Here is a 144,179-nt window from a genome sequence, read left to right as displayed (position 1 = left end):
GCACACTTCTAATGTTATGTAATATTACATGACAAATAAAGTTTTGCTTATTCCACTAAATACACTGCAATACTTATTAAACACTGCAAATAGGAATTAATACATTTTATATCCAATTAAAAGCCTGAGTACTGCAGAGTAAACCTCTCTCTCTCTCTCTCTCTCTCTCTCACTATCTCTGTGTACATATGTGTAACAGCTTCCAGAATAGCCACACCCAGAGTTCAGTTTGAAAAACAACTTCTTGTTTTTCTTCCCCTTTAGTTTTCTCTGTCTGCCAACGCTTATGGAACTTTTCTGCAGTTTACACAGGCTGTACTTTTGGACAAATTTTGATATTTTTACATCAGACAAACATGACCTTGTCAGCAACAGGTAAAAAAGAAACAAAATACTTTTTAAAAAAATTTCCAGTAAAATCAAAGTGTGAATTAGGCTCTGTAGATATTGATTAAAGTACATTATGCTGCTTGTACTTGTGCACTTGGGACACATTAAACCTGCAAACACATGCACCTTGAATGTTGTGCAGCTTTCTTTTTTCTAAGTTTGAGAAGGACTTGAAGAGAGACTGTTGTGCAGAACCAGTTGTGGTGATGGCAGGATGAGAATGTTTACAAAGAGAATCTTTACATAGTTAAAACCACTTCCTCTTCGATATATAAAAAACACACTGTGCACTCTGCATGTGTATATGACTTGTTAACATTGTCTGTGATGTTAATCCTTTCAGTCTTGGGTGATTCTGTCAGTTCTAGGTTACTACTTTGTTTTGGTGTTTGCACTCAGACATACTGAGAAATACTTGTATACAAAGGAAGATTGCAGAAGCCAAGCAACTTTTATGAGCAGCTACAGTTTTTGTCAGCAGCGCTTTCACACTGTCCTTGTTTTTTGTTCCTACTTTCTTGTTCCTTGCTGACATTTTATCAGTAATGGTATTTGTCAGTGTTATGACTCTTCTGATAACCTGATAAGAGCTTGAAATGTTTTTGACTAGCAGTTTTTCTTTCATATCTACAGGAGAACACAACACTGGGGCTTCCCACAGTCTTGTCAATCTGAGAAATCCACGCAAAGAGAAGGAAATTAAAAGTATCAGCCAATCAGAGCCATTTATTAAACCAAGATTTTCCCTATGTGTGGTAATAAACAATACTCTACTAATGATCAATTCAAAACAACAAACCAAAACACCCAATTCAAATATACAGTATTTATCCTAATTGTCAGTTTATAACTTTTATTATCTTTTCTATTTGAAGATTATTCCAAAGATTGTGTCTGCTTTTAAATTTAAGGTAAGTTTAGGTCGTGGAGAAAAATCACCTTTTAATTCTTGATATTTTTCCCATTTCTAAATGTTCGCAGTTCTCCAGTTATAACAGGAAAGTTATTGTTTCATTTAAGCTGATTCTCTTTGTTCTTGTTTTGTTTATTTAGCAAAATAAATGTTTCTATTTTAAATTTCTTCTTCCCATTTTTTTAAGAAACCAGAAATTGAGCCACAACAAACAGATTCTTCAAACAGGAAGTCCAAAGAGATCCTCAAAAACTGTACAGAGTGTCTCAGGTAATAACACTAATAAGAGTCCATACACTCAGCTCATCAGGTTTATTTGTAGTCATTTGGAGGTACAGACCACAATATTTGTGTTACCTTTATTTTTGTCTTAAGGAGGTTTTTGGAATTAGTATTAGTAGTCATTAGAATAAGTTTGTATTGGTGGCAACAAGAATTCCTTACACTAGTGAAACCATTTTTATGAAAAGAAAATCATTCATTTCCACTTGTAAATGTTAATCAAGATCCAAAGCACAATTATGGGATTATGTAGCGATTATGGGGGAAAAGCAGAATAAACACTAATAAATAAATTATTAGTGGTTATAGTGTTATTTTTACTCTACAGTATTTATTCATAAAACATTTGTTCAAGTTTACAAATGACAGAAAAATCACAGGATTGCTTTGTATTATTACTTAGAATGTTTCAATGATTGGGAAAAGTTTTACAGGGACATTTTTTAAATTAAACTAACCTTGCAATGGCTTCTTTTAAATAAAACTGAAAGCAAGTGAAAATGATATAATGATGACTTGTACAAGTTTCATGTGACAAAATATGTAAAGTCCCATGAGTTTAAATGATTTTAGGTTTATTCAATATTTACTGTTTATACCACATGATAAACTTATGAGGGATACTTTTCTTTATCTAGAACACAAAATGTCCTGGAGAGGAGAAAACTATTGTACTACTAGATGATTCACACCAACTGGGAAAAAACATGCAGATGTCCAACACAGACAGTAACAAACAAAACCTACCACAAAAAAACAACTCTGAGGTAAATGCAATCATGTGTGCTTGAAGATGTGATCTTGTGATGAACTAGTTGATATGGTCATGTGTGCTCCTGCAGTGTGTATTCATGTCATCTCATCATTTCTGTTGACACTCCTTTAACAGTGTGATGGAAGTGAAAAGAATTCTGTGAAATCAAGTGAGTATAAAAATCTTATGAGTATAAAAATCTTATGTGTTTAAAATCCAAAATTACAATGGTGTTGAAGCTGTAAAGGCAATTATGCCTCTGTAGTTCATCCAGTGCTGTCATAGAGGATGAATCACATTGCTATGATTGCTTTTACTTGCCTTTTAGGCTTTTGAGTGATTTATATTTTTGGGGTAGATTTGAGTAATGCCATTTTTAATTCTTATTTTCCAGGTGGTTTGCAGATTCCCAGGAAAGGTCAGTTCTAATCTTGGAATTCAGCCTACAACTTAAAGTCTGCAGGAGATGTTTGATACAGCTGATTTAATTACTGTATGAATGCTCATGGTGGATATCTTTTTTGTTTTAGCATGGGACATCCTCACAAGGCCATCAGGTATTTCATGTAGACCTTCAAGCATGCAAAGTATTTGAATAACTATATGAAGTTTGATTTAGAATCAAAATTATTGAGTCTATCAATGTTACATTATCGTGTGTCCAACACATCATTTCTTTTTTTTTAAAGCCAAGGTGATTCTGGATCCGAACACCGCAAATCCCACTCTCAAGCTGTCTGCGGATGGACGCTCTGTGAGAACAAAGACCCACAAAGAGTTTAATTCCAGCCAGAGTTTCTATGAATACCAAAGAAAACATAAAAATCAGTATAATGGTTGGATGTGTGTCCAAGCTAAAGAGGGCTACAGCACAGGCAGGCATTACTGGGAGGTAGATGTGAAAGGGAAATGTGATTGGAGAGTAGGAGTAGTGAAAGAGTCAGCTCCACGTAATGGCTTTATTAATCTGAACACAGCAGCAGGGTATTGGACTCTGCGTCTGCAGTTAGGCTCTCTCATGGCTCTGACTGAACCAGTCACCAAACTCAATTACGCTCCACCTGCTAAGTTAGGAGTGCATCTAGATATGGAGGAAGGTCAGGTTTCTTTCTATGATGTGATGAAAAGGAAAAATATTTACACATTTAACACAGAATTCAGGAATTGTGAGAAAATTTTCCCTGTGTTTGGAACCGTGGAGACAGACAAACCCCTAAAGATTATCTAAATATGATTTTTAATTGGTCTTTACATTGATTGAAAGATACCTTAGAGATCAAGGTACCATAAGCAGAGAGCTGGCTTTATCTAACATCTGATTGTCACAGGCGCGCCGGACTCCACCCCTCGTCAGCGCACTCGCACTCCTTATTGTAATTGATTGCACCTGCTCCTTGTTTTCTGTGCACGCGCTTCCCTACTTAATCTCCTCTCCTTCACTCCTCTGGGGTCTGATCTCGGAGGTAGGGTCTAGGCACGCGGACTCTCGGAGGTAGGGTCTAGGCACGCGGACTCTCGGAGGTAGGGTCTAGGCACGCGGACTCTCGGAGGTAGGGTCTAGGCACGCGGACTCTCGGAGGTAGGGTCTAGGCACGCGGACTCTCGGAGGTAGGGTCTAGCACGCGGACTCTCGGAGGTAGGGTCTAGCAGGCGGACTCTCGGAGGTAGGGTCTAGGCACGCGGACTCTCGGAGGTAGGGTCTAGCACGCGGACTCTCGGAGGTAGGGTCTAGCACGCGGACTCTCGGAGGTAGGGTCTAGGCACGCGGACTCTCGGAGGTAGGGTCTAGCACGCGGACTCTCGGAGGTAGGGTCTAGCACGCGGACTCTCGGAGGTAGGGTCTAGCACGCGGACTCTCGGAGGTAGGGTCTAGGCACGCGGACTCTCGGAGGTAGGGTCTAGGCACGCGGACTCTCGGAGGTAGGGTCTAGGCACGCGGACTCTCGGAGGTAGGGTCTAGGCACGCGGACTCTCGGAGGTAGGGTCTTGCACGCGGAAAATCACAAAATCATGAAACTAAGCAGAATTACTCATAACCAGTTGTTCGTTTTATTTAAAAAATGTTGAAACATTAGGGCTTTCCACTGTTAAGATATAAGAATGTTAATTTTTTTCTATTATGTCCTCACAATAGCAACATCATTCAAAATATCACAAATTCCTTCACAGGTTCACATCAGCCATGTCCTGACATTATTCTGACTGATTTTCAACCAAATCAGGTGAAAGTAAGGGAAAACATTAGAGATTTCTAAAAGTGACACACTTCCTGCTGCCAGTTGGTGGCGCTATGAGTGACACTCACAGTAGTCATGTCCGTGTGATCAACTTTCTTCTCTTAACATAAATTTGAGGTTTGATGTACATGACCGAATATACACTGAAGTTATTAGCCACTTCGTGTTTCCTTTTATTTGCCGTAAGTTTAAGGGCTCCTCACGGCTGAACCGTTTGAGATCAAAAATCCCTTATCAATTGTAGATCCTCAATGTCTTCAGATCATATTGGACCCTGTTTGGTCAAAATCATACAAATCCCCTAGGAGGAGTATATCAAATTCCGTTTTTCAAACATCCCAAAATAACTGACTTCCTGTTAAGCAGATCCCATGACAGGTGGATCTAAATGTATACTGGGTCTCATGCATATACGTGCAAGGGAAGATGAGTTGTGCAGCTATATTTCTGACAAAGTTCCAGGGGGCGCTGTGACAGCCCTGTGCCACGCCCGGGGACAAGCCACACTGGACTTTCTCATACCCATTTACACTCTCTATGGGAAATATTTTGGAACATTAGGCCTTTCCACTCGTAAGATATGAGAAGATTCATTTTCTTCTATTATGTTCTCATGTAAATCGTCGCCATAGTAACACGACTCAAGGTATCAAAAATTCCTTCACACTTTCACATCAGCCATGTCTTGTCATTATCCTGACTGATTTTGAACCAAATCAGGTGAAAGTAAGGGAGAAAATATTAGAGATTTCAAAAAGTGACACACTTCCTGCTGCCAGTTGGTGGCGCTATGACCGAGACTCACAGTTGTTGTATCAGTGTGATCAGCTTTCAATGCTTAACATAATCCTAAGGTTTCATGTAGATCACTTAATGTACACAGAAGTTATTAGCCACTTCCTGTTTCGTTTTATTCGCCATAAATTTAAGGGCTCCTCATGGCTGAACCGTTTGAGATATCAAAAATCCCTCATCAATTTTGCATAATCAATGTTGATTGATTATTTTGGAATTGATCATTTTAGCCTGGGTTTGGTGGCGGTTGTATCAATTCCCTAGGAGGAGTATTTCAAATTCCATTGGGTGCGTTTTGCAAACAACTCAAAATAACTCACTTCCTGTGGATTAGACTTAATGACATGCAGTGGGAAAGTTGTTCAGTTCAGTGAGATCTAAGTGTGTACCAAGTTGTACATGGATACGTGCAAGTGTGTATCAGCTATGCAGCAAGATGTTCCAGGGGGCGCTGTGACGGGTGTGTGCCACGCCCAGGGCCGAGCCACGGTGACGTCCTAATGGCCGCAGATTCCAACCTGTCTGCTGATTTTCAAGAGTTTTTGAGCATGTTAAGGGGTCCAAAATGCCCCAAAAGGTTGATAAAAACTATATATATGTATGTATATAAAATTCTAACGAAAACAATAGGGCTTCCGCACCTACGGTGCAAGGCCTCTGGCCTTGCTCCTTCGGTGCTCAGGCCCTAATTAGAATTCTGTACAATATAAATATGAAGGTTAACTGTTAAACCATTTCACAAATCCCACACAGCACAGCTAAATAAAGTCAAAGTGAAAGCATTTTTTTTGTAGCTGCAGCTCTTTTGTGGTTTGTTGTTGTAGAGAGACAGGGTAAGTGCCCTTTAGAAAAAAGAAAAATGCTGCATACATGTGAAAGCATATACTGTATGCAGTTACTTTTCATGAAAAGTCATAAAAAATCCATTGCATTTTGATTATTATTAAAATGTATTTATTTATTTGCAGACTGTTACAGTATTTGAAGAAACTTGTGCTTGCAAAGTGAAAGTACAACCATGCCTGTGCGTGTTTTAGAAGAAAGATGTTTTTCCCAGATAAGCCACACCCTCCAGAAAGTTCAATAAAGTTCATTGCTCCCTCTTTCATATTAGACCAGCATGACCAGTGTCAGAAACGTACAAGAAAAGAAATATGATGCATCTTTTTGCAAAAATACAGCCTGAGTACATGAATTAAAACAGTGCACTTGTTAGAATGCTATTTGACAATTTGACAAATCAATTCAACTTATGTGTATAGCGCTTTTGACAGTGGACATTGTCTCAAAGCAGCTTTACAGAAGTATAGAAACAGAAAAAAATATAAAGATTGAAGTTAAGTTACTATTTTATCCCTAATCAGCAAGCCTTAGGTGATAGCGGCAAGGAAAAAGCCCCTGATATGATATGAGGAAGAAACCTTGAGAGGAACCAGTCTCAGAAGGGAACCCATCCTCATTTGGGTGACACTGGACAGTAAATAATGTAAATGTTGATAATGTACTTTCTGCATCAGCAACCAAGAGCTCTTTGAGGAACTAGTAGGTCAGTGTAGTTTTTGAGTTCATTATTGACTTAGCAATAACTCCTTTGTGCCGAAAGCTGACAGATGCAACAACAGTTCAGAGACGACGTGATAGTCTCCAAGTGATTCTATCCACAGCAGTCACCTGGATCACATTCTGTCCATGCAGATCTATCCACAGCAGCAGTGAGCACCAACAAACGACGTGACTCCAACTAGGTGTAGAGCGTCTGGACGGATCAGGCAGGTCTGGAAAGAAAAAGTGGTCACACTGGGAACTGGGAGCTCAGGAGTGGGGCGATAGAAAAAGTTCTGCCCCCTGCTGTAGCCTTTGCTATATGTAGTACTACCAAATAGCCTGCACCTTTTGATCGAAGTAGGTGCAGCAGATCATAAAAAAACAAAAGATCACTTAAGTACTGTGGCACAAGACTATTTAGCGCTTTATAGGTCATTAATAGTATTTTATAATCAATGCAAAATTTGACTGGAAGCCAATGCAGTGTGGATAAGATAGGAGTGATGTGTTCATACCTTCTGGTTCTAGTTAGGACTCTAGCTGCTGAGTTCTGGATTAACTTGTTTATGCTTCTAATGGAACATCCAGACAGTAAGGAATTACAATAATCCTACATAGAGGTAACAAAAGCATGAACTAGTTTTCCTGCATCATGAAGTGACATCATATTTCATATCTTAGCAACATTTCTGAGATGAAAGAAGGCTATCCTAGTGATACTATCTACATGAGCTTCAAACAAAAGACCAGAGTCAATAATCACTCAAAGGTCTTTAACTGCTGGACATAATGAAACAGAAAGACCATCCAGAGTTACTCTGTAATCAGAAAGCTTACTTCTGAATGTGGACCTAGTACAAGCACTTCTGTTTTGTCAGATTCAAGCAGGAGGAAGTTAGTAAGAATCCACTGTGTAATGTAATTTACACATTCTTCAGTCTTAATAAGCTGGTGTCTCTTATCTGACTAAGCTGAAACATATAGCTGTGTGTCATTGGCATAACAGTGGAAGCTAATACCATGTTACCACAAAGATAATACCACAAATAATTACACCAAAGGGTAGCATATATAAGGAGAAAAGCAGTGGGCCTACGACAGAAGCTTGTGGAACACCAAACACAACCTTGGTATGCATAGAGAAGTCACCATCTAGATCTACAAACTGATAACAATCAGTCAAATAAGACCTGAGTCAGTAGAGGGCTGTTCCCTTAACACCAACAACATTTTGTAGTCTATCAAGTAGAATAGTGTGGTCAATAGTGTCAAAAGCTGCACTAAGATTAAGTAACATCAGCAAGGAGACACAACCCTCCCAGTAACAGGTCATTTACCACTAAATGCCTAAATCCTGACTGATACATTTCAATAATATTATTTCGATGTAGGTATAAACCTAACTGCTGTGCTATAACCTAGGATCTAGGATCATGGAAATAAAGAGGAGGTTTGGTATTGGCCTATAGTTGGACAGCTGACAGGGGTCAAGTTCAGGTTTTTTAATCAGGGGTTTGATAACCCCTTTTTATATTTACTTTATATGACTTCAGGAAGCCCCTAGTACAAATACTCTGCTTTGTTTCATTGGAGGAGTCCAAAACATTTGTAGTCATTTTGCTGGTGCAGACCATAATTTTAAATTATGGACAACTGGTTTTGACTCAAAATGATTGAGACTCCATTTTTGGTGTTTCTGAGCACTAACAATCTTGCATCATCATGTCTCCAGCACATCATTTATTTGTTTTTTAAGCCAAAGTGATTCTGTATCTGAACACTGCAATCCCAATATCAAGCTGTCTGTGGATGGACACCCTTCGAGAACAAACATTTAGATACAAACTTATTATATTTCCAGTGTACATACAGTACCTATTACAAAGATATGAACAATAAATATCATGCATGATTATTGGTGTTTATGGCTGTCAATGTCCTTCAGTCACTTCACCATGAGTTTCAGTCTATAATGACAACATGCTGGGATTCTGTTAAACTGACTAAAAAATTCAGATGTAGGAGCAATGAGTGAATACAACTGGTCATTTTAGTTTTTATTTAGTTATTTACTTCATATTTGTGTAACAAAAGTCAATTTGCTTTCATTACATACAGAGCAGATAACAATATGCATCCACTGATCAAATTAAATAATGGATTTAATGGTTGAAGACGTTTTGTAAGACAATTTTGGATGTGCAAAATAATTGGATTATGGTATTTGGTTTAAATGGGCCTTAAATGTTCTTGCATTATATCTAATGTCTATTATTGTTAAATCCATTAACGGTGGTGGCTCAAGAGGTTAAGGCTCTGGGTCGTTGATTGGAGGTTCAAGCTCCAGTACTGCCAAGTTGCCACCATTTGGCCCTTGAGCAAGGCCCTTAACCCTCTCTGCTCCAGGGTGCTGTATCATGGCTGACCCTGTGCTCTGACTCCAACCTCCAAGGATGGGATATGTGAAGAAAGAATTTCACTGTGCTATAATGTATATGTGACAAATTTTCATCAGTATCCAATCTGAAAGCTGTCAGCAAATCATATTCTGCTTAGTATGTGACTATATATGCACAAGCCATAATATCAGCAAGACCAAGTACATTAACAGAGACTGTAACTGATTCATCATCTTACTTTCAAACACTTTCTTGTTAAAGCAGCCTCAGGCTTTGAAGGCAAAACACACTGCTATTTTAGTTGAACAAGATCTAGTCTACAAGGCTTTTTCCCTCAAGTGCCTCTTGGAACTACCCAGTTATTACAAACACACTGCAATACTGTAAATTTTTGTGGTTTTTGCTGTAGTTTGTAAGTTAAGATTAAAACATGTTTATGAAAAATGCTAAAAATGATTTTAGATAAAACCTCAAAACCAAAGTGTTTCCTGTAGTGCTACTGATCAGAAAGGTGTATTTAAAGTTGTATTCACTACTTTACAGCTAAGCATAGGCTCTAAAAAGAACTTTAAACCGAAAAAGCTGCAAATATCTTATCAATCCCTCAACAGACATGCTACATAGAAAATATACAGTTTACAAGCAAAGCTAATTTGCATTTGATATTAAATTCATAAAATAAGACAAACAATTTATTCATAGTTGTATTAATTATTAAAAGTGAATAACACCATCTGACTGGTAAGTCATACCTCAGATTACATCTATAATAGCTACTTTTCAACTCGCCATTCTAAAACTTGCCAGACTATTACAAGTTCACATATAGCTCAAAACTGTGTCTGTTCCCCGATTAGTGAGATTAAAGGATAAATTTGTTAATAACTCTCGAAATAATCTTATCACAATTAAACCTGAAAAAGGCCAAATAGGTATAGAAAAACAATTTCTTAAGTTTGGGCTCCTCAACATTAGATCCCTTGCACCGAAAGCACTTATTATTAATGAAATGATCTCAGATTATAGTTTCGACGCAATCTGTTTTACTGAAACCTGGCTTAGACCAAATGAATACATTGGCCTAAATGAGTCTACTCCGTCAGGATATTCATATAAGCATGAGCCCCGTCAGATGGTGGTGGTCGTGGTGGTGGTGTTGCAACCATCTATAATAATTCTCTTACCGTTACTCAGAAAACAGGACCCAGGTTTAACTCATTTGAAGTGCTTGTCCTTAATGTTGCACTCTCAGACAGGCATAAAAAATCCCTACTATGTCTTGCTCTGGCCACCGTGTATAGACCCCCCGGGGCCCTACGGTGTTTTTCTTAAAGATTTTTCACATTTACTCTCAGATCTTTTCATCAGTTTTGACAAAGTGTTAATTGTAGGAGACTTTAACATTCATGTAGACGATGCTAACGATGCGTAAGGACTCGTATTTATAGATTTACTAAATTCCTTTGGGGTTAAACAAAACATTAATAGACCAACTCATCGTTTTAATCATACACTAGACTTAGTTATATCACATGGGACTGATGTTTCTGATATAACCATTCTACCTCAAAGCGATGACATCACAGACCATCACCTCTTAGTGTACACTCTACCTGTAGAACATATTAGACACATCTCTCCACGTTATAAACTTGGTAGAACTATAACTCCGACCACTATGAGACAGATCTGTCTCAACTTCTTACTAGATGACCTCCAGACTGGACTATTGTAATGCATTACTAGTTGGTTGTCCTGCATCTTCAATAAACAAGCTACAGTTAGTCCAGTATGCAGCCGCCAGAGTTCTTATCAGATCAAGAAAATTTGATCATATAACCCCAATATTATCATCCCTGCACTGGCTACCTGTTAAGTTTAGAATTGACTATAAATTAGCACTACTTACTTACTACTTTATCATCTAGTACTGCTAATATTATGAACAGCAGCTACGCTAATGCTGTTCCTTTGTTTCCCTTCTTCGACCCATCCCGAGGCATACAGAGACTGTGCCAGCTCCAGTGGCATCCAGAGATGGACCAGCTCCAGCCGGGTTCTGCTTGTGAGGATTGGGATATTCAAGCAGCGCAGTGGACAATAACCTCCTTATTGATTTACATAACATTATACACATGCTGTATCTGCATCACACAATTGTCACCCAAATGAGGATGGGTTCCCTTTTGAGTCTGGTTCCTCTCAAGGTTTCTTCCTCATACCATCTAAGGGAGTTTTTCCTTGCCACAGTCGCCTCAGTCACCTCAGGCTTGCTCACTTGGGATAACATCTAGGACTGTCTGTCTGTTTATATGTTTGTTGTTTTCTTATGTTGTTTCTCATGTAAAGCTGCTTTGGGACAATGCTCTTTGTAAAAAGCGCTAAACAAAATAAACTGAATTGAATTGAATTGAATTGAATTGAATTGAATTGAAAATAATACATACATTACCATTAAATAATGTATAAAAATCCCAGAGTTAGCAAGTGATGTTATGACTCTAAGAACTCTTAGAGATCTACATGTCAGCTAAAAATATAATATTTATTAGGCAGGCTTGGAACTCTTATGCTTTTAAAGAATGTTGCAAGCAATTGTTTAATCTAACAGTGAACTTGTTCTGCAACCTCTAGTGGATAATATTTGCATGTGTCAGAGATCAGGTTCAAGATTGTACAATGTCTGGTGTTATGAGGGGAAATTATCCCTATTATCCAGCTGGACCAGTTGTTGTTATTAATAAAATAAAATATTTTATGATGTAAGAATATCATTCTTAATCTGACAATTCCTATTTTGCAAATTAAATGCTAAATTTTCTGCTAAGCGGCAAATCTGCAACTTAGTTTGCTGGTGTAGTAACTTGTCCAAGAAACAGTATGTCCTTCAGTGACTCTCAGAACTCTTACACATACAACAACAACCAAGTACGAACAACAGCATGGACATTTTCCTTCTTTACAGATACTCAGGGTAAAATCCTACAATATATTAAAATATAGACCCCAAGGGACGATTCTGGGATTTTCATTTAAGGGGGGCTCAGCCCCCAATGAGGGTATAATAGTAAAAATAAATAAATAAATAAATAAATAAATAAATAAATAAATAAATAAATAAATAAATAAATAAATTAAATAAAATAAAATAAAATAAAATAAAATAAAATAAAATAAAATAAAATAAAGGTTTGACTAACAGGGTACGATGGTAAACATATTGCAGCATTCCACTGTATAGATGTGTATAACATTTGAGTACTGAACAAGCCAAATACGAGTCTTCCTGATCACATACGCACACACACACACACACGCACACACACACACACGCACACACACACACACACACACACGCACACTTGTCACACACACACACTCACACACACACACGTTCTCTGAATCTCGCTCTGCGACGCCGGGGGCTGAGTAGAAATGTTAAGGGGGCTAAAGCCCCCCTAAAAATGCCCGAGCGACGCCCATGTAGCCCCCTCTAGCGGCAATAACAAACTGCTTGAAAGACCAACATGAGCTGGTCAGAAACAGGTAAAAAAGAAATAAAACACTTTTTTCTGTAAAAACAAAGTCTGAAGTAAACTCTGTAGTAAATTATGCTGTTTCTACTTGTGCACTTGAGACACATTAAAACTCCAAACACATGTACTTTGTGTAAAAACAAAAAAATTTTAAACAAAATTATTCGGTTTCGTTGCAATACACTGAACACAAACTGAAAAACAGACAAGTAATTTAACAGTTTTCTACCAGGTAAATTAAAAAAGGATATGTTAACATACACTGTATATGTACATATGAGGACATTTTGCAGTGATATAAAAACAAGAAACAGACACACTCGAGACATGCAAAACTCTGAGTGTGCATGCATATGACTTGCTTTCATTGTCTATTACTATTTCAACTGAATCCATTTGACACCTTGTAAGATTGTCTACTTTCTAGTTTGAGTGTTTGTGATTAGTGTTTGTGTAGCTGCTGAGGACTAGAATTTCTTTCAGTGTGTATGTAATAGAATTGCATGTTAAGATTTCTGTATACATACAAGCTTCTCAGAAGGAAGGTAACTCTTATGAACACCTATGAACTTGTTAAAGTGCACTCTAACCCACTGTACTGTCCCTGTTCTTTGTTAAAGTGTAGTACACTTTAATGCTACCATTCTGTTCTGTATACGGTACATGATGTTAAGGTAGTAAGAGCACAGAATTTTCCTCAATTCCTGAAGAAAAATACAAATACAGGATTGCTGCAGCCATGGAAGTCTGGGAAACCAATGCAGACTTTGGCAAATTAAAAGTGTGCAGGCTTTTATCAAACCTAACCGTAAAGGTAATAAACATCTACATCTTTTAATTGTTAGTTTATTAACAGCATAGGCAGAAACTCACAATACATACATATACTGTATATCTTCTGTTCTGCAGGCCAGTATCTCTGACTATTTCAGTTACAATGTACTTTGTCCTTCAAAGAAACTATAAGTTTTTTTCAAGGTGAAGTTTATACCTCAGAAGACTTTGCTCTGTGTCAAATTTAAGGGATGTTTCTTTTGTGGGCAATGATCCATTCTGAATTCTTGACACTTGATTTCTTCCCCATTCTAAACGTTATCAGTTTTAAAATAAAATAAAAAAAATTATTGAACCATTTTAGGTGTTCCTATAATTTGAATGGTTTGTGGCTTGCTTATTTAGCACAAAAAATCTTTACATTTTAACCATTTTAAATTTTCACACAGTTCTTTAAAAAGTAATCTTCCGGATCACACTGCACTTCCAGGTCACACTGTACACCCGGGTTCTGCCATATACATAACACTCACTTCACAATTTTCTCCAGTTCCAGGCACTGGTGGCCTATAAGTGGAATATGCTAATGGCCTACCAACAGCAACTCCACTTGCTCCAAGCCATAAATACGCTTCTTTTGAATGATGTCTCAGCCCTGTGAATCACAACATTTAACAGCCAGCCTGTTAGGGATGGATATATCACTCAGCAGACCATCCCCTTGCAGATCCGAGTGGGGTTGTTCCATAAAGAGACCATTAGCTTGTTTTTGAAAACCCTCTTGGGCATCCCTGGCTGATCCTGCATGGCCCCCAAATTTCCTGGCAGTCAAAGGAACTTACAATGTTCTGATTGATGTAAGTCGGGTTGATCTGTAACGCCTTCTACTGCACGTCCACCTCCACGCTGCCAGAGGTAGCCCTCATCAGAATGCTGATGTTTCACTGTTTTGTATTTTGTGTAAGGTGTTTTTCCCCCAACGAAAGGTCAGTTCTATTTTTGAAAGACTTAAAACCTGCAGAAGATGTTTGATCCAGCTGATTTTGATTATGCTCATTGTGGATATTTTTCATTTTTTAGTATGGGAAAACATCACAAAACCAACAGGCATTGTAATTCAGACCTTCAACTAAGCAGGACTCTTGCATCTACATGAAGTTTGATTTAGACTTAAAATAATTAAGACAGCAAGTTTTTTTTTCTGGGTTTATTCTAAAATAATTAAAATAGCACCAATATTTCATCATCATGTTACCAACACATCACTTCTTTCTTTTAAAGCCAAAGTGATTCTGGATCCGAACACCGCAAATCTCACACTCAAACTGTCTTTTGATGGACGCTCTGTGAGAACAAACACCAACAAAGAGTATAATTCCAGCCAGAGTTTCAATTAATCTTAAAGAAAATACGCACATAAGTATAATGGTTGTATGTGTGTCCAAGCTAAAGAGGGCTACAGCACAGGCAGGCATTACTGGGAGGTAGATGTGAAAGGGAAATGTGATTGGAGAGTAGGAATAGTGAAAGAGTCAGCTCCACATAATGGCTTTATTAATCTGAACACAGCAGCAGGGTATTGGACTCTGCGTCTGCAGTTAGGCTCTCTCATGGCTCTGACTGAACCAGTCACCAAACCAAAGTTAGGAGTGCATCTAGATATGGAAGAAGGTCAGGTTTTTGTTTTGGTTTTTTGGTTTTTTTGCTATGATGCAATGAAATGGAAAAAATATTTATGCATTTAATGCAGAATTTAGGAATTGTAAGAAACTTTTGAAATTGAGAGTTCCTTGTGTTTGGAACCATGGAAGCAGACAAACCCCTAAAGATTAAAGATTGGTTTTAATACATTGATTGAACGATACCATAGAGATAGAAATACCATAAACAGAGACTTTAAATTTCCAATTTCCATTAACATTCATATTTGGAAATGATGCAGTGCAATGTTATGTTTATGGTCATAAATTGCCTTAAAATGTGGAAATTTTAAACTTAATATATTGAATCAGTTTTATCTGTAGCATTAAGCACACTTAGAAAGAAAATACACTTTGTAAAATACTTCAATTTTTAATTTTTTTCATGTGATTAGTAGTGAAAGTTTTGTATTTACTATATATTTCAAATTAGGGTTTTTAAATTGATTTTCATTTCCTAACTGAATACTTCCATTGTATTCTATGATTGCATAATGCTGTGTAGTGTTAGTTTCAGTGCTATATGATGGATGTATCTAACATTTGATGAACTTTATCAAAGATTTGGTACACTTTACTCTAAAACCTTCACAACTTTTAAGCTTAATGCATTGAATGCCACATATTGTATGAGCTTTATCTAATATAAGCACATTTATCTTTGTAAATATTTTAGATCATGTCAGATCTTCAATAAACTCAAAAAACTTTTCTCACAAACGAATTATGGCCTATATATGTACATCAGTTTATATCAGAACATAAATGATACATGGGCAGCATGGTGGCTTAGTGGTTAGCACTGTTGCCTCACAGCAACAAAGTCCTGGATTTGAATCCCAGGTTCAACAAGCAGGGGCCTTTCTGTGTGAAGTTTACATGTTCTCCCTGTGCCTGTGTGGGTTTACTCTGGTTTCCTCCCACAGTCCAAAAACATGCACATCAGGTTGATTGGTAATTCTAAATTGCCCATAGGTGTGAGTGTGGTTGTCTGTCTATATGTGGACTGGTGACCTGTCCAGGGTCTTTCGCCCTATATGTGCTGGGATAGGCTCCAGCAGACCCCTGTGACCCTAATTAGGAATAAAGCTGGTATAGACAATGGATGGATAATAGATACATTTCCAGGCAAATGATGGACAATATGGCTAAAAGTATGTGGACTTTAAGGATTCTAATTAGATATTTTATCATGTTTTGGAACAAGACATGTTTGTCTATTTAGCAAAAGTTATTGGCTCTCTATATCTTGTCCTACAAGAGAAATTCTTATGTAAATCTTATAGGAATAGTTCCAACATATGACAAAGTTCATACTACTTAAAATTTCTTTTTTATTCTGACTATATAAATATAAAATAGTTCTGCTAAACCCTACTAAAGGAATAAAGTAAAGTAAGTATCTAGGGTTAGGGTTAGTGTTTACTTAATTTAAGAATTCCTTAAAGTTATGAAGGTTAACTGTTTAACCATTTCATAAATCCTCACAGAACTTCTAACTTTTATAGGGCTGAGCTAAACAGAAGTTTCGTTTTGTATTTATTTATTTTTTTTGCAGTTGCAAAAAATGCTGTATATGTCAAAACCTATATGCAATTACTTTTCATGAAAGGTCATCTAAAATCCACATCTTTTAATATTATTATTAAAATTAATTTATTTATTTGCAGACTGTTACAGCATTTGAAGAAGATTGTGCTTGTCTAGTGCAGACAGATGTTTTACCAGATAACTTACTCCAGAAAGTTAGAAGCAAGTTAATTGCTTCCTCTGATTTCCCTCTTATTGCTAACACCTTGCACATTGCAACAGGGGATTCTTTCATCACTTTCAACTGACATCTCGAGGAATTTTTAGAACAGACCAGCATTTTACCAGAGTCAGAAACATACAAGAAATAAAACATGCATCTGAACACATGAATCAAAACAGTCAATATTGTGTGCACTTAAAACCATTGAAAATTAATTTTAAATAATATAACATTTTTATAAACTTGTATCATTTTTTATGACTTTATATGATTGAACAAAACCCTTAGTCCATATACTCTGGTTTATTTCAACGGAGGACACACCCCTCCTTACATAATTTAACCTGGAATAGTTTGGTTTTCGAAACCTGCATTCTTTAGGTGTAGAAATCACAAACTAATCTTTGCCATGATACGCTATCCAAAATAACAGCATATGAATGTCCTTCCTCAAAGTAGCTTACTTTCTTATAAATATATACCTTTGTTATTTTCTTTAAAAGTTATAATGCTACACTATCTATCTAAATAATGATTGAAAGTGAACGCAGAACTCCACACATGTACTAGAAATAAAGTAAGATTTCGCACCTCTTGTATAAATGTCTCGTCCAATCTGCAGTAAGAATTTCATTCGCAAATTATAACTACCTTTTTCCGGTTTATCTGAATTGTCCTTGTGTTTTTGGATTTGTTATTTTGTTTTTGGATTTGTTATTTTGTTTTTGGATTTATTTTGTTTTTGTTATTTTGTTTTCTAAATTGTTATTTTATTTTTGGATTTGTTATCTTGTTTTGCACTTCCCGGTCACCGTATTTGACCTTCCTTTCATTTTCTTTGTCTGCCAGCACTTACGGAACCTTTCTGCAATTTGCACAGGCTTTACTTTGGACAGTTTCTTTGGACAGGCTTTAGTTTTCGACAGATATTTTTTTACATCAGACAAACATGACCTCGTCAGCAACAGGTAAAAAAGAAACAAAATACATAAAAAAAAAAAATTCTCCTGTAAAATCAAAGAATGAGAATGCACATAGTTAAAACCACTTCCTCTTAAAATATCAGCATTGTGATATAAAACACACTGTGCACTCTGCATGTGTATATGACTTGTTAACATTGTCTGTGATGTTAATCCTTTCAGTCTTGGGTGATTCTGTCAGTTCTAGGTTACTACTTTGTTTTGGTGTTTGCACTCAGACATACTGAGAAATACTTGTATACAAAGGAAGATTGCAGAAGCCAAGCAACTTTTATGAGCAGCTACAGTTTTTGTCAGCAGCGCTTTCACACTGTCCTTGTTTTTTGTTCCTACTTTCTTGTTCCTTGCTGACATTTTATCAGTAATGGTATTTGTCAGTGTTATGACTCTTCTGATAACCTGATAAGAGCTTGAAATGTTTTTGACTAGCAGTTTTTCTTTCATATCTACAGGAAAACACAACACTGGGGCTTCCCACAGTCTTGTCAATCTGAGAAATCCACGCAAAGAGAAGGAAATTAAAAGTATCAGCCAATCAGAGCCATTTATTAAACCAAGATTGGCCCTATGTGTGGTAATAAACAATGATCAATTCAAAACAACAAACCAAAACACCCAATTCAAATATACAGTATTTATCCTAATTGTCAGTTTATAACTTTTATTATCTTTTCTATTTGAAGATTATTCCAAAGATTGTGTCTGCTTTTAAATTTAAGGTAAGTTTAGGTCGTGGAGAAAAATCACCTTTTAATTCTTGATATTTTTCCCATTTCTAAATGTTCGCAGTTCTCCAGTTATAACAGGAAAGTTATTGTTTCATTTAAGCTGATTCTCTTTGTTCTTGTTTTGTTTATTTAGCAAAATAAATGTTTCTATTTTAAATTTCTTCTTCCCATTTTTTTAAGAAACCAGAAATTGAGCCACAACAAACAGATTCTTCAAACAGGAAGTCCAAAGAGATCCTCAAAGACTTTGCTAAACTGTACAGAGTGTCTCAGGTAATAACACTAATAAGAGTCCATACACTCAGCTCATCAGGTTTATTTGTAGTCATTTGGAGGTACAGACCACAATATTTGTGTTACCTTTATTTTTGTCTTAAGGAGGTTTTTGGAATTAGTATTAGTAGTCATTAGAATAAGTTTGTATTGGTGGCAACAAGAATTCCTTACACTAGTGAAACCATTTTTATGAAAAGAAAATCATTCATTTCCACTTGTAAATGTTAATCAAGATCCAAAGCACAATTATGGGATTATGTAGCGATTATGGGGGAAAAGCAGAATAAACACTAATAAATAAATTATTAGTGGTTATAGTGTTATTTTTACTCTACAGTATTTATTCATAAAACATTTGTTCAAGTTTACAAATGACAGAAAAATCACAGGATTGCTTTGTATTATTACTTAGAATGTTTCAATGATTGGGAAAAGTTTTACAGGGACATTTTTTTAATTAAACTAACCTTGCAATGGCTTCTTTTAAATAAAACTGAAAGCAAGTGAAAATGATATAATGATGACTTGTACAAGTTTCATGTGACAAAATATGTAAAGTCCCATGAGTTTAAATGATTTTAGGTTTATTCAATATTTACTGTTTATACCACATGATAAACGGATGAGGGATACTTTTCTTTATCTAGAACTCAAAATGTCCTGGAGAGGAGAAAACTATTGTACTACTAGATGATTCACACCAACTGGGAAAAAACATGCAGATGTCCAACACAGACAGTAACAAACAAAACCTACCACAAAAAAACAACTCTGAGGTAAATGCAATCATGTGTGCTTGAAGATGTGATCTTGTGATGAACTAGTTGATATGGTCATGTGTGCTCCTGCAGTGTGTATTCATGTCATCTCATCATTTCTGTTGACACTCCTTTAACAGTGTGATGGAAGTGAAAAGAATTCTGTGAAATCAAGTGAGTATAAAAGTCTTATGTGTTTATAATCTGCCAAAATTAAAATGGTGTTGAAGCTGTAAAGGCAATTATGCCTCTGTAGTTCATCCAGTGCTGTCATAGAGGATGAATCACATTGCTATGATTGCTTTTACTTGCCTTTTAGGCTTTTGAGTGATTTATATTTTTGGGGTAGATTTGAGTAATGCCATTTTTAATTCTTATTTTCCAGGTGGTTTGCAGATTCCCAGGAAAGGTCAGTTCTAATCTTGGAATTCAGCCTACAACTTAAAGTCTGCAGGAGATGTTTGATACAGCTGATTTAATTACTGTATGAATGCTCATGGTGGATATCTTTTTTGTTTTAGCATGGGACATCCTCACAAGGCCATCAGGTATTTCATGTAGACCTTCAAGCATGCAAAGTATTTGAATAACTATATGAAGTTTGATTTAGAATCAAAATTATTGAGTCTATCAATGTTACATTATCGTGTGTCCAACACATCATTTCTTTTTTTTTAAAGCCAAGGTGATTCTGGATCCGAACACCGCAAATCCCACTCTCAAGCTGTCTGCGGATGGACGCTCTGTGAGAACAAAGACCCACAAAGAGTTTAATTCCAGCCAGAGTTTCTATGAATACCAAAGAAAACATAAAAATCAGTATAATGGTTGGATGTGTGTCCAAGCTAAAGAGGGCTACAGCACAGGCAGGCATTACTGGGAGGTAGATGTGAAAGGGAAATGTGATTGGAGAGTAGGAGTAGTGAAAGAGTCAGCTCCACGTAATGGCTTTATTAATCTGAACACAGCAGCAGGGTATTGGACTCTGCGTCTGCAGTTAGGCTCTCTCATGGCTCTGACTGAACCAGTCACCAAACTCAATTACGCTCCACCTGCTAAGTTAGGAGTGCATCTAGATATGGAGGAAGGTCAGGTTTCTCTCTATGATGTGATGAAAAGGAAAAATATTTACACATTTAACACAGAATTCAGGAATTGTGAGAAAATTTTCCCTGTGTTTGGAACCGTGGAGACAGACAAACCCCTAAAGATTATCCAAATATGATTTTTAATTGGTCTTTACATTTACATAAATATGAAATACTGTGAAATCTACCACCTTGCTGACCTACTAAATAAAGAAACCTACTCAGGCTTACTAAAGAAATAAACTACAGTAAATAATTACTTCTAAAGTATTTATTTAATTTACTTAAGAATAACTTTAGTTATGAAGTAATGAAGGTTTCCACACCCTCCAGGATCTTCTGACATTGTTGATTTGCTCCTCATGTTTTCCCTCTGACCGCTGACACCTAGTGGATTCTTTCAATTCCTTCAACTGACATTACATCTTGGGAGAATTTCTTTATTTTTACATTAAACCAGCATGACCAGTGTCAAAAGTTTACAAGAAAAGATGCTTTTTTTCAATTTTCTTCGCAAAATTCACGTGAGAACATGAATTAAAACAGTCAATATTGTGTGCATATGCTAAAATGCTATTTGACATTAAAACTAAAACAAAGAAACTTTATTTTGAATATTCTATTTTTTTATAATCTTGTATAATTTAATATAACTTAATTTATATGAATTAGCAAAGCCCCTAGTCCATATAATCTGGGTGGTTTGTGCCTTACTTATTTAGCATAAAACTTTTAACCATTTTACATTTTACATACAACTTCTAGAAGATTCCTTTAAGTGCCCCACTGCTGGCAGACTTTTCACTGGAAATGAGCCCAAAATATTCATATTTAATTTATGAATGGAGAACATTTAAAATTAAGGACAATTGATTTTGGCTCAGAATGATTGAGACTCCATTTTTGCTGTTTTTATTCTGAGTTTCTGTTTTTACTTAATACAAGTTCTAACAATGTTGCATCATCATGTGTCCAGCACATCACATATTTGGGTTTAAAGCTAAAGCGATTCTGGGTGTGAACACCACAAATCCCACTGTCAAGCTGTCTGTGGATGAACAAACATTCTCATACAAACTTGTTATTTCTCCAGTGTGCAGCGATACTGATAATTACAAAGATATGAGCAATAAATATCATGCATGATGAACCACTCACTAAATCCAGATGTAGAACCAATGAGTCAATGCAATTGATCATTTAAGTTTGTATTTAATTATTTACTTCATATTTGTGTTACAAAAGGCATTTTGCTTTCATTATATACAGGGTAGATAACAATACACATCCACTGGTCAAATTTAAAGAAAGGATTTAATGGTGAAGATATTTTGTAAGACAAATTCTGGATGAAGATGAATTCTGAACAAAATATTTGGATGATGAAATGGACCTTGAATCTTAATGAGTTATATATAATGTCTACAATTGTTCTTCAGTCAATTCCATCATTATCATATCTAAAAGCTGTCAACAAATCATATTCTGCTTAGAATGTGACTAATATGCACAAGCCATAATATCAGGATGGCTAAGTACATTAGCAGAGGCTGTAACTGATTTATCATCTTACTTTCAAATGTTTTCTTGTTAAAGCAGCCTCGTGTTTTGGAGGCAAAACATGCAGCTATTTTGGTTGAGCTTGGTTGAGCTATTCTGAAGTGCCAAGAAATATCTACAGGGCTTTTTCCCAAAAGTGCCTTTTGGGACTACCCAGTTATTACAAATACACTGCAGGTAAGATGTTTTCACTCCACACTGTAAATTGTGTTAGTTAAGGCAAGCAATCCTTAACCCTCAACTGTTCACTTGGATTAAAGAAATAAGATACATGTAAGTTGCACTGGATAAGGTTGTCAACCAAATACTATAAATGTGTGGCCTAATTTGGATGCAGTTGTTTATTTTACTGCAACATCTTTCTTTATTTCTGTTATTCTGTTTCTATCTGTATGCAACATCACTACCGTAAAGTTATACTCTGAAAGGAACTAGAAAGGAAAAAGATGAAGCAAAAGCTGCAACACCCCCCCCACCACCACCACCACACACATGTGTACATACATATACACATATGCACATAAAAAATATACAGTTTACAAGCTACGCTGATTTGCAGTTGATATTAACCTAATAAAACTAAATAGGACAAAACACTTTATTCACATTTATATTATAGTATAAAACATATGTGTAAGGTTGAATAATACATAAATCAACAATAAAAAATGCAAACAAATTATTCTTATAATACTTCTAAGTTAGTACCGTCAGTAAGCTTTTCTGAATACATTTAGAGCAATTAACTGGTGTTTGAATCTTTATACTTTCATCTAAACCAAAACTTTAACAGACCATAGCAACCTATTCGAATTAAGAGAAACTTCCCATACACATCCTTAGTGCATGAGATTCTACAGCAACACAGAGTTAACAATCGATGATATAAATTATGGATATTATTTATAAAGATTACTTCTTCATAAACTCTTAGAGATCTATATAGCATGCAAAAAAAAATAATATAACATAAAAAATAATAATAATATCTAGTGAGCATGCTTGGAACGTTGACAAAATTGTCATGTTATGGAATAATCAATCAAAGCTTTATATTCCTGTAAAGATGTTTGGAGACAATGTCCATTATTAAAAGTGCTATACAAATAGAATTAGAATTGAATAGAATAGAATTGAAAGATTTTCTGGTACGACAATAGCATTTTACCGTCTGGTTAGTTAGCAGCAAATCAGCAACTAGTTTGTGAACTAGCATAGCTGGTGTAGTAACTTGTCCTTGAAACACAATGGACAGGAATGATAATATGTTCTTTACTGACTGTCAGAACTCTTACACATACAACAGCAACCTAGCATGAATTGTGCACTGGACATTTTCCCTCTTTACAGAACCTTGGGGTAAATTCCTACAATACTTAAACATATACACTATATTGCCAAAAGTATTCGCTCACCTGCCTTGACTCGCATATGAACTTAAGTGACATCCCATTCCTAATCCATAGGGTTCAATATGACGTCGGTCCACCCTTTGCAGTTATAACAGCTTCAACTCTTCTGGGAAGTCTGTCCACAAGGTTTAGGAGTGTGTTTATGGGAATTTTTGACCATTCTTCCAGAAGTGCATTTGTGAGGTCACACACTGATGTTGGACGAGAAGGCCTGGCTCTCAGTCTCTGCTCTAATTCATCCCAAAGGTGTTCTATCGGGTTGAGGTCAGGACTCTGTGCAGGCCAGTCAAGTTCATCCACACCAGACTCTGTCATCCATGTCTTTATGGACCTTGCTTTGTGCACTGGTGCACAGTCATGTTGGAAGAGGAAGGGGCCAGCTCCAAACTGTTCCCACAAAGTTGGGAGCATGGAATTGTCCAAAATGTCTTGGTATGCTGAAGCATTCAGAGTTCCTTTCACTGGAACTAAGGGGCCAAGCCCAGCTCCTGAAAAACAACCCCACACCATAATCCCCCCTCCACCAAACTTTACACTTGGCACAATGCAGTCAGACAAGTACCGTTCTCCTGGCAACCGCCAAACCCAGACTCGTCCATCAGATTGCCAGATGGAGAAGCGCGATTCCTCACTCCAGAGAACGCGTCTCCACTGCTCTAGAGTCCAGTGGCGGCGTGCTTTACACCACTGCATCCGACGCTTTGCATTGCACTTGGTGATGTATGGCTTGGATGCAGCTGCTCGGCCATGGAAACCCATTCCATGAAGCTCTCTGCGCACTGTTCTTGAGCTAATCTGAAGGCCACATGAAGTTTGGAGGTCTGTAGCGATTGACTCTGCAGAAAGTTGGCGACCTCTTCGCACTATGCGCCTCAGCATCCGCTGACCCCGCTCCGTCAGTTTACGTGGCCTACCACTTTGTGGCTGAGTTGCTGTCGTTCCCAAACACTTCCACGTTCTTATAATACAGCTGACAGTTGACTGTGGAATATTTAGGAGTGAGGAAATTTCACGACTGGATTTGTTGCACAGGTGGCATCCTATCACAGTTCCACGCTGGAATTCACTGAGCTCCTGAGAGCGACCCATTCTTTCACAAATGTTTGTAAAAACAGTCTGCATGCCTAGGTGCTTGATTTTATACACCTGTGGCCATGGAAGTGATTGGAACACCTGATTCTGATTATTTGGACGGGTGAGCGAATACTTTTGGCAATATAGTGTAGCTCCATCTAGCGGCAATAACAAACTGCTTTATAATCTACTACGGCTAGCTTACCTGCTAACAATCTGATCACACTTTGTTTTTTAGTAAGAGAAAGTGTTTTTTACCCATTTGCTAGTTTTGCTAATCTATCATAGTGAATGTATTCCTTTAAAGTAATTTCTTTCACTTTTTTTCACTCAGTAACAGTTTAGTTGGCCTTTGCTATAGTTGTTAATAATCGTTCAGATGCTGAAAACATTCACTCTACATTTCTTTCATGTACAATTGTCTTAAATATTATTCTGTCTGTATACAATTACTGTAATAAAAGCCTACCTTTACCTTGTACACAGTAAGTGTGTTTAGTGAACAGAGAGGTTTTTCAGTTTCTGCAGAAGTGCAGTCCTGAGTGCTGACCTGGCAGCAGTGTTTTTACTAACACAAAGGGGGATTTGCCACTTGAATGTAATGGCAGCATGACTTCTAGCTTAACAAAACAATTTGAGTAAGTACATTTCATTGAGGAAACAAATGTTTAGACAATAAGCTATATGTTCTATAAGAGTTGCATCATGCTGGATGCTTTTCACGGACATAATTTCCGATTATGAAACATGTTGGCCTGACCAGTGTGCCTATCAACAAGGCAAAGGTTAAATGCATAAATGGTATGAAAATGGTGTAAATCGTTATGTTACAAATTTCACACTCTTCGGATCTTAACCCAACTGAATACGTATTGAGGAACTTTGGAGAGAGGTTTAAACAGAGCCCAAAACAACATCTGAATGAATGTTTTTTGAAAGATTGATGTTCATCTCTGCAGGTCCGGAGTTTTGTAGAATCATTCCCAAGGCTCTGTGAAGCTGTTCTGGAAGCTCATGGTGGCCTGATACATTATTATAACAAATAATGTTGCTTTTTTTCATGGAATTTGTCAACAGTCTGTAGCTAACCTGTAAACCCTCATTTTTATTTTCTTTAAATCAGTTTTTTTTACCTAGATGGCATGTAAATGGACTAAAATCACTTAATCCAATGTGTACATAAATTGTTTGTATAACAATCATTGTTTATTGTCATTATTATTATTATTATTATTATTATTATTATTATTATATAAAAGTGAAAATAAATACTTATTATTCATAGTAGAAGTAGAAGTAGTAGTAAATAAATCAATAGATAAATAAACAAATACATAAATAAAGTTGATTAGTGATTAGTTACCATTAGCTACAAAATAATACTAGTTCAAGACTTTGCTTAAAGTTAAACATGGTCTAACACTTGTTTTTTAATGTTGGACCTCAGATAGCATAAACAGAACAAGAATATCAGAAATATGATTTCAATGAACAAAACTTCTCAGTGAAATAAAATGATAAGGAAGAGGGGGAAAAAACAAAAATACTGATTATTATTTCATTGCTTTTTTAGTATTAAAATAAGCATATCTGTGGTTCAGCTCATGTGTAAATGTCATATTGTAAGATCATCTGACCTCACTCTGCTGCTCCCTGTTCTAAGCCGTCTCACTGCTCTTGTATTTTCCACTGTCTCTGCTGCTGCCAATTCCAGAGGTATAAGACTAGGGACTGAAATTGTGTCTTCGAGCCTCTGCATCTCTGGTAACCTAACCTCCAATTCTAAACTCTCCACTATTCCAGGATCTTTAGTTTTCCCTCCACTACCTTGTGCTCCAGTGCCTGTAACCTCCTCGGGATTGCTGAATAACTTGCCTGTCTCCAAAGCATCAGTGAAATCTACTACTTCCTTTGTAGAGACGCAATCCTCTACTGACTCCACCTTAGATGAATTTTCTATTTTGGGTCCCTCTGCACTAAACTCTAAATTGAGTGTCTCTTCTGCACCCTCGAGTATATCTGACCTCTTGATTTCCCTCGATACATCCTCCTCCCCTACAGATAGAATAACCTTTAAAGGTTTCTCCTTCCATAAGGGGTCTACAGCTTTCTCTTCATCTAAAGAGAAGTTCTGAGCTTCAGCTATAAGCTCCTCTGTCTCTGCCAGCTCTTTATTCACTGGATATTCTGTTTGTAAATCCACAAGCTCCTCAAACTTTTCTGTAATTTCAGGATCTTCTATAAGCTTCTCAATGTTTTCATGAAAATCAACAAGGTCCTCAAACTTTTTTGGAACATCTACAACCTTTTTGGTATTTTCAGGATCTTCTACAAGCTTCTTAATGTTTTCATGAATAACAAGCTCATCAACATTTCCTGGAACTTCTGCAACCAGGTCATGTTTTTCTGGTGGTTTTATAAGCTCATCATTTTTTTCTTGAACATCTGTAACCTCCATAGAATTTTCTGTTATAACCTCTTCAACATTTTCTGGGAGTTCTGCTTCAATATTTGCTGGTACTTTAATAACCTCTTCAGCATTTTTTGGGATTTCTACACCATCTTTAACATTTTCTGGTACTTCTACAAACTCCTCAACATTTTCTGGTACTTCTACAATTGCTTCAACATTTTCTGGCAGTTCTATAACCTCCTCAAAATTTTCTGGTACATGTACAACTGCATCAATATTTTCTGGTAGTTTTATAATCTCCTCAACATTTTCTGGTATTCCCACAACCTCCTCAACATTTTCTGGTATTCCCACAACCTCCTCAATATTTTCTGGTAATCCCACAACCTTGTCAAATTTTTCACTCACTTCTAAACCTGCCTTGTTATTTTCTGGTACATCTATATTTTCCTCAATATTTTCTGGTACTTCTACAACTGCTTCAACATTTTCTAGCAGTTCTACAGCCTCCTCAGCATTGTCTGGTACTCCCACAACCTCAACATGTTTTGGTAGTTCTACAACCTCCTCAAAATTTTCTCTCACTTCTAAAATCTCCTCAATATTTTCTGGCACATCTACATTATTCTCAACATTTTCTGGCACATCTATATTATTCTCAACATTTTCTGGTACATCTACAGCTGCTTCAATATTTTCTGGCAGTTCTACAACCTCAACATTTTCTGGCAGTTCTAAAATCTCCTCAACATTTTCTGGTACTCCCACAACCTCTGTATTTTCTGGTAGTTCTACAACCTCCTTAAAATTTTCTCTCACTTCTAAAACCTCAATATTTTCTGGTATATCTAGATTCTCCTCAACATTTTCTGGTACTTCTACAACTGCTTCAACATTTTCTGGCTGTTCTACAACCTCCTCAACATTTTCTGGTACTCCCACAACCTCCTCAATATTTTCTGGTACTTCCCCAAATACTCCCAATCCCTCAGCCTTTTCTGGATCTTCTACAATTACCTCAATATCTTCTAGAACTTCATCAACCTCTGATCCACCCTGTCCTGACTTAATCTCCACATCCAATTGTTGATCTGTCACTGTGTCATTTCTAACCAGGTCTTCTATAGGTTGTGCTACATCTCCTTGTTTTGCATCAATAATTGTCTTGGTCTCCTCCATGCATTCTTTCTTTGATGTCTTTCCCAGTTCTACATGTAAGGGGATCACAAGTATGGAAGTGTCCACCTCATCCCCTTCTCTGCAGTTTTTCTCCTCTTCAGTTGGTGGTAGCTCAAGAAAAGTCTTGGTGACCTCAGTAAAGGCTGAGATTGTCTCATCATACATCTCTGACTCCTCCATAGGGGGCGCTGTAGGTACTACTACCTCATTGTTTCTCTTCTGCTCCACCTGCTGAGACAGAGAAAGAAGCTGGTCTTCGTCCAATCCTGCTTCAGCTAATGGGTAGATGTGTGCAACTTCATCCTCCTTTCTGTCCTCTTCAAGTTGCCTGTAACCTTTTGGCTTATGAAAGGCAGGACTAAGGAGGAATGGCAAGCTTCTCTCAGGAGAGACAAGAGTCTCAACCTGGGCTGGAGCTGTCTGACAGAACTCATATTGAATCTTTTTCAAACATAGATGGATAATCTCCACAAAGTTCAGGACAAGTGAGACACAAGCAACAACTAGCATAAAGATGATGAAGATGGTTTTCTCCGTTGGTCGCGAGACAAAACAGTCCACTGTGTTAGGGCAGGGCCAGCGGCTACACTTATACAGTGGAAGGATGTGGAAGCCATACAGAAAGTACTGCCCCACGATAAATCCCACCTCAAATAGTGTTTTGAAGATGATATGGCATATGTATGTGCATAGTAGAGTGCCTTCAAGACGAAAATTTTTACTTCCATCAGTGCTAGTGTCTTTGGTCATTTGCACACTTCCCACATCTGCTGTGACAGGAAGCTGTTTGCTGTTTATTTCTTGCTGGCGCCGAATCTCTGTATTCTCCCGCTCTTTGCGTTTTTCCTCCATGTGGACATGGTGAACCGCATGACCAATGTAAACCAATGAGGGTGTGGACACAAAAATAATCTGTAGCACCCATAGGCGGATATGGGAAATAGGGAATGCCTCATCATAACATACATTCTCACATCCAGGTTGCTTTGTGTTACACACATAATCAGACTGCTCATCTCCCCAGACAAACTCTGCTGCTGTTCCCAGGATAAGTATGCGGAAGATGAAGAGCACCGTGAGCCATATACGGCCAATTACAGTTGAATGTTCATTCACTTCTTCTAAAATATTACCTAAGAAGCTCCAGTCTCCCATGGTGGACTCTTAACTCTGCATAGGGAACACATTAAGGTTAAGGTTTGAGCTGAGGTAAAGATCAGAATGACATAAGCTAAACTTATTTAAAATATGCAGCATAAATTAAATGGCATTTCTGAGTAATTTGGCAATAAAAATATATCTTAAAAAGTATACATTATAATATCAGGATTACTTATTGATTCAAAAACTGCCCAAAAGTGTAAGAGGTCAACACTGAAGTGAATAGAGACCAAATCGAAACCTTGATAAAGTGGTCGCTCCAGTGGAGTTCTGGTCAGTCGCTTTGTCAGTTTCTCCTCCCTGCGGCAGAGACAAAGTGAACTGCTCATGTCCTGTCCATCCAGTCTCACTATGAGTCCTTGTCGCCTCATTGAGCAGATGTGAATGGATGGGCTGTGATGGCTGCTTTTCAAGTTTAAGCTTCCAGCCAGACGCCCTTTATGCAGTGGACCACATGTAGAACTGCAGGAGACAATAGGATCGACAGAGCTGCGCCCAGAGGGACAGGACCCCTTACTGTGGAATCATAAAAAAAAAAAAACGCTGTATGAGTTCAATGTTGAACCCCTTGTGCGTGCTAATCAGATAAATACAGCTACACTATAACATTAACAGTAAATGTATAATAAATTAAAAGCAATATAGCAATATGTAACATAAACGAGTGTTGAAACATATTAACTCAGTTAATCTTTTTTTAGCCATATCCGCATCGGAGAGCAAAGGTCTTGTGCTGGGAAAAAAATGGAGGAAATTATAGTAATTAAACTAAGCGCTCACCCACAGGAAATCAGGGTGTTGAATGGTCTGGTGATAAAGGAAAATTTATGATATTTGAGAGGAAGTTCACACATACCAATATACACACATGCAGAATGAGAGAGAGAGAGAGAGAGAGAGAGAGAGAGTTGAACAGCGGACTGCAGAAAAACCTGTAAAACATTTTACAAGAAAAAATAAAACAGCAAACCAACTCCTAAATACTACATACTGTACATTAAGTACAAAATAAAGGACATATGCACATATAAGTTTTCATTGGAACTTTCAGTCCTTTTCCTTGTCCATGAGCTCACAAACACCCACAATCTGTTAACATTGTTATAAAGCACTTTGGAAACTCTAACCAAGAAAACAATTAAGCTCTCTTGGTATTACCAAAGATCTCACTACAGAGTGAATGCTTTTCTGCCACTCAAGTGCCTGCACCAAACCAGTTTTTGCTCCTTAGTAACAACTATAACAAAAGTCTATACTGTCAATTTACACCTTGAGTGTTGAGTTGACTTTTTCAGAGTTTATTTGTTTCTACTTGGACATACAGGCACCAACATTAATAGGAACACCTGTACAGATGCTCATTTATCCTGTGCCTACTTTAACATCAGGTTCCTGTTCTTGGCTGATGAAAGTGGAACCCTATGTGCCAATGAGATGATTTTGTGATCACATCAGTTTAACCCATTATATGAGTCAATATATATTTCCTTTAGCTCAAACCAATCTGGCCATTTTCCTCTAACCTCTCTTATCAACAAGATGTTTCCACCCACAGAATTGTCAATTTGCTGTTTATTTAATTCTGTGTAAACCTCTGTGTGAAAGTCCTATGAGATCAACCAGCCCATCTTGCACCAATATCCATGCAATGGTTAAAGTCACAGAGATCACACTGACCTTTATCTGCATGTATTCTCTTTAAAGTGGACAGCAAGTGTATATAAACACCATAGATGTTAATTAAACACTGGGGATTTTGCTATGGAAGATATGCATTTTGTACACTCACTTTTGAGGATCATATAAAATTATGAAATTTTCTCATGCATCTGAAAAAGATATCTAGCTTTATGAAACACGTCTATGTATTTAACCTATATAACTTTTTTTAAACATACATTTTTTTAAGACTAGCTTTAACCTATATATTAAAAAACCTCCCCAGACACAAATACATGCTTGTTGCTGGTGTGACTCTTCCTTATAAAGATTTTTCTCTTGGTATCAAGGAGCTCTTCTTTAGCAGGGCCAGTTCTGTCTGTTACTGCTGCTGGCATCTACCTCTCAGACATAGGGTTTATTTGAAGTAAGGGATTGTTTAGCTATTATCTAAACTCACATGGCTAAACTACTTGTGAAATATCATTGTTTAGAAAAACAGTTTGCACCCTGATTTTAGGCAAGGAATGAAAATAAACTCACAGCCAAGGAACAGTGTTTTTGCAATACAGACAGAATGTTTATACAAGTTTATATGTTACACAATTCATTTTCCTTCCAAACACAAATTTAGATCCCACAATATATGTGACATCCAATCACACAATAAACCGGAACCATCTTAGTACATTGTGTCACAGGAAAGCATATGAAGAGAGTGAACGCAAAATAAAGGTAAAAAGCTTGTATGGACACAGACTTAACATTGTGTAATCATTTGCTAAGATCATAACCTCTTGCAACACAGTCTCAAAGTCACAGATTCATAATCATTTAGAGTGCAAACTTCAATCAGCCACCAAGTCCATATTTTGTATACTTTTATTTGACTCACATATTTGATTCACTGAAAATCTAAAAATAAAACAAAATAAATATTCTCCACAGACTTCTTAAAAACCTATCCTGATAATGGTCTGGCTATTGAGATAAAAAAGTTTCTAATTTATTGATATAATTTATTCATGTTCTTTTGATAATGTGTATAATGCACTGGAGTATTAAAATACTACACAGTCTGGGTCATTACACATGTTTGCCAGTAGACGTTTTCCACCCCTGAGTTCTAAGATACCACTTCTAGGTTTCTTCCTGTTTGAGTATGTAAGGCCTAGTCATTGCAGTACAACTTTCCGATGTCTTGACAAGCATGTGTTATGTATTACTGTGTTTTGTCCATTTTGTCCACACTTGCCGACGCTTTGCTCATTAGATTTACCATCTGTTCTGGAATCATGTGCGTCTGTATTTGACCTGTGCTTGGATTTTGGATTGTGTTTTGGCTCTGTAAATAAACCATCCTAAATGTGGATCCTCAAGCATCTCCTGACTCCTGTATGTTACATTGCTAAATGTGTTTTATGGAATATGTGAACTTGTATCACTCATGAAGACTAACTTATCTAACTTAACTCTAAGGTGCATATATGTGGTCTTTAGTCTATTTATTTCCTGTTCATTGGCAGATTTATCAAAAAACCCTCTTTACTCATGTTATTACAAGGAAAACCTCTTACATGAAATGACTTTTATTTTTTATCAGGTGTTTACTCTTTGGTAAAAGTTGATCAGTTAATTGGCCTCTGTTTCACCCATTGTGCAACATTGTGGCTCCAAGGCAATCTGACATTCTTGCACATGGACATTGTGCACATGGTATTGTCTCTTCCAAAAGTATTGCCAATGGCAAGGCCATTTCTATTGTTTTTCTATACACTGGAGATATTTGGGTTTGAGATTAAACAAAAGGTAAATATGGTAATCAAAGGTCAATAAAGAAGGTCATCAAAACATGAATATGTGATGATCCAGAATTTTTCAGAATTTCAGCTTTTATAACCTAGTATTTACATCTTGATGTGTTAAACAACTTAAACCTTCAGTTTGTAGGTGAGCAGAAGTATATTAACAGATTAAAAGTAAATAATACTTATATTTGGTTTCATGTTCCATGTTTGCAAGAACTGCTTTAAGCCTGTAACCAACTGGTATCACCAAACCAGTGCATTCTTCTTTTGCAATGTTTATCCAGGCTTGTAGCACAGCTTCTTTTAGCTGTTTTTTTTTTTAAGCTGAAATGCTGCCCAATTGGAGTTAAGGCCTGGTGTTTGAGTTGGCAAGTCTAAAACCTGCTGAAGTACCTGGATGTGTGTTTGGGTCTTTGTCTTGCTCTATGATGACATTCCTCCTAGAGGTGACAAGGACTTGTAGATTGGATGCATTTCTCTGTAAACAATCTATCTAATTTTCCTTCTTTGCACAGCTTCCAAAAGGCTAGTTTTATTCCCATAGACTGCTATCTGGTCTTCATGTTGGTTTATTCTTTTTAACAACAAGGAGATCTTCACAGGAGAAACCCAGGGTTCAAACGAAGAGTAGACATTCACCATTATTAACAATTAATCTAACATCTTTTCATCTTAAACTTAAATGTCTTCAGTATATAATAAAATTAGAATAAAATAATATAATAGAATTGAATTGTACCAATTGTTTCTGTACCAATACATTTGGAGGAGAGTGTATATGTGGGATCAACCCCTAGCAGGTCATGACTTAAAAAACAAAGCTGGCCATTGATACAGAGGATACAAGCACACCAAGCTACATAGAGCTGTAACTGAATAGTGGTGAGATACCACACAAACACATTATGTCATTCTCGAGTGTGGTAAGCCTATTGAGAGTGTGCACAGGGCCATAAAATCTGGTTTTGTCAATGAAGCATGATCCTGAAGCATTCTTGCTGCAAACATAACACACTTATCACAAGTTAAGCTACACAAAGTATTACCACACCTCTGTTTCCTTCCCCTGCCATTATAATTGGAGTAGTTATTATGCATGTATGGCTTATATTTCTTTTTTTCATATATTTTTTAAGTATGTGAAAGATTGGAGTGTTTCGCTGTACAGTTCAAATTTTTCATCCTTTATTGAAATAAAGCAGTCAGCCTGTACACTTTTCACAGATTTTGAGCCTTGCCAGATCCTTAAGAACTCATCAGAGAGCTTAGTTAGAGTATTTGGGCATAATAAATAAGTCCTCTAAATCTCACTTGGCTTCTGCTATCATCAGAAATTCTATCCACATAAAACAAGTCTGTAGGTTTGAAGACTTCTAATACTGCAGTCTCTGCCAGAGTATTTTTGTAGAAGATAAAAAGTCAGTCAGTAGGACTTCTTCCTTTAAAGACCATATTATCTCTGTCAGATAAATGATAAGGGATGAGGAGAGAAATCTTAATTAGAAAGCAGCGGGAGTCACAAGAAACGCATATTTAGATGAAAGAAAATATGGAAAATATACATTTTAAAATGTAGTATATCAGTGATATTTGCAAGCAAAATAGCAGAAGATATATTAATCCTAATGCTATTTGGTATGGAGATGGATTTGCACAGAGAAGAGTAGAACATGAAAAAACTCCCCATACACCACTTAGCAAATCTGCACTTTTATATGGATCCTTATCTTGTCTTTTTTGTATACAAGCTTTATGTGTCATACAAAAACAACGTTAACAGCTGAACCTTGCAAGGTTTCCTGAGGTGCCCTTTAAGTGTGAATTGTGTTGTGATGGACAAGGACACAAGGGGAAAAAATCTCAATTTCTTGACTTTTCATAGTTTCCCCAAGTGTAATGTAAAATGTGGACCTTTTTATTATTTTCTTTTTCCATGTTCACACCTAAGTCGCACATAATTATTCAGTCTCCTGCCAAAATGTTTCTCACTTCCTCTGGGAACATACATTTCTGCCCCTTTCCAATGATTGTTTAATGATTTAAACAGAATATACAAAAGCATTCTGTCCACTTCCCACCACACACATGCACAATTCACAGTGAACAAACAGATGTCGGATGTTTATACTCATACACCTTTTCAGGATCTGAGAGTGAACTGCCAGGCCAAACTAAACTCCAGAGTCTTACGAGTTCATTTGACCATGGAGGACATTGAGTTCTTGAAAGGCAGGGAGTTGGTTGATAGCCATGCCCTCGGCCGTTGTGCCAGCCAGCCAGTTGAGGTCATAAAGCATGTCTTGATTAGCTTGAAGTCTGACACATCCCACTTGGCATTGTGTATAAGTGGAATGAAAATATTGATTTTGGATAATGGTGAAAGACCTGGCCTTCTACAGCTTCCCATGGCCTCCAGACAGACCTGACCCACCCTCAGTCCTGACCTGCCTTGCCTGTCCTATAAAAGGCATTGTACTTGGATAGGATACAACAAAGATTAAGTTATGATACTTAAACAGGGTTTCTAATCCAGGTAAAGACATTTCACAGACTCCCTCAGTACAGATTTATTTAATAAAATAATTTCACTATTTTAATATAAAGAATGTAATATCACAGAATTTTTCCTTGCGGGAATTACATGCCAAAATATTAGGTTAATATTTACATTACTATTTCTACACCTTTTTTTAAATGAAACCCATTGAACTGAAGTCATGGGTGAAATAGACTAATAACTATAAGAACTGTATAATAAATATAAAAACTTTGAATTTTGTAGGTTTTGGTTTCCACCACTGTATGAAAAATAAAATAAAAGTCCCCCAGTATAAAGACCCCTAAGAGTCACAACTTAAAGAAACACCAACTTTAAGCAAATTACTGTAAAATGCCAGATGTTGATACCATTATATATATATATATATATATATATATATATATATATAAGCTGATTAGCTGTTAGAACTGGACAGTCACCCAACTGGAGCTGGGAATATAATCTTATTAGATTCTCAGAGTCACCCTTATACACTCACCACATACAAGCTTTCTTTTCCACCCTTTCCTCATATTGAACTATGAAACGTCTCTAACCGGTCATTTCAACTTCAGACAGTGACACAAAGGCATCAATACAATGCCCTGCATCACACAGGATGCGAGGGGAAAAATGTAACTGAACTTCTATTGAATGAGTCATTACCATTTATACCAGTAACAGTAAAAATTAACTGGAAAAAAGTGAGTAAATGTGCCCATGGGAAGTTCTGCTTGTGAAAGAGCTGGCTAACAGTGCTCCCTTGAAATGATGTCACATGGTGTCACCAAAAGACACACAGTATATACAATTAAATGTAGCCAGAGATTTTTGGTGCTTGAATGACTTCACAGCTTCACATCGACTTGCTAGTTAGCCAAAAGTACTTGGTCTGTTAAGAGGTGCTAATAATGTAACATTACACAATAAAAATGAAAAAGAAATTCTCTTACATACTCAGTGTTGGACACTGCCACCAAGAGTTTAGGATTAAAAAACAGTGCCAACTGACCATACTAAAGCTATGAATGTGGTAAGGCAAGTGCTAAGGAAGCAAAACTGCAGAACAGAATAAACTGACCTAAATCAAAAAAGTTTCTGAAATCCATCTTTGCAAACAAATACTATGAATGAAACACACAAGATTTGTTAATCACCAGGCCATATTTATAAAAGCAGGACTTTTGGACAGTTTGGTGTCTTGGAGTTCTCACATGTGTCTATATCATGCCAAGAGATATGTCACTCATGACCCCATAGAAGCAACTGTTCCTGTTCATCAGTCTGGGAAAGGTTATAAGGCCATCTCCAAACTGAAATAAAATTCACTATTATTCAGTAAGAACATCAATCTTTTTTTACAGTAAGAAGATCAGTCTTTTCTGGATTGGACTTCCCATCATATACAATCCAAGGTCAGACTGTTTAATTAGATATAAAGAAAACCCAAGAGCTACATCATGTAAGCACATAACATTTTAATGCTAGAAGATACATAGCCTTTTTATTTGCATAGCCTTTTTAAAAATAAATACAGAATTAGCTGTAATACTTAACTTACAACTACATAAATAGCCACGGCTGAATTTTACTTTAATCTCTGTCTCTAAACTCAAAATTTCTGAGCAGCAGACATTAATTATGAAAAACCCCACCACAATTTAATGAGCAAAATTGTTTCATGAAATTACATTTCCAGACAAAGTACAGTACAAATGAATGATCTGTAAAGCAATAACTGCATTGTGGATACGAATGAAGGTCAGAAGGCATTTGTTTTACACTGCAAGAATTTTGTTTGTTCTGTAGAATCTGTGCTCTATAATACATTACAGACATACACACATTTAAAGAGCTTCAGCAATTCCACAAATGGAGGCATAAATAATTCATGAAACATATTTGGAATTGAATTGGTTTACATTTAAAAAGCACAGAATGTGGGAGCTGTGTTTGTGAAGCATAGCATACTATCATGTTTGCTGTGAAAGATGTCAATACAGAGGCAAACGAATAAAAGACTTAGGTCTTCTTTCATCCCAAGCTATTTTTTAGTGTTAAGTAAAATGTGTCCTTAGGACTTGTATAAAATGGCCCAGTGCAACACACAACAGAGACACACACAAACATGTTTTCTGATGTCTGAAGAGGTAGCTGTCTTGGGCTCACATCCTGTGTTTGTTTGTGTGGCCATGTCTGCTCATAGAAGAAGCCAGCATCTACATTTTATTTCCTCCCTTCTTTTTAAAAAGCAGGATACTGACTTTTCCCATTGTTTTAGCAGGGCTAATTACTACATTTTGAGTGGTGGCGGTGCACTTTTAACTGGAGTCTTGTTTGTTTGCTTGTTTGGTTTTTACTATGCATCTTATTACTCGGTGCTTTATTACACTGCAGTCACAGCACAATTCTCAATAGAATTACTCCATGGATCTACACAACCCCACACACACACTTTTACGGAGCTACCCACTTTCAATCACAGAGCAAAAAGACACGGAGGATTATATACAAGAAGTGCTGCAACACAGATACATCTGCTTCTGCCATTTCTCACACATCAGCTGGGTTTTTCTTTGTTGAGAAAAAGGGAGGGGCCTCAGACAGTGAATCATGGACTCAACCAAATCACAGTGAAATATCAATATCCCTTACCTCTGGTCCCTGCTACATTCAAGTAGCTAAGTTTGGCTCAGATATTCACAAAGTTAGACCTGCACAGTGCATATAATCTAGTATTATGAACCAAGCAAAGGTGTCTGCCTTCACAAAGTGGCCCAGCTCCAGGAGTCTCACTGACTTGCAGCATTTCCTAGGTTTTGCAAATTTCTACAGGCACTTCATTTAGGGTTTTTAGCTCCATAACACAACCCCTGACCTCACTCCTTAAAAAGTGAACAAAGTATATGGTGTGGTACCACTGCCTGTCTGTTTTGCATAAATGATAGTCTAAAATTTTAATCAAATTAAGTAATGTACCTCTACTTTAATATTCAGTATTAGATATTGTGTTAGAAATATAAAAATGATACTCTCTTCACATGTAGGTAAAAAAAATGGTGCTCAACATGTGCTCAGTGCCATAAGCTTATAGATATTTTCCTATAAAATAATTCCATTTGTGTTTTGTTTTTATAACAAACATTAACAGGGAAGGCGGTGCTCTGTAGTTTTACTTAAATCATGTACTCATTAATGGTGGCCTATGATGAGACTTTAATAGAAGGGAAAGGAGAAAGGAAGGAAAACAGAGTGCTTGAATTGCTTCTAATCATTAAGTGAGTGATTATTCTATTCTGCTTTCTTAATGTGTGCAGCAGGCAAGGGAGGATTAGTGAGTTTATTTATGTGGCAAAACTGTGAAGAGATTTGGAAAGGAGGTTGACATTTCTACAATTCGAGCTATAATCTGTTTGCCTAGTTAAGCACTGGCGTTGGTTTCTGTTAGCGTGTATTATTTCATTTCTTGAGATGTTAGGACCTGCCTACACTTTAAGAGACATACAAATACAAATGCATAGGGAAAAAGATTAATGGGTGTACTATAAGAGACCATGAATGAACAGCTCGTAAACAGCAGCATTAAAAGAGACCAGTGTATTAGTTTTATGCAAAAGTCCTGCAAAAAACAGAAATCAAAACTTTCATACCAAAATCATTCTTCCCTAGAATACACAATATGACTGCCATTTAAAACACTGTACTTTCTTCACTAGTTCTACTATCAGATGTGTGTTTGCATGCTCTGTCTTGGGTCACATGTTTTCTCAATGTTGTTAAGGATTACTTGCACAAAAACCATAATTCAGTAATATTCATAATAGTCATAATTCAGATTAAACTAAATGTGAATCTGTCAAAAATCGCACTATAATTCTTCCTAACAGAGTTTTCGGCTGATGGTATCCTACTGTGTCCTAGTGAACCAGTGTTGATGTATTCACTGATAGAGACTTCAAAGCACTTTTTGTACATCGCTCTGGATAAGGGCGTCTGGCAAATGCCGTATATGTAAATGTTAATGCATTTAAAAACAACAATGTCTATATTCACAGGCTGCACTCCACATGTACACTGCAATAAAAATTTATATAGAGCTAATAACTTGCACATTTGTTATAAACACTTTACCATCATGTAAAGTTATTTTTTTGGATAGTGTCGATGATTTCCAAGCATGTTGCTTTATTTGATTAATGATTTTACTAGTAGAAGGTCCCACTGGAAAGTGAAAATTCTTTTGTTCACTTTTAGAAATTTTACATGTGGAATATTGAGTGGGCAAGGAGATTAATGACATGTCACCATTGTCCTCATGTATCTCTGGTCTTCTGTATACTAAATTAAGCCTAAAGCCTAACACACACACACACACACACACACACACTTGTGAGGATTGGCATAAGAATGAATGCAGCTAATTAATGCTATGCATACAACTAAAAGAAAAGTTTTTGTCTATTTTAAATTTTAAAATTAAAAAAATTCTGGTCCTTGTGGGGACATTTAACTACTACCAAGATATAAAAACATGGCCACACACACAAACCCTACAGGAAGGAGGACTTAAATGCAAAAGGGTCCTATCTCACACCCATATGCACACACAGCCTACAGCAAGGTGGAATCAAAACAAAAATGTTAACATTACAAATATAAATGCATGTCATCACACACACACACACACACACACACATGCTAGTATAACATGCATGCTCTCACCCTACAGCAAGGTGGAAATGAACCAAAATGATTTCTATTATATAAGTCCTGCAGATATCAGCTGCGTGCCACTGAGGGGAAGCAGGGAATTGTGAAAATAAGAGAAAAAGAAGATGTATGAGACATACTGAAAGGTGTAGATGGATAAAACATCCTAAAATTACTGATAACTAATACTGAAACTTTATACTGAATATAGCAAAATAGAACAGTGTTTATGAAAGGTGAAAAATGTTTCATATTTCACATTCAGTTTGAACTAGTTATATTGCATACATTCTATACTCTCTCTCTCTCTCTCTCTCTCAATAGTCAAGTATACATTATTAAATATTTTACACACAATGATACATTTGTTGGTATGCATATTTAAGTAAGTACATAATAGGAGGTAATGATTGTATTTAACAGATTACACACCTACACTTTTAATCTCACACAGAGACGCACACATACACACGTAATCCCACCAAAGCACATGTACAACAGTGCAGACCAGAAGCACTAACACTTTACAAGGAGCCTAAGTTGTACACCCATTGTGTTCTAATACAATCTCACTTCCTTTTCTTACACTCTGGTATTCTTCTCTAAACTTACTAAAATAAAGTGCCAGCAAGTGAAGAGTAGGGCAAGAGAGAGAGGAAGAGAAGAGGGAGGAGGATGTGTGTGTGTGCTTGTGTATGTCCTGGGAGGGGGTGGGGGGGGTGTTGGGGGGGCGATAGGAAACACTCCCAGAGATGGCCCAGTATTTCTCTGTTTGCCCCACACTCGTGCCCTCATTCCCATAGCTCTAGCAGAGCGTGTCACCAGCCTCAGAGCAGCAGGAGCAACTTATCATCACCACAGACACACACAAATCTGCAGATCTTTAGAGAGTGCATCATTGTCTATCGTCATCATTACCCAGAAGGCACCATCGGGCCAGAACCCCAAGTACCCCGGAGCAGCAGGATAAGGACTTTCTCCCTCATCCCCGGGAAACGAGAGCAAGAACTCTGCTCTCATACACTCTCATCTGTTATATAGAGACCGAAGTGGGACAGGTAATGATGAACTCCTCTTCTGTAAGTCACTGGGGTTGTGTATGTCAAATGGTCACTGCTTTTTTCAAACAAACATTTGTTACAGAGTGAACAGAGCAGATGGGAATTGTCAGAGTCGCTGAAAAAAGACCAGAGATTAAAACCTCATAAAATAAAATCCTATGTGTTTCTCAATATGTAGCTGTAATTTCTGCTTTGTGGAAATTAGAACTGAGAAACGTCAGTATAAAAATCAGTTTAAGCTCCACTTAGTAAACAAAACATATCTCAAGCTGAAAGTTTAAAATGATGTATGCTAAGTGTTTCTTACTTTTGTACTATGCGTCACTGTGTACTTTTGCCATTTTCATGACAGCTTGAACTGGTTTGTGGTACCTTTTATAAAATGAAAAGTACAACCTGCTGCTAAAGCACCACTCAAATTTATGAAAGGATTTGACTTTAACATATATAACAAACACCAGAGAATGATAATGACATATGATGAAGATACAACATATGAATATATTTTTTATATATGAAGATACAATCCAAGTTAAATGGTGCAAATTTGGTTAATAGATAAAATTGTCTACACTAACAAACTGAAGTGAAAAGTTAAGTAATGTAATAAATACTGCAAGATATTTTAAAGTTACATTTTTGAGGTATTAGAAAATTTGCAGTTACTGTATTTTTAATGTCTAAATTAGTCCTAACCAATACCCTTGCTCTCTCATTTATATACGTATATATTTGCATTACCAATAAGTGTGTGAGATTCCACATGACCCAGGACAACATCTGGAACTGAAAATTACTTGAGTAAGTCGGCACACGTCTCCTGTCTCTCTATTTTTCTTGTGCATGGCAATCCATCATAAGAGTGTACACAGTGGATTACCAAAGTTTGCTTTTTGTGTACAAAGAGCGTAAACCACTTCCTATCACACTCTAGTGCTAATATTCACAGTCTGTCCTCTTAGTTTATGTAGCTTTAATCCATTCATTGTTTTAATTGCTCTAATGGCAACATCACAGGGGGCTCAGGCATGGTCAGTCATTGCGGGAGACACTGAGGCAATTGAGATTAAAGACTCTCTTTAAAAAGCAGTCAAAAATCTCTATGTAAATGTGTTTACTTAGACACGCTGATGCCGAATAAGTGCTAAAGTCCTCCGCAATTGAATAACATGTAAATGGTTGCACAAACATACATTTGAGGGGTACAAATTAATGTGTCTGTTATTCTGTACATTAGATTTATTAGAGCAAGATCTATTTTTAAGTTATAATTTAAGGAGTTATAAGTTTGTGTCTCATTGTTGAAAAAATGAGTTAAAGATTAAATAGGATCAATTTTAAAAATATGCTATACACATGAAAAAAATGAAAAGTTTCTGAAAAGTAGGGAAATATATATATTATTAAATATATAAATATATTATTTATATAATAATGTAATATTATATAATAATATATTATGTTTTTTTCTTGTTTCATCTCATGACTTTTGCAGAAGAATTGCCATTTAAATGGCAGAGTATAAGCAGTATACTAAACTGTCAAAGCTATTTCTCTTTTGCAATGATTGCGAATGCTGTACATGTTCACTGGTATGTAGTAGTTGGAGGGAGTCTCTTTAACTGTACTGTAGATCTGTGTTTGGTGTAAGCGGAGAGCATGGCTGAACCGCCTTTTAAGGTAACACATTATTCACTTAGTAACCTCACAAGCAGAAATGGATTGTCCTTTAAATGTTGTGATGACAGCTACCAGGCTATCTATGTGACAAGCAACGATGACGTCTGTTTATTTATTTTGATTTTTTTTTTTTTTATGTGTACAGGGTGGTGGTGGTCTATCTCAGTCTCAGAGATGGCAGTCTTAGATTTTCATCCTCGTCCTAGACACTGACAAAAAAAAAAAAATACAGTACAGAATGAATCATTCTGATTTAAACAACTGTCTTTTATTCAGTCTATATAACCACCATGTGCAGGTTCAAAACCATCTTTACTCACAGACTTACGCTCTAGCTGGAAGTTGTGATGGTGTGCAGTATCCAGTAACAGAGAGTTATTTATGGATATAGAATAAGCTCAATGCCTTCCTACAGCTGTCAAAGTTCACGTAACTGATTCTGTCTTACTTTAAGCTGTTTGAAATAATCCTCAAGCAGAGCAGCTCAACTTATAAGAGTGTGCTGCTTAAGGAATAGATAGGACTGGATAGTAGTTTATCCAGTTACAGGTCCAGCTCAATACCTTAGGCATAGACAATCAGCCAGATCAATCAGACCATCACCATGAGACACTTCAAACTTCATCATTGTAAGTAAGTGTGATGGCAGTCGAAGGTGCGACATTGGTCGTCACTGGTCTCCGGTTTGAGGGAATGGGTTTATGTAAATATTTATCCTTAGCTGGTAGAGGTAGGGGCCATGTGTGGACGCTACAGAGCCTCTTATGGCTTCAGCATCAGCGTGCCCACGGCAACAGCAGTGCTTTGAGGAAAACCAGCAAGGCAGCACATGCCAACACAGCCTGGCAACTTCACAGAGCGTTACCAGAACTTTCGCAGTTCACTTAACTGGGGGAGGGTATATGTTATTCTTATGTTTATTTTTGTTATTACTATGGCTTGACAGTGACATATTCATAGAGAACAGAGCATGTTCAGAGACTCATCCAGGTTAAGACCGACACTCAGTCATAAGTGTCAATAGATATTTTTCAGAGATTGAGCAATTCATTATTGCATAATCTTCTTGTGCCTCTGTCAAATATATAACAAAAGACAAAAACAGCTGACATGACAAGTGTGCTTATGGTGAAAATATTTGATAATCTTTCTCCTGCACATCCTTAAAAGTTCCAAACTTTAAAAACCTCAAGCATTAAAACATTGTGCAGCATATACAGTACTATTTATAATATACAGTAGATAAAATCTTGTCTTCTGTGGTGGGCTGAAGATTTCTAAAGCCAAGAGTCTGTGAATTAAAATATGGCTTTACAAATGTTTCCAGCACAGCTTCTTTATACGTCACATACCTTACATGACTTACTGCTCAGTGTATTATCCTGCATCACATGCACATATACAGGGCATTACACATCTAATTTTAGTGCCTAGTGTACATCCATAAAAGGCTTAATATACTGTCATCATCATTTACCATCAGTCTAAACCTAACTACATCACTTACAGTTATACACAGAAAACACATACATTCAACCACTCCTAAAAAATTTTACTTCACAAAGTTCATCATCATATTTTATCATGAATATAAATAGAAGCACTCGTTTCCACAACACGACTCCTTACATCCTGCTTAGTAAAAAAATAAACTTGAAGAATGCCTTCTGATCAAAAAGATCATAAAACAGGAACATCTAATGTCTGCACAAACAGTCCTGATTATCTCTCTTCCTTTTTAGCTTTACAATCTACAAACAGAGCCTGATTTTATCAAATGATCATTAAAGCGTCTAATTAGAAGATGTAAACAGTCTTCCCTCCCCTTAGATCATTGTACAAAAATGTGTGTGTTTGCTGTTTTCATTGTTCATCTAGCAGTGTGTATGTCTTGCCCTCTTATTGTTCATGTTTTGGAGAAACCAGCATGATTGGTCACCCTTGCCTACAACACCTCATAAATGTCTGGTGATAAGGTTCAGCTGTCTGGTGGAATGTCAGGTGCATTGTCTCGGCATGATAAAATATTACTCGATCAAATGACCCTCTATGTCCTCTCAATAACCTCTCACTCTCTCTCTCTCTCTCTCTCTCTCTCTTTATCTCTCTCTCTCTTTATCTCTCTCTCTCTCTCTCTCTCTCTCTCTCTCTCTCTCACACTCTCTCTTTCTCACTCACTCACTCACACACTCACTTACTCACTCACACACTTTATGGGAAAAAGGAAAGAGAGCCGGGTATCATTTCACACTGTGACCCCTGTGAGAGCTAGTCTGGAGGAAATCATATTGTTTGAAATTGCTTCCTAAGCGAAGAAGAAAAGGAAGATGTAAAAAAAATGAGAGAGAAAGAAAGAAAGGGAGAGAGGAAGACGGAGACTGTAATGCCAATGAATCAGATGGATATTTCCGTCGCGTTCCTGTTTTCTAAATGTCTAACATTCTGTTCCCACCAAGGCCACTGACAGCCCATACACACACACACACACACACTTGACTTCGTTAAACTCCACCAGACCCTGAGCCATTATAGTGGCCTTCATGATTCATTCAGTTGAATGTTTTAAGAGGAAGTCCACTAGTTTGTTGTTAGAGAATCCTGGGAAAACATTCAGAGTTTTTCCCACTGCATTTCACATGGAAAATTTTAATGAGAACTCAGTATTAAAAAAACCATAACACCTTAATATGGATAAAATTAATGCAAGCATTCATCAGAATATTGCATACATAGTTTTGTGCTGTTATGACACTAACTATAATAGCAGGTAAAGACACAAACACATTATCAAGACAGTGGCCGTTATTTCAGAAATTTAGTTTACACCCCACATGCCTGAAGAATTATTGGCCATTGATGGACATTTTCCAATAGCTGAACCACTTATCATGATGGAGGTGCTGCACTGTAGATTAGAGATTATCATTTCATCATATCCCTTTAAACTGGTGTTCCAGACCAGCCAGAATGTCTGTGGGTGAAAGTGAGACCCTTGAAATTCCCACAGCACATATCTGCTATAACTGTGTGTGTGGTTTATTCACCGCCTCAATTTCCACATTAAGATGAACTCATTTGACCTGCTTCATACTAAGTACCCAGGCACTGGACTTGTAATCCTTGGTGACTTTAACCATCTCAGAGTCCAGGACATTTGCTTAGATGACAAAATCTGCCAGGTGGTTGAGTCATTTCATTTATACATAAACAGTTTCATTACAAAAAGCTGAAAAATATATTTTAATGCAAATGACTTATAACATACCTTTAACCCCCTGAAAACTCTGGTCCTGCCAGATTTTGTTGGCAAGGAATGCTCTGAGAAAAAAAAAATGCATGATTTTGCAAATGGCTACTACTGTTTTTAGCTCCGCCGTGAACTTTTGTTCATTTTTATATATAGCAATGTATCATACAGTCACAAATTAGTATCCAAAGTCTATTTTCGATTTGAAACAAGAAGCTATAAGTTCAAAGTTCTAGTGCATTTTTTTTTAAAGAAAAGAAAAGAAAGTTTAAACAATAGGCATATCATGGTTGATCAGTGCTCTGTGAGGTAAATTGCGTGTTATCTACATTTACCGCATTTGGCAGATGCCCTTAGCCAGAGCGATTTACATTTTATCTCATTTTATACAACTGAGGGTTAAGGGCTTTGCTCAAGGGCCCAGTAGTGGCATCTTGGTGGATCTGGGATTCACAACCTTCCAATCAATAGTTCAATGCATTAGCCACTGAACTACTGCTTGCCCAGAAACGGAACATTTTTATCAGCAAAACTGCCACTTTAATGACTTCAATAAATAATTCATATAAGTAGTAATTATGATTAATTAAACAAAACAAAATAACCTTTTTTAAGCTGCTTTTGTCCCTCTAGTAATGAAATAACTTGATTAACAGTCATTTTTAAACTCCCCTGCCTTTGTTTTTTATCATTAATGATTAGAACACTGCTTAAGATTAATAAAAAAATAAAGTTTTAATTATTAATCCTGACTTCCAATAAAATGGTGCATTTTAAAACGAAGTGTGCTTTTAGTAGCTTTCAGAGAATTTTAGTGTGCCATCTGTCATTATTTTACTGCTGGGCCTTGTGCCATCAAATTTGTAAAGTACATCAGCATTGGAAATTAATTCTGGTATTAAGGAAATTCCTTCTGTCATAAATTAGTGCTCTGTGTCTCAGAGACATATCAGATAGCATTGTTCTGCATATCCTTGTGGTTTGCCCCCACTGTTTTATATGGCATTGCTGCAATACCTTAATTAAGGTTGAAGGATTGATGTAATGGAGCCAGCTGCATGTGTACATGTGGTAAATTTTACTCCCAATTACTGTATACTGCCCTTTTACAGAGGACATGTTTAGACACATACAATTGTAACTTCTTATTCAGTAATTGCATTTCATTTTTGATTTAGGGAGCTTTGCAAATTTCATTTCAACTAAACATTCATCAGATTTTTTAGAAACACCTTCAACCACACTTCCACAGTCTTCTTAGCTCATTGTTATCAGGTTCATGATAAGAAGTCTTGTATATGTGCAAACAGCATACTTGTAAGATTACTCATTGCTGCACATTTTGTTGGGCACTGATCAGGTTAAGTATCTTGATGATCCAGACTTTATTGACTGCAGTACAAATGTATGAAAGAGCCTCTTAAAGTACACTCCTTTATTTGGTCTTAGCAAAAACAAGGTAAAGTTTGAGTACAGGATGGAACTTAGGTGAAAGCTTAAAGTATGCATGAATATAGGAATGCATATACACACAGGATGCAGCATGAGGACAATGGGACAATTTAAAATGTTTGAGATTATTATAAGTCATCATAATAATTATAGATTTTCAAAGATCACAGAAAAACAATACAGTGCAGTATTGCCATTCAATGGATCTTGCATTTCAGTTAACATTTCGCTGGCTAGGAAATGAGGTCTGCCTCTAGGAAGCAGCTCTGCCCTTTTATCTTAAAAGGCGACTCAAAATGAATATGCCATTTCAGGGGTGAGGTTGGTTTAAGGAGAAAAAAGGCTTGCCATGTTACATATAAATTTTAAGTGTGCTCATTATATAGTGAAATTCCTTTCTTCACCAAAGCCCAATTGAGATAGTTGGCATCAGAGTGCATGGCCAGCCATGATACAGTCATCCTGCAGCAGTTTAGGGCCTTGCTTTGGCAGAACTTTTACAGAAAAATGACATTACATTAATTGCTCTCTTAATGACAATCTTTGTGTAAAGTCTTTAATGGTAGTTTTTTTTTTATTTAATTTTACTTTATTTTATTTATTATGCATTTTTATTTGACATCTTACAAAAATAATTACAATATTCACTATTTAAGGTACTGTAATAAATAGATTAATAAAAATTCAAATGCTACGTACATTCATAAAAGATGAATATTTCCACCTTTTTAATTATAGATTTGGTCTGTGCTATCACTCTTATTAATATACACATACAGAAAAAGAAATATACAAAATGTCAGGTGATACAGGGACAGCTGCACTGTTGTCTAAAAGGATCATCCTCTCCGGAGTTTGGATCAGTTATGCAGAGGGCCAATTCCCATGCCCCTGGCATCATCCTACCATGCCCTGTCATGCCAAGGCCACAGAAGCCAGCCGTTATCCAAACTGACCATGAAACTAAGGAGAGGCATGCCAGGATTAGAAACATTAATCCCACTGTGACTTTACTGTAGGCTGTCCACTCTCTTAACAACACACACTTAATATACATGCACAACATATCTACATGACAGTCTCACAGGGGTCTGACAGATGGCGGCAGATGAAGTTATACAAATGTTGCAGGGATTACGAAGCAAAAGACCTGCGATTGTTGGGACACAACCAACTGTGCTATGTGTAAGAAAAAAGTTATGTAAAGATCATTGGCCATACTGATTAGGTTTAGTGATATATATACACATATCACTATTTATATGTACATGACCATCATGCATAATAAGGTGTTAGACCTTAGAGCCATTGAACAATTAAGTGTCCATTTACATTATCTGTACCTTGCAAAACAAAAGAAATGAGTATCTGTAGATTTTTATTCTGACAGTGTACAGAATTCAAAGGTAAATGGTAGAACAATGGAGTATTAGTGCCACCTGCAGAATGAATTAAATATAGTAAGAAGAATAACAAATAATACATGACAGTCAAATCTAGCTCTAGTACTGCTTCCCTGTCTCCTTACAGTAAATGTTAATTAAAGATACTAAACAGACCTACATTTTTCTCATTTTGTCCCAAAGGCTGTCAGAGGGAGCAGAAGTGTAGACTGTGAGGAACCATGGGGGACTGGAGTCTCCTTGGAAACTTCCTGGAAAAGGTGCAGGAGCACTCCACCTCAGTGGGGAAGGTGTGGCTCACCATCCTTTTCATTTTCCGCATCCTGGTCCTGGGTACAGCAGCCGAGTCATCTTGGGGTGATGAGCAGTCTGACTTCATGTGCGACACCCAGCAGCCCGGTTGCACCAACGTCTGTTATGACCGTGCCTTCCCCATTGCCCACATCCGTTATTGGGTGCTGCAGATCATCTTTGTCTCCACACCTTCACTTATCTACATGGGCCATGCCATGCATACTGTGCGTGTGGAGGAGAAACGCCGGCGGAAAGAACAGGAAGAGCATGAGGCAGATGATGGAGGAGCAGAAACAGGAAGGGGTGAGAAGGAATACCTGGAGCAAGAAAAAGCTGATGAAACACCAGCCAAGATTCGTCTGAAAGGTGCTCTGCTGCACACTTATGTATTGAGCATCCTGTTACGCTTGGTCATGGAAGTGACCTTCATTGTGATCCAGTATATGATGTATGGTATCTTTTTGGAGGCGTTGTACCACTGCAATACTTTACCATGTCCCAACCCGGTCAACTGCTACATGTCACGTCCTACAGAGAAGAACGTCTTCATTGTTTTCATGCTGGTGGTGGCAGCCGTGTCCCTATTCCTCAGTGTTTTGGAGCTTTATCACCTCGGTTGGAAGCAGTGCAAGAGCTGCTTCCATAAGCATGTTGAGAAACATGCCACTAACAGCAAGACCGAAACCAACAGCAAAAGCGGAAAAGCTGTTTCTGCAACCATGCCGCCTAACTTTCCAAACAGCTCCCAGTTGCATCCTGCCAACAACTGCACCCCACCTCCAGATTTTAATCAGTGCTTAGCATCAGGAAGAGGATCACCATCACCTGGACATGTTCATCACCATGTTCATTCCATCCACTCTGGCTACCAACCATTCACTAACCACTTGGCCCACCAGCAGAACTCGGTCAACCTGGCCACTGAGCAGCACTGCCGGCACAACCATGATGACCTGGGAGGAGGGGAGGATTTCTTGAGAATGAGCTATGATCATCGACCAGCCATTGTATCTTGTGGAAACATCCCTGCTGAAGTGCTACCCAGTGCTCCTTCCACACCAATGTCCAATGGTAGCTTATTCAGAGACAAACGTAGCTTCAGTAAGACAAGCGGGTCCAGTAGCAGCAAAACACGGCCTGACCTAGCAGTGTGATTCAGGTGTAACCAGATCCAGATTCTGTGTATATGTACACTACATGGACAAAAGTATGTGGACACCTGATGATCACACCCATATGTGGACCTTTTCCACACTATTGACAGTGTAACTGTCAGGTGTCCATGTAGAACTTTTGCACCTATGTTGTGTACGTGTGTACATTCTAAATATTTCTGGGCTAAAATAACCCAATTTGGGACTGGATGCAATATGGACTAACCAAACAAGGTGATTTTAATGCTACAGAAAATAAGGTTTAATTCATCCTGCAATGCTGATCTAAAATCACCTAATTTTGCTTAAACATTGAAACCAGATTTCTGGGACATTTTATAACAGTTTTAGTTAATATTATTTCAATTAAATATGATTTTCAGATGAAAAATATTATCCATGGACATTTAGAAATCCTGAGCGATGGACATCAAATCATCTACAAATGAAAAGGTCCAAGTAAATTAGAAATGATGATGTCTGTGAACAAAAGCTTACATTTCTTACAGCTGCAAGCGGTTTGTTTTACTACAAAATTCTTCTGGTTGCTGCTCTCAATGAGTGCAATTGAAAATTCTAATGAATATTCACACATTGTGCTCCTCATCCTCAAAATACTAGAGCTAGATTGCCCATCAACCAATTCTTAACCCAAATGCAGAAAACCCAGCATTTTAGATGTTTTATTCAATATGTGCTGAGATTCTTTGTTAGTACTAGCAATGAGTTAAGATTTTTAGTTTAGTTAGGAGTTTTTTTTATATAGGGGTTCCTGAAAAAGACCATTAGATGTAGTCAGTAATGAGAAAGATAGAGAAAAGAGAGAGAATCTGTATCAGAGCACCTTATTTGGTTTCACTGAAACTGCTGTATAGTATTAGAAGTGGGAATATGGGAGTATGTCAAGTTCTGAAAGTGAACTATATAAGGGAAGGATTTGTAATTTGCACATGGGTGAAATACCACTCAGACTATTCACAAAGCCATTTTAAAATACAATAGATACTTTTTTTTCCCCAGAATACATCACTGTCTCTGGAAATGTTAACCAAGAGAATAACTGCATCATCATTCGAAGCAGATTAAACCAAAATCACTTTTACACTAAACATAAGTTAAGCAATGTGTGAACTTAACCAAAGAGCTCCATCCATATACGCCAAAACCACACTTCAATCAGGTCAAGACTGTGAAAAAGGACCTCAACCCCTTGTGTATGGGTGTCAAATATGTACATAGAGGAATTGAGTGTTGTGTTACTGTGAATCTCAAAGAGACACACCATTAAAAACGCACTTTTCAAGGGGATGACGTTTACCTAGTTCGGGTAAACAGTACGTTAGCGGTGGGAATGTCATGCAGACGGTGTGTGTAGCATGATAAACCTGGGCAAGCTGACAGGTGCAACAAGCAACTTAGACCAAATCAAGGACACATGCTTGGTCACAGGTTTTTGTTCCTTCAACTCCCAAATCCATTAGTTACCTAGAATATTTGTGCCTTAACTGAACAGATCATTTAACATTTAATCATCTAGTGCACATATTAGATATTAGATTAGAAGTTGCAGAATTGAGCCTCATGCATGAAACGAGTTTTATAGACGGAAAACTGTGTGACAGTTTCTTTGTGACAGTTAAAGATAGAAAATAATTACATGCTTGGCAGTCTGACAAATAGTTAATTTCAATTCATTTTAATTAAAAATTAATCCTGGAAGCGTTATATCCAAGGGCCAATTGAAAAAGGCTACAGTTTCTCTCTGCATTTAGTTTATTAGAAAGGAATGCTATCGGAAACCAGGGTTTAAGATCATTTTAAAGACATTTAGTGCATGTGTAGAAGGCTAAATTTATATATACACAAATGCAATTGTGTGTAGAAAATGAGAGGATTTCTACAGCCTTATGTAAACCCAGATTGGGAATGACCATGTACTATGCCACAGTGAACACTTTTGCGGTGAAATCCAGAAAATAACATGTTCTTGTTATTTTTTTTATGTTAATTCATCTGAAACATGGTGTGAGTGGCTGTTTATTGGTGTCTTATTTACAGAAATCCATATCTTTGTTACTTTGCTTTTCAGATGACACAATATTTCAAATTATTTAGTCATTCATCACACATCTACATCTTACTGTGACCTTCTACTTTCTTTAAATAAAAAGCCTATTTAAATAAAGGTTGTGTTTAGATCTACAATAACACAAATCATCTGGATGTCAAGATCATCTTTGTCATGTGGATTTGTTTTTACAGAAAGGTGCCAATTGACCTAAATAATATTACAAATATCTAAATTCCTTGTAAGCACAGCAGACCGAAAACACAGTAAAATTAGGAGATATGATTAAAGTACAAATTTATGATGTAATTTAACCACAAATCCTAGCAACCTGAATCCGCTTACATTCTTCGTGCTTGTATTTACATATTTTTCTTTATACCACAATGCTGTTGAATTTATTTCTGACTGAGACACTGTTGATTAAATTTAATGCAAATGCAACTGACAGGTTTACATTAATGCACTTGCTCTAGTACATTACCATTTTTATAGTAACAGGAAACAAAGACTTGTATTATTTAAATGATTACATTTTTTCCAACATGAGAAAGTATCAGGGGTTTTTTTTCTTAATAACTTAGATATAGAATAAATAGAAATAAATAGAAAATGAAAACAGAGAGTCTGGTGAATAAATGACCATTCATGGCTGTTAACTAACCTGTACTAACCTGTTTTTTTACAGTCACAGGATTAGATTAACTATAAACGGCCAGCAAGTACGATGTGTCGTTCTTAAATAAATAAATTGTAATCAATAGCATACACCTGTGATATAAGAGAAAGAAACCATTCAAAGGGACTGTAGAAGAATATAATTAACCCATCACGCCATCCCATTTTATTATTATTGCCACATTCATGTAGGACATCCTTGTCTCATTTTCATATAGCAAAGTTCATCTTAAGATATTGTTCAATTATTCACATGATTCCCATCAAATGCACTTAGAGCATTCGCCTCTATTGCTTTTGATCATAATAGACTTCATTATTATTTTAAGTGGCCAAATTAAAAAGCCGGTGAGGAGATACAGAGTGCAATTATTTTTTTCAAGAGGATTTCAAAATCCAGAATGCTGTTATGTAGTGACATCATGTGGTATGAATAAAACTGTATTTAAAAAGCAATCATTTTTTAGAAAGCCAGGCTTTTTGAGAGTTAATTGTTTCAGCTCAGGTCAATTCAGAGTGTGGCCCAGTTGTAACACAGAATTTCATGTCTGTGTTACAAAATGGTCATTCAAATGCAACCAAAACAGGCATGACTTTTTTTGCAAACATGGGGAGAACGTGCAATACTTGACACAGGAAGTAACCCAATTGCAGGATGAAACGCAGTACTGCACCACCATACTGCTGTGTGTGTGTGTGTGTGTGTGTGTGTAATGCCATGTATTACACTTAGTAAGACACATCAAGTCTATTATTGCACCACTATGACTGTTATTGCAATATATAAAAGTACAGTCACAATCAATGCGCATTGATTAAGTAGTAAGTCATTATATATATACACACACTTTTCTAAATAGTTCTTTCACACAGGAGATGATTACCGGTGACCATCTCACCTGGCCGATAGTGCATGATGGGATTTTAAGTGAAAACGTCGCACCTGATTTTTTTCTTTTGCTCCCATATGGTGATCTATACGGTAATACCCAAACGCAGTGACAGCGAGACTTTGATGATATTGGGAATTGTAGTTATTTTTACTCGCTCCATATGAGCATTTAATACCACTTGGAACTACAAAGTCCAGCAGACACTGCTCTCTCAGCCGGCTTCGGTACTTTCAAAATACCGAAAGTTTGCCAACAGGAATGAATGCATCGTTAGTTAGCTAACCGGACACCCGTGAACTAGTGAGTAAAATAACAAACCTGATCGTTTTAACCAGCATTTTATTACAACACGTGTGTTTGTTTGACCACGGTCAGGTAGAATGTGCTGTCATGAACAGCTAACCACAGAATAATGCAGAGGGATAATGTGATGAATCGCTGGGGAATAACTTGACAGATAGCTTCTACATTAAATATGATGTTTTGAATGAGATGAAGTTTTATAACTCTTTCTCCGTCTCTCTCCAACAAATTCAGAGACAAGGGAAACCATTCAGAATAAGTGTAACCGTAATGCTTTATCGTTTTTCTTTCGCCTTTATTATGAGAAGTATAATGCTAGTTGGCTAACAACCTGCCGGATTTTGTTTCATTTACTGGCTTCCGGTGTCGCAAACCGAACAGCGCTGTACCATGGGGTGTGTCGTTCATAAATGAGTCGACTCACGTGTCTGAAGATCTGAAAACATTTAATCCTGGTGAAAAAGTCAGTCTGTATTCCGCATTTATGTATCTAATTTGATCGAGTGAGTTGTTTGACACAGCATTACAGTTTTATAAAAGCAATTAAATAATGATGAAGTGATGCTTACTGGGGTTTTTAAGAGCAAATAGGTAACACAATGCTTTTCTCCATTTATTTAGATTTTATAACAAGCACAGTGCAAATTATGTTGTTAGATCTTGTTATATTATTGTTTTGTTAAAGGGTATAGGAAGCTTTTATTTGAGCAGTTTAACCGATGAGTCATTTGGGAGTCAAAAGAGTCGACTCTTGTTGGAGAGCTGAGCCGACTCTGTGCTCTGACTTACTCCGTAATAATAAGAATCATTCCTCCACTTTCAGTAACTGCTTCATCCTGATCATGAGATGTGGTTGCTATAGGAACAAGGGGGCATGAGGCAGGTATATACACTGTACTAGTCTATTGCTGGACAAAATTCACACACACACACATTGATATACACACATTTACACCTTGGGGCAATTCTTCTTACTCAATCCACCTGATTGGATGCCTTCTGGGAGGTGTGAGGAAACTCATGTGGGCACGGGGAGAACATGCAGAGAAATGCCACACAGAGAGTCACAGGCCTGAGCTCAGGATCCTGGAGCTTTAAGGCAGCAAGACTACATACTCATTTATATCATTTTATTTTGGAGCAAGCCTCCCAAGGCCACTATGCAGTTACATCAAGAACACAAAATCATGTTGACACCATGTTTATATTAATAATTAAATAAGGAAAAAGGGGGAAAAAAACTAAAAGAAAAAAAGAATGCAAAGATAAAACACATAGCAAACTAAAATGAAACAAGATGCAAATGAGCTATCGGGTTGTTGAAAAGCATGGGTTTTTAAAGGTGCTTTACAAGGCATGAGGGTGAAGTAGAAGAAGGATGTACAGGTTTTGGGGCAGTCAAGAAATTCCCATCATGATATGGATGACGCTGTTGTTTCTGCTTAAGTGATTGTCGCAGTAATTTATATATCAGATATATATATATATATATAATATACACATTGCTGTAAATCTGTGGTACATATAAACTCCAATCATAAATACAGATTAATACACTGTTAGTGGTGTCTGTGTGGCTACTTCAGGAAAACCTATGTGAGGTGTGTCTCAGCTTCTAAGAGAGCAGTTTGCATTGCAAGACTTCAGAGGTTTGAATATTGGCTGCAGCAACACCCAGATGAATTTGAATACATTGTGTCTGGAGTGTAGCTTCACAAGTTTCACACTTAACACAAACAACAATCACAAATATTGTGCTGCATTATTGTTTATTCTATGAATTACATGTTAAATATAGTGTGCCATCAAAATGAGAAAAACTTGATCTCAGTGATTTTAACTGTGGCATAATTGTTGGTGCCAAATGAGCTAGGTTAAACATTTGTATAACTGCTGATCTGCTGGGATTTTCACTCACTAGAGTTTACTCAGAATGGTGCAACAAAGATCAACCATCCAGTGAGCAGCAGTTCTGTGGACAGAAACACCTTGTTGATGATAATATAGGTCAGGTCAGTAAATCAGATCATCAGATAATCACTCTGTATAATTGTGGTGAGCAGAAATGCATCTCAGAATGCACAACACATCAAAACACGAGGTACATGAGCTACAACAGCAGAAGACTATGCCAGGTTCCACTTCTGTTAGCCAAGGACCGAAAACTGAGGCTGCAGTAGGCACAGACTCACCAAAACTGGACAGGAGATGGTCAGAATGTGGCAGCAACAGCATGATTCCATGGCCCCAACCTGCCTTGTGGCAACAGTCCTGGCTGGTGGAGGTGGTGTAATGGTGTGGGGAATGCCACAATTTACCATCTTTTAATGGCTACTTCCATCATGAACATGCACCATGTCACTAAACAGAAATCGTCTCAAACTGGTGTCATGCACATGACAATGAGTTCAGTGATCTGCAGTGATCTTCCCAGTCACCGGATATGAATCAGTAGATCACCTATGGGACGTGGTAGAACAGGAAATTCACAGCATGAAAGTCCACCTGACAAATCTGCAGCAATTATGTGAGGCAATCATCTGAACATAGACCAGAATCTCAAAGGAATATTTCCAACATCTTCAATGTAATAACTGAAGAAGTACTGAGGCTGTTTCGAAAGAATTGGAAGACCTAACCAGTATATAGTGTTCCTAATAAAGTGCTCAATCAGTGTATGCTGTTTTGTTAGTTATTGAAGGTATAACAGTATTTCACTGTATTGTGTCTCTCTGGTTTTGTCTGACATTCCCTGTGTTAGACCTGCAGGGTCTGTCAGTTCTACAGTGTAGAAAAATGTGTTGTTTTTTTTTTGTTTTTTTTTCCAAACTTAAAAAAAAAATCATCCATCCAGATTATATTAATACCCCTGTTTTGCTAAAGTTGACCCTTTCCTGACTAGTTTGGTCAAAAAATGGTCAGTAATAATTTTTAGTTAAAATGCTTAGTAAAGTCAGTGTGGTTGTTTTACATATGGAGAGTAGTTGGATTATCATGTAGTATTTGTAGCTGTTTCTTGTTTACCTTTTTCTCTCCTTTTTTTAAAAAAAGAAAAGAAATCCTGGAACAGAATTTTTTTTCAATCACTTTGAAGTATTCTGGGAGTGTATGATGGAGACTGATCTGATGTCAGGTCTGATCAAAGCTTTGATGGCAGTTCCAGATCTGAGGAGAAAAAGTGTCCAGCAATTCACTTTTCATAATCTTGTACTTCGGATATTCTCTTCTAAATGTTACACAAAAACAATGGAAGACTATGAAAGAAAGTGACAGATTCATTCTCTCTCTCTCTCTCTCTCTCTTTGTGTGTGTCTCTCTCTCTTTCTCTCTCTCTAACCCCCCTGAAAGGTACGACACCATGTTGGCCCGCGTGGGTGCTATGACAACAGCAGTTCTCGGCTCTGCAGTGTTCTGGGCGCAGCGGAAAAACACTGAGCCTGAACAGGCAAACTTGGATTTGACCAATACTCCTAGTTCCGACCAGTCCTCATCTCAGTACGAGCTGAAACTTGTTCAGGTGTTGTTTAGACATGGTGCAAGAACACCACTGAAATCTATACCGGATGTCTTGGAGGTGAGGTTCACTGAAAAGAAAAAGAAAAAGAGAGAGAGAGATTCTTATTGGATAACTGAAGCAAAGATATAGAGTCGGTTTAATCTTCCAAAAGCGTTGTAGTCTGCTTTTATCTTGCCTTTCTTTTCTCTTGCCTAATCTTTCAAGGCGCACTGGGTTCCTGACCTACTGGAGGTTCCAGATCACACCAAGATCGATTATGTAGTTACAGACCTACAGGGAGGCCCAAGACCCCCTTCTCCTGTGGAGGAAAGCTACAGAGCCAGAACACTGGCGGTCAGTACACATGTACATGTTTTGTGTATATACAGCTGAAAACAAGGGATGGGGTGTTGGATATAGCTGCTAGTATAGATTAAGTTCATTTTCATAATTCGCATATACACACAAAGAGAGCAGTATTACTAACATGTATGCCATGGTCAACAGAGTGGAGAATATTTATATATAAAGAAGAAAGATTTACAGATAATGTTCCATGTAAGGTGTGGACATGTTCTGGGTGTCCTGTGTGGACATGTTTTGTTTGGGTCAGAATTTTAGCAGGGGTAAAATCAAAACACATTGCTTCTTATATTTTATTATATTTAGAGAGATTACTATATAGTGAGATTATTTTGTTGGAACGTTAAGGTTCTTTTAAGATGAAACACAAAGTAAATTTAATTGTTGTTTCATTGTTTTCCTATTCATCCTTATGCATAGTAAACGCTTATCCACTGACAAAGACAAGACACACAGTGGGATTTAAAATAAAACTAAATAATAACTGCTAAAGTAGTGTCCACATATCAATCTTACTCTGACCTGATGTTTTTGGTGTGTTATTCTTATCATTTAGTCAGTCTATGACATTGACCTCAGATTTTCTGTTTCTTTAGGGTGGCACATACCCAGGTCAGCTGACCACAGTGGGCATGCAACAGTTGTATGATCTCGGACTAAGACTGAGGAGGAGGTACATTCAGGATGTGGCCTTCCTTAGCCCATACTTCAACAGTAAAGAAGTTTAGTGAGTCATCTTTAATTTTCTTTCACTAGATAAACAACCGTTTTGTATGATTCACATTACTCATTGCTGATATGAGTTTGAAGCTTGAGTCTGTTCTTCTGCAGCATCCGTTCAACCAACATCGTCCGCACCATCGAGTCAGCCAAGTGTCTGGTAGCAGGGTTGTTCCAGCAGCAACAGACTGGTAAAGACAACTGCACCATCTGTGTCTGTGTGTGTGTAGATTTGCTGGGGATAAATCAGAGAGTGTATTAAACCCCTCTTATGTTTTTATTTTTTTCCTCAAGAAACTGTGCCTATCCTCACAGAAAAATCAGAAAAAGAGATCCTCTACCCAAACTACCATGGATGCAAACTTCTCAAGATGCTCAGTGGGTGAGATGTACAAGATGAACTTTGTACTATTGCTGTTACCAAGATACCACTGAAATTTAGTACAATAATTATTCAAAGACCATTTTTGAGTCCCTATTTTAATTACTGATAAAACTTATTGTGCATCATGTGAATATAATGTCTTCACTGTGGGCCTGTTAGAAGGAAAAAGAAAGTCAGCCTCTATACAGAGCACCCCTACAGGCTTGTTAAATTGGTTAGTAATGCATGTTGACAGCCGATACAGAGCTTTACTGAACATTTGCAATTGCCATAATGTCAGAGTAATTATTAATTAATAAAAAAGGAAACAAAATTTGGACCTGCTTTAATAACAATAGAGCATTTTTGTTAAAGATATCAACCTCAGAAACAAATTCCATTCTAATAAATATAAATCCATATAGCTTAACTGTCATGTATCCAGTACATAGGAAACCAGACACTGACGCTACAAACAAAAACACCAAATTTGATGACAAATTGCTACATGCTGCACACACAACAAGCAGATATTTGATTCTGTACCTCTGCAGACTCTGAAAGGCTGTGAGCTCAGAGTGCTGTAGGTCAATCAAATTAAGTCTACAAGCCAAATGAAAATGAGGTTGTTGTTTGTCCTGGATAAGGTAATCAGTATTACTGTTTCAAGTTAAGCAGCATTTTGAAATGGCTTCCTTTCTGGTCTGCAGTTCTCGTTGGGCAGAATCATCCACATTGCCAGACATTGCTTCTGATCTTCAGAGCATTCAGAGCGTGTTGGGTGTCAGGCCTCATCAGCATCTCGACTTCATCCTCATTAGAGATGACATGGTAGCCAGAGAGGTTGGAGCAGCATTTTGCACACTTATCTATTAAGAAATGTCTCCGGTAGATGGTGTTTCTTAAAATAATCATTATTTGATAACGTAGCAAACATTAACTGTCTTCTCATCAGCACTTACGGTAGGTGGAAATCTAATTAATCTAATATTTGATCGTTTTCTCATATCAAAGCTTTACTGGCATGAATAGGTTTAGAAATACCAATAATAATAATCAGCATTAGGCCAAAAATGTTTATTTTGGTTCTGTTTTTAGACTCACAGACTACCGTCGCCTGCAGCACTAGATAGCTGGAGAGCTAAAGTAGAGCAGAGAGCTGTAGATATGATCTGGCACATCTATGAGCCCAGTAACAGGTGAGCCACTCTAGAGGGCATGTTTTAGCTAAGGAATTTAAGCATGTGGCTTATGGCTTTTGTACATTTTGTCGATTTTGAACACTAAAGTGCAGTGCGGGGTGTCTGAAAAGTTAGCAAGCAATGTACCAAAGCCTTCCTTCCTTCTTTTCTTTCTTTCTTTCTTTGACATGAAAAAACTCATAAAAAGCTTTTATTCAAATAGTAGAGATACTTGGTACTCTGATTGGCTCCTGACTGTTTGGACTACCTATAAATATACACTCTAGTCCTTGTTGCAATGATATCATAAATAGCAGGGGTTATATATTTTTGAAACTGAAAACATTCTGGACTGTAATTGTGTGATTTTGTTTGTATTCAGGGAGAATCTGCAGCTCTGTGTGGGTCCTGTGCTTCACACACTTCTCTCTAACATGGAGACCAAGGTTCACGGTAATGCCTCAGATTCAGGCAGGTGAGTATTTTGATTACTTCTGAAGATTCGAAAGCGTACACATTGTGGGACTAAAAAGTAATCACATCTACACCAACAGTTATTTCTTGATAACCTGACACTATAGCGGCAAAAAATGATTTGTTATCAAGTGAAATGCTAGTTGCACCTTCCACTGAGGAACATTACCATGGCAACCAGTAGAAGTAACGCCTTTTGGCGACTTCATAGTACAGCGACTGGCAACCTACAGTAAAAAATGGCTGTTAGTGTGAACGTAGCTTAAGAGGTACTCAAAACAACATTAGAAAATTGGATTTTGTATCTTAAAAATGTTTACTTAATGTCATAGTGGAGACTGTTCCAAAGTGTAACAGCACTTAATGGCCCATACTCTGAGATAATGTTGACAGACTGCAGTAAATCCTTCCTATTCCTTTTTCTACTTGCTGATAAACATCCTGTTCAGTGCGACCTAACTTTTTTTTTTTTTTTGGGCATGTGTGTCTGCATTTGTGGTACAAGGAAGCTGTTTCTGTACTCTGTACATGACACTACGCTAATGCCGTGCCTGATGGCATTGGGTGTATTTGATATGAGATGGCCTCCGTATGCTGCCGATATCACACTTGAGCTCTACCAACACCGGCACAACAAGCAGCATTATGTCAAAATATCCTACATCGGTCAGGTAAGACTTGTGACACTGTGACTTTATAGGCCATAAATAATATAAACTGATTGCTTATAAATCCATTCTTCTGTGCCTCAAAGGATCAGAAGATCCCCGGCTGTAGTGATGTCTACTGTCCTCTGAGAGAGTTTAAGCAGGCTCTGTCCATGTATGCCCTGCCTGAGGAGAGCTACCACACCCTCTGCAACCGCAGAGCAGACATCCCCACCCGCTGAGTTCACACTACCTCACGCCTTTGAAAACATACACACACACATGTCCAATATGGTGCAACAGAAGCAGGTTCATCTCATTTCTTGTTTACACATTTAAGAACTTTAGTCTGCTATTCATTACTTGTTTTATTTAGTTGTTTAGATTTTTTTGAGCAGTATACGCAGATTTACATTTTAGTTTAGTTAAGTTAGACTTGGTTTTTAATCATGTCATCAGTCACCAGAACACAAAAAGTGTAGTATGCAAGATATTTTGTAAGCAAATCAAATTCAGAATGAGGCGTTAATAAAGAATGTCACTTATGATACTCATCACAAGACAGAAAGGGAAATGACCCTGAAAAGTGAACTTATTATAATTATTTATTATAAAGTAATCAGTGATTCTTTCACTCAGGGTCCACTTTTGCATTTGTGTATTTGTGTTTTTGGATTGGAGTGTGCGCACTTCTTGCATATCTGCGATGTGACAGATAATGAATTAGGTTTCACCTGTTTTTGTGAATTTATATCAACTTTACATCTTTCATAAAAATTTGTGTTATTTTAGTAAATATTATAAGTACATACAATGACAGTGTTAAATGTTTAAATAAATAACTCAAGTCATAACTCTTTTGTCTTACTGAAAGCATGCACAGAAAAAGGCCTCAGAGTTCACTCAATCATTCATATAACCTGAACTTCTCTTTTCAGATCTGTAACTGTAGGTGTTATGTAAAGCCATTAAAATAAAGGAAAAAAGTAAAAGATTATTAATACAAGTTATATTGAATCTATAAGGCTGTGGATAGTTTAGGGTTTTTTTTTTTTTGCCTCCATATGGTACAAGACAATGTTTTGGGCTTTTTTCCCCCTCAATATTCACTTGGCCTGTTTCAGTAAGTCTATTCCGTCTTTAGACTCAGATTCCTGTTTTAAGCTGACAGGACTGGATCTTCTGCCCATCTACCAAGCTTTGACATGTTATACATTTTGAATGCTTTTCTGCTGATCACATTTGTAAAGAGTGTTGATTTAAGTTACCATATCCTTCCTGTAAGTGCAAATCAAGCAAGCCTTTCTCCTCTGGCCTCTCTTATCAACAAAGCATTTCTGCCAGCAGAACTGCAATCTCACTGGATGATTTTGGATTTTCGGGGGGGGGGTGTGTGTGAGAGCTGCACTTGAGCAGTTTCTAAAATAATCAAACCCTCCTGTCTGGCACCACTAACCATGTGAAAAATCACTAAGATCATATTTCTTCCTTATTCTAATGTTTGATGTGATACTTCTAATGTTTGATGTGAACATTAACTGAAGCTCTAGGCATATGTGTGTCTATGCATTGCACTGTTGCTACATGATCACCTGACCTAAATTCAGACAGCCCAGAATTATAATACAGCATGTACCAAAGGGCTTAATACACTGGGAAACTAAACATTTTTAGCAGAAAGGCTTTAAAAATTCTTGAACTTTATTTATAAATCATCTACATTTCTTTGTGAACACACATGGAGTCGTTTCTCCGTTTTCTCTCCGTTTGGCTCTCAGTTTGGAATCAGTGCCATGTGATGAGCTTGCCATGTTTCCTGTTAAAGTCCTTTGCAACCTTGTGACAGCTTCCTGATCCAGCTATGAAAATCAATTCAATCTTTTATCAAATTGAAGTCTAACCGAAAAGAATATATATATATATATATATACATACACACATAAGTCAGGCATCTACATGCCTTTAGTCATATTGTGTATTTACTTCATATTTCTTTTAAACACATTTCAGCATTTCAGTATCACCTTCCATATATCACATTAAAGCAACGGCAGGAAAAAAACACCTGCAGCTGTTGTCATTGGTTCTGAATGATGATACCTTGCTTACTGTAATTATTTTTAGTGCATATGGCCATTGTAGCAGCAGACTGGTTCCTGAGGTAAAGTTTGGGAGTAAGCCGAGCACAAAAAGAGCTTGATTTAATTGATTAATGCAGCAATTTGTTGATGAATATTCTGACCTTGAGAATAAAGGCATCTTAGTCCAGGGTAGAGGAAGTTCCCTATTGACCCTATTGTTATGCAAAAGGAGATGATGTTGCAGAGGGCAACAGGTGTGCACATGTCAACACGGAATCCAGAACCATGTGATCATGCAAAGCACTTTTGAACTTGGTCCCTGATTCACAGGACAGGATGTCTACCATGAACATGTGCTTTTAATGTTGGTTAGAACTAATATCAGAGTCAGACAGCCTTTTCTTGTACTGTACGTGCTTCACACTTTTTAGCTGCATACAATATTTACAATGTTAAAAATATTATTATTGTTTTTTACTTTGCTAAGAATACATTAATGATTTAAAGTACTATATGTGCAAAATTTCCCTCCATGTTATTTTTTGACTTCATATATTATTTCATATTTTTTGACTTACTATTATTTTTACTTGCATAGAGCTAAAAAAAAAAAAAAAAAAAAAAAAAGTATTCTTTATGCAAATGACAATAAACTGTTAAATAACCCACACACTTGTTATTAAATGATCACAGTGTACGATGTAAACACAACGGAAGTCCTGCTGAACAATTTGAGAGGTTGTTTGGCTCAGAACATGTCCATACTGCTTCATTCTGCACTCTCTATAATGAAAGTATTTGAGGTCACAATATGATCCTACAAAAGCTTTATTTTTACCAAAAGCTTTACCTCATACATGCATTAGATTAGATTTTAAATGTCTTCTGCCTTTACCAAATTGTATATTTTTTTAAATTCTACAACAGTTACTACTCACAAAGTTAAAGATTTGTTCACTGCTTTCTCAAAGGTTATGAATTTGCAAAGAATCCTAACATTTATTTTTCCTGGCTACACCCTGGTTAGATTACTCGCACTGAAAAGTCCTGGAAAATGTAGAAGGTCTGAGCAGGAATGTGCATTTATTGCATGTGCAGTTGTCAAAAGAATGACAAAAGTGTATATTGGGCTGTTTTTACTGACCCTGTGAATTAGTTACACTGGAATTACTGCATCTGGTTTGCTTAAGGATGTTATTTTTCTAAAATGTGCAAAGCATCAAGTGTTCATCTTTAAAACAGTATGTATATTTGAAACACATCCAGAAATTGTACTGTTTTTGCTTAGTAATCAGTTGCTATGGATTTAATTGACTTCAGTCTTTTTGAATGGCTGTGGTAACTTTAATACCTGTAGATTACATCAATGTGCAAAAAATAAATAAATGAATAAATAGAAAATAGGGGCTACAGTAGCACAGTGGTTATCATGTTTGCCTTGCACTTCCAGGGTTGGGGGTTTGATTCTTGCCTCCTCTTTGCGTATGTTCTCTCTGTGCTTCAGGGGTTTGCTCTGGGTATTCCGGTTTCCACCCCCACAACAAAAAGACAGTAGTTGTAAGCTGAATGATATCACTAAATTGTCTGTAGTGTGTGTGTGTAATTGTGCCCTGCAAAAGGACCATCCAGGGTGTCCCCTGCTTATCGTCCCTGGGATAGACTCCTGGTTCCCTGTGACCCTGTGTAAGATAAGCGCTACAGAAAATGAATGGATGGATGGATATAAATAAACAACACTATTAAATTAAATAATATTAAGTATTTGAATGTATTCAGTATTATAGAGGGGCTTCACAATCATGTAAATAAAATGTGAATGCACTGTATGCTGATTCTGGCTCCAAAATACTGTATGATTTATGTGATGTATAATAGATTAATTGTTCTTGATGGGCTGTCTGATCCTTTGTGGTGTTTGTGTTGCTTTGCTGATTAGATAAAAATTTGGATGCACACACAAAAGCAATTTTCTATATTGTACTGTATGGTTTAAATCAACTTAAATTTTACATTTTAATTTACTCTTAACAGGCCGTTAGTGCTGCAGGAATGTGGTAGCTTAGTGGTTAAGGTGTTGGACTATTAATTGGAAAGTTGTGCGTGCAAATCCCAGGACCACCAAGCTGCTACTGCTGGGCCCCTGTGCAAGGCCCTTAATGCTCAGTTATATAACATGAGATAATATAAGTTGTTCTGGTTAAGGGTGTGTGCCACATGTGTATTTAGTGCAGTTTGTATAAAGGTAATATCCTCTTTAAAAAGATATTAAAGTTATTTTAAATACTGTGGTTATTTTGTCTTGTACTGCTATCACTGCATGAACACCCAAGCTTAATTTTCCTTGTGCTTTATAAAGGACGTCCTTTATCCCATGTCAAATGTGATAGCAAGGATTTTGTGTATTTGGTATATTCTTTGTCTATCAGGTTATGAATCGCTTGGATTTGAAACTGAGCAGGGATTATTTATTTTTAATGAAACTAAAATAATTATGTATATGCATACAGTTCTTTTTATTACAAATTAAAAGTATCATTTTGTGTGCTTGCTCTACAACAATTAAATGCAATATCCTTCAGGAAAAGGCTTGCAGGTATTCACTGACTATTCATCCAATCAGATGATGCTTTAGGCCCGGTTTTGCCCCACCGCTTGGAAGGCAGTGAATTTGAATCCCAGCACCAGCAAGCTGCCACTGCTGGGCCCTTAAGCAAGGCCTTTACAACTGCTCAGTTGTATAAATGAGATAAACTGAAGTTGCTCTGGAGAAGGGCATCTTAAATGTAAATGTAACCTGCAGGAATGTCAAGTTTAGGGTATACTATATTGTAAATTATCTGAAAGAAATGCCAAAATCATTGCAGCTTTTTGATCTGCAAGTGTTTGTAGTGTAGGACTTCAAGCACTGTTGAAAGATTTGCTATCTTTGAAAGAGCAGGATTTTAAGAATTCCTGCAGGACGTTACACACCTTTCCGAATCCTGCAGGTACACCTGTGGAATTTTGTAACATCTGCGCAATTCCTAAATGACACCTTCATATTCCCATTGCAAGGATTCAAATTCCTTTGTTATGGCAAAACCTTGATCAGGAAATGATGATAAAGGAATGCTGGGAATACTGGGAATTATTTAAGTAACAGATGCTGTTACTGCCAAAATATTTTTCTTCACCTAAACATGTCTGGCTACTGATTATTAAACTTTTAAAATGCTTCACTTTAGTGTATAGTAATAGCGATAATCATCACCCTTCTATTCATCAGAGATGAATAGAAACTTTGCTTTTAAAACAATTTAAAGATTTCTAACTGATACAGCCCTTTTCAGAACATCACATAAATGTTCAGTCACATCTTGTCTTCATGTTTGAAATTTTTTTTTCTTCAGATAACACAGATGATGTTGGACACAGTTAAACAGGTAAAGGGTGGGGCTGAATGCTATTAAAGGATGTTTATAATACACTTATCAAAAGAAAAGCAAGCTTTTTCGTTTCATGTTAGTGATACTTATTTTTCCTTATTATGGCCTTGACATATTTCATTTTTGGATTTATGAACTTGAAAGAAGAAAATATCAGAAAGAGGAGCAGAGTCTCATTACCAAGTTTTCAAATTAATGCTAACATTCACCTTAATTACAGTGCAATTATAGTTAATCTGCTATAGTGCAAAAAAAAAAAAAAAAATCAATGATGGTTCAAAGTACAAAATGAGCATAGAAATGCTTATTGGTTATATGGCACTAGAAACCTGAAATGCATTAAACATCTCTCTAAATATAAAGTTAGATTTGGCCTTAGACAGAACAAGTCTGTAGACATTTCTGTACACATTTTATTGCAGAAGATAAAATGATTGACTTTTTTCAGAGGCCACATCATAGTACACAAAACAGTGGATTTTCATGTATTTCTTGCTTGCCACAATAAGGTCATGCATATTTATTTCATTTAAAAATTATAATAATTAATAAAACTGTTAAAGATCGTTAAAGAAATGCTGACAGTGGGCCGCGCTGATGCAGATGCCTTACATCTTATACCTGAAATGATCCCATCAAGGCAAAATAATTAAAGGTTACAAAAGATGTCACAGACTAGTTGAAATACAAAATATTTTCGTATCACAAAAAGTAGACCCCCAATCTTCTTTTGTGCTTTGTATGTTAATTCTAAAGCCATCACTGTATTCTGTGGTATGACAATATTTCCACACAATCGCAGAGTAAAATTCGAAATTTATTTATCTTGATATTGGTTATCTTTTTACAGTTTGAAAGCATCTGTGGTTTCAGACTAAAATCACTACATTTAAAACTTCATACAACTTCACTGCATTAAATCCTGTGGAAGCTTTGGATCTTAAAAAACAAAACAACAAAAAAAAAAAAACTCTCAATCTGAGAAGGTATTCAATTGCCTCATTAAAAACAAATTTCCAAAAGAGCAATATACGGAAAACATATCCGACATTGTAAAAAGTCACATTTAGACCTGTTGGGATTCCCTTATTTTAAAACAGAGATATACGAAATCTGCCTGTCAACAAAGATCAAGATGGCAAATATAAGCAAAGACAGGCATTTTCATCTAGCAGTAAATCTTACTTCCTCTGACCACCCCTCTTCATTCAGAGAATGACTCAGTGCTGGTATCCTCCGTCTTATTTTTTCTAATTTATCATTCTCTAATTACCAGGAACAAAGAGCAGATCAAAAGCTCCACCTCAGCCACCATTCAAGTAGATCCCAGAACTCTCACCTGACCACTTGACAAGTATTCTTAGGTTTCAAAACAAAGCTACCATTTTAAGTGCACTCAAGATTATACTATTTATAAAAATAACTGTAATAACAATAACATTATAATTGCGATAATTACAATAGTAGTAATCTTCTTAAAGCATTCTACACAATCCTCATTTACAAATATTGCCATTACCACCAGGCTCCATCCCCTGAGTGAAACATCAATGGTTCAAGTTCCCCAACTATCTAAACTGCAAAACATCTTTAGTTTGGTTATTTAAATAACAATTACTATTATTGTACGGGGAAAAAAAATATCACAGAATAATTACCATAATTACATCTATAGACTGAACTTCATTCTCATGTAACACATTCAGGTATTTACAGTTTCATATTTCAAAAATTAAGTTAAAAAAAATTCACTGTTTCGTCCCAGTGTTCTTCACCTGTGGAATTAAAGATAGCATTAAAAATGTATATTAAAGCATCAATACTTATAGGAAAAGATACCAAAACGTTATTTATACATATGCATGTTACCTTAAGAGGAAGCAATGCATTGACGGCATTTGTAGAGTTTGGGATTGTGTGTCCTTATGTGGTTTCTCACATTTTTCTGTCTGAAGAATGTCTTACTGCACAACTGTAGGAAAACAACAGAAATGTAAGAGTCAAAAAATGAGGACAGAAAAGGCTAAAGGGAGAGCAATATCTTGGTATAAAATTCATATGTTGAAAACAAACAAGTGTCACACTGCAAAGTTCAGTAACACTAAAAGGTGTTATGCTGCAATGCTGTCATATAGAACCTACAGGACATGGCCAGTGTTTTCCTTCAATGTGCCTGATTCGGTGCATGATGAGTCCATCACAGTCTCTGTAAGATGCTCTACACTGCAGGCACACATGAGCATTGCCAGAGGACTGACCACGAGGACCCTTTTGCTGGTTGAAACGTGCACGTCGGATGGACTCCAGCATAACGTTGTGCCGACTGCTCACAGGATACAACTTGTTTACATTCTATAAAAAAGAATGAACAAAAAAAATATATGGTGTACTTTTTATTTACATGATTTACTCACTCATCAAGGCTTTCTATAGAAATCTGCTGCTTTACAGAGTCTTGGAAAAATGTTTGTATGTACACAGCATCAGCTTTACCTTTGTCTTTGGTGGCTCTTTTTTAACCTTACAGCTCCCTTTGCTGTCTTTTAGCGGTATAAAGCTTTTATTAGCTTTTGACTGCTGGGATACATCTATATTTTCCTCTTCCTTCTTCACTCGGACAAGCACCCTTTGAGAAGAGGAAGTTGACCTGTTGCCAAGCCCAGCCCAGTGAGGTCCATTTAGCCCAGATCCCTCTGACGTGATTCTTGCTCTAATCCGATCTCTTCTGACAATGCCAGGTGATGTGTTGCTATGGGAAGCACTACTGTGAGAGACAGAGCGAGTCAAGCAGATGTCCACACTCTCCTCCTCTCTCTTGATTCCACCTGAGGGTCGGCAAAGCCCGAAGAGAAAACCTTGGTCTAAGAGTTTCACAGGTGGTTTGCTCTGCCGTTTACCCAGGTCAGACACATCACTATTTACGAAGGGCTGGGTCAGGGGTAGAGGATCTGCTGGCTCTTCTTTTATAACCTTATACAGAGGATTGTTATAGTGCTGGTGGTTGGTATTGGAAAAATCCCAACCCTGTGTACCCTTAAGATCTGTCACATTGTCTTCTGTTCTCTTTCTTGGTGCCATGTTCTTTTTGTTTTCTCTGACACTGCTTGCTTTACACACTTCTCTTGTCTGTTTGGTCTTTTCGTGCACTGACTTGTTTTGACCTTTGCGCTTGTCTGTAGTGGAACGTCCAGTGTTGTAGCGCAACATACGCTTTGATTCTGTGGTAGTGATTCTAAGTGAGCGATCTACTGGGGGACCACCCTTAGGGGCTGATACTCTGACTGTACAAGGAGCTTCTGTGGGTCCCTTACTGCGCCGTGTACCACTGCGGGAGGGGGCTGTCTGTGAGATGGCGTACTCTTGGGGTTCCTGTTTTGCCCTTGTTGTAATTTTCTTTGGATGGGTGTGGGGTCCTTGCACTTTGACCCTTTCTCTGCCTACAGGTCGAGGTAACGGTTTGTTTGGGCTACTAGAACGGTTTCTTAATGGACGATCATTATAAGTCCCCATTGAGTCTATCTTCATTGATTGACTGCGTGTGGTCCTAACACTTAAATGCTCCATTTGACCAGCTGTGGTGTTTTTTCTTTTGAATTTCTTGTCCATGGTGACATGAGGTTCTGCTTTCATCACTTTCTTCAGAAGATCCATTCTGGTCATGTCACAGAGGGACATTGAGGAGTTAACTCCCATTAAACCTCCCAGGCCAGAGGTAATTCCCCCTAGACTTTGTGCACGGGGTTTGCGTCGGGCAGTTAGAGAATAGTCACTCACTTTCGACTTCCTAAGTCTCTTTTTTTGCCCCCAGCCTGAGAGCTCTTCTGGGCCAGGCACAAGAGACTTCCTCTGTAAGCCAAGAAAACTAAGTAGTCGATATTTCTCCTGAGCACGAGGACTGTGCACTTCATCTTGTGGGATTGCACTGCACACTTCTTCCTCCTCTGCCTCCTGCTTCACCTTCACTGGGATTACTGAACTTGGCAGAGATCGAGACGCTTCCGAGGAGAAATCACTCTTTACCCTGTATATCCTTTGATATGAGGAGGACTTCCTCTTCCTCTTGGAAGAGAGGTCAATTTTGGGCAGGAGCCTGCGCAGGGCTAGTGCAGCTCCTGGTGTGGAGCGGAGCAGCCGGCGGGATGGAGATGTGGATCGAGTTGAAGTAGAGGGAGATGTTGGGATGACCGATGATAAGGGGCGAGGGGACAATTTCCTCTTACTGGATGGAGATTTGAAGTCCATGAGTTTCATCCTGCGAGTTGGGCTGCAGGGAAAGCCATTATCCTCTGTCTGGAAATTGGAAAGGGCCTGGCTTTGGCACTGGGCAGGTAACGTTTGATCATTGCCTTCTCTGTCAGATTCATCAGTCCCCTCTACTATGTGTACTATGCTCTGTAATGTGCTGTACTGCGAAGGCCCTGAGGCTCCACCTTGTTCCTTCTCCCTTTTTCTTTTAAACCCTGCTGTCCTTCCGGAGGGGGAGCTTTGGTTTCTCAAGGTGTTCATAGAGGAAATCCCAGGCATTACAGAGGGCATTCCTATGGGATTTAGCAGTTTGAAGGATTGCTGGCCAGCCTCTTGCTCACTTTGTAGAGCAGAACAGGCCTCCAGAGCAGGCCACATGCGGAGGTGGCGAGCCATTGCTGCTACCTCAGTCAAGGTGCCCAAGTTCAGAGTCAGGGTGGATGTATAGGAAAACTCAAGCAAAGCAAGCAAGCTCTCCTCACTGAAACCTAAACAGCATACACAATAAACGATTAGCAATAAGCAAAACTCTACATGGAACACTACATTCCTTCTTCATATGTGGTGCACACAAATCAGGCTCTCGTCACTCAATTCTGGGTAAAAATTGTGCTAGAATCATACATCTTAGGAAGCTATGTACTTATGATGTGTCACACCTTAAGATTTTTGAAAAGAAAAGAAATTGTTTCAAAAGAAATTGTTTAACACGGCTTACCCGTGAGGTCAACATGTGGCTGTGGTTCAGTGGCAGAGTCCATTTCAGTAAAGAGTTCTTGGAAATACTCGCTCACAGCTGCTAACACTGCCTTGTGGGCAACAAACAAGTGGCCACTACCAGTTTTCAGTGTGATGTCACAGAACAGTCCAGTCGCTCGTTGGTTATTCAGCTTGCTCAGAACTTCATGACTATGTGATTTGACTATCTTAGACATGTTCATGTTTGAGTACTAAACAAAGAGAAAAAGGCAAGGCAGACAAATAATAATGAATATTAAAACAAGATTATATTATAATATATTATAATATATTATATTATATTATATATATATATATATACATATATACATATATATACACATATATACACATACACACACACACCTCGTGTCAAACCAAAAACACTCAAACAAACAAAACCTCTTACCTCTGCTTTTTTAGCCTGCCTTAGATGACATTCCTCACAGCCTAGAACAAAGTCTCTGACCTGAAGGTACATTCCTGAAAATGATACACATGGTGGATTAACAAACAAATCACAAACACTTGGCAGCATATCTCTCAACAGAATTATTCCCAAGAACCAAAAAATGGTAAGTTAGGACAATGAGTTCTACATTTATACCTTTCATGAGGGAATTAAACCTGTCACATGTTTGCCATGTCAGCTGTACTACAGTTTCATCTAAACAGTGTACTATAGTAGAGTGCAAAGGATCAGTAAGACCGTACACTCTGGTTTAAACACATTTGATACAATTGTTACTCTCATTCACATAAGTCACACCATAAAATGATGTTTCAGATTATACTAAACAATTGTTAAACCTTTTGTGCCATCAAAAGTATACCAATTGTTTGTAATATACTGCAAGCTATATCAGAGTGTAGCAACAGAGAGATTAGTGCAAAAAAATTGAAACCCCCATCATTTCTAGGTTGTGGGTAAAGAGGTGATCGCCTTTATTACAATTTATCTAGCAAACTTGTTTCAGGCAGTTATAAAGGCAAACTTTTTATTGGATAGAATTTAGATTTTTTTTTTAAATTTCCTATTATATCAATCAGCTTTATTTGAGCATTTCTCATACTTGTAATAATGCAAGAAGAGATATCAAACCTGAGTAAATGATTTGGTAAAATTTATTTTGTCCTTCTTTGTTTGTTTTATCCTAGAACTATGCAAAATATTGCATGTGGCTGCATTCACAATGAAGCAGTGTTCCCATACCTAAACACAACTTAAAACAATGGAAATCTCCAAAAACTAGACCCATCTGGTACACATTGCTTAGCTGGAGAAGGTCTCGAAAATGAATCTTTGCAGAACACTAATATGGCATGAAGTGTATGTATTCTGATGCACTGTTGTTGTTGTTATTGTTTCCAGTACTACTGTACATGCGAGTGAGTTACCAGAGGCAGAAGCTTCTGGATTGTACTTTTACAGGAGTTGAAACTAAATGTACTGCAAGGAAGTGGAAAACCTACCCTGGCTATTTATTCACAGTTAACAGGTTTGAATGTTGGGGTATGTGTATGGGGCTGAAGGGGTGTTCAGTGTGGACCAGCTAGTTTCTTCACAAACAAATAGGTCATAGCCCAGCCTTTAAGGCGTGCGCATCTGTCAACCAAGATAACTCTGAGAGAAATCTGACTTTCACACGTCACCGACACGGTAAACTCAGATGTTGCTTCGGCGTGTGGAGCGTTTCGTAAGATAAACACACACGAGTCCAGAGACACACCAGGCTGAGTGAAGTGTTACACGAGAAAGCCCTTAAAGGTGCTGCTTGTGTGTTTGTGTTTACACTTTAATTTAATCACAAAAAGAAAAGAAAAAACACCCCCTCACCATCACAATCCAGGATGGTCGACAAAAAAAAAACAAAAAACACACACACATTAGCGGCGAATAAGCTTTTAAATCCGGAATAATATACCTTCCCACCAGTAGTGTTCTGCCACTAGCCGGTACGTGTCCTCCAGGGTGTGGTGAGGGCGCCCGGGCGTCCCCGCGTGGAAAGCCTGGATGGAGTGGAGCCGCTTGTCTTCGTCCAGCACCTCGCGGTACTGGACAAAGCCGTTCTCCAACTTTTTACGGTACAGAAAACCGCCGATGGTCTCGAAGAAGGGCGACGAAGAGGCGGATGAGGAAGAGGAGGCGCCACTAAGATAGCCAGGGTAATGCTCCTGTCGTTCCCTGGGACACAAAGTGTCATCAGCAGCGTCGCGCGCGCTGTACGTGCACTCTCCGGCCATTTTCGCCGGCTTCCTGGTTCAAGTCTCTTTCCTTTTTATTTCTTTTTTTTCTCTAAACGAAACTAGTGCTAAACTTGTGTAGGCAGTCTGTGGGCATACAAGCAAGACAACATGGGTATGCTCGACAACTGACCGGCCCCTATAAATTAGGGATGCTCCAAAGTGTCGCTTCACAAACTTTTCATTATGTCTTAGATAAAATGGCAAAAACGACTAAAAACTATTACTGTCTCAATGCCAAACTCGGCATCGGCTGTAAACCTGTGGATCAAAATATAAAGGAAATAGGAAGCCGATAAGAGTTAATCCACAGTGTGAGAGCAGGCTCAGGGTGCAATAGGGAAATCCATCCGGTATGTGTGTGAGACTTATGATGAGCAGCACACCACCATCGCATTGTAGGAGTTCAAACCTCAGAACACTCAGTGTCAGCAATCACCACCACCACAATGACCTGATTAAAGTTTCCCAACAACTTCATGCGCGTCTCTCCGACACTCTAGCTTGCAACCCAGGATCATTAAAAACACAAGTGCGTGTCCACTCATCCACTTAAGTCTGAATATCAATAATCGCTTATTAAATTAAAGTAATCTTCCATTTGCACAAGGGCGAGACCTGTGTTTTCTGATGAACTTGCACTTAAAATAACACATTCAGCTATGCTTGAAAAATACATAAAAAATAAAAAAAAATATATACAGGGGCTGATGGATCTCTGTCAGCTCCAGTTACACATTCATACATAGCATATGTAGCCAGCTAGCACAGCCTCTTCCCGTCTCGTGTTAACTTGTGGTTTCTTTAACTCTGTAGCAACATGCTGCGGCTCTCCGTCGCCCAGCATCGGGAGTCCAACGACCTACGAGTCCTCAAACGAAACAGGAGAGGGAGACTTTTAAAAGTGACGGAAATCTAAACACGGTCCCGCCCGTATAAGGAGCCCTGTGAGCCTTCTCACGACGATAAAGTCCAAGCACACGATGAAATAATCCAATTTTTTAAACTCGTCACCTTCTGCTGGTTACGGTTTGTCAACCGAACTTCTCCTCGACGCCCAACACCTCGCCCCTCCCTCCAGCGATGCCTATTAGTAGACTCTTTAAAGAGCCGCTACTACAAACGCTCCCATTGGTCCATGCGGCTGTCAATCAACATCTCTCTCTTACACCCTTACACTTTTTTTTTTTTTTAGATCAAGATAGGTTGTTGACGTCAGCGCTGCCTCACCGAGTGAACCTGGTTAAGTTTATCATTATGGAAATTGAAGAGGGAGAGAAAGAAAGAAAAAACCCCGTTCATGTTTCCTTTACTGCGTTTTGCATGTTTTCGATTCTGAATTCCGTGCTAAATCTAAATTACACCAGAGAATCGTGAGCACGAACGCCCTCTCTGAAATGTACAGTGGATGGATTGCAAATGCTTCTTTGATAATATTAATTAATTTATCATCTTTCATCTACTCTTCCCTCAACCCCATCACACGACAATTTAGCCTGAAAAAGCAGACAATATGTCGACTGTGCGACTTGAATATGGATTAGACCCCAAAACTGATCCACATCACCTCTATCTCAGTCCAATCTAACTGAAATAATACGTCATATACAATCACGTGAACTGTATCTGGCATTTCATCTTAAACTGGAATGATCATTTATTTTTGTAATTAAATCAACAACAAAGAATGCCTTAATCTCCATACACATTGGAAACTGTAGACATAAAACAGGCAAATGAAATCTGACTCTACAGACATGTAGCTAGGAATCATTTCTGTATAGGATCAGAGTATCCTTTTACATATATAACCTTATTATATTAATTGAACTCAGACACCACTGCATCTTATTTAAATAATGAAAAAAATCATACCAATAGCCTCCTTCCTATTCTCTCAGCAAAGAAATGGGTAAAGGTTGTTTATGGACCCCCAAACCCTAATATGCAGCTGCTCAGACTTAATAGTTGAGTTGCATTACAGGATAATTATAAATCAACTATTTGTTTATAGCTTTTATCGCAATATCTAATATATAATGTATTTAAAATGTAAAGGGTTTCGAAAATTTTTAAAGGGAGTTCAGGACCATTGTTAATCATCCAAAATGGGATTCAGTCAGAAGCTGAATTCCTGAAGTGTTAAGAACAAAGAAAAGGGAAAACGTTTCATACTGTTTTTGCATGCAGAGTTTAGAAAAATCCATATTTAGCAATGCTGTAGTTTATGTGGTTAATTCTTCAGCACTTTGAGTTATGTAGCCTACAACTTCTTGTTATTATTTTTTTTATTCTGCTGAAGTCACATCATTCACAGGTTCTTGAATTCTGCAGTCTTGACATGACACTAAAATAGTGCAGCAATAACTAATATTGAAGGATGATGAGATGCAGAACTGTTGTTACTCTGTATACAAAGTTAACTGTACCTCCTTTGTGTTGTTGTTCAAGACACTGCTCATCATTTCACTTAAGCTTGTGGTAAAAATAAAAAATAAAAAAAAAAATTAAAAAGTGTTCTGCCTTCCCTGTAGGGTATTTTGGATGAACATGAAAGTCAAATGAATACTAATATACTTATTAGTTAGTATTAGTTTTTCTTATTTGTGTGTTGAGTTATAAAATAGTTAAAACAATACTTTAAATGAAGACATTTTACTGTTTCTGTCTTACTTTGACTATACTATCTAGGTCTAGGAATAGTCCAATTAACCACAGGAGTCAGTGATCTATCCAAACTTGACCCACAGGTTTTGGGCTTCACTTGTTACACCTCTGTCATTTAAGCTGTGCAACCTAGACAGTCATTCACAGTGTACATAAGGACACCAAGTGGATGTTTTCTTACAGTATTAATATTAACCAAAATGAATCAGGTGCTAATTAAATCCTTTCAATTATTTATTATTCATTTGAATTCCTATATGAACCGAATCAGCTTAACCTGCAATTTTTGAATTGCTGTCAGATGTAAGCTTTTGAGGAAGGCACTCCTGTTACAGGATGAGGTGAACATTCCTTTGTAATATTAAACTGGTTTAACATTAAACCAGTCATTGGTCAAATATGAGACCTCCTTTCAAGGTAGATCTGAAGGAAGCACTAAGTATCTCCTTAAATGGATAACATTCAGTTGAGACATATGTATGATTTGCTCATAGCAGGGATTCTGCTGTCAAGTTTTCCGTGGTCGAATCGCAATCTGATCACAACCAGAGGCTTTAGAACCTCCAGGCTTTTAAAATACATTATATGGCCAGACATTTCTGGACACCTAACCATCACACCCAGATTTGCTGTTTTAATAACCTCCACTCTTAGAGGAAGACTACATTTTGAAGTGTGGTTGTGGGAATTGGAGATCTGGCACTGATGTTGAGCAAGGAGACCTGGGGTGCAGTGGGCCTTCCAGTTAATCTCAAAGGTGTTCAGTGGTCTTGTGACCACAGTATACAGTAAACAATTATCTAGAATGTTTTTGTAGGCTTTACAGCATTACAGGTCAGGGCTCCTACACGCCAATCATGGTCTTGCAAAACAACATTGGCAAACTGTGTCCTCACAGACCTCACTTTTTGCACAAGGACCTTGTCATGCTTGAAAATGTTTTGGCCCCTTAGTTCCAGTAAAGGAAAACTGTAATGTTACAGCATACAAAGACATTCTAGACAATTGTGTGCTTCCAACTTCCAGTAGCCTAATTATTTGCATTTTTAATACATGATACATGATGCTAAATAAGTAAACATTTGGTGCTTAAGGCCCATAATCATAATACAAGACCCGTAATGAAGGCCATACAAGAGGTCTTAACTTGGGGTAAAATGCATTAATGGCAGACGTTAAATGTATTAATAAAAGAACTATGAAGAATGACTGAATTATCAGGTATAGATAAAAATGTGTTGTTTTTTGTATGTCATATTTTTATATTTTATGCAAAGAACAGCAATGAGGGCATATGGAGTACCATGGATTAAATATTAAGGATGTAATTAGCAGATAGTAATACTTTATTCCATTTTATTAGAAACACTTGTACACCTTTGTTGTTTATGAAGATACAGGTCAAGAGTTTCAGGAAATGATCACATCAAACATTAGAATGATTAAAAAGTCTGATCTCTGGTTGGTTTTGAAAACTTGTGCATGAGCTACAATGGCAGAAGATCACATCAGATTCCACTTCTATTAGCCAAGAACAGGAATCTGAGGCTATCATGGGCATAGACTCACCCAAACTAGACAGCTGAAGATTAAAAAAAATTATCTTCTCCTTTTCCAGTCTTCAGCTATCCAGTTTCCACTCTCAGATTCCTCTGATTCTGATTTTCTGCTCATCACAGTTGTGACGAATATCAGTTTAAGCTGCTATAGACTTCCTGTCAGCAGTCTGGTCATTCTCCTCTGATCTCTCTCATTAATAAGGTGGTTTGGTTTAGCCTGCAGAAACTCCACTCACAGGATATTTTTTGGTTTCTGTTCATTATGTGAAGACTTTAAAAAAAATGAAAATCCCAGTAGATCAGCAGTTTCTGAAATATTCTAATATTCATGAAACAGAGATTAGTTTTTTCCCATTTTGATGTTTGATGTGAACATTAACTGAAATTCTTGACATGAATATGCATGATTTTATGCATTGTGAGGCTGACTAGATGACTGCATGAATGTGCAGGAGTACAAGTGTTCCTTATAAAGTGAGTGGTGAGTGTATTATTTAATGCTGGAAATATTTTATTCATCACTAACGATTTTGACCCTCATTGAGATATAATTTTGTCCAATCTCAGTATAGCCTTGAAAAAGCTATTAATTTTTTTTAATTGTAGCATAATTCATTTATTAGTTAATTTAATTATATTATGTCCTGATTCTTCTAGTACTCTCAGCAGCCATCATCAGTCACCCACAAGACCATGAAACTAGAAGAGTCTTGGAATTACTGGCCAAGCACTATAGAAGGTTTCCTAGCTGGTGGGATTTTATATTTACATTTCTGGCTTTTGGCAGACGCTCTTATCCAGAGCGACATACAAAAGTGCTTTAAGTCTCCATCAATGAATATATTAACACTGGTTCAATAGGTTACAGACTCAGGATACCATTAGCCTAAAAGTGAGTTGGTTTTTTAAACATATAACAAAACATAAAAACAGGGAAAAATAAGAGCTAGTTTAAGTGCTTCAGGAGAAGGTAGGTCTTCAGACATCGTTTGAAAACAGTCAGTGACTCGGCTGTGTGGACATCTAGAGGAAGTTCGTTCCACCACCACAGTGCCAGAACAGAGAAGAGTCTAGATGTATACCTACCTTTTACCCTGAGAGATGGTGGGACCAGTTGAGCAGTGCTAGTGGACCTGAGGGATCGAGGTGCAGTGCGAGGAGTAATAAGATCTTTGAGGTAAGATGGTGCTGGTCCATTCTTGGCTTTGTAGGCTTTCAGTGCTTTGAATCTGATGTGTGCAGCTACCGGAAGCCAGTGGAGGGAACGCAGCAGAGGGGTGGTGTGGAAGAACTTAGGCAGGTTGAAAACAAGCCATGCAGCACCATTTTGGATCATTTGAAGTGGACGAATTGCATTCAGAGGAAGACCTGCCAGTAAAGAGTTGCAGTAGTCCAGTCTCGAAATAACCAGAGACTGAGCAAACACTTGAGTAGCCTGTGTGGATAGGAATGGTCGAATCCTTCTGTTGTTGTACAGAAGAACCCGACATGAGCGTGTCACATTAGCAGCATGGGAGGAAAAGGACAGGTGATCGTCCATGATGCTTATATCAGATGACAAGGAGGAGATCCACACATGTGGAACGGGGAACCACATGTTCCATACAGACTTTCCAGTAGAAACCACAATGGTCTGTGCTTGGCCCTCTTTTTCTCCCCTTGTACCTGTTCATATACCATTGCTATGCTCATCCCCCCCCGGACAGTCATGTTTTGCCTCATATCTCAGTATGTTTGGCTGACATCTGAGAACCAGGTTCTTGTCATCTTTCCAGCAAACTCTGAAAAAAAAATCTGACAATAAACAAACCTTGGCATAGTTATGGAGATTCTGATACCTGACTGCTCAGTTTGCTAGCTTGTCTTCATGTAGGGTGTTCAAGATAAGGAGGATTCATACTCGAAGAAACAGAACAAATGCCTTTCAGTTATATTCCTTTTGAGCCTCAAGCACTGTTGAACCCACTGTCCCTCATGATACAAGGAAGCATTAATTCATATACTGGTGGAATGAATTTCCCTTGGCTTCCTAGACTATTTGTACTAGTTTCTCAATATGAAGACTATTTCTTATAAAGACTACAAAGCATTTGCATAAGTAACTTTGCATAACAGCATCTGGCAAATAATGTAATTGCTGCCAAAAGTATATATCCTATGGTCTGTGTTTGGGTGGAGTTCAGTGCATGTAGCGTGCAAGTGCTGTAAACACAGTCTAGGACTGGAGTTGAGAAATCCTGATTCATAGCATGCCATAAACATTTCCTGTTTGTTTCCTGTGTGCTTCACTCTTCCATCTAAAACTAGCTAAACTGTATATTAGGGGATTTTTTTGTTTATGTTTTATCTTATCTGTGTCATGTTATCCTAGTGTAGAGTTTAATACTCATTCACATTTGATGTTTGGCAACATGTTTCTAAGAAAACTGAAATTCTGAGTTGTCTTTCAAGATGGATCTGCTTACATAAATTTGTATTCCTATATTCTGACTCATGCTATAAAGATAATCATTGAATAATGGCTGGATAAAGGCATGTTTCCATCCTATTACCTCAGACACTACTTTAATACAGGATGCAAGCAGTGACAGCATGGCAGTACTGCCCAAATGTTTTGACATATTGTAGCTCACCAGGAACTTATAAAATTGTGACCGTGAGTCTGTGGCATAGCCTAGATTGCTGTCTACACTGTTTACCATAGCAGAAACTTTCCAGTTTCATATGTGGGGCATAATGTCTATCTTCTCATTGCATATGGAAAAGCACCACTTACTGTTTATTATGCAGAATAATCAGACACCACTGGGATACTGGTAGGGTGTATAAGGAGAGTGACAAAAATTGCACTGAATACAACCCAGTGATAATGATGATAAACGAGAAAAGAATCAAAGCTTCTCTGCAAGATTTATTTAGTGTACAGAATGATGAGTAGCTGGCCTTACAATTTTATTATTGTATTTTACTATACTTTCATAGTGCTATAGCCAAACATTAAAATCAGATGACAGGAATAATTGATTAAATGCTAAACATAATAAAGGTATGTACAATTTTAGCCTATAAGTAAAAAAATATATATATATTTATATATTTATTATACATTGATGACCTTTGTGTTTGAGATCCAAAGATGAATATGAGACAATAAATCAGCAGTTCAGTTTCCATTTCCATATTTTTCATTTACATTTGTGATAAACAGCTTAGTAAATGCAACCTTTTGTTTAAAGCAACCCATTTTTCAAGTGATCAAAATAGTTGGAACATGTGACTGACAGGTGCTTCTTATGTGAGGCCTGATAGATTGATGGTTTAAACAGATAATAGCTCTAAATATCTAGACATTGAACTGTTAACCCAGTTGAACATGCATTTCACCTCCTGAAGAGGAGAAATTTCACAAAACAAAAAACATTTGGAAGAAGCTGCAGAACACGCCTGGAAAAGCATCACAAAGAGAAATGCACTTAGTCACCCGGCTTGATACCGTTATTGCCAAGCAAGACATATGCAACTGAATATTAAGTGTTATTTACTTTACGCCTTTCTGTTTCGAGACCTCACCTAAAAATTGGGTGGGTTTCCATCAAAATCTTAAAAGTTTTGATCAATTTTGTCATATTCACGGAAAATATTAGGCAAAAATTCAGACTGTAAATTTTAAAACCAGCTTATTTTATAGATACTCCTAAACATAATAATATATCAGATCAGTGCTTAGAATGTTTACTGCCCTTTGAGAACCAAATTAATTTCACTAATTTCATCAAAATAGTTTGTGTACTATCACTTACCTACATGTTCCTTCAAACAGATATCAAAAGTAATTGAAACCTCTTCGAAAAATAAAAAATTATTCACTTAGTACTGGTTATGTACATAAGTTTAGCAGTTATTAAACTAGCAATTATCAAATCCCTGATTAAAGAAAAACCTGACCCCAACCCTTGTTGTGAAACTAGGGCAGTGTCAAACCTCACCTTATCACCAATACCCTAGAAAAGATTGTAGCACAGCAGTTACGCTCATACCTACATAGGAATAACATTCATGGAATGCATCAGTCAACCAGTTAGGTTCATCATTGTACAGAAGCAGCGCTGGTTAAAGTGGTAAATGACCTACTACTGGCCTCTTATCAGGGTTGTGTCTCCTGACTGGTGTTGCTTGATCTTAGTGGAGATTTTGACAGCAATTAATATTCTGTTCACCTTGATAAACTAGAAAATGTTATTGGAATTAAGTGAACAGCCCGCTCCTGGCTCGGGTCTGATTTGCCTGATGGTGATTAATTTGTAGATGTAAATGTTGAGTTCTCTTAGCAAGCAAAGATATGCTTCCTGTTCAACAAGGTTCTGTTATAGGCCCACTGTATTTATTTTTTATATATGCTACCTCTTGGGTAAAATTTTCGTAAACTTTGTAATAGTTTACACTGTTATGGTGGTCACACTCATCTGCATGTTTCAGCAAAGCCAGATGAGACACCAGCTTTATAAAATTGAGGAATGTGTAAAGGCTTATTAACTTCCTTCTAGTTAATTCTGACAAAACAGCAGTGCTTGTACTAGGAACATATGTTGCCAGAAGTAATCTTTAACACTGGGTTTAAATAACACTGTAGGCCTTTTTGTTGTTGTCAAGACCTTGGTATGATTATTGACAGTCTTTCTTTTCAACCATATGCAGATAATATCATTAAGATAGCCTCTGTTCATCTCAAAACTATTGCTACGACAAGAAATCTAATGTCACTACACAATGTAAAAAGTAGTTCTTTCTATTGTAACCTCTAGTTTGGATTATTGTCATTCTTTCCTGTCTGCATGTTCCAGTAGGAGCATAAACAAACTCCAGTTAGTCCAGAATGCAGCTGCTAGAGTCCTAACTAGAACCAGAATATGACTACATCACCCCAATCATATCCACACTGCACTGGCATTGATTTCACATTACGTATAAAATAAATGACATATAAAGCATTGAATGGCCTTGGACCATCGAACATATGTAAACTTCAATCAAAAGCCTACACTATTTGTTGGTTCCTTGAATTGTGAAGACTACTGCAGGGGGAAGGGCTTTCTCTTAGAAAGCCCCACAGAGACTCAGACACAGTATCAATGTTTAATTCTATGCTGAAAAATAGTTTACTCATGCCTTTTGTGAATAGATATTTCATAGGTAAAGGAGCAGAGTGTTTTGGTGAACCGGGATGTTTGGATGCTGTCACCCCCACGCATTCACATCAAACCACTCAGGTTTGATGACCGTGGAGTGGCTGGTTGCTTTATGTCCCAGGGCACCCTCATGTCTGTGTTACCTTCTGGCTCTCAATTTTAGCTGTCATAGCTAGTCTTGACAGTGTCCTTGTTGCACTCTGCACACAATGTACAATGTCCTTAACCATTATGCTGTCTGGACTTGCCTGATTCAGCCAGTCCTGGTTAGAGTTCTTATCATTGGCTGCTGAGGATGGCTCAACATGGACTACCTAAAGATCAGTAAAGATTACTATGAATATTTTATAAACCATGAATGTGGCTCTGGACTGCAATTGATACAAAAAGTTTTGGTACAATGGCTTACAAAATCAATTGCTATGATAGCTTTAGGGCTGCAATTGCCACAAACAGTTTTAACAATAACTTTAAAAAAAATAGACTAGAGATCTTAAAACTAAAATAAATTACCTGGTCTCAAAATTGCATTTTTGATCATACAGAACATAGTTATAGAAAGCAATCATCTATAATCGCAATTATAATCAGACGTCACCCAGCTGAGGATTGGTTCCCTTTTGAGTCTTAAGGAGGAAATTCATTAAAGAGTTTTTCCTTGCCATTGTCACCTCTGGCTTGTTCATTGGGGATACATTTATACATTAAAATTTAAATGTATATACTGAATTATATACTGGCAACCCTGTCATTAAATGTGCTGTCCTCTGCTCCTTTACTGAAATTATTCATAGAGGGAGCTTGGGGCAGCATGATCCTTGGCTCAAGGGGCCTTTTTCATTTGCTGAACTTGTCATTTTTGTCAACTAGGTGCAATAAATGTGTCAGGGATGCACTGCCCTGTAAGTAAATTAATGGAATATTAGCTGTCAAACAGCAGCAAAAAATGTAACTGAAATTAGAGTGAGGTGTGAATGAGAACTTTATGAGGATTAACATTATTTGAATGGCTGATATGTATGGTGAGGCTCTGTCCTTAAGGATATACTGCTACTGATTCAGACAAAAATGATTGAAACCAGTCTAACAGTAATGACTGTACATATATACTAAGACAATTAGCAGTGCAAATTTAACAAGACAAAATAATAAAGGCATGGAAGCTTTCGAGATGCAAGGAATACAAGGAAAAATAGGCTAGTGCTTTCTTAATTAAGACAAGCCTCTTCATCTATACAAACTAGAATAAATCATCAAAGTAATATATGCATAGTTTTTCTATGGATAGCTAATGATATATGAATGAGAATAAAAAATAATCAAACAGACTCAATCTCTCGACTTATGGTCCATGTGTAGAAATGAATCATCGATGTCCATGTGAATGCAGTGCTTCCAGTCTTACAAAGCATGTAGGAGTAGATTTACTTCACAGAATATAAATGAATGGAATAAAAGCTATAAGGGCTCTTTGAGATGAATGTTGCTCACAAATGATAGTGGAGGGAAGGCGTGAGGCATGCAGTAAATTAGAGTATGTCTATAGAGGTATTTCCTGACAAACTCATGACTAACTCATCTAACAAAAACATCACCACACACACACACACACTCACACACACAGTTTGTATTTAATTGCCATCACACAGACTGAGTCACTGTTGCCCCCTCACACTGACTCATATTTCATGTAATATACTCATATTATATGACCAAAAATATGTGGACACCAGACCACTAAATATCCCGCCATTCCAAACCATGGGCATTAATAAGGAGTTGGTCCCCTAATAGCTTACCTATAGATTTCTGGAACATGGCTGTGTGGCTAGCTGTTTGGAGAAAAGCCTTAAATGGGTGTTGTGGTCAGTTGTCCACATATTTCTGGGCATACACTGTGTAACACTCACTATATCACATTTTAAAATAAGTGACTTTTTAGACTCAGCAACCTTGTCTTGCAGCAATTTATTTATGATTAAGGAAAGAAAACCTAATCTCAGTTGTACCTAATTAAGGGCCTGGAAAAAAACAGGCAGATTTCAATTAATTTTCTGTAAAATACTGGCAGCTGAAAGATCCTGAAGCTGAGCTGTGACCTTTAAAAACAGGTCAACCTACTTAAAGGTGCATCAGCATAATCACATGACTTAATTTCATAATCTGTTATAGAAGCTTGGTGAAGAGGTTATGTACGTTCATTCATTTATCTTCAGTAACCAGCCTTATTTCAGCCAGGGTCTGGGAACTTTCCTAAAACTAACACCCACACAACTTTTTGGGGGGGCTGAAAGATCTTAAAATTACAGTTTATGTAGACCTATCCATGATCTTCACAGTACTCTCTGGATACACACAGTGGGTAGTGTTTCTGCCTCACAGCTCTAGGGTCCCTGGTTCAATCTTGAGCTCAGGTTACTGTCTGTGTAGAGTGTCATGTTTTCCCTGTGTCCACATGTTGCTCTGAAAATGGACTGGAGTGCCACTCAGGGTCTGTTTCCATGATATACTCTGGATCATCTGTGACAATGACCATTCTTCTTCCTATTATTATTATTATTATTATTATTATTATTATTATTACTCATGCAGGGAACCAATATTGACTTTGGAGGTGATTTGTGTGGTTATCCCTTGGCTTTACTTACACAACTGTCAATATTTTCATTCAACATTCAATACATGGCTTTTTGAAATATGTTGGCAGGGGTTTTATCATATAACCTGGCTGTATATTTGTCACAAACAAAAGTCTGCTTTACACTGAGCAACATATAATAGGTGCTTAAAAAGCAGGGGAAAAAGAAGATGGTTAATATAAAATTCAGGAACTTCAGATGCCCAGATACAGTAGATATATTGGATTGAGGTGATGGAGTGTTACAACTAAGGCAGTATGCACATTCTATGTACAATGTGTGTTGTGTGTGAGGACCATTGTGGCTATTACATACTGAATATAATGAATGTAAATGCCATAAAAATGTGGAGCAAAACCAGCTTTCAGGGTTATGTAAATAAAAGAGTGCTGAAGAGGTTAAAGCTCAAGATATTGGCAGCTTTCTGAAGCAATGGTAACCTCAGCAGTGATGTGGATGACTAAATGGGAGTAAAGTCCATGTCAGATAATGTGATTAACATACACTGCAAAATGTTTATCAAGAATCTACTGCTAACAGTTACACTGCAAAATATGTGTTAACTCATATTCATAATTAAAAGTATAGGATATATGTTAATCCTGGTACCATCTATCCTGTACATTTTATCATTTTTCCTACTCTAACACACACACAAACTCAGGAACTAGTTTATTAGTAAGGAAACCACTAAAATATAAACAGTAAGGAAAACACTAAAATATAAATAGACAGGACAGGGGTCATTCCAGGGCCAGGATTAGGACTGGTTTCAGGGCTTGTGACATAGAAACAATTCCAGCAAATCCTGGGTGCAACTGCATTATTTACTAAAATGATAATGGCAATTTATTCCTTTGAATTTAACAATATGCATTACAAAAGAACCTACCACACCCGACTGAACTCCTAACAACCATTTTAGCTATTCATCAGCTTTGCTGATTGAGCTAAAATGCAGAGTCATCAATATGTTAGAATATTAAGATGCTTGTGATTTGACACCTCATTTAACTTGGGCTTCTAAAGCAATAAAACATTAAAACATTTTTATTTTTTGATACAGGTTTCATACAGATAGTACCACACAATAATTATGAATTACATAGGCTAGCTTTCTCTAACACATTCACTAGCCACCACTGTGGGGAAGCAGATCAGACCAGCAGGTAATGGAAAAGCAGCAAAACAGATGGCAAAGAATGCAGATAAATGCATGTTGATTTGCAAAGAACTCATTTCTACAATCAACTGCACAAGTCTATACTAGGACAGATTCTCTTAAATCTTCTTTAATGGACTGTTAACATTTTAATATCACATAGCATGAAGTGGAGATATGCGCATGAGATTCCACTCAGCTAGTTTAATCCGATCAGCTCAAAAACAGGCTGATCTACACTTGTTTTCATGTGGCTTGGAATTTATCATCATTAGAAAACATGACTAGTCGACTACATTTTTAATTGGTAAGTAAAAATTAGTAGTTGTGCAACCCCTAACAAAATGTTCATTGGATATTGCTACTATGTGAAAAACACTAACCATTTAATAATTAAAAAACATAATGCAGCCGTAAAATTAACGTGTCTTCACAGCACATTTGATTTGTATTTAGAGATACTCTAAATGTAACTGATGAAAGTGTGTCTAAATACACTACATGCAGGTCAGCCACAGCAGTACAACCCCTAGCCCAAGCAAAATATAACAGTGACTTCTTTTATAGGGTGACACTACTTTTCTTCAAAAAGAATGGCTGGTTTTATTTTTTTTTTTAACTATGAATTTGTCAGTTTGTTGCTTTCTTTCATATTAATGTGACTGTGTTGAACAAAATATGCAACTGAAATAAATAAGCTAATTAAACTAGATATTGTTATTTGTATAAAAGTATAGAAGTTCATTACCAAGCTGATCAGATGCAATTTGCATCGGCGAGCCTTATACTCATAGAGCACTTTATTAGGAACATTTGTACTACTGCTCATTCATGAAATTATCCAGTCATCCATTCACCTGGACAAAATGCAATGCATAGAATCATGAAGATGCAGGCCAATAGCTTTGAGTAATAGTCACAACAACCCTCAAAATGAGGAATGCGTGATCTCAGTGATTTTGAGGGTGAATGTTGGTGTCAGCAGGCTGGATTAAGTAGTTCTATTACTTTTTATATATTACTGCTGAACTCCTAGGATTCACAAAACAGTCTCTACAGTTTACTCCGAATGGTGCAATAAAGACAACATTCAGTGAGCTGCAGTTCTATGGACTGAAACACCTTGCTGATTGAAGAGGTCAGTGGAGAATGGCCAGATTGGTTTGAGCTGACAGAAATCAACAGTAACTCAGATAATCCCTCTTTTGTGGTGAGCAGAAAAGCATCTCAGAATACACAAGAAGATAAACCTTAAGGCTAAGGAGCTACAACAGCAGAACACATTGTGTTCCACTTCTGTCAGTCAAGAACAGAAAGCTGAGGCTGCAGGAGGTAGGAACAGGCTCACCAAAACCAGACAGATAAAGACTGGGAAAATATAGCCTGACCTGATGAGTGTGGATTTCTGCTGAAGCACAGAGATAGTGAGGTCAGAATTTGACACTAACAGCATGAATCCATTGACCAAACCTTCCTTATGTCAACAGCCCAAGCTGGTATAGGTGGAGTAATGTGTAGGGAATGTTTCCTGCTAAATCACTTGAAAGCCACAGGGTATTTGAGCATTTTCACTGACCATGTTCATCCCATCTTCCAATGGCCAAAAAAATGTCTCAAACTGTCTCATCATTTCATGAAGGCAATTTTCTCACTGGTTTTCCCTACTTCAGGGATGTGGTAGAATGTGAGATTCACAGCTTGTGCAACTGCAGGAATCTGCAGGAATTGTGATGCAAACATCAACTTAGATAAGAAATCTATGAATCTAAAAATCGTGTGGAATCCATACCACGAAGAATTGAGGGGCAAAGTGTAGCATTACCTAATATTAGTAAAGTGTTCATAATAAAGTGCTCAATGAGTGTAACGTTTTGATAAATGAGGCCCAATGAAAAACTTTCTTCACTAACTTACAAGCCACTGAACTGGATATAAAACTGATTTTGAAAGTAATCTCTTTGCCAATAGCTTATTGGTTGTGGCACTAAAACTTTAAGTAATGACCTCACGACAACTTGGGGAGAAAACTTCTCGGGTTGCTTTAGAAGAAAAGAAAGAACTGTGATAAGTAATTTAATGAATAATTCATTGGAAGATTAAATTCAAATAAAGTCTCATAGGTTAAAGCTGACTCGTCACTGAATATTTACTTTCATTCTTTAGAAATTCTGTTTACAGCGAAAGGTTAGTCTACATCCCCAATTCTGAAACAGAGACTTCCACATTTTACATCATTTATGGTTTGGTTGCCACCACAGTTCTCATATGTGCTTCATTTTCTGGACAGACGAATCAGCATGTTCCCACGGACAAAGTGGCTGCTTCATTTGTTGCTGCAAACAGGACAACACAAACTGACCATTTTGAGCCTTTGCAAATGGACAGGAGTTCCTAAAATTAGTCCTTCAAAATTGGTGCTTGGTAATTTATCATCAATAAACAGCTCAGGGTTGATAAACTGATCAAGAACAATTTAGAAATGTCTTCTAAATCATCATCAATACACAATACAAAACCATGAAAGTATAAATAGACAAGTGAATAATCTTGCCAAAATGAACCAGAAAAATAACATCCTGTTCCCTTATGGTCAAATTACACTGAAAGTGTTTGGATCAGTTTTAAGTGATCATGTCCAAATACACACACTCCTGGATATTATTTAACAGGTTCCTGCAGAGATGAACACAGTTGGATAGAAACACTGAGATTTAGTTATTGGTCAAGAATCCATGGCCTTGCTGCTGGACTCGGTGCTTTGCTCAGTGCTGCTGCCCTTCGAGGCTGAAGCTTCGTCAGTCTTGGGCCGCTTGGATTCGGGAGGCTTGCACACTGGATCGTTAGAAGGAGACGGTCTCTCTGGGGAAAAAAAATAAAAATAATCAAAAGCTTTTTTTTTTACTTGAATACTCAGTAATGAATAATAATATACAAGTTCATCATAATTCATAATCAACATTATGCTTTGTTGTAAAGCACATAAAGTCAAATACAAATAAACACCTGAGCCATTACAGCATACAGCAACCATTCTGAAAGAGACTCATCACTACTGACCATGTTTGGCTTTTTCAGTCGAAGATGGGATGACAGAGTTCTGAGAGGGAGCTGGAGATCTGGGGTTAAGTGGTATCAGAGAAATTCGCCTGTGTGAGCAAGAGAGAGAAGATTTCAGTTCATTTCGGTTTAATCTTTCACTTAGCCTGCTTCTTCACATCTATGTACAGACTTTTTGTCCAAGAATGCATTTTAACTACTCATTATACATTTAGGGTTTTTTTTGTAATTTGTTTACAAAGGCCCTTATTCCAGTGTTTGTGACATTTTATTTAGCAAGTATTTAGTGAGAATGGCATTAAATAATATAAGCAAAAGCAAAAATACTAAAAAAAAAAAACAAATAATCAGCCAGACTGCATAGGAAATCAATTCTGATACACAAACACTGTTACACAGTCAAAACTAAAGTTGTTAAGTGTCTAATTTAAGATTTTTTTTAGGTAAATAAAAATCTAAAAAGCATCTAACTAGCCTACATAACAGGGTAAAGAGGAAGTGCCCTTTAACTATGCAGGACCTCAAAAAGAGGAACTGTATATAATATCTTCCCAAATTACATTAACACCTGCACATGGCAAAAGCACAGTATGTAGTAACAACTACAGACTATCACCAGCATAAAATCCTACACCCATCATGATGTGCCAAAACAGCAGTGCCATTTATAGCCACCAGCAATATGCATGTCTAAAACACATTCTGGCAAAGAAAGATATTTATTGAACAAATCTTATATACATACAAATCCATTTGGAATTATATTGTAATCTACACCAATTCCAACACAGTCTAATAGATACACCTACAAAAGAAAAAAAGAAATTGAGCTAAATGCTCCAAGTTAGTGATTCAAGCTTCAAGAAGTTAACTATCACTGTATGATCTAGAAAACATAAGAATTTCAGTTTGTGAGAGCTCAGTGTGGGCTGAGCCACATGTATGATGATCTAGCCACCTGACCACCACAACCATACTTGGGCCTTCTGAAAATTGCTGCAGCAATTCTGTAAACACACGATGGTACAGAATATCTTTGTATGCATTAAGATTTCCTTTTACTGGATCTAAGAGGCCCAAACATGTTCCAGCAAGTGAGGTCCAAGAAGACATGATTTGCCAGGTTTGGAGTGGAAAAACTCGAGTGTCCTGCACAGAGCCTTGACCTCAACCCCACTGAACACCTCTGGGATGAACTAGAACACCGTTTAAACCCCAGCATCAGTGTCTGATCTCACTATTGCTCTTGTAGCTAAATAAGCACAAATCCCCACAACCACTCTCCGATATCTAGCAGAATTACTTCTCAAATGAATGGAGGCTGTTATAACAGCGATATTTGCATGTTGACAAATTTCTGTACGGCTAAAATGTGGTGTTGTTACTTACCTGGCTACATGCACCAGTTATTTTAATTTCTTCTTAAATATACATATGCCATGCGTCACTGCATACAGCTTTTGTTAATGTATTAATAATAATTTAATTAATAGATAGTATAAATTATGTGTCATGTGAATTTATTTGTAATTACTTATTTTTTAGTTAAAAAAAAATCACAATTTCTTCAATACCTTCTAGGTCATGTGACCCAAAACAATCTAATTGGAAACCCCCACGAGGTACACCTCATTATCCCAAAATATGTTTTCACTGATTTTTATTTGTCGACGGTCCCTAAAATACCGCTTCCAAACGTCTAATGTCCGAATATAAAACTAACTTCACCGCAGTTGAGATGCTGAAGTATGGAACTTGTAGTGTTGTGGTACACCAGTTCAGTCTTACAGTAATCACACTGTACAGAGTTTTAGTTTGAAATGATCACAAACTTTGAAAACTTTCCGCCATTTTCTTTGGCCTGAATCTTCTCTGTATGTAGTTACAGTAAATGGACTAAATGAAGCTTTGAGGCAACTAATTTGCCTTGATGATTTTTTGTATTCGAATTACTCGAGTTACTCGAGGAATCGTTTGAGCCCTACACCTATCAAAGACTAGAAGAACCATAAGAACCCGACAGGGTTGCCCAATATAGGGTGGCAAAAGTAAAAGAGTAGAACATAAGGATAAATACAAACATTATCTACCACTTATGCATATTTATTAAACACTTGTGTCATGCTTGTTGGTGCTGTAACCCTCATTTAAAAAAATGCATATCACAAGCTGAAAAGTTACATTTTTAACTTGTTACATAAAATTTACTATAATGATGTAAGCCATCATAACTATGACGACTCATGAACTTGACTCGTGTAAAAAAATAAAATCAATTGATTAGAAGAACTTCAAATTTAAGAAGGTCTCAGAGTCACTTTCTTACCTAGGAGTGGGTCCTTTAGGTGCTGTGGAGTTTCTGGCACTGATGGGAGCAAGTGGGGTGCTTGAGGTAGTTTGGGTAGTTTTGGGGGTAAGTGGTCCCCGGCTAGCCAGAGGAGTGGAAGGAGCAGATTTGGGCATACTGGGACTGCTGGTGGGAGGTTCAGTGGATGTGACAGGAGATTTTGGGGTGCTGGGTTTGCTCCATCCCTCCAGTGTGTTGAGGGTAATACGCCTGGGCTGTGATTTGGCCTTCAAGCCCTGAGGCGTTCTCTTCTCTTCAGAGGTAGCTGATGATGTTTCTTTCTCTTGTGTGACAGGTGAAGGGTTGGTGCGGGGCACGGGTGATGCAGTTCTTCCACTACCTGATGTTCTCTTGCCTTTTTTCTCACTGGCAGTGAGCGGGGTGATGATGTCCAGCTGTGGTCGCTCCTTCAGAGGCGTGCCAAGCTCCAGCTCATCAAAGGACACAAAAGAGCAATAGCCATCCGTAGAGGACACAGCCAGGAATGAGCCATCACAGGACCTGATGTCATAAGATTAGCAAATGGAATTAACCAATGTGTACTACATCAACCATACATTACTACATTAACCATAACTGCATTACATCAGATTTCGCATAACATCAGAAACGTCTGATCAAAGTCAGAATCATTCATTGTTAATATTGTAAAAATGATAGTCTCCTAAAGTGGAGGCAGTAAAACCATTATAGTTGTAAATCCTATTAACTACAAATAAGTGTAAAAAAAAAAAAAAATCATATTGGTATTCTTTTGGAAATATAACTGGTTATGGCATCAAATGTCTTTGTCTTATTCGACACAACTGTGCTACAACTACAAGCAAGGATAAAGCACACAGCCAGTCACATACCCAAATTTAGCAAGTTTGCTTTGATTATGTTAAAATGCCTATAGCATGATGAAGTGCCAATCACACAGCTAGAGAAATCACCTATAACATCTGCTAAAGATACTTTAAGTATTCGGACATACACTATATTGCCAAAAGTATTCGCTCACCTGCCTTGACTCGCATATGAACTTAAGTGACATCCCATTCCTAATCCATAGGGTTCAATATGACGTCGGTCCACCCTTTGCAGCTATAACAGCTTCAACTCTTCTGGGAAGGCTGTCCACAAGGTTTAGGAGTGTGTTTATGGGAATTTTTGACCATTCTTCCAGAAGCGCATTTGTGAGGTCACACAATGATGTTGGACGAGAAGGCCTGGCTCTCAGTCTCCGCTCTAATTCATCCCAAAGGTGTTCTATGGGGTTGAGGTCAGGACTCTGTGCAGGCCAGTCAAGTTCATCCACACCAGACTCTGTCATCCATGTCTTTATGGACCTTGCTTTGTGCACTGGTGCACAGTCATGTTGGAAGAGGAAGGGGCCAGCTCCAAACTGTTCCCACAAAAGTTGGGAGCATGGAATTGTCCAAAATGTCTTGGTATGCTAAAGCATTCAGAGTTCCTTTCACTGGAACTAAGGGGCCAAGCCCAGCTCCTGAAAAACAACCCCACACCATAATCCCCCTCCACCAAACTTTACACTTGGCACAATGCAGTCAGACAAGTACCGTTCTCCTGGCAACCGCCAAACCCAGACTTGTCCATCAGATTGCCAGATGGAGAAGCGCGATTCGTCACTCCAGAGAACGCGTCTCCACTGCTCTAGAGTCCAGTGGCGGCGTGCTTTACACCACTGCATCCGACGCTTTGCATTGCACTTGGTGATGTATGGCTTGGATGCAGCTGCTTGGCCATGGAAACCCATTCCATGAAGCTCTCTGCGCACTGTTCTTGAGCTACATGAAGTTTGGAGGTCTGTAGCGATTGACTCTGCAGAAAGTTGGCAACCTCTTCGCACTATGCACCTCAGCATCCGCTGACCCCGCTCCGTCAGTTTACATGACCTACCACTTCGTGGCTGAGTTGCTGTCATTCCCAAACACTTCCACGTTCTTATAATACAGCTGACAGTTGACTGTGGAATATTTAGGAGCGAGGAAATTTCACGACTGGATTTGTTGCACAGGTGGCATCCTATCACAGTTCCACGCTGGAATTCACTGAGCTCCTGAGAGCGACCCATTCTTTCACAAATGTTTGTAAAAACAGTCTGCATGCCTAGGTGCTTGATTTTATACACCTGTGGCCATGGAAGTGATTGGAACGCCTGATTCTGATTATTTGGATGGGTGAGCGAATACTTCTGGCAATATAGTGTATAAAAATCCACTAATATAATGTAGCATTATCATTTTTTAAAACATGAAGTAAATCTGGATTAAAAAGCATTAAAATGTAACCAAACTAGAAAAAGATTAGAAATATGACACATTTACCAAGATAATATAATGCTGACTGCTATAATAATTCAGTGTATTACTGAGAGCTGCCGACTTGCTGATTACAAAAGTATTATGTATTAAAATGTGCTTGGCTCTCACCAGGTGAGGTCACTCAGGGTGTGGTAGTGGATATTGGACAGATAAGCAAATGGCAATGTCTGCTGGGTGTCGTAAAAAAAGATGGAGTCTTCAGATGCCACAGCAAACACCAAGCGATAAGGCAGCTGGAACGTGTTGGGCAGTGGCTGCACCGATCCATCTGATAGAAAAGCAGAAGACAAAAAGCGAAGATTTAAATAATTTTTTAAAATGTTAGCAAATAAAACTTCCTCAAACTGAGGAAAAATGAGTACCAAACTACTTGTTGGGGAGGTGACTCACCTTCAAGCTTCTTGGTTCTAAGCTCAAAGTACACAGGGCAACATCGCACAGCAAGAGTGGCTTTGGCAGGACAAGGGAGATGAGCTACGGGTCTGATACAAAACACACACAGACATTATAAATGCCCAGGGTTTACTACAGCATTAAAAAAAAAAAACAGTACAGTAGCAAAATAGATAATATATAAATATTAAACCGGTCTGCAACATGGCAGCTAATATGGAACAATAAAGTACTACAACAAAAGTAGACAAATAATACCACTACACCACCTTTTGAAGCTCTTCCTGGAGAAGACATAGGTGGTATTTGTCACGTTCTCTCCTGTCTCCACACAACCAGCTGAGAATACACAAAAAACTGCATTATACCACAACCCCACCTTCTCAAGTGAAATGAAGATGTACCCTTCTCATCAGTGGCGCAATAGAAGCATACCAGGAGCCAGGAGGAAGGAGCCGTCAGGTGTAAAGGTGAGGCGTCTGAAGAAGGAGCGCATACCGTCATCGTGAAACATCCTGAAGTTCTTTACCTGTGGATGTGTGATCGTCAAGGCTTGCGGTCAGATATGTTCTTGGACCTAAAAGTCTTCAATTTCCTCATGTGCTAACTAATAATGCAGCTTAAAAATAGACAAAAGGGACTAGACCATTTCTCTCTCTCTCTCACACACACACACTTCTGGTATAATAGATGTTAGAATAAATAAACATTCGGACTATTTTTAGTCACAATGTTACTTTTGAAAGGACTTCATCACATGTTTATTTTCACTGTGTGCTACAAATTCAATTCATTTTATAGTTTTGTGTGTGTTGTATCTTGTAAGCTGCTGTAACACTATAAACTATAACACTGTAAATCTATCAACTGAATATTTAAATTCTAATCACACAATATTTTACAAATCCCAAATCCTTTATATATGGGATATATAAGAAGTTGACCTAGTTTATCATGTTTGTCAAACTTTAGCATGCAACCATACAGTGGTTAACTTTAATTTAAAAAATATATATATATAAAAATTTTATATAAAAAAATCAAATCCGCTCACAGAAAGAGAACTACTAATTTATCAAATTTAATTAATTTAACTAATTTAATTTATTTATTAATTTTATAATGTTTTTAGACCAGTGTTTTCAGCTACCTTGAACAGAAGTTCTCCTCCCTAATGCAGGTTAGTTATAAACAGTATGAAGTATACTTCCTGAAATATTTACTGTTTTTGTTTATTAATAAATAAAATTTTCAACAAGAAATCATATGTAAATTGTTGCCTATACACCCAATCACCTTGGCTATGTGGGAAACACTGCAAATCAAATAAAAATATGCAAGTGTAACTACAGACAGGACCTGGCAATCTTCCCTAATTATAAACGCTCTTAAAAACAGCAGGTCAATGCAGGAGGTCAACATTTGGCACAGTTACTTAGGGAGTCCTACTGTTACTTAAAAAAAGCACAGAGATGCAGGGATGAGGGACAGAATAAACTGTTCATAATAATCAGTCACACTGACCTCTCCCTCTCCAGCAGGGCTTGATGTCATCTTACTCACACTGTAGGCCTTTTTCTTTGTGTGTGTGCTGTACACACGCATAACCCTGAAAGACATGCACATTTATTACACAAAATAATAAGAGAAAGAAACTCACACAGCCCTAACCCTGAATAAGGTGATAAATTTCTGGTGATGCTTTTAATACACACATACATACATTACCTGTCGCAGCTAAGTGTGCTAATATATTGACCTAGTGGGTCCCAAGATACACCCTGCACATAGCTCTTATGGTCGTTAAAGATGCATATCTTCTGACCTGCATGAAGCAAACAACACACGAGTGAGCAAAACAGCACTGCATAATTAAACTAAACATAAAGCTTGCAAACATACAGTGCATATCATTACCCTTCTGTATATCCCACATGATGGCAGTGTTGTCCACAGAGCCAGAAACCAGGAAATTCCCATCGCTTGTCCATGACAAGTCATACACATCCTCAATGTGCCCCCTGAACAGTAAGGATTAATTAAGTCTAAGTAGTTACTTTAAAAACAGCTTAAATGAATAAATAATTAAAAAAGCACTCCGATATAAAGAAAACTAAAAGGTAGATGTTTTAAAAGTCTGTAACAGAGAGAGAGAGAGAGAGAGAGAGAGAGAGAGAGAGAGAGAGAGAGAGAGAGATGACCTGAGAGTCTTGACTACGTTCCAGCTTTCCTTGTTCAGCTGAGCATCCTCCTCCTCCTGGAAAGTTGGGGCTTGCTCAACCTCTTTATTATCATTAATCTTCCACAGTAAGATGGCTGCATCTGAAAACATACACAAACCAAGGTGAAACCATTGCAAACAGACCATTAATACTATGTAGCAATGCCAATCTTTTTTATGAAATGGAATTATATTCCCACACCATTTGCTGATTGTGGACAAGTGGGACGCACATCACACATTATTTTCAATTAAGCTTTATCTAACTCATTTTTCTTATTCTTCTATTTGATCTTTGGTCAGTGGAGATTCAGATGTATTAGGTATACTTAGATATACTGAGTAAATATCATAAATTAAAAATTAGGAATGCAAGTAAAATGAAGACATTATTTGAAATGAACAGATAAAAAATAATAAGGCACACATCTTTTTGGACATTCCAGGACGTTTCACCAGAAACCTGGTTCAGAGTACAGGTATGCATCAAGACTCAGATCGCTGCAGGGTTTTTTTTTAAGCTTCAGATATGAAGCTTGTGTGCCAAAGACCACAATCATCAACATGAATGAATGTGTGGCACTGTACGATGTATTTACTGTCTTCATTAATTTATACTTAGTAACTGCCCACTAGTTTGTTTACATTTTAGGAAATAAAATTAACTAGAAGAAAACCCTTCCAGTTTAGGCCACACCCACGTTAGGCTGAAATCTAAATACAGATATGTGCAGCAAAAAAACAAACAAAAAAAAAACAAAAAACAAAAGAAGAAAAAGCCAAACCCAATTCTTCATGTCTAGTTTAGCTTCAGGTATTACGTTTATTAGGTTTAGTTATACTGATACACAAATACAGATGGCATGTTAAGCTACAAATGAAATCTGGTATTCCTTTCCTGCCAGACTAATTATTACAACTGTAAAGGTGCAAGGTGGAACAAGAAAGATTCCTGTGTGACACTCACCATCTCCTCCAGAGGCCAGCAGCTCTCCGGTGGGAGAAAAGCGTACTACATTCACTGCTTTTGTATGTCTCGCCAAATTTGATAGGAACTCCACTACAGCCTTTCCGTCTGGCCCCCTGTCAACACGCCACAGCTACACCAATGGAGAAGAAAAAGATGATGAAGTAAACTCTTACTTCAAGTTACTTATGCATTTTAAGCCAATTTACTTATTTGACACTCCAAACATTCCCAGATGGTGGAACGAATCACACATTAAAACTTTATTTCAAAACCAGAATACACTTAAAAGACTGGGAGTCTTTCATAAGTTCTTAACTGGACATATTAATTCCAGCTGTTATCAAAAAGACAGAAGTTATTGCCAAAATGAAGGAGGGAAAGTAATTTACAGCTTTTAAATCAGTTCATTTCTGGAGTGTTCCATTTAAATGACAGCATTAGACCATTTACAGCAAAATATAGCATTAATATTTGCAGTAACAGAACTCACACCAAGAAAATTCACTTAGTTTATCACATCACACTCAAATATAAAAGGCCGCTAGGATTAGAGTTTGACATGACACAGCTGTGCTCTTGTGTAAAATGAGCTTCAGACGTGCAATAAACTCAAAAAACTGAAGTTCTCACCCCCAGACAGGAATTAAAAGATTCTGTGACATTTATCTGCGTCCATAGAATTCAGGTTATAATATTCTAACGTGTGGTGCGTACTGGCAAAGACAGCATGTGAAGAATATTAGGGAAGCTCACTCACGCGCACTGTGGTGTCCACTCCAGCTGTGGCCAGGCGGTGAATTTTGCTTTCGGCGTTATGTTGAAAATCCAGACTGTATACTGGCTCCTTGTTGTGCCAGGCAATTTCACATGTAACCACCTTCATCTTGTTCCTAACAGAAAAGAAAGAACCTGCAGAAAAGACAGGATGTCAGTGAAGATGAAACAGTAATGTCAGACCGTAATGCTTAAAAGGAATTGCTTCATTTCAGTCCCTCCATGAATTTGCTGGTTTTTTGTGACTGTTGCAGCCAATAATGTTTGATTTTGCAGCGTCTCTCTTCAAAATCTGCAATACAACTTTTTTTTTTTTTTTGCTTTCTTGCAAAAAACTACTTGAATTAGCAAAACTGCAAGCACACAATTCTTCACCTATACGTAAATTACTATATGTAATTACATAGCTGTACTTATGTATAATGCACGTAAATTGAAGAGGGCTTTCACAAAACACTGTGGAAAACTGCAGTGAAAGTATTGGAAAGCTGACTGCACCCCAGGCCTCTTCACTGCAACTCACCTTAATGCCTCAATGATCACAAATCCCCACTCCAAAACCTATGGCAATCCCCGATGCCACGCTATATGGCTATGATGGTTAAGCTGTCTACATACTTTTTTGCGATATGGCATATTTAATATTTTATCTCAATGTTTTATTATTTACCGATAGTTACATCAAATTGCTATGAACAAATGTTTATAAGACACATTAGTATTCAGAACACTTGCCCATGAGACATGTGGTGTATGTCAAATATCTTCCAACCCTAACTGGAAACAAACCAGTTGCTTAAAAAAGGAGGAATGAGTATGATTGAATTGTATAACAAAGTAATCTTATCGCTTCTATTGACCAATGAGTTCCCATTAACCAATCACTGATCACTATTAGTCCCAACAACCAATCAGTGTTTGCCCCACCTGGCCAATTTGTTGTTCTTTTATAAACCCCTTCTTGATTATGCATCAAGTAAAAAAAAAAAAACCAAAGTTATAATCTACCATTTTTTTGTTCTGATTTAAATCTGATAAAAATCCTTAACAAGCTCCGCCTTCTGAGGGTGAAAATAAGGATGAAAATACAACAAATACGCAAATAGCCTCTGGCGCCACCTAGCGTCATTGAGAGGATGTACTAGTTTCTTTCCCATCAGGAAAAGGTCGACAACGCTGGACATGCATGTAGGCTTGTAGAGAAACAGAGAGAAATGAAAACAGTTTTTAAAGACATGTCATTAGAATTATTTAGATAAGCTTTAGCATACATCTTTAATTCGAAGCATGTGGATGTCAAAGCATCATAACATGAAATTAAAACTAAAAACACGGTCTATAGAACATTAGCTAAATATAACAAGAAATAAAAAAAACAACAATTAAACAGCAACAGAACTAAGGACAAAGACCAAACGTGAACTAAACAATGCAAGGTCACAATTCTCCATGTTTGATTATTTGTATAAACAAAGACCGGCTGCCGTGATGTTCACATGAGGTTCACATGAGGTACACCAAACTATTTCAGCGACCTAAGTGTATCTTTGTGAATGATTATTTTTTTAAATGCTTTGGGACTTTGAGAAGTTCTCCACAAAGACAGAAAACTGTGGAATCTGTCCTCCTGTTATGAGGGTTAATAAAAATCCGACTAGGCCTGGGTTTAACCCTTAGTGCCTTAGCGAACATCACTGTTCACTAAACTTCTCACTCTATAAAAACAACGCTTTGACCAGGTTTAATGATGCGGAATCATTCCAGCTAAAAGTGAGAAACACTCACTACGAATATTGAACGTAAATAAATGTTATTTACCGCACAGATTAACAGAATAACAATCAAGTCCGTGTCAAAAAAAAGTCTCCCGCTTTCTTCAGACTTACTTCCACCAAAACACCGCTTTTCCCGCGCGGGTTTATACATTACATTACTATTTCCGCTTTTACTGGGATGCCAGATCGCGACTTTTAAAACACGAATTTTTCGTTATGCACTTTGGAGCAAACAATACGGGAGGAATAAGACTCCGCCCCCCAATAGACTATTCTAGTCATATACATATTAGCTGAAACACAGGCCTTAAATACATCATCTAGCTAAAAGGTCCCGGAGACCTGACCTTCTCACCCATATTATGGCTTTTACCCAATCTGTTACCACATATTAGATTGTGGTTACACACAATTAGTAATGTAAGATTAGATTACACACAATTGTCCAATTGTCTAAAAAAAAAGTTTCTTCTGCGCTGTAGCTGGAACTTAGAGGCCCAGCAGGACAATGCCTCTGTGCACAAAGCATCTATCAAAAATCACAGATCAGTGTGATGCTTCAGATTCGTTTTGCAATGACACTATACAATAGTTCACCTCTGTGTGACAGGTGATAACACTGATAAATACTGATATAAATATGGTTAAATCCACTGCATTGCTACGTTTAATTTAATGTATTGCATTCTATATTTAAGGTTTCTCTTATATGTATGTATAATATTTTACATTTTGTATTTTGTGTGTTGTATCTTGTAACTGTCTAAGCTATCTAAGCTGCTGCCCTCACGGGATCAATAAAGTCTATCTATCTATCTATCTATCTATCTATCTATCTATCTATCTATCTATCTATCTATCTATCTATCTATCTATCTATCTATCTATCTATCTATCTATCTATCTATCTATCTATCTATCTGCTCAGGTGTTTACAAAATTTTGCCAATCTAGTGAAGCACACTATTTAGTACCCTATTTGTATAATGTATTGTTTCCACCAGCTGAACAGAAAATTATTCCAAAGTCAGTGTAATGATTTATGGATTCTGTTTGAGATTTGTTGCCCTTTTGCTGATGCCACTAGCATTTAGAGATGACAGCAGAACACACTCTCATTTCTAGACATTTGTTGTATTTTAATAGTTTTTGATGTTTTGAGTTTTTGATGTTCATCATTGATTACTTTTCGGTTTGCTCTTCCAGGATTCTCTTTAAACAAAGTTTGTCATGAGGAAATGTGTCGTTATTCACATAATTATTCTTCATAAATTTACATGTTCCCAAACTGTAGACATAAGTTATCTACGTCTTAATTCGTACAGGCTGCATGAATCTACTGTCTGTGCCAGAAGGAAAGCAGCTGCAGCCTTGTTTCGTCGATCCTGTGTAATATTCTTAACTGTTGGTGGTGATATTGCACATGCCCATAAAAGTTCACCTTTACATATTAAAAATAAATAAGTTCATATAGAGCACAAAATTGAAACTTTTTTATTGATCTTTTTAATCTTTGAAAGACAGGATATGCTTCCAGTCGATTTATACCCAACTTCTTAATGTGTCTCATCAATGATGAATTTCACTTTCAATTTTTTCCTCTGCGAGTCATGCAAACTCATCATGGCTTCATGCAAAAGCCTCATTTACACGTCTACCTTACATCTTATTTGCATTTTTTGCCATTCGCAAACTACTTGAAAAACAACATGTTGACTTCCTTTTGAATCTAGAGAGGTTGTGACCTGTTTAGCTGAAATCTGTTTGTTCTTGTAATATCCATGAGGATGTTCTAAAGAAAATCGTGTTTTGAGCGGATCTGGCAACGCTTTCGACGCGGGGAAAGCGTCCCTCCCTACAAGGGGAGGAAAAAACCACCTTACTCGTGCTGAAAGGGTGCCGCAAAAATGTTAGTAAAATACACAGCTTGCAAAACCAAGACGATACTTTTCTGGGAATTAGTTTAACAGTAATAAATTAACGACGTTATTTAAAGTATATATAAAAAACGTACGACAAATTTCATATATTTTTAACGTCCCCCACAAAATGGTTTTCCCCAAGTGATGAAAGACAGAAATACCATCAATATATCAATATCTTAGTTTCTTGAAATTTATTACAGTTGTTGCTTTTTTTTTTTTAACTTTTATTAAAACTTCTTTTTAATTAATTGCACCTTCATGATAACAGCATTCAAAATGAAGTTTCACTTTACCTTATTAACAGATCTTTCATGGTCATACAAAAAGCAAACAAAAAATCTCATAAATGTTTTTCTCTTCTTTGCAGGTAATGTCATTTACACAGTTTATCTCTGAATAAATATCTACAACTTGCACGCACACACATTATTGCTCTTTATTTTTAATGTTTGTAAATTAGGGTCTTAACATGTCAGTATATCATTGTATTTTCACTATATGGCCAAAAGTTTATCACACCTATATGTGTTGTAGAACATCACATTCCAGATTTATTATCCTTTGTGGTTAACTTCAATCTTCTGAAAAGACTTTAACCTAGATCACTAGAAGCTGGAGCATGGCTGGGAGGATTTGAGATCATTCAGTTACAAGAGTAATAGGCGCTGATGTTGGGTGAGGAGGTCTGTGGTGCAAGATGCAAAACACGTCTTTATGAACCTATCCTTGTGCACCCAACTCCTTAGTTCCATTGAAAGGAAACTGTAATGCTATAGCATACTAAGACATTCCTAACAATTTAGTGCTTTCAACTTTGTGACATCAGTTAGGGGAACAACCACATATGGGTCTGATACTTGGTGTCCACATACTTTTGCCCACATAGTGTAATTTTTTTGTAATACAAATAGCAAAAGATAGAATAGATGGCAAAATATGCTTTGTACACACTATATTCCAACGATGATCAGAAGTTGAAAAGTTGAAAAGAAGCAAGCGACATCCACAGTTGCATGTGTCTCACTACATTTGGCCTGCAGAGACCTGCAGAAAAACTCATTATATGAAGTAATACCCTGACTTCTTATTTAAATATTTAAAGATGTAGATGTTGTGAATATACCAACTGACTTTCCAAATCTTTCATATGACTTTCCATCAGTCTTTCATAAACATCAGTTGTTGGACAAATTAAATCTAGATTTGATTTTAACTCCTTTATCATCAACAATGAAATCTTCCATCTGTAATCTGTGCCCTTGTGCTTTGTTTTGTCAGAAAACCTACAAGAGACAATAAAAGCTTTCTGCCACCCATTGCAAGAAACACAGGGTAAAAAAGCTTTCCATTAAAAAAAGAAAAAAGAAAAAAAACATACAAGCAAGCTGTCTGCATAGCTATCTATATATGTTGTAAACAGCACTGAATGATAACAACAGTAATTTAAACATAGAAATGGACATGAATTGAGAAAAATGAGAAAGTAAAATAGAAAAAATGAAAGTCTAAAAGCCTAAACATGAGCTGAACATGTTGCCACTGTCTAAAAGCATAGCTTAACATTATATATAAAATATACAAAGTGCTTTGTAATATATACATACACACACACCATATATATATATATATATATATATATATATATATATGAAGGTCAGGTGTTCTGGAATAATTCTTGCAAGAACAGTATTGTCAAGTGCATTTGCAAAACCCATCAAGCACCATGATGAAACTGGCTCACATGAAGACCATCCCAGGAAAGCAAGACCAAAACTGACCTCTCCTGCAGAGGAGAAGTTCATTTAGAGTTACCAGCCTCAGAAATCACCAATTAACAGCACCTCAGATTAGAGCCGTTATGAAGGCTTTACAGAGCATCAGTAGCAGACATATCTCAATATCAACTGTTCAAACGAGATTACTGTGTATTTCGGCCGCCTTCAGCATTGTTTTACAATGTAGAAAGAAATAAACATTAGGAAAGACCGTGGAATTAGAAGATGTGTATATATACACATCTCTTTCTCTCTCTCTATGTATATATATATATATATATATATATATATATATATATATATCTATCTCTCTATGTGTATATATATATATATATATATATATATATATATAGAGAGAGAGAGAGAGAGAGAGAGAGAGAGAGAAATAGATAGATAGATAGATAGATAGATAGATAGATAGATAGATAGATAGATAGATAGATAGATAGATAGCATATAAAAATGTTTAATATAAAATGTGGCAAACATAAAGGAAACAAGGAGGAAACAGGGATATCAAGGACTTGCTTGTAGGTCTTTTTCCATTATCCAACCAAATGATTCATAAAAGTTTGAACCCTTCTGGTCACCACTGTTTCTATGTAGAGGCTGCCTCTGTAGTGGAGATCTGATTTATAAGTTCAGTGAGAATCTCATCAATGTCTTCAGAATCATAGTCTACTTGCTGAAGGTCCAGATCAGAGACTAAGGTGGCCAGGAGACCTGCCACACTTTGTCTGAGTTGTCTTAGTCTGTGGCTAAAAAGAAGAGAGACTCTATATGAGTTATTGTTTTACATTGCATGGCTTTTTGTCTCAAACAGCAGATAGTCTGCAGTAGGTCATCATATGAACTGTATAAACTGTATCTTATTGAAATACACTATTTAAAAGGTGGCCAAGCTGACTGTCCCTGCCCTAAAAAGGTTTTGCTTAATTTGGAGCTCTGCTTTTTGCCATTGTCCTGATAATACTGGATCCAGTCAAATGCTGCACACACGGTATGGCATGGTGTTGCAAAATGAGTGATTACATTCTATGTTTAAGATTTCTTTTAAGCTCACCCAATACAGCAGCTCCAGAAGAATAGACTGTGCCTAGTAACTTCTTCACTATTGGAGATTAGATGTTTTTTTGGGATACTTTTTAATACAGTTGCTAGCTGAGGATCTGTGAGGTACCTCTTTCTCAAACTAGGGACTTCTTTTATCCTCCTGCACAGTTGTGTACTGTGGTCTCCCACTTCTTTTTCTATCCTGGTTAGATATATAGATATTTTCTGGCAAATACTTGCATGGAATAGCCTTCATTTCTCAAAACAATACACTGATGAAGTTCTGAGGGAATCTCTATCTTTCTGGCGATTATAAGACCATATTAAAATCCAAAAATGCTGATGCTCCATATACTGATGCCCAAGGAAGGCCTAATGAATTGCTGTTCTGGGCTGAAAATCATTTTCAAATTGCAGAAAGGTTTTCTAATGAAGATAAGCACTGATGCCTAAGCAGATATTCCATGAAAGATCAACTGTTACAAGACAGTTGTCTAAACTTTCAAATACAAGACAATTTATGAATGCTTCCAAACTTTTGAATAATAATGTATGTATGATACATGTTATTGGAATTCTCCTAATCTGCATATTACTAGAATAGAGATCTTACCTGCATAACTGTGTGTTATTGTTTTCTTGTCCGTCCCCCATTCTGTCCTGATTCTCATTCTGCTGTGTCCCAAACTGTAAATCTTTTTCTGTTCTTGGGTTGGAGGCTTCTGTTGATGTTGTTGCACTTTCTTCTTTTGATATAATAGGAAAGTCTGTCTGGACACTTTGGTCTTCTACACTTAACTTCACCTTTTCACTTTCTCTTTTTATGTCCTCTAAATCATTCTGCAGGCTCTCACAGTAGGTTGTCAGAGTGCGCTTCTCAGCTTCTAGAATGTCCGCCTGTATGTGAGGATTTTGAAAGAAAGAAAGGACAAGATCTAGAGTAATTATATGTGAAACAAACTGTTTTTGCATCAGAACTATTGCATTGTTCTTTATTAGTTCATTGAGTTTGCATATTCCTTTCTAACATTTATGCATTTTGACTCTTGTCTCCAGTCATCATACACTCACCTTTCCCCTTAGCTCCTTTTCTGCCTTTTCTTGCTCCATGAGCTTATGTTGGAGCTGCTTTATTTCCTCCCTGGCCTGCATATACAGCACTTTGTAATTCAATGGTTCCTCAGAGATGGTCTGTGTTATGTAATTGATTTGTTCCTTGTGCACTGCGCTCTTGTAATTCACATCATCACTATTGTCCATTGGTGCTATTTCAGTGGCTTCCCTTTCTACTTTATTAGTATCATTACCAGAGCTGCACATGGCAGGTGAACAAACAGTGCCAGGTGAGGGTGTGGATGTTGACAGACAATCTAGTATACTGTTCACAGAACCATTTCCTCTAGCTTTTTTCTTGTCCATGTACTCTTGAGTCTGGCTTAGGGCTCTCTTCATCCTGAAATAAAGTTATTTGTAATGTCATGTCACTGTGAAGGTGCATGAGACAGAGGGAGTGAAAGAATTATGACAGTACCTTGTAGGAGTAATAGGGAGAGGAGTGTCCTGAATATGAACTGAAGGTCTGGAGCCTAAAGAGTTAAAACATGGGTTGCAACAAACTTGTAAATGATAAATGCCACTGGATAGATAAAATAGGTCCTTACCTGCACATGTAAGAGAAGAGTAAGTTAGGGTGGGGCTGTGTGTTGTTTTGCTGGCTGACCTGGGTTTAAAAGATCTCTGTTGAGGGGAAAAAGTCATGAGGATGAAGGCAAAGACAGACTGAACAATATGTTTGTTTATACAAACAGTTTCAACACAGAAAAAACGAAAAATTATGAAGATTTTTATTTCATCTTGTGTCCAAGTCATGATACATTATAGGTCTATATGAGAAGTATATTATGTTTAACAGCATGATCACCTGCTGCCTGTTCTTCTCTTCCTGCCACTGATTTCTCTCACTGTTTCAAAATACATACAGATTATATACAACATCAAAATAAATATGTTAGAAAAAATAACATTGCAAATAACATGACTCAGTACTCACTACTCTTTGTAGGTTTTCTCATATTTGGGTATTTCATCATCGGCATTCTCAGGCTCCTCTTCAACTGTACAACTCCTGAGAATATCAGATACTTACATGAGTAAGTGCACACACATAAAGAGAGAGAGAGAGGGAGAGAGAAAGAAAGAGAGAAAGACACACACATACATACATACATACCTGAATTGTTGGTCTGGGTTCATGCGGCAGAACCACTTTTTAGGGAGTTTTTTAGCATCAACACCATCTGGAAGTTTTCGCCACTTCAAACAATCATCACACTGAACCCAGGTTTGATCTGGCTGCTTCCTGTAAAGTCCACAAAAATACAAAAACTGTTCAAACGATCAGAATCTGAAAACAACATGCAAATGTGACTAAATTGTTTAGCAATGTCAGATAGGGAATTAGACACATGAACCAACAGCTCTATTCTAATTCTATTCCAAACTTCTAATAAGTATGAATAAAAACTGCACATGAAAGCAGCTTTTTATGCATGTTTCATATGGGCATGCAGAACTATTTTTTGGTACTCCAATTTCCAATCATTCCTGCAGTTATTTACAAGCATCCCCTAAAATTTTCTTATTCACTGCCATAGATATTTGCTTGAAATGTAGCAACCCAGACCAGGATGAAATATATGACTACAATTTTTTATTAGGGTAGGTGTGTCTAGAAGCACTCTGAATCACTAGACTATTTCTACAAATTGTATTTGTACTATATTAGAAATATTTATATTTTGTTTTAAGGTTATTTTAGCATTTTAGCATTTTAGTGACGAGTCACTAGTGATTAGTCTTAGTGACTGATCACTGGTGCAAAATCAGAAATAACATGCATAAGAGCTATATTTTCTTCAGCAAAGCAATATATATATATATATATATACATATGTGTGTGTGTGTGTGTGTGTGTGTGTGAGTTTTACTTACGCAATGTCTTCAATAGGTTCTGTGAAGTTCAGGTTTTTCTGATGTCTATAACAGACTTCCTTACAATAGTCCTCAAGCTTATAACCTACATTTAGCATGGTTTTCCTGCATGGGCACAAAATATCATCCCTTACTACATTCTTAAGTGCATGAGTGTACATTAAGTATACTTAACCCAATAATATACTTATAGCCAATGAACCAAACATGTTTATCTCTTAACAAGAGGGCATGTCAAGGTATAGGATACATTGGAAGGTAAGCCAAAAGTCAGTTCTTTTAATTGATGTGTTTGATGGAGGAAAAATGGGCAGGCATGTAAATCAAATCAATAATGCCAGATGACTAGGTCTGAACATCTTTAGACCACAATCTTTGAACTAGCACCAGTGTTTTGGGACCCCCAAGTCTCATCAATACACAATAAACATTCTCTCAATGATTTGTTCCATCAGAACTACTGTGATACAAGTCATAGAAAATGTAATTGAAAATGCCATTGAAGGAATGTGCAATAAATGTAAATGCCATTGAAGGAATGTGCTATATCATGCAGTGCATCTTACCCTGCTGGGTATGGTGCTTAGTTACTGCAGACCAATCAGGGTGCCTATGGGAACCCTATCACCATGGGCATGTATACATCAGAAAAGGTCCTTGGAGAAAGGTCACCTGGTCTGATAATTCCGATTTCTTTTACACCATGTGTATGGTCAAATATGTGTGTGCCATTACACCTGGAAAAGTGATAGCACCAGAATGCACTATGGGAAGAAGACCAGCTTTGGGTAATGTTCTACTGCACCCTTTATGAAATTTGTATGAATATCAATTTGACACTAGTCCTGAATCCTTCTGCCCTCTGACCCTGCATGACTCATCTTGAAGCCCCACTTTTACTAGAAGGTTTGTTCACCTGAAAGTCACTCCAGAGGATGGCCTCCCATGGATAGCCTAAATAGCATGACTGTAAACTGTTGTAGAGAGGATATTATTTACATTTACATCATTTACTGTCTTGTGTCACCCAAATGAGGACGGGTTCCCTTCTGAGCCTGGTTAGGGATACATTTAAATTTGGTTTTCATGACAATGACCATTGTTAAAATTGTTATTTAAAATTGAACTTAATTGAACTAATGTGTGTGTATCTTCACCAGCAGCAGAGAAACTAATTGACAGTAGCAGCAATAACATTTTTTTTACTCAGTCTATGTGCCAAACTGCTTTCTTTTGACCTCAACCGTACTGCATTGAATTGACACCAAACCTGTCATTTCTCTCCATATTTTGGCCTTTTGACATGCTGTGAATCCACTGCATATTCAACTAAATAATATTTTTTTTTGTACTTCTGCTTCAGAGAATTTTTTTTTGCTGTTTGCAGACAACTTTACTCAAAGATTTTCATAACTGAGGCCCACTGATTTCATTCAAGCACTGATTGAGAAATTAAACAGTATGCATGATAATGTCTCTCTCCCTCTACTCATAGAGTAGCCAACTTTTTCTCCCAGGTGATGTTGTACTAGTAAAAAGCCTACTCTATCCAGAGGAGGAGTGTCTTCTCACAGGGAAGCCATGGGCAAAAGAGCCCTGCAGGGCCTGAGACAGGCCGAGGCCATATCCAGGTGAGAGTGTGTGGAGAAGGCCAGCCTGCCACAGCACAGACGTTGCCATGGGTGGTGCGGCCATCAAGAACCGCACCCCAACACATGCAAGAGACATTGTTGAAAGGATTCACGAAAGCAACATGCCTCAAGACTGGGGCCCAAGGTAAGAAACTGGGGGTCTATCCATGAATGAACCCTGTAACCTTGTACAAGCAACTGATGATGTAAAAGCACCTAATCTAGAGCCAGAAGAGAAGTGGACTCATGTGCGGAGAGCCAAGGGAGTTATGTTGGTTGCTGCCTTACTGTTTCTGAAGGACTCCCCAAGGCCATGGGCTGGACAGCCTTTGAGAACCACACCCCAGCCAATGGGAGAAGTGCCCATCAAAAGTGTTTTGTGACAGCTAACCAATCTAAAATTGGACATAGCCTCCTGTTGCTCTTGGGTAATAAAATCTTTTGGCTCTAATAGCCTGATACTTTCTTGGAGAGAGGAACATGTTCTATGGGCCCTTGTCCTAGGGAGGAAGAAGGTCCTGCTGCAGGACTGGGATCTGTTTCTTCAGTGGCCAAAACAGAGGGGAACAAACTGGATTCTATAACCCTTATTTACGGGGTCTAGAAACCATGAGATACAAGGCCATGGTGTGCAGGGACTCAACAGTCTGACCTGCTGCCACATGGGCTTTGCCTATAAAGGCAATTTTCCATGTGTTTACAAGGGCTTCAGAAACCAGTTCCACAAGAGTGTTCCAATAGCATCAAGACATGATGGAGCATTAAATTCCCTCGATAAGAAACACCCTATATGGCAGGAGGATAAAATGTTTTGGCTCATTGGTGTTCTTTGTAGAGTACTATGTTAAAACTATATTAAATAGATGATAGCTACTAACAAGTATGGAAATGATATTCAAACACACTTGTACTCATCTGTATTGTCAAAGTCCTGCTTGTTGTGAGTTGGTTTAAGGTGGTTACACTCTAGGACCCCAATAACTCCCACTCCTGTGCTGTTAGCCTGGCAACAGAACACAATAAACACTGTAAATATCATCAGAAAAAAAAGAGTAAAATAAAATTACACCAGAACAAAATCTGACTGCAAATCAATTGTACAGCATGTTTTTCTTGCATGATAAAAGTAGTGGGGCATATTGGAGTAAATATCCTTTTAATATTATTTGGAATCTGTAGAATGTTATCTTGTAGCATATCCTAATAGCTGACAGCTTGCTTAGTAAGGGTCTGAAACTCATAGCTCCCAATAAATTTTTAAATCTCAGAATTAGTTAACAATAATGCTAATTATGGAGGTAATTGTCATAACTGTCCGACCTGACTTCACAAACTTCTTTGATAAAAATATTGAAAAAAAAAACCCTCCACTTTTGCTCCTAAATTTCCCTGGGCATTATTTCTCCTCTGTCAGCAGAAGAAATGCTGCAAGTTGTCTTGCAATTCCACCTGCCTATTGCATCCCATCCCTTCAACAATGCTCCAAAGCTTCTCATCTTTATCACTTCTATCATTAGTGACTGCATAACATCTGGTTATATACCAAATGCATTTAAAGCCGCAAGAGGTATTCCCATTTTAAATACCAGGTGACATAGAGAGAATCTACTCTATGCTGGTGTCCTTAAGGCTCATTGGTGGTTCCTCTTCTGTTGTCTATACCTGTTTTCTTGGTGCAGAAATATATATTCACATATGGAAATATACAGTGATTTGTATTGGAATAAAGTATATTTTTAACTTCCCAAGTTCTCTCACACCACCTAATTAGCATGCTTCTTTTCTGGTTTTAAATTAGATGTGGGCAGCTTCAGGAATCCACTGGCTTCTTAAAGCTGCCCGCATCCAATTTAAATCACTGATTCTTGCATACAAATCAGGTCAGTGAACAGTAACTACCTTAAAGCACTCAAAGCACTCTGATCAAGCCATTAATACATGTTACAGGGCTTGTAGTTTTCATTGACATTTTTATTATGCAAGCTAACTGGCCTTAGATCTGAATGTTTGCAGCTGAAGGCTTGATGGAACCTGTATCATATCATAGGCATTTCTGCATCATATCATAGGCACAGGCTGCACACTCTCCAAGGCTGTGAATACAGACAATGCTAACAATTGTGTCACAATGACGCCAAAACTGAATCTTTTATTAATTATATAAAAACACAATTTTTGTCACATATAGACCAGTAAGATAAGTTATAAACATGTATAGCAGGAGTGGGTCTGTATCATGAGAAGGGGTTAGGTGCTAATTAACCATCACACTGAAAGTCCAAACCCCTTCAACATCATTCAGACCCCTGACAAACTCTAATCCCACCTTATGCACTCCAATATTTCTTATTATTTCAATTTTACCCTAATTATCAAGTAGAATCATTTTTGATGAATTTTGATAATTTAACCAAATTAAAATGAAAGGAAGCTGCTACAGTTAAAATACAATTCACTGTACTGACTATGGTGTGAGACTGCATGAATGCTCTACATAGATCATACACATTATACATAAGTATACATACACTCTATGACAATATTAGATTAGATTAGATTAGATTAGATTAGATTCAACTTTATTGTCATTGTGCACAGTGCATGTACAGAGCCAATGAAATGCAGTTAGCATCCAACCAGAAGTGCATAAGTGGCATATTTACAATAAATTATAATAAAGGTATACAGCTATGGGGATGATATGTACAGGAGAATGGACGTCTTATGTACAGGTATAGTAGGGAATATAAATAGGTATAAAAGAAATATCTATATATGTATGTACAATCAATGTATAGTAATGAAGATATGTTAAGAATTAACATGCTAAACAAGATATACAGATGGGTAAGTATATATATATATATATATATATATATATATATATATATATATATATATATATATACACACTATATTGCCAAAAGTATTCGCTCACCCATCCAAATAATCAGAATCAGGTGTTCCAATCACTTCCATGGCCACAGGTGTATGAAATCAACACCTAGGCTTGTAGACTGTTTTTACAAACATTTGTGAAAGAATGGGTCGCTCTCAGGAGCTCAGTGAATTCCAGCGTGGAACTGTGATAGGATGCCACCTGTGCAACAAATCCAGTCGTGAAATTTCCTCGCTCCTAAATATTCCACAGTCAACTGTCAGCTGTATTATAAGAATGTGGAAGTGTTTGGGAACGACAGCAACTCAGCCACGAAGTGGTAGGTCACGTAAACTGACGGAGCGGGGTCAGCGGATGCTCAGGCGCATAGTGCGAAGAGGTCGCCAACTTTCTGCAGAGTCAATCGCTACAGACCTCCAAACTTTATGTGGCCTTCAGATTAGCTCAAGAACAGTACGCAGAGAGCTTCATGGAATGGGTTTCCATGGCCGAGCAGCTGCATCCAAGCCATACATCACCAAGTGCAATGCAAAGCATCGGATGCAGTGGTGTAAAGCACGCCGCCACTGGACTCTAGAGCAGCTGAGACACGTTCTCTGGAGTGACGAATCGCGCTTCTCCATCTGGCAATCTGATGGACAAGTCTGGGTTTGGCGGTTGCCAGGAGAACGGTACTTGTCTGACTGCATTGTGCCAAGTGTAAAGTTTGGTGGAGGGGGGATTATGGTGTGGGGTTGTTTTTCAGGAGCTGGGCTTGGCCCCTTAGTTCCAGTGAAAGGAACTCTGAATGCTTCAGCATACCAAGACATTTTGGACAATTCCATGCTCCCAACTTTTGTGGGAACAGTTTGGAGCTGGCCCCTTCCTCTTCCAACATGACTGTGCACCAGTGCACAAAGCAAGGTCCATAAAGACATGGATGACAGAGTCTGGTGTGGATGAACTTGACTGGCCTGCACAGAGTCCTGACCTCAACCCGATAGAACACCTTTGGGATGAATTAGAGCGGAGACTGAGAGCCAGGCCTTCTCGTCCAACATCAGTGTGTGACCTCACAAATGCACTTCTGGAAGAATGGTCAAAAATTCCCATAAACACACTTCTAAACCTTGTGGACAGCCTTCCCAGAAGAGTTGAAGCTGTTATAGCTGCAAAGGGTGGACCGACGTCATATTGAACCCTATGGATTAGGAATGGGATGTCACTTAAGTTCATATGCGAGTCAAGGCAGGTGAGCGAATACTTTTGGCAATACAGTGTATATATATATATATGCATGTTTAAATAGTATTGTTATGTACAGTAGAGCAAAAGCAGTTTTACCAGTTTTCCAGGTTTCATTTCAGATCTTGTACCTTGAAATGTGGCTGTGCTCATTAAGCAACAAGTGAGCTTGCACACAAATGTTCAGTGAGAAAGCACGGGGTGCAATCAGTGTTCAATTCGATTGAGATCAGGGCTATGTGCAGGCCACTTAAGATTCTGTACTCCAAGCTTGGCAAACCAAGTGTTTATAGATTTGTGCAATGCCATGCTGGAACAGGTTTTGGCACCTTGGTTACAGTGAAGGAATTTCTTAATGCTACGGCATACAAAGATGCTTTAATGTTCACATGAACAATATAAGAGTCAGTGTAAAGGTATGTGTAGCATTTTTCTTTTTCTTTGGACTTTGTTTACCTTTTTTTCTCTTTCTTTTGTAAACATATTCAAATAAATGTATAAAAGGTATGCAGATTATTATGAAGAAAAATTAAATATATACAAACTGTTTGATGCTCACCTTGCGCTGACAAGCGACACGCTCATAGGCTTTGATGAGTCGGTTTTTGTTGTACATCATGATGCCATAGTGCTCCTTGGTCTTTGTATTGTAGCCAAAGGTGATCGTTATTTTCTGATTCTAAGACAAAATCTTAAGGATCATGGCATTAAACATTTTTGAACTATTTAACAGTAATATTTTACATGTTTACTTCTTTTATTTGCATGAGGATACGTAACCTGTAGGTTTGTATGTGTCCATGAAGACTTTGGCTAGACTTTTAGTGACAAACTGAGTTTCCACCTTCTGACCTTGGATAATAATTTGCATTCTTGGCTTCAGGTACAGGATACTGCAGTATGCCTGAATCAAGAGAAAAAGACGACTATTGACTACTTGATCAGTGGTTAAAAGATCTTAAACTTAATTTTTCAAGCGCTGATCCAAAATCCTTCACATAAACCACACCTATTTTTCCTAAAATCCATTTGGCATTTGTATCTCAAATACACTAAAACTGAAATGAGCTCATTCATGGTGAGATTTGTCAGTTAAATTGGTATATGGAAAAAATGTGTAAAAAATCATCACTTTCTTTGGCAAAACAAAACATTCTGTCTGCTGACAAAGCTGACTGCCATATCTGCATCCACCACCAATCCAGTAGCTGCTAAGAATCAATTCATTTTAATTTTCTGGTGTTCTTGAATTTCACTACCAATCATTCATCCATTATATTATATCTTATATTTGACTCTTTTCTGTGTTTTGGGTTTGTTTTGTTGATTATCTCTAAATTTAATTTCCTATTTCTCATTCAGTTGACAGGAACTGATCTTTTTGAATTCATCATTTCAAAATTCTCACCCGCAGTGAATATTCACTCTCAGGAACTGACATGCCTCCCTCATTTTGGTGTTTTTTTGTTTCCCTGGTGCTCTCGTACACATGAACAGGAATCCGGATGTCGTTGGGGTCCTTCATGAAATCAAATTCTAATTCTCCTAAAACTGTTCTGTAAAAATGGTATATATATATATATATATATATATATATATATATATATATATATATATATATATATATATTATATTATATAACAGTATAATTGTACAAAGCAAAATATGGTGCAAATCACATGGTATATATATATATATATATATATATATATATATATATATATATATATATTATATTATATAACAGTATAATTGTACAAAGCAAAATATGGTGCAAATCACATACGCTCATTTCTATTATTTGTTTTAAACCATTGTTCTGTGACATATTTCAATTAATATGACACCTAAAATATTTAGATCGTTATCTATACTATAATATTAAGCAGAAATATAGATTAGACTTCTGAATTACAATAAATTCTCATACAAATATCATTTAAACAGAGCACTCATTTCAAACAATATTATTTAACTGCATGTGCATGTTCACCTGCGTAGGTTCCAGATGATGATACGCGTTCCACTTGAGTTGGTGCTTAACCCCTCAATAACACTGAACTCAGAGAACAGTTCTTCCTTTGTGCTAAACAGTGAATATTTCAGGATATGATGAAGACAGTCTGCATGCTCTGGATGAACACTGAGTGAGCCACAATATTAAGGAACAAACTGCACAGAGGAACCTATAAATTCTCAGAAAGCATTTGTTTACCTTACTTTGTAACAGGACAAGAATTTTCCACTCACTAGTATAACAACACATTTTGTTACAGTTTCACTCTACTTATTGAACAATATGTTTTAGGAATTAGGGGTATTATGGTAGTTTAAGTGGATATACTGTATATATGTGTATACTCTGTGTTATGTACTATGACTATACTGTTATAGGACAGTTCATTGTGGACTCTGTTGCAGAGTGAGACATGCCATGGGGCATGCACATTACCACCAATAGGTGGATTGGCTATAGATGGGGCAGGCACAGCTACAGAGCAGTCTCAGGAATGAAATATTCTTTGTTTAAGGATGCAGACAGTGTAGCAGCCTCTAACTTATACCAACTTTATTTGTTATTTCTTCTGATCTCCAGCAGATCTAAAAGATCCTGTAATAGAAATGTACTGTTCAGAGCTTTGGTACATCATCCTAGTAAAATCTAGCCATCTATCTCTCTGTTTCTAGGTAAAGGATATCAGTCTGGCCAGTTTTGGTGAACATCACAATAGGCACTATGACAGTCTGTGCTCCTGTCAACTCGAGGTAAGTCTGTGACAGGAGACCCACACACATGGTGTTGGCTTTCTTTGAGAACACGATGGCATCTTTCCCCAAGCGCATGGAGCCTGACTTAAAACCATTACCATAAAGACCAACTGGAACATGGCCTCTTATCGCCTCCTTATTACTGAAGCCAAAACTGAGAGAGAGAGAGAGAGAGAGAGAGAAAGAAAGAAAGAAAGAAAGAAAGAAAGAAAGAAAGAAAGAAAGAAAGAAAGAAAGAAAGAAAGAATTATGCTTATGCTATGTCTGCTCTGAAAAATAATGCAGTATTCATGAACACTTCACCTACCTGAGCATTTTGTGCATTTTGTCATAGTCCATGCCTTTTCCATTATCCATAAAGATGAGGCAGTCCTCTTGGTCTTTAACTGCTGTTTTATTTATCCACAATTGTTTCGCATTGGCATCTGGGTCATAAGCATTGTCTGTGCACAATAAAAAAAATCAAGCACAATTTACATTTGCCTGTAAAATGGGTTCTCTTAATGCGTTTACATTCTTAGTCAGCTCTGAAAAGTAAAAAGTAAACTTTGGAAAATAAATGTCCATTTATTAGTAAAAGCAGTAAACACGTTGTTCTGGTTAGGGTAGTGACAGATCTGTACTGCATCTCAGGAACATTGTCATGAGGAAGAAATATACCCTGGAATCGATGCCAGTCTACTGCATCACATCCCACACAGTAGGGCTACAGGTCTGATAAAATGGGAAGACAGATTTTTTTACTTTTAATCATGTAAAGTTTATTACATTAACAAGTAACAAACTTATTTTTAACTACAAAGATATAACATTTTCAAAGATAGAGGAGGGATTGACAGACAATCTAGTGGATGGAGAAACAACAAACCTTTTCTCACTCAATGCAGGAAGAAATCATCAAGGAATCATTACACACACACACACACACACACACAAATATCCTTTCTGTAGTGTCCTTAGGTAAATGTTATTATTGTTGGTGAACACTAGGGTTAGGGGTGGTGATAGCTCAAGTGATTAAGGCTCTGGGTCATTGACCGGAAAATTGGGGGTTCAAGCCCCAGCACCAGGGCTGTTGGGCCCTTGAGCAAGGTCCTTAACCTTCTCTGCTCCAGGGGTGCTGTATCATGGCTGACCCTGTGCTTTGACCCCAACCTCCAAGGATGGGATATGTGAAGAAAGAATTTCACTGTGCTGTAATGTATATGTGACAAATAAAGGCTATTTCTATTTCTTTCACTTTGCCAGAAAAACCACTAGAGGTCGCTGTGTGGTTGCTGTAGTTAAAGATGCTCTCTCGTTACTGTGAGAGAAGTAGGGAGATAGCCTGTGCTGGGGCCGAGAAAAGACTGTTCATTGTATATGCTGCAAAAACAAGGAAGGTTTATAACATCCGCAAGTATTTGAGTGATTAGTATGCATGATACAACACTTTCCCTTTTACATTTAGTTACAAAAGTATATTTATTTCCTTGTTGTCTGTATATTGTGCATTATTACTAAGAGTGCATCTCTAAAACTGCTTTTACTAAGTAACCTTAACATCACCTGCAGTTCAGAATGTGGTAATCAGATTCTGTAGTCAGTTAGTTGAAGAAAGATGAACAGAACAGAATCAGTAGTTTTGACTCACCAATTAGTTCTGCTATAGCACTGAAGGGCCAGGTGTGGCTAGTGGAGTTTGTGTGCAGGAACTGTGGACTGATCTTGAAGAAGAGAACAATATGGTAATCAAGCACCATGACACATGACAATGCTATAAAGATGAATAAAATTTGAAATGCTTTCTTATCACTCTACTTAGAGCTCCATTTAACCTGCCTTAAAATCGCAGGCCTATAGAAATCATGAGCTTCTTTTTTCAAGATTTTATTTAATTAAAATATATGAGTATGTCTTTTGCAATGTTTTGAGAGGAACATATAGGAACATATATGACTGTGTTTTTCTTCAAAATGACAAGTAATTTTCTTCTAAATGAGAACAAAGCATGTTTGTTAAAATGTACTTTTAGGAAACTTGGGTTCTCATACACCTTATGCCACACACCATGCAAAACAATCCTTGGAATAATTTTTTGCTTTTATTTTTACATTTTCTTCATAGTTTGGTCATTTGCCAAATCCTAACCACAAACCAGCTTTCTGTTATCACATGACAACACCCAACAGGAGAGGGAGAAGGCTAGCACCTGCTTCCTCTGAGACACATGAAGTTAGCCACCCACATCTTCAAACTTCTTCTCAGTTTTGTCACAAGGCAATGTAACACACCCAGAGGAAAGTCATCTTCAAACTCTTCAAACATGAGGTGAGAGAGACCCATAATAAACTGGTGTCTCTGTGCTTGACAGGGGAGAGGCTTCCAGCCCTAGGCATAGATGACTGTACTCAACCTTAGGGTTAACCAACATTTTTAACCAAGAGCTAAAATTTGATCACTGCAGTTTTTTCTTTCCTTACATAAGCTAGAAAAAAATGCTAAGATCCGCCAGAACAAAATGTATCTGTTAAAAATGTAAAAGGAGAAAGTTTTAAATGGACTGGTGCATAGCTGATTTATTTTGAATATATCTCTAGAAGCTCTGCCCTGGGCTGACGGTGTGATTTTATTTGTTTATAACCTCATTTTATGATCTTGATATACTTTGTTTTGTCCTAGAATTTTTTATGTGTACTATTTTGATAAATATGTGCTGAACACAGACACTTTGTGACAGTTTCTTCTTCCGTATTTTGAGTAATAATATATGTAATGTGTAATCTCGCCAAACCACCAGTGAGACACATCAACCACCACGCCTGTTTCTGTTTATTTATCAGTCTATAACACTGAATATCTTTCTTTTGTGTAAATACTCCCTGCTTATGTAAGTACATTTCAAAGAGTTTTGCTATTTATTCATGGTCTCTGCATGCTTCTTTGGCAAAAGCTTCCCTTGATACCAGCAGCAGCGTGCCTCAGGTTTCTTCTCCGAGTAAACCCGAAAATTCTAACAATAGTTACACTACAGACATACATTGTAAACATGCTGTTTTTAGGCATAAAAAGCTACTGATTGTCTCTGCCTGTGGACAGTACTGATGAAATGAAAGTGAAAGTTATACTAACAAAACAAGGTAATATGTTTCTGTGAAAGTAAAATGCTTCAGTTGTTAAAGTCTAATATTTATTGCTTAATTAACTCAATAACTCTTGAGCATACAATGAACACAATATTTGCTCAGGGCTGTGTAGTAACAATCTACTGCCATAAAAAGTACACGTGACTATACTCTTATTTGAATTATTCCCAAATATTTATTGCCACAGTATTTAAAAAGATTGCTGGTTATAGTTTAAACTAGTTATACTCCATAAGTTAACTGTAAAACATGTTTGCCCCTTTAAGGTATGTGAACTTATTTTTATCTTTAGCTTTAGACTAACCCTAACCCTAACCCTAGGTTTTGGATATTGAACTCAAGTTTACAAAAATAAAAACTTAAAAAGTAATCCATTGTCTTGTACTTACCGAGCTTAAAGGTATTTTTGCATTTGTTGGTGCTGCCATCCTTTTGTGAATCTGTGGTCTACAGTTCCAAAGTGAGCTTCTTAGAAAGGAGCCGGAGACTCTTCTGTCTGAAATACAGGAAAGACATCATAACTTTGTACTGACTGAAACTCCTCCTCTTATGGCTTGTCACAGAACACTGATACTAATTCAACATTCAGTGATTGGTTATTTTTGTATTTTGTTTTGTTTGTTGTTGTTTTTTTTAATGCATACAGCATTAGGGGCCAGTTTGTGTAGATTTCAGTTGATTGCAGCCCTCAATAAGATCTATGACTACTGCATAGTTTCTTCTGGGAGTAGTTTCTAATGTTTAGAGTTGATATCGTTACTTTAACATATTATTGATCAATATAACATCACTGATCTATATTCATATATGGATATGAACTTTTTTTCCCCACCCCATTTCCCCCCATGCTACCTGCTGAAATGCTTTTTTTTTATTGGAATGCTAGCCTTATTGGAATTTTTAAAATTATATTTTATTATTTGTTTATTTTTATGACCTGGACAGTCAAAAAAAAATCACTGCATGTCATATTGTGTATGGCTGTGTATGACCAATAAAAATTCAAATTAATTTAAAAAAATTTTTAAATCTGGATTGCATATTTTAGATTATGAATTGAAATTAAAAACAGCAGTTATCTAGGAACAGGAATAGACAACAAAATATTTGATATTCACTTATACATTATGTGAGGTTTCTACCATTTGGCAGGATCCCTCCTACAGTAAAAGGAAGTGAAGGAAAACTCATTCCAGATGTTGTAATACTTTGTTTAGCCCTATACCTTTCAGGACTTTTCATGCAAGCAGACATATACCAATTCACTTTCAAATGTTTAACAAATAAGCATCACACATTTGATTTCAGCTCCAATAGTCAAAAAAGCCAGATGATGAATTCCGCCCTCTGTGTTCTTTTTAATAAGCCAGACTGTACACTGCCCCTTGTTGTGTCAGACCAATCCACATCTTACCATCTTTATCTTGATACTAACATACAAGTAAACCCTTCCAGGCCACATGTATAGAATCTGTTATATGAAGTTTTTTTTACTGCACTTCAAACACATACAAAGAAAGCAAAACGTTTGGGGGGGGAGGGGATTAGCATTGCACATAAATAAATAATCAGCTTTAGAAATATAATAAGTAGGAATAAAAAAAATATCTTTTTCATACAAATTGCCCACAAAGAATATATTGATGTGAAAGTTTATTAATATTTGAATGATGATGAAAACGTCTCAGTTACATATATTTATTCTTTCTAAATATTCTACAGCATGCCTACTAGCTGCTTAGCATTATTTATTTGTGTACATTATCATGTAGCTTAGTAAATCAGGCCCTTGATGAGCACATTATATTGCATAATACAAACATACTGCCTACTGTATATAGCTTTCATGTTTTACTTTGCCCCAGTGTAGCGTCTCCAGGTCGGCTAACTTGCTCATGGGGTCTGTTGCATCCTTCTCAAAAATTCAATTAACTATTACACAGCTCACAACTGAGCTATCACTACTTATAGTTGCTTCATTATACCTCAACCGACATGCTGTAACTCATGGGAGCCAGGCTCCGGGATGTCTGATGGCTCTGGATAAGCAATGACCCCCCCAACGAGACTGGAGACAAAGGAGGAATCCTGCCTCCATGAATGTTGGAGTTCTGCAGACCATCAGTACTGATAGCCCAGCCTCACACCCCTGGATCTTCCCATCAACTTGTGACCTTAACATGCAAATCACCCTGCGCCTAGCAGTTTTACTGCCATTAAAAGGCAACAAGAATTCCCTAATCTAAACCAAATCAATGCCTTGACCGGGGGATGACCAAAGTTCTGACTGAAGACACACACACACACACACACACACATACACACACACACATATACATACACACACACATACACACACACATACACACAGACACGCACACACACACCCAAAGCGTCTGGAAACACTCATCCTGACCCCCACACGCACACACATAAGGAGGGGGGCCCCCGTGCGCCTTTTCTTCCCGGCACGATCTCTTCTATCGTTGCCCGACTCGACTTCGATCTTTCTTCGGGACAAGACTTTCACTTTCTCTTGAGACTTTGCCGGCAGCTTCAATCGAAGAACTTTGCACCACCGAAACCTTTCTCGTTCCAGCAGAATCTCTCGCTTACTCCGAGGACTTCGAATCTCTGAACCTCCTTGATCCACTATACATCAAGACGCTTGTCAACGAACCAATGCAAGTAAAAGTTACTAACTACTTTAGATCCACAATTTTAAGCTGAAGCCCCTTTATTAAGGCGAATCCAAAATTACCTTGACGATTCTCACACGGTTGTAACCAAAACTTTATCTGAAACTTGCCATATTTGATCTCTTCTCTGTTTCCTCATCTCCTTCAAACTCTCTCTCTCTCTCTCTCTCGTTCTGCTTTCCTCAGTATTCTCTTCCTCACTCTCTATCTCTCTTTACCACCTTATTCTCTTCCTATAGGCCTTATTCTGTCTTTTATGTGTGTCGTAGTTAGTATGTGTTGTGTGTTTTTGTTTTATTAAATGCATTTTATTCACGGGTGATTGTCTCTGTGCTTTGCTCACAATTTCGGGGTCCCTGAACATTGCTCTTGCTACGTGCTAAATTACAGATAGTACTTTATAAAGTAGTTATTCTTTCTTGGCCAGGAAGATAACTTTCCCTGGAATTAATGCATAATTATACTGTCTGTTCACAAATAATTGTGTTATTGATTCTGAACAGTTAGTTCTAAGAACCCCCATTTGAATATTTATAATTAATTATAACCAGTTATAATTACACTTAAATATTTAAATTTTGAGCTAGATTCGCTACACATAATACAAACATACTGCCTACTGTATATGGCTTTCATGTTTTACTTTGCCCCAGCATTGAAGTATGATATTGTTCATTGCAAATACAGAATTTAGAAAATGGAAAGAGAAAAAATGGAAGCTATTAAACCTTTCATCAGATTCCATCATTAAGTTTTCATCAGAGAGGTCGAAGATTGCTTATATGATTGCCCTCCTGACTGGTAAAGCTCTGGCTTGGGCAACTGCAGTCTGGCAACACCGCCTACCTGACCAACCCACAGTTAACACCTTTATAGCAGCCCTGCAGAGCACCTTTGTCCATTCCTCTGGAAAAAGGGGTCTGACCTCCTCCCTCTTCTGGATGCGCTAAGGCAGCCACCCTGTGGTTGTGTATACCATTGAGTTTCAAACTGTGGCAGCTAGTTCAGGTTGGAACGAGCCATCCCTCCAGGCAGTGTATATACAGAGACTTTCAAAGGAGTTAAAAGACGAGCCTAGCCTAGCCTAGCCTCTTCTGGGGCTCTTGAACCGTCAGAGACCCCTTCAGAACCCATGCAGTTGGGGGGTCACCAGCTTACCAGGGCAGGAGAGATCTGCTACCCGAAACCCACCCCTGCCTCAGGGCTCGAGGCAGAGGCAGGCTGGCCCCCCATGCAACCTACTAAGAAGCAAGAGGTCCACCCAGAGAGAAGGGTCTGGGCTGGTCCTAAACGCGACCACTCGCACGTCAGGCCTATTTCCGTTGGCCACCCTTCTTTGGGGCAAGGGCAGACAAGCTGACCTCCAGGTTTTTATTGACTCAGGGTCCGTTGGTAATTTTGTTGATGAAGGAGTGGTCCGCTGCCTGGGCTTACCACTAGAGGGCCTGTCGCATCCATTACCAGTCTCCGCCCTGGATGGGCGACCCCTGGCCTCTGTAATTTCACAGACAGCCTCACGGAGTTCAATTTCCTATATGTTACTAAGGCTCCTGAGCTCAGCATTGTCCTAGGTTTGCCTTGGTTGCAATTACATATCCCCCATGTAGAATAGTCCATGGGGTCAATTTACTCAGGGGCTTCCGAACCTCACCCCCCACCACGAAGGAATCAGTGGACCCGGCTATAGTCCGGGCCATCAAAGACTCACCCCAATCTACCTCTCTCCGTGCAGTCCAGTGGTTCCTAGCCTTTACTAACGGTTTCTGATGCTTTGTGAAGAATTTTAGTACCCTGGCTAGCCCACTGCGTGCCCTGACCAAAAGGCCCCAGGGTAGGTTCGTGTGGATGGGTGAGGTGCAGAAAGCTTTTGAAACCTTGAAGGACCTTCGACCTTGGGTTCTTTCCTGGGGTCATACCTCCCCTGTTGTGGGGCACCTGGGGGCAGTCTGGATGCGGTTTCTTCAGTGTCGGTTCTGGTGGCCTGCTATGGACAGGGATGTCTGAGCCTATGTGGTGACCTGCCAAAGTTGCACCCTTAAAAAGGAGCCGCAGTCCTGCCCACAGAGGACCAGGGTGGCATCGCATACTGCCGTCCAGGGGAAAGCTCGTGTGGCAGCCACTTATTGTAAAAGAACTTTGATCCTGACTCAGTGAGGGTACTGTTCGAGTCACTGAAGGCTTGCTTGTGTCAAGCGGGGCTCTTCCCTTTGCCTTGCGGTATCTGTGTGCATCCCAACATGTTTCAAGCCACCTTTGTGTGCTCTTCTCCGCATACGTCGCACGGGTTAATAGCAAAGTGGTTAGCACATAGGAAAATCCAGCACGGTGCCTAACCTCCTTGGTTCATGCCCTGCTGCTTTAATCCCTGATTAAACCCTTCTATCATCCTCCATCTATCTGGATAATGGGCCAGGCTTGGTACTCCCTGCTTCTCTAGTACCAAGTCCTTCTAACCCTGTAACACAATATATCTATATATATATATATATATATATATATATATATATATATATATATATATATAGTTTACACTATGTTTTGATTTAGGTTATAGGATGTTATAGGATTTGATTCAGTTGATTTTGATGGATTCACTGTCATTTATACATCTTCAGATATCGAGTTCCACAATAGAATCCTCAGGCTCTTTAACTGTAGAACTTCTCAGAAAACAAATAATTACAAGACATGTTAATACAAAGAAACTAGTTCAATTGGCAACCATGCATGCCTACAGAATAAGATGAGTGCAATGCATCTACACATCATTCTTGTTCAAGTTGTTTCATCTGCTTATAGAATGTTGTTCCAGATAGGTTGAAATGGGAAGAATTTTGTAAGGTGTTTTGGCAAACTATAATCTGGTCTTCCTGTTTTTAAGACTTTCCTGTGTCTTGGTAAATGTGATATGTAAATGTTCAGTATTTTCTCTGGTGAAATCTTCTCTTTATTGTTAACTTGGTGTTTGAATAGATATAAAGCATTAAGCACACTATATGATCCTCACTTCACAAATAAGGTTTATCATGACAAGAACGACGCATGAATAGGCTTTGTGTAGCTTGTGAACTAACAATAACATCCTTAGTTTGGCAAGTCTTATCAAAGATAGCCGGAGTCTACATAGCATCCATTGTAACTCTTCTAAAGTTGAAGTTAGAGTCAAGGTCAGGCAGATTGCTCAAAGTAGTGTTAGTTCCATGGGACATCTGCAGCTTACATCTGGGAGAATCTGTACATTGTTGAATCACACCAATAAAGCTTTGGAGAAAATCAAGTTCACCCCAGGTCAAAGCTAAAACATATAATTGGAAACGCATAAATTATAAGTAAATAAAGAGTGGCTGTAGAGGCTGTAGAATGCATTCCCCTCCCATGTCGAGCTGGCATGTCTTGGTTCCCATGAAGGACAGGGCCTACACTCGATTTTAGACCTGTGTGCCCCAGGATGTTAACACTCAAGGTCATTGTGTTGCAGATCAGGTCCGAGGACTGATTTGCGACGATAATCCTGAAGGGTGCATATCTTCACATATGCATCCCACCAGAGCACATACCAGTGCCGGGTTCTCCTTTTAGGCCTAGTCTTATTGCTCACCTTCACAGTGTGCACAGTCCGCATGGAGACTGATTTGGCATCATTGCACACTGGGGCATCGATGTACTCAATTATCCAGATGACTGGCTCATCTTGGCTCAGTCAGTCAGGGAAGTGGCAGCCAGGCATTAAGATGCCATGCTTGTCTACCTAAGGTACCTAGGCTTCAACCAAGTGAAGTGTGTGCTTTCTCCCTCTCTGAGAACCACCTTCTGGGTTAAAGTTTGGGATTCAGCCATGATGCTGGCACATCTGTGTCCCGCTCTGGGGAATTCCATCCTTTCTGCTGTAAAAGTCTGACTTTAATCTGACTAGGCTAGGCCAGCTTCTCCAAGCCCCCTTTGCACCAATAGAGTCAGCCTCTTAGGAGTTTCTGACCCTGGAAATGGATCTGCTATAAGCCGGTCATTCAACCTTTCTGCAGGCCTTCTGCCCTCCACCCCACGAGTTGGCAGAGCAGGAGAGACTGCACCTGTTGTGCCCAGTTCGGGTTCTTCATCATTGCATGACCCACCCGAGGCAATAAATCGTTATGATTTCACACAGAGCTTCAGACACAACTTCCAAATAGAAGTGTTCCTATAGTGTCAGCCATGACGCAGCATCTCATTCCCTTCTCAAGGTTATTGTTGGAATAATTTTTGGATGGTTCAGAGTGTTTAAAGTGTGTTTGAATGTTTTAAAGTTTTAAGGTGTATATGAATGAAACAATTCTTGTTTGGGCATGTATAAAACAATTGGAATCTGGGGACAGCATGATTGGGTTGTCAGGTACCACCTCAATTAATTGATCACCTATTTACAGGTTTAATAATGTAGAGTTTAACACGTGTGGGATGAGAGGTTTGGGTATGGTCGTTAACTCTGGTCTGAGATTGCACGGCCTGTGTAGAGTGATTAACGGTGGGGGTAACAACAGTTTGGCAGGCCTTTTTAGTGGTAGACGAAACTTGGAGCTGTATCAAGGGTCGTGTAAATAAATTGTGTTTGTCTTTGTTATTGTGGTATATCTGAGGATTACTCCTCGGCTTTACATTTAGGTGATGATATTGCATGGCTAGTCGTGTGCACTGTAAATAGTTCTGTGTTTTACTTTGTAATTTTGGGATGTCAAAAATCACTGTATAATTTTGAAGTGTGATCTGAATCAGGGGAGATATTTTGCTGATTGTGCTGCATTTGAAATGAAGCTGGATTGAAGTGGTGATTGCATTGTTAATTCTTGTATTGCGTAAATACACCGCGGTGTATGGAATGTATACAAGTTGAATTTGAGACATATGTTTCAGAGATATGCTGTAAAAAAATAACGAAGAGAAGCCGAAGGTGATATTGAAATAGTTCCGACTTGAAATTAAGATTAATATTGTGTTGAAACGACCATCCACTTATAGAAGGTAAAGACCAGTGCCTGGCGAGTGTATATATATATATATATATATATATATATATATATACACATATATATATATATACATATATATATATATACATATATATATATATATATATATATATATATATATATATATATATATATATATATATATATATATATATATATATGTATATCTATATGTATATATATACATACATATATATATATATATATGCTAGTACCTCTTGCTTAGAAACGTGTGGTCTGACATCTGTGGTGTCCATATGTTAAAGAATGGAAAAGGTAATGGGGTGTTAAAACTGTTATGTTGAACAATAGAGCACTGTTATTAAAATTAAAAATAAATAAATAATAATAATAAATGACTGGTATCTCTATAGCAATCAAAGGTCGTAACTAAAAGAAAATTCCTGAAACATAGAAAAGACAACACATTTCCTCACTTATCAGCAGCATAGCTGTGTGTGTGCGGAAGAGATTTTGCTGTGTGGGGGTGTGACTGCGAGTGTGTGTGTGTGCGCAAGGTCACTGCATGAGAGTGTATGTGTGCAAATTCTGTGTGAGGAGAGAAAGTGAGAGAGAGAGAGAGAGAGAGAGAGAGAGAGAGAGTGTGTGGTTGGCTAACAGGGATTTTTGCTTTGAAGGATTAAGAGTGCATGACATTAATGGGCAGTTCAGGAAAAAAAACTAAAAATATTGTATTTTTACCCCAAACAATACCCAGTGCCACTTGTAAAAAGTTTATCACACAAATTTTGCACACCAGGCATAACCAAAGGGAAAGGGTAGTTAGGAAGAATCCACCTAGAGCTTGGTTCTGTATTTTATTAGGTCATTCAATAACTTGTAGGAGTTGTGACGAAACTACACTGCCTTTATTGAAACACTGAGATACCTTACTGGTGTCCTCTTCTGGATGTGTACTGTTATCTTTTTCAGACTGCATAAACTTGGATGGCCCTCCGAGAATTAGACACAGAGACTAGAGGTATACACACACACTTTTGGGATGAGCGAACATACAAAGATAGAGATGGTGTAGAGCGACGGCAGTCAGAAGATTTGATTAGAAACAAATTGTGGGCTTTAACAAAGCTTTAAGGCTCGTATACTTTGCAGAGAACTTTCCCTGGCACAGATTGGTATGAAGAACTTAGAAAAGTTTGGAGGCCCAAATTATTGAGTCCAGTATTGCATGCATTGGTTGAGGCCTCAACCCCCAGCAAAGCCACTATTCTTTTGTTTGATTACATTGGGGACCCACACAGAGAAGATGAACCATTAGTGGAATTGTTTAATCTGAGACCAGATCAATATAATTATTGTTCAGAATAAAGAACAATTGTAACAGTAGAGCCCAGGATCATGCAATGGGAGAGAGGATTGGCAACATTAATATTAATTGATAAGATTAATATAATTGGAGAGAAGTTAAGGAAAAATCTAGTAAAACCCTGTGAGACAGTTGATTCACTGCGAAAAAATTATGTTGGTAACGTAGCTGATAGAACTTTTGTGGACAATAAGAAAAAATTAAATGTAAGATCTTTATTTAAATGCAATTTTATAATAATAATTTTCGTAAGTATTTATAATGTTGAACTAAATAAAATTTAAATTGTTCACTTTAATTGCATTTTCTTAGTATTTTGAAATCCAGGCTCGCTAAACTGAAAAACGGGCACAGCAAAAACTGTTAATTTAGACACATTATGGTAACTTTAATATAAATCTAACATAGAGTTCACTGAATGGTTATGTGGAAAATATATATAGTTATCGAGAATGAACATAGAATGTGCCCTAGATTGTTGAGTGATTTACAGACGTTTGGAGATTGTGGAATGGTTTGCATGATAAGGAAAAAGAGATAGGGTTATTGTGGGAGTAATTTTTGGATGGTTCAGAGTGTTTAAAGTGTGTTTGAATGTTTTAAAGTTTTAAGGTGTATATGAATGCATTCTTGTTTGGGCATGTATAAAACAATTGGAATCTGGGGACGCATGATTGGGTTGTCAGGTACCACCTCAATTAATTGATCACCTATTTACAGGTTTAATAATGTAGAGTTTAACACGTGTGGGATGAGAGTTTTGGGTATGGTCATTAACTCTGGACTGAGATTGCACGGCCTGTGTAGAGTGATTAACGGTGGGGGTAACATCAGTTTGGCAGGCCTTTTTAGTGGTAGACGAAACTTGGAGCTGTATCAAGGGTTGTGGAAAACCAACTATAGGTGTATGGGTACCTCGAGGAGGGGAGAGTTGGGCCCTCAGTCAGAGGTCAGAGGAGATAGAGCTGTGAGTACGTGAGAGAATGCAGTTAAAAATGCAGGCTAGTGCAAATGTAAAGAAAAATAGAGCAATAAATTAAACCCAAGAAATTAAAGATGGAGCAGAGGTCCCGAAATTCAACCATGATGTCTTCAGAGGTCAGAGTGAACTGCTAAATGGAAAAAGCTAGAAAGTGCCACTAATAAGAGCACAGATGTCCATTATTTTTATATGACTGATCTCGAAAAGTCCAATTATAATGGAATGTGAAAGAGTTATAAATTAAGAGATAATGGTGTCCAGAAGAACCTGAAATTCCAAAAAAAGTTAGGTGGGATTTTCTCAGTAAAGAGGGTTTGGTTTGAATATTATGAAAAGATAAGAGAAAAGAATAAAAGGCTATGTTTTGTGATGATTATTTCAGAGGTTGTTGGGATGTACATTCGTGAGCAGCTCAATTCTTGTAACCAGCGCTGATTACAATTAAAACCTTGTATCTGCATTCATCCAGTCTGCATGATTCGTCTTCTTTAGTTAGAGTCCTTTTTGACTGAGCTGTCAGGTCAATGTGGAGTTTGGAGTCAGATTTTAGCGAAGTATTAATTAGTTAGTTTTATTAGAGTATTAATTAGAGTAGTATTAAATAGAGCATTATACTTTCAGACAAAAAATATTATATACATATGACCCAGATGTCAGTGCAAAGCGATTGTGGATTAATGAAGCAGCAGTCAAAGACCAGGACTGCCTCATCTTCATGGACAATGGAAACGGCATGGACTATGACAAGATGCATAAAATTCTCAGGTCTGGAGAATGAATTATCCTTCTAAAGGGAATTAGATAAATCAGTTATATAGTTTAACTGCACACAGTTAAATTCACTGCTTACTTATCACAATGACAAAATCATACTCTCTCACTCTTACTCAGTGTTGGTGATAAGTGATACGCAGATGGTAAGAGGCCATGTTACAGTTGCTCTATTTAGTAATGGTTTTAAGTCCATATCAGTGGTTTCCCAGAGTTATCATCCATGACTGGATCACCAACTGACCCCACTGAACTCGATCAGTGGATATCGTTTTGCCAAACCCTAGATAATGTAGTTTCACTTAATAATTAGAGAGAAACCTAGCACACTTGCATAGTGATCACATGTGCACCTTAAAACAGACCACAAGAAAACTATAACATAAATGGTGTTAATCTAAACTGGGAGAATTTCAAGTATCATGGAAGGACAACCTCCTAAGCTACAGGAAATCTCTTAGTACTGCTAGATCAGCCTATCACTTCACTCTAATTAAATATAAAATAATCTCAGATTTTTATTTAATACTGTAGAAAAATTAACTTGGAATTAAACCAACAGTTTCATAGGAATTAGTAACATCAATATGCTGCATCAATGACTTGGCAAAATGACTTGACTTTATGACAGTCAGACTTATCAGAGCACAAAGACAGTGCTGGTTAGAGTGGCAAGTGACCGACTACTGGCCTCTGATCAGGGTTGCTGATCCTTGTAGCTGTTGCTTGACCTTGTTTAAGCTTTACACCAGTGAAGTTACTATTCTCCTTGATAAGCTTGAAAATGTTGTAGTTAAAGAAACAGCCCTCTCCTGGCTCAGGTTTAGTTTGACTGAATATCACTTTGTAGATGTAAATCATTAGGTGCATACACAAGCTTCAGTTAGTCTAGAAAGCAGCAGCTATGGTCCTAACAAGAATCAGAAGATATGAACACATCATCTTATCCACAGTACATTGTATCCCAGTCAAATTTCACATTGAATGTCAAATACTGCTGCTGACCTCTAAAGCACTGAATGCTCTGGCAGTATCTGAGCAAACCTTTGTTGACCCAACATGCCTACATTGATCAAAAGGTGCAGGCTATTTGTTGGTAGCAAAGGTTATTACAGGAGGCAGAGCTTTTTCTTACAAAGCCTTGCAGTTGTGGGACAGCTTTCCAATGTGTGTTGGAAGATCAGATCACTCAGATCACAGAACTCAGATCACAATTAAGAGTTTAAGACAGAAAACATTTTTTTTTATGAATAATTTTTTTTTTTTACCTAAAGGAACAGATTTGGATGGTTCATTGGCAAGGAGTGTTTTGATAAACTGGGATGTTTTCCTACACCATTATATGATTCCAAGCATGCCTAAGTCTCTCTCTCTAACACTACACATTCTACTCCTGAGATAACAGTGATTCTGACCGCTTCTTCTCTCCAGTCCTGCCTGATCCATCCTTATGCCCTACTTCTGGCTGGAGACTCATTTCTCAATCATCAAACATTTGATGGCATAAGCAGGAAGGAAGTTAAAACTATAATGAATTCAGAAATTATACTGATGCTTATACATACAAGACATACTTACAAGACATACTTCAGGTGAAGTGAACAGATGTGTGATAGCCAAATCTGGAAATACAGTTGAGTCATAAGAGTCACAAGCAAATACTTTTAGAGAAGGGGGACCACAGACAGGGCCTATACACCTAACCTAAGTGTCATGAAATGGGGTGCCTCCACAGAGCAGGATCAGACCCAAATGCAGAGATAGCAGCCAGTCAGGATAATTAACTTTATTTTTAAAAAAAAAACAAAAAAAAAAAACACATACATACATGGGAAACACTGGGAAAGAAAACTGACCAATAGCAAAACAAAACAAAGTCCACAGAGAGCAGAAGAGGCACATAATTATGATGAGGACTCAGCAAAAACAAAAGCAACATGACCAATATAGATAGGGACAGGTGTACAGTGAAGGGGGAGCTAAGAATTAGGCAGGGCAAACAGACAAACAAAACAGACATGAAACAAAACAAACCACATGACACAGAAAAGCCACTGCCGGAAAGTACCCTAGTGACCTAATGTCCAACTATCCTGACAGTATCCCCCCTCAAGGCACAGCTCCTGACGGTCTAAGAGGGTAAGAGGGCGATGGTCCCAACAAGGAGCAGGGAGGAGCGCGAAGCACAGTGAGGTCTAAGGGGGGGGGAGCCAGCGAGGGACATGCCGGCAAAGCCAAAAGGCCCCAAGTGCCGTCCAAAGCCAAGTCGGAGGACTGAGCGACATCCTCGGCCAAGCAGAAAGCCCGGCAAATGTGCCGGCCCAAAGCTATCCCACTGGGTCTGTATATGACTGAGTCATTCTGTCATGAAACAGGGTACCTCCACAGAGCAAGATCAGACGCAAATGCAGAGATAGCAGCCAGTCAGGATAATTAAATGTATTTTTTTTTAAAAACAAATACATACACGGGAAACACTGGGGCAGAAAACTGACCAATAGCAACATGAAGCAAAATCCAAGAGACACACAATTATGAAGAGGACTCAGCAAAAACAAAAGCAACATGACCAATATAAATACGGAAAATAATAATGACAAATTAGGAACAGGTGTGCAGAGATAGGGAGGGGCTAAGAATTAGGCAGGGCAAACACGTGAAAACACAAAACAAACCACATGACACAGAAAACCCGCTGCTGGAAAGCCCCCTAGTGTTCTGGAAGGGAAATGTCCAACCATCCTGACAATAAATTCTTCCTTGGCATTGAATCCCTGTGGATACAGATGTCCCTCAGATTGGTAGATCTCAAACAAGATAATGAAAGAGTATACATATTGGTCAAAAAAAAAAATTTTCTTTTTTTAAACATGCACAAACAATAATCATTAAAAACTAAATAGGTATGATTTTTATTGATGGAAAGAGTTAAAAATTATTAGTATTTAGAAATTTTGTAGACTTTACACCAAACTATAAAGTCTTAAATAATACCAGAACATATCCTACACTGATGTGCATAGCAACAAACACTTCTTGCACAAACACTTCTTGCACAATGCTTGTGCTTGGTGCACAAGCATTTATACAAACAGGAAGTCAGCAACCATAGTGATGGAAACCACAACAGTTTCTTGGAAAAAATAAAAGATGTTTATGAAGTAGTTTTACAAAGATTCTGTTTATTTAAACCAAAGACAGGTCAAACAACTCTAATTGGTGATCCTACTGAGTTTTTATAGTTCATGTTTTTAGATATGTACAAAGTTAATCAGTTCTCTTTTTTGAACGATGAGACTGATTAAACCCCATAGACTGATCAAACCCTGAAATGCTAATGCATTCATCAGAATTTTTACTACAGCGTATGCTAGACTTGAACTTTACTATCTGATGGATCAATTGAATTAACATTTTTTGTAGACGAATGCAATAATTTTTTTAAGTAAGGGAGGTGACTGGATTCCGCCTTTGAGCGATTATGTGGGCGGACTTAAGAGCAAATTAGACAAAGGTGATCAAATTTTAGAGTTCATAAGTGTGGGCCCTAAAACCTATGGATAGAGAACTATGAACACCAATGAAAGCTAAAGGCATTACTCAAAATTACACCAAATCTGAAGTTGTTCATTTAAAATCGCTGACAGAGCTTGTGGGTGAACGAGTGAAAAATCCAGATCAATCCAGGCAACATGTAACCACGCATAACAAGCAAAATTCATCTTTACTACGAATCATTTTAATCGTCAAATCCACACAATTCAGTAAAAGTTGATATTTACAAAATACACGAATATGTCAAATCAGGTCAAAGGTGTTGCTTTCAGCACTAAACTAGGCCCTTTGTTAAGACCTTTGTTTCGACCATCGGGATCAGCGACATCCATATGTCTCACTGTGTCACTGTGTCCAGGATTTTTTTCCCTTAGTTGAGAAGACATTTGAATATACCATGGTATGGGCAGGGGCATGTTTACCATTACGCCCCAACATTGCCTAAGATTTACCTTTGATTTGCACAACAGTAATATTGAGTATATAGAATTAAGTGAGACAAATATAAACCAGATATATTTTACTTTGAAATGTGTAACAGCACACAAAGTTGTTACAGTTATAGGTATAAGACAAAAATTGTTGTCTTAAAAAAAATAAAAATAGTGTCCACTGTCTTACTCAAAATGATACAGAATCCTTTTAGCTGTAAGAAATTAAAGGTCTTTTCTTGGTTTTACCTTAAGCAAGAGTCTTCTTTTTGTCTGTTGTCTTGCATATTCAAAAATCTCGTCCTTTTAGCTGAATTCTTCTTTTTCTCAATTCTTCTGAGATGCTCACTCATTATAGGGTCAAACTGTGCCACTCTACCTGTCCAAGAAAGCCATTATGGGACTCTAAAAGCTTTTCTAAATGCCCTCTTAGCGCCTGGTTTCGTGCTGCTAAATGACAGACAGTTGCAATTATTCTACTTAAAACAGCCTTTTAATGCTGTGTTAAAAGGGCATGTAATTCCTGACTCTTGCTGTCAATACTTTTTACTGATTTCATTCGGTTTTCGAGTTCGCACCAGGTTTGCATATTTGCGTGATGCACTTTACCTTTTTCATGCTCTTTTAAGTGGTTGTGGATATTGATCCATGAGCGAAATCCGCTACTGGATTGTAGACTACTGGAAGAGGTGCTTCCCCTTTCAAAGAGCTTACAACAGAAACAGAACACAAATCACTACTGACTGAATAAACAACCAATTTCTCTGTATTCTCTCCTCGTTTTTCATTTTTTTGTAATAACAGTCCACAGTGAAACAATGAGGAATTTTGTCACAGTTTTGAGGAAAATTAAAATCTTTTATTTGAACTGGTCCCCTTTTGACAGTGCTGCATCTTTGTTGGTCAGTTATTTTCTCAGGCCAAAGTGCTGGGTCATCAGAAAGCACGATTTCGATTAAGAGTAGATTGTGGGGCAGGGGCTAGGTATCAGGGACAGGGCATTCATCTCTGCTGCCGACAAAAGTAGTGACAGGTGCAGCCGCAGCATGTTTAGTGTGCGGCATAGCTGGGTCTTTCTTCTCTTGAGATGTTTCATTTTGATTTTTAGGTGAAAACAATGTTGTAAGCTTTGGCAAACTTTCAGTATTTGATTTCTTTTCTTTAGTTTTCTTTTGTTTTTGAGCACTGCTTGGATAAGTGTGCTTCGTGGTTGATTCTTTCTATGTGTCTGGGCCGCACACTAATAAATGATGCTTGTGGCTAGTAGGGGGCCGCCCAAGCCTGTGGGGCCCCACGCAATTCCATGCTTTGCATGGTGGGTAAACATGCTACTGGGTATGGGTATGTACTGCTAGATTGAGAAATAAAAGACGATCACCTAGCATGACATCCATTTGTGAGAAAAAGACGATGCTATTGGGCAGTTGACAAGCCCATCCTTTGCATCGTTAGCTATATTGGTACCATCACTGTTCACAATTTTAAAGGCTATGCATAAAAAAAGTCGAGGTAATCCTCACTGTTTCCAGCCACAAAGAACTCCAGGGGTCCGTTGTCTGGGAGAACAAAAAGCAGAGGTATTTTGACATAAGTGTATTTGTCGATACTCGTTTGGGTATAAGGTAGTGTGAATATATCCAATTCATACTTTGTACACTCTGAGAATAGGCTGTGTAAAAAAAACATGATGTTAGAAAATGTTCAGCTGCTTTCTTCTTTGAGATATGAGAGGATGCTTCTTGTCTCTCTGTATGTTTTTTTCACAATGGTTTTGATTTTAGTTATTATGTGTCTTTTATTCAGAATTGTGCATCAATGTCCGGGGCATCTTTTGATCCATTTTGATTCTGTGTGTCTTGTTCATAATGTTGCTCACTACATCACTTACAATACCTTTTTGGCAGCTGTTTTTTTAAACGAGGTTTCGCCGTAGCAAAGCCATTCTAAAAATAACCTTGAACAGACCTCCAAGACCCACCCCATACATGCTGGAAGTGCCATGAACACCCGGGAGACCATTTCCTGCCTGGTTGATGTAATAATCCACATAAGTCTGTGGCTCAACATATCCCCAATATATAATTTTTACAGATAGTATGAATGTTTAGCAGATCTAAAGTGTAGTTTAACTCTAAACGTTCTGTAACTGAAAGGTATGTTTGTTCTGATTTGACTTCGATTACTATATCGGTATACACTATATTGCCAAAAGTATTCGCTCACCTGCCTTGACTCGCATATGAACTTAAGTGACATCCCATTCCTAATCCATAGGGTTCAATATGACGTCGGTCCACCCTTTGCAGCTATAACAGCTTCAACTCTTCTGGGAAGGCTGTCCACAAGGTTTAGGAGTGTGTTTATGGGAATTTTTGACCATTCTTCCAGAAGCGCATTTGTGAGGTCACACACTGATGTTGGACGAGAAGGCCTGGCTCTCAGTCTCCGCTCTAATTCATCCCAAAGGTGTTCTATCGGGTTGAGGTCAGGACTCTGTGCAGGCCAGTCAAGTTCATCCACACCAGACTCTGTCATCCATGTCTTTATGGACCTTGCTTTGTGCACTGGTGCACAGTCATGTTGGAAGAGGAAGTGGCCAGCTCCAAACTGTTCCCACAATGTTGGGAGCATGGAATTGTCCAAAATGTCTTGGTATGCTGAAGCATTCAGAGTTCCTTTCACTGGAACTAAGGGGCCAAGCCCAGCTCCTGAAAAACAACCCCACACCATAATCCCCCCTCCACCAAACTTTACACTTGGCACAATGCAGTCAGACAAGTACCGTTCTCCTGGCAACCGCCAAACCCAGACTCGTCCATCAGATTGCCAGATGGAGAAGCGCGATTCGTCACTCCAGAGAACGCGTCTCCACTGCTCTAGAGTCCGGTGGCGGCGTGCTTTACACCACTGCATCCGACGCTTTGCATTGCAATTGGTGATGTATGGCTTGGATGCAGCTGCTCGGCCATGGAAACCCATTCCATGAAGCTCTCTGCGCACTGTTCTTGAGCTAATCTGAAGGCCACATGAAGTTTGGAGGTCTGTAGCGATTGACTCTGCAGAAAGTTGGCGACCTCTTCGCACTATGCGCCTCAGCATCCGCTGACCCCGCTCCGTCAGTTTACGTGGCCTACCACTTCGTGGCTGAGTTGCTGTCGTTCCCAAACACTTCCACGTTCTTATAATACAGCTGACAGTTGACTGTGGAATATTTAGGAGCGAGGAAATTTCACGACTGGATTTGTTGCACAAGTGGCATCCTATCACAGTTCCACGCTGGAATTCACTGAGCTCCTGAGAGCGACCCATTCTTTCACAAATGTTTGTAAAAATAGTCTGCCTGCCTAGGTGCTTGATTTTATACACCTGTGGCCATGGAAGTGATTGGAACACCTGATTCTGATTATTTGGATGGGTGAGCGAATACTTTTGGCAATATAGTGTATGTGTATATGTGGTTCTTCATGGCCAGTGCGTAGTTCAGCTTATCACAAGAAATAGTAATGATTTTGTTGTTTTTATCCCATATACTGTATTTACGCATCTCAGTAACCAGACAAAGCTGTCACCAACTCCTTGATGGTAATGATCAGTAATGTCTGCCTATACACCATTCAGGCATTACATTATGACCACCTGCCTATTATTGTGTTGGTCCCCCTTTTGCCAAATCAGCCATGACCCATCAAGCCATGGACTCCTATAAGTCCTGTAAGTTGCTCCATGGATCTGGACTTGTTTGTCCAGCACATCCCACAGCATGGCCACCCTGACTGGTCTGCGGCTATGCAGCCCCATATGTAACAAACTGCAATGCACTGTGAATTCTGACAACTTTCTCTCAGAACCAGCATTAACTTCTTCAGCAATTTGAGCAACAGTAGCTTGTCTGTTAGATCCGACGACATGGGCCAGCCTTTGCTTCCCACATGCATCAATGAGCCTTAGCCGCCCATGACCCTGTCGCCGGTTCACCACTGTTCCTTGGACCACTTTTGAAGAATACTGACCACAGCAGTCTTGGAACACCCCACAAGAGCTGCAGTTTTAGAGATGCTCTGATCCAGTTGTCTAGCCATCACAATTTGGCCATTGTCAAACTCGCTCAAATCCTTATACTTGCCCATTTTTCCTGCTTCTAACTTTGAGGACATCATGTTCACTTGCTGCCTAATATATCCCACCCACTAACAGGTGCTATGTTGAGAAGATAATCAGTGTTATTCACTTCACCTGTCAGTGGTCATAATGTTATGCCTGATCGGTGTACATAAATTGTGTAACAACCTGCATGGATATCAACGGGGTTAACAGCTTGTCAGTCGTCATTCTGAAAGGTTTTGAGGTCTCCATTTGTACTTTCTATTTTAACAGGGTTATAGGTTATCACCATGTCGAGATTAATTTTTTGTAACATTTTTTAAATTTCATTAAACAGTTCTTTGAAACTTTGATAATATCCATGGCTGATATTAAAGAAACTGTATTGTACTTTATTTCCTTCCTTCAAAAAAACATGACAGCTGTAATAATTAGTGCCAGCTATAGATATATTCAACCTCTGAAAGTGATACTTGGCAGTCTTTATACAATTCGATTGGTTTGGCGAATTTAGTAGTATAGTGAGAGATCTTGTTATTAGGGTAAATGTCCATTGATGCATTGTTGGAAGGGTGAATCTGCCCTCTTCCATGGTTTAATGTTTATAGGTTACAGATAGATTTGCGATGAACCCTTTTAAATTCTAACACGCAATGTCAACTACTTCTTTGGCCAGAACCCAGAAATTAAATTTATCAGGCCACCCCACCCATTTCACTAGTTTTGGACCTTTTCAGACAATATTTTTTCTATTTTCAACACTGTTGCGAATTCACCAAAACAGACCAGGGGACTCGGTAGTAGTGTTTAGCAAGAATGTTTCATTGGAGATCAGAACACACTGTGGTGGTACTTTAGTCACCAAGCCCAGTGAAAACAAACATGCGTTACAGTTTTAAAGGCCTTGAGTGGGCAGGCCTTTAAGGTGTGACAATGCAAAAGCCTAGAGGTGATACTCTTAAACAAAGCACTGAATGGGAGAAAGGTCCCCAGACTTGGCTCTCTAACTGTCACCTAGTTCACAGTTCCTGATCACCATCTGATTTGATCACCATTTGGTGACCTTAAAATATGTTTTCCTACAACCCCACCTAAACAACCCTAGGGTTCTAAACAACTCTCACAATTCGTAAACTTAGCATTTTATCAGCTTGTTGTTAGTTTACACTCTCGTAATAGGTCTTAGCATTTAAGGGGTGTAGTTCTTGACGTGAGCTATTGCCATGCCTTTGTGCTGAAGATTAGTAGCCTGTTATGAATATTAACATAATGAAACTGACTAAAACAACTATTTCGCTAAAACTTGAGCATGACTGGCCAAAAGAGCTTTCAAACAATGAGAAATTTTCCATGGTTATATTATAGAGTTTTATAAATATAGTGCTAATATCCTTTCATAGTCGGTCTAGTCCCTCGAATCAGACCTGTCCAACATTCATGTCTAACAATTATGCAGGCACCATGTTGTGAAACAAGAATATAATCTAGTGCTGCTCTGTTCTGCAGTATCTTCCATTAGTCCAGGCAGCATGAAGTTCTTCAGATGGTTCTCTATAGATGTAGATGGTTCAGCTAGCAGGTGCTGCAGTGATGAATGCAGGAAATTGTTCATGCCTACCTGTGAACAAAAGAGGAAAAAAGAAGAAAAAGATGAAAGACAAACAAGACAATACAAACAGGACAAAATGTGTGGTTTTTGTTTTTTTGTTTTTTAAGAATGCTAGGTTAAACTTCAGTTTGATCATATAGTGGTTTCATTTGTTGGTGTAGTTCCTTGCCCTAATCTAAAAATACTGACACCTATGGACCAGTTAGGTAGGGATGAACTAGAAAAGGGGAACCTATGTAGAAGTCTTCCCCCCTTGAGTTGGCCCCCGTGGCCTATTGCACATCGGTTCTTCCTTGGGCTCCTCACTGGTCCGTGTGTTCTAGTCTGTCCCTATTGGTGGTAGAACTACTTTTTTTCCCATGGCAAAGCAGAGTTTAAATCCTTTCTGAAGAAGAGGATAAACCAAATTTTTTCTTACTAAAGTAGAGGATTAACCAAAATCTTCTCTGAGAAAACAGAGGACAAACCCAATTTTTTCTGGTGAGACAAAGGCCAAACCAAATTCTTCTTTGCCAAAGCAGAGGATAAACCAAATTCTTCCCTACCAAAGTAGAGAATCAACTAATTGTTAACAAATAACTGGGGCTAACCTTTCCTACTGAAAACAGAGGATAAACCAAATTCTTCCCTACTGAAGTAAAGGATCAACTAATTGTTAGCACACAACTGTGGCTAACCTTTCCTGCCGTAACAGAGGATAAACCTTTGTTAAAACACCCTACAGCTGTGTTTAACACTTCTCTTGCAAAGCAGAGGATATTAAAAACTGGTCTGTAGTGGTTCTTTTATAGACTGACACTCACCAAATCATAGCTGAGTTGAAGAAGTTCAGTCTGGACTGGTTTCAAGTGAAAAGCTCTATCTGGGTCATGGCAACATCTGTTGTGAATTCACCAAAGCAGACTAGAGGACTCGGAAGTAGTGTTCAGCAGGGATGTTTTATCTGAGATCAGAACACACTTTGGTGGTACTGTAGTCACCAAGTCCAGTGAAAAGTAACATGCATTACAGTTTTAAAGGCCTTGAAGGTGTGACAATACAAAAGCCCTAGCCCTAGATTCTACAGTGATCATAAAATGTTTTCCTACAACACCCTGTCCTTGCCAATAATAAACTTTTGAAACTCTGGCTCGTAAAATGTTCCCTTATTTTTTCCCACCATGATAGTCTTGTACTTTATATACTGGGGGATCTCTCTGTATCCATTCAGATATTGTACAGTATTCATTTGTACTATTTTGTTTGTAACCTTTTCAAACTGTCCTTTTAAATGGGAAAAACAACACAGAGATTAAGCTGGAAATTGGCTTTATTCACATCGACAGGCTTTATTTTGATGCTGGAATGGTAATTGTGATTGTACCCAATGGACCAAGTCCTGTACAACTTCTGTGTGCTTGCTCATGTTAAAAGATGTAAAATATCTCCACATCCTGGTCTTTGGTGTTCTGTTGAACCTTTCACACACCATTGCTTTTTGCCCTGTGCCCGTATCAAAGAGAATAACGCTATGCTTTGTTCCAGCTAGAGCACTGAGAGATGCAACACACCAAGCGGAGTGGTTGTGCACACCTCATAGACCACACAATGGGTAGTCCCTGCCTGAAGGACCATGTGAATTGGATGACTGATGGGAGGGGCTAATGATAGGGCCTGCAAGTATCCTGGACACTTGCACATGCTTGTGGCGCATAACTCTGTAACCCTGTACAGGCAATTGAGGAGGTAAACCCCCTAATCTTGAGCTAGAAGAGAAGTGGTCTCATGTGCAGAGAGCCAAGGGGGTAATGTTGCTTCCTCCTTTCTTTTTCTGACGGACTCCTCAAGGCCATGGCCTTTTAGAGATACACCCTAGCCAATGAGAGAAGTGCCTTCAAAATTGTTTAGTGACAGCCTCCTGTTCCACTTGGGTAATACAAATTATTGGCTCTAATAGCCTGACTCTTTCTTGGAGAGTGGAACATGTTCTATGGCCCCTTGTCCTAGAGAGGGAGAAGTTCTTGCTGCAGGAATGGGATTTGTTCCATGTGCACAAATTCAGTGGGCAACACACCTAAAAAACAAGAGGGGGGGGGATTGGATTCTTTAACCCTTCTTTATGGTGCCCCATTGTGAGTATGCCAACTATCCTCTCCCCCATGTGGACGATCTGGTGGAGAGATTGGGAAGGGCCCAGTTTATTTCCACACTAGACCTGAAAAAGGGCTACTGCCAAGTGGCTCCAGATGCCAAGGGGAAAGTACCGGCAGTACTGGGTTCTCCTGTTTGGGCTGCATGGAGCACCCACAATGTTTTAACGATTGATGGACATTGTGTTACGTCCTTATCGTCAATTTGCTGCAGCCATGACTACATCTTGACAATGTAGTCATTCATTCTTCTACATGGGCCAACTACCTACACCATCTGGGGAGGTCCTGGGAGTCCTCCAGAAAGCCGGACAAAAGGCCAATACAAAGAAATGCCTTCTGGGCTGACCAAGGCTCAGTACCTGGGCTACAGTTACAGTATAGCCAAGGTATGCTTATGCTGCTGAAAAGGGTGCTCAGTTTAAATACCCTCAGCCCTCTAAACAAAGAACAGGTGCACCTATAA

The 144,179-nt window shown here is 37.8% G+C and overlaps 8 protein-coding genes across 12 annotated transcripts; 4 read left to right on the top strand and 4 right to left on the bottom strand.

Annotated features, from left to right (window-relative positions):
- The first annotated feature begins 215 nt into the window (after positions 1–215).
- On the top strand, positions 216–21,170 carry LOC131354042 (E3 ubiquitin-protein ligase TRIM39-like). 2 transcript variants are annotated; one of them, XM_058391271.1, is made up of 9 exons: positions 216–375; positions 18,514–18,635; positions 18,745–18,780; positions 18,970–19,062; positions 19,713–19,841; positions 19,964–19,997; positions 20,209–20,232; positions 20,345–20,371; positions 20,504–21,170. In XM_058391271.1, exons 1-9 carry the CDS (start codon positions 357–359, stop codon positions 21,046–21,048), a joined length of 1,029 nt encoding a protein of 342 aa, XP_058247254.1. In that variant the 5' UTR covers positions 216–356; the 3' UTR covers positions 21,049–21,170. The 2 variants fall into 2 exon arrangements, with proteins under 2 accessions (XP_058247254.1, XP_058247255.1); XM_058391272.1 differs by lacking the exon at positions 216–375 and adding an exon at positions 18,013–18,046.
- si:dkey-18p12.4 (SPRY_PRY_C-I_1 domain-containing protein) lies at positions 1,491–6,153 on the top strand. Of its 2 annotated transcripts, none has more exons than XM_058391274.1 (7): positions 1,491–1,573; positions 2,224–2,352; positions 2,475–2,508; positions 2,734–2,757; positions 2,870–2,896; positions 3,029–3,802; positions 4,318–6,153. In XM_058391274.1, the coding sequence occupies exons 2-6, from the start codon at positions 2,293–2,295 to the stop codon at positions 3,565–3,567; spliced, it is 684 nt and encodes a 227-aa protein (XP_058247257.1). In that variant the 5' UTR covers positions 1,491–1,573; positions 2,224–2,292; the 3' UTR covers positions 3,568–3,802; positions 4,318–6,153. The 2 variants fall into 2 exon arrangements, with proteins under 2 accessions (XP_058247257.1, XP_058247256.1); XM_058391273.1 differs by having other exon boundaries at positions 3,948–6,153.
- Positions 21,171–26,248: 5,078 nt separating the features above from the next.
- On the bottom strand, positions 26,249–30,139 carry gja8a (gap junction protein alpha 8 paralog a). The gene is made up of 2 exons (XM_058391268.1): positions 29,952–30,139; positions 26,249–29,719 (listed from the first exon to the last, which is right to left on the bottom strand). Exon 2 carries the CDS (start codon positions 29,702–29,704, stop codon positions 26,573–26,575), a length of 3,132 nt encoding a protein of 1,043 aa, XP_058247251.1. The 5' UTR covers positions 29,705–29,719; positions 29,952–30,139; the 3' UTR covers positions 26,249–26,572.
- An 11,068-nt stretch (positions 30,140–41,207) lies between these two features.
- Positions 41,208–53,861, top strand: gja5a (gap junction protein, alpha 5a). The gene is made up of 2 exons (XM_058393066.1): positions 41,208–41,484; positions 49,453–53,861. Exon 2 carries the CDS (start codon positions 49,491–49,493, stop codon positions 50,715–50,717), a length of 1,227 nt encoding a protein of 408 aa, XP_058249049.1. The 5' UTR covers positions 41,208–41,484; positions 49,453–49,490; the 3' UTR covers positions 50,718–53,861.
- Positions 53,862–54,497: 636 nt separating this feature from the next.
- On the top strand, positions 54,498–62,886 carry acp6 (acid phosphatase 6, lysophosphatidic). 2 transcript variants are annotated; one of them, XM_058393064.1, is made up of 11 exons: positions 54,498–54,656; positions 58,008–58,233; positions 58,381–58,509; positions 59,115–59,245; positions 59,350–59,429; positions 59,533–59,620; positions 60,313–60,445; positions 60,701–60,801; positions 61,166–61,258; positions 61,763–61,928; positions 62,012–62,884. In XM_058393064.1, exons 2-11 carry the CDS (start codon positions 58,018–58,020, stop codon positions 62,144–62,146), a joined length of 1,272 nt encoding a protein of 423 aa, XP_058249047.1. In that variant the 5' UTR covers positions 54,498–54,656; positions 58,008–58,017; the 3' UTR covers positions 62,147–62,884. The 2 variants fall into 2 exon arrangements, with proteins under 2 accessions (XP_058249047.1, XP_058249048.1); XM_058393065.1 differs by lacking the exon at positions 54,498–54,656 and adding an exon at positions 55,483–55,542 and having other exon boundaries at positions 62,012–62,886.
- A 5,323-nt stretch (positions 62,887–68,209) lies between these two features.
- si:dkey-229b18.3 (uncharacterized) lies at positions 68,210–75,700 on the bottom strand. Its single transcript, XM_058392822.1, has 7 exons — positions 74,319–75,700; positions 72,803–72,876; positions 72,374–72,605; positions 69,904–72,143; positions 69,553–69,762; positions 69,280–69,382; positions 68,210–69,185 (listed from the first exon to the last, which is right to left on the bottom strand). Exons 1-6 carry the CDS (start codon positions 74,635–74,637, stop codon positions 69,281–69,283), a joined length of 3,177 nt encoding a protein of 1,058 aa, XP_058248805.1. The 5' UTR covers positions 74,638–75,700; the 3' UTR covers positions 68,210–69,185; position 69,280.
- A 12,037-nt stretch (positions 75,701–87,737) lies between these two features.
- chaf1b (chromatin assembly factor 1, subunit B) lies at positions 87,738–101,903 on the bottom strand. 2 transcript variants are annotated; one of them, XM_058393525.1, is made up of 14 exons: positions 101,826–101,903; positions 99,923–100,074; positions 99,163–99,295; positions 98,176–98,296; positions 97,892–97,995; positions 97,703–97,799; positions 97,499–97,583; positions 96,410–96,503; positions 96,244–96,313; positions 95,972–96,063; positions 95,690–95,849; positions 93,234–93,755; positions 90,908–90,996; positions 87,738–90,709 (listed from the first exon to the last, which is right to left on the bottom strand). In XM_058393525.1, the coding sequence occupies exons 1-14, from the start codon at positions 101,863–101,865 to the stop codon at positions 90,573–90,575; spliced, it is 1,896 nt and encodes a 631-aa protein (XP_058249508.1). In that variant the 5' UTR covers positions 101,866–101,903; the 3' UTR covers positions 87,738–90,572. The 2 variants fall into 2 exon arrangements, with proteins under 2 accessions (XP_058249508.1, XP_058249509.1); XM_058393526.1 differs by having other exon boundaries at positions 101,758–101,866.
- A 2,158-nt stretch (positions 101,904–104,061) lies between these two features.
- Positions 104,062–121,642, bottom strand: LOC131354218 (MORC family CW-type zinc finger protein 3-like). The gene is made up of 18 exons (XM_058391594.1): positions 121,496–121,642; positions 119,615–119,687; positions 118,289–118,424; positions 117,912–118,135; positions 117,206–117,359; positions 116,621–116,768; positions 115,988–116,116; positions 115,772–115,891; positions 111,995–112,092; positions 109,459–109,563; positions 108,698–108,826; positions 108,518–108,592; positions 108,389–108,428; positions 108,129–108,204; positions 107,999–108,053; positions 107,539–107,920; positions 107,081–107,364; positions 104,062–106,172 (listed from the first exon to the last, which is right to left on the bottom strand). Exons 1-18 carry the CDS (start codon positions 121,532–121,534, stop codon positions 106,013–106,015), a joined length of 2,427 nt encoding a protein of 808 aa, XP_058247577.1. The 5' UTR covers positions 121,535–121,642; the 3' UTR covers positions 104,062–106,012.
- Between the last annotated feature and the right edge of the window lie 22,537 nt (positions 121,643–144,179).

Source organism: Hemibagrus wyckioides, linkage group LG06, assembly GCF_019097595.1.
Source record: "Hemibagrus wyckioides isolate EC202008001 linkage group LG06, SWU_Hwy_1.0, whole genome shotgun sequence".
Lineage (NCBI taxonomy): Eukaryota > Metazoa > Chordata > Actinopteri > Siluriformes > Bagridae > Hemibagrus > Hemibagrus wyckioides.
This window is presented reverse-complemented; position numbering and strand designations above follow the sequence as displayed.

Coding starts and splice junctions, on each gene's coding strand:
- chaf1b (XM_058393525.1), bottom strand. CDS start 101,865: ATGTATAAACCCGCGCGGGAAAAGCGGTGTTTTGGTGGAA. Junction 95,850..95,971: donor TAGAACCAAGAAGCTTGAAG/GTGAGTCACCTC, acceptor CTTTTCTATCAG/ATGGATCGGTGCAGCCACTG. Junction 90,997..93,233: donor CCTAAAGGACCCACTCCTAG/GTAAGAAAGTGA, acceptor TTGCTCACACAG/GCGAATTTCTCTGATACCAC.
- LOC131354042 (XM_058391271.1), top strand. Junction 18,636..18,744: donor CAAGATTGGCCCTATGTGTG/GTAATAAACAAT, acceptor TTCTATTTGAAG/ATTATTCCAAAGATTGTGTC. Junction 19,842..19,963: donor CACAAAAAAACAACTCTGAG/GTAAATGCAATC, acceptor CTCCTTTAACAG/TGTGATGGAAGTGAAAAGAA.
- si:dkey-18p12.4 (XM_058391274.1), top strand. CDS start 2,293: ATGCAGATGTCCAACACAGACAGTAACAAACAAAACCTACCACAAAAA. Junction 2,353..2,474: donor CACAAAAAAACAACTCTGAG/GTAAATGCAATC, acceptor CTCCTTTAACAG/TGTGATGGAAGTGAAAAGAA. Junction 2,897..3,028: donor CATCCTCACAAGGCCATCAG/GTATTTCATGTA, acceptor TTTTTTTTAAAG/CCAAGGTGATTCTGGATCCG.
- LOC131354218 (XM_058391594.1), bottom strand. CDS start 121,534: ATGGCAGCACCAACAAATGCAAAAATACCTTTAAGCTCG. Junction 116,117..116,620: donor AGAGTGAATATTCACTGCGG/GTGAGAATTTTG, acceptor CTCTTGATTCAG/GCATACTGCAGTATCCTGTA. Junction 108,054..108,128: donor CTCTTCTCTTACATGTGCAG/GTAAGGACCTAT, acceptor TTAACTCTTTAG/GCTCCAGACCTTCAGTTCAT.
- gja8a (XM_058391268.1), bottom strand. CDS start 29,704: ATGGGAGACTGGAGCTTCTTAGGTAATATTTTAGAAGAAGTGAATGAA.
- gja5a (XM_058393066.1), top strand. CDS start 49,491: ATGGGGGACTGGAGTCTCCTTGGAAACTTCCTGGAAAAGGTGCAGGAG.
- acp6 (XM_058393065.1), top strand. CDS start 58,018: ATGTTGGCCCGCGTGGGTGCTATGACAACAGCAGTTCTCGGCTCTGCA. Junction 59,430..59,532: donor GTTCCAGCAGCAACAGACTG/GTAAAGACAACT, acceptor TTTTTCCTCAAG/AAACTGTGCCTATCCTCACA. Junction 60,446..60,700: donor ATGACATGGTAGCCAGAGAG/GTTGGAGCAGCA, acceptor TTCTGTTTTTAG/ACTCACAGACTACCGTCGCC.
- si:dkey-229b18.3 (XM_058392822.1), bottom strand. CDS start 74,637: ATGGCCGGAGAGTGCACGTACAGCGCGCGCGACGCTGCTGATGACACT. Junction 72,606..72,802: donor GGCAGGCTAAAAAAGCAGAG/GTAAGAGGTTTT, acceptor CTCTTTGTTTAG/TACTCAAACATGAACATGTC. Junction 69,763..69,903: donor AAGAGCCACCAAAGACAAAG/GTAAAGCTGATG, acceptor TCTTTTTTATAG/AATGTAAACAAGTTGTATCC.